This window comes from Denticeps clupeoides, chromosome 4 (genome assembly GCF_900700375.1).
Source record: "Denticeps clupeoides chromosome 4, fDenClu1.1, whole genome shotgun sequence".
NCBI lineage: Eukaryota > Metazoa > Chordata > Actinopteri > Clupeiformes > Denticipitidae > Denticeps > Denticeps clupeoides.
Window position 1 is genome coordinate 23,743,533 of NC_041710.1, and position 111,164 is coordinate 23,854,696.

General features: G+C 41.0%; 2 protein-coding genes across 2 annotated transcripts; both read right to left on the reverse strand.

The window, feature by feature from the left end:
* Positions 1–4,822: 4,822 nt before the first annotated feature.
* On the reverse strand, positions 4,823–10,590 carry LOC114787867 (mucin-22-like; the record flags this gene model as incomplete). Its single annotated transcript, XM_028975771.1, has 8 exons — positions 4,823–4,853; positions 6,191–6,810; positions 7,426–7,479; positions 7,762–7,898; positions 8,130–8,252; positions 8,655–8,973; positions 9,814–9,987; positions 10,543–10,590. Coding segments are annotated over 8 exons (1,506 nt in total), but the record flags the coding sequence as incomplete, so codon positions are not given.
* Positions 10,591–35,814: 25,224 nt separating this feature from the next.
* Positions 35,815–110,868, reverse strand: LOC114787868 (mucin-17-like). The gene is made up of 62 exons (XM_028975772.1): positions 102,798–110,868; positions 102,573–102,694; positions 102,430–102,491; positions 102,237–102,295; positions 102,026–102,089; positions 101,772–101,926; positions 101,539–101,660; positions 101,392–101,453; positions 101,197–101,252; positions 100,981–101,044; positions 100,727–100,881; positions 100,494–100,615; positions 100,349–100,410; positions 100,152–100,210; positions 99,938–100,001; positions 99,684–99,838; positions 99,451–99,572; positions 99,306–99,367; positions 99,114–99,172; positions 98,903–98,966; positions 98,649–98,803; positions 98,416–98,537; positions 98,271–98,332; positions 98,075–98,133; positions 97,861–97,924; positions 97,607–97,761; positions 97,374–97,495; positions 97,229–97,290; positions 97,037–97,095; positions 96,826–96,889; positions 96,572–96,726; positions 96,339–96,460; positions 96,194–96,255; positions 95,997–96,055; positions 95,783–95,846; positions 95,529–95,683; positions 95,296–95,417; positions 42,314–42,375; positions 42,122–42,180; positions 41,908–41,971; positions 41,653–41,807; positions 41,421–41,542; positions 41,276–41,337; positions 41,084–41,142; positions 40,870–40,933; positions 40,615–40,769; positions 40,382–40,503; positions 40,237–40,298; positions 40,045–40,103; positions 39,831–39,891; positions 39,576–39,730; positions 39,350–39,471; positions 39,205–39,266; positions 39,036–39,094; positions 38,763–38,862; positions 38,642–38,692; positions 38,377–38,534; positions 38,127–38,248; positions 37,978–38,039; positions 37,793–37,893; positions 37,305–37,453; positions 35,815–36,224 (listed from the first exon to the last, which is right to left on the reverse strand). The coding sequence occupies exons 1-62, from the start codon at positions 110,866–110,868 to the stop codon at positions 36,129–36,131; spliced, it is 13,767 nt and encodes a 4,588-aa protein (XP_028831605.1). The 3' UTR covers positions 35,815–36,128.
* Positions 110,869–111,164: the final 296 nt, after the last annotated feature.

Genomic DNA, 111,164 nt, shown 5'->3' on the forward strand with positions numbered 1-111,164 from the left:
TGTTGCAGATGACGTGGTTGTCTCAGATGTAGCCGGTTCAACAGTTCCTGCTGTTTTTAGCTGTGTTGTAGCTTCAGAAGTGGATGATGGAGAAACTAATGTTGTCGTAGAAACTGATTCTGTTGTAGACAAATCTTCAATGTTTGTAGCTGATACCACAGTCGTCGATTCACCTGTAGTCAACTGACATGTAGTAGTGCCTAAAGTCGAAGGTGTTGTCAAACTCAATTGTGTTGTAGACACAGACGTTGTTGCAGTTGATGTGATTGTCTCAGTTTTTGTAGGTTGCAAAGTTTCTGTTATTGTGAGCTGTGTGGTTGCTTCAGAAGTGGTTGAAGGAGAAAGGGTTGTTGTAGTATTAATTGAATCTGCTGCAGCCAAAGCTTCTGTTGTAGTGGTTGGTCCCACCTTTGCAAATCCCTCTGTAGTCAACTGAGATGTAGTAGTGCTTAAAACAGAAGCTGTAGTTGTACTTAATGATGGTGTAGACACATAAGCTGTTGCAGATGACATGGTTGTCTCAGATGTAGTAGCATCAACAGTTCCTGCTGTTTTTAGCTGTGTTGCTGCTTCAGAAGTAGTTGAAGGAGATACTAATGTTGTCGTGGAAACTGATTCTGTTGTAGACAAATCCTCAATGTTTGTAGCTGATACCACAGTTGTCGATTCACCTGTAGTCAACTGAGATGTCGTAGTGCCTAAAGTAGAAGTGTTTGTGAAAGTCAATTTTGGTGTAGACACAGAAGTTGTTTCTGATGCCGTGGTTGTCCCTTCACCTGTAGTCAACTGAGATGTAATAGTGCCTAAAGTAGAAGGTGTTGTCAAAGTCAATTGTTGTGTAGACACAGAAGTTGTTGCAGATGCCGAGGTTCTCTCAGATGTACTAGCATCAACAGTTCCTGCTGTTTTGAGCTGTGTTGTTGCTTCAGAAGTAGTTGAAGGAGAAACTAATGTTGTCGTGGAAACTGATTCTGTTGTAGACAAATCTTCAATGTTTGTAGCTGATACCACAGTTGTCGATTCACCTGTAGTCAACTGAGAGGTAGTAGTGCCTAAAGTAGAATGTGTTGTCGAACTCAATTGTTGTGTAGACACAGAAGTTGTTTCTGATGACGTGGTTGTCCCTTCACCTGTAGTCAACTGAGATGTAGTAGTGCCTAAAGTAGAAGGTGTTGTCAAAGTCAATTGTTGTGTAGACACAGAAGTTGTTGCAGATGCCGTGGTTGTCTCAGATATAGGAGGTTCAAATATTCCTGCTGTTTTGAGCTGTGTTGTTGCTTCAGAAGTGGATGAAGAAGAAACTAATGTTGTGGTAGAAACTGATTCTGTTGTAGACAAATCTTCAATGTATGTAGCTGATACCACAGTTGTGGATTCAACTGTAGTCAACTGAGAGGTAGTAGTGCCTAAAGTAGAAGGTGTTGTAAAACTCAAGTGTAGTGTAGACACAGAAGTTGTTGCAGATGCCGTGGTTGTCTCAGATGTACTAGCATCAACAGTTCCTGCTGTTTTGAGATGTGTTGTTGCTTCAGAAGTAGTTGAAGGAGAAACTAATGTTGTCATGGAAACTGATTCTGTTGTGGACAAATCTTCAATGTTTGTAGTTGATACCACAGTTGTCGATTCACCTGTAGTCAACTGAGAGGTAGTAGTGCCTAAAGTAGAATGTGTTGTCGAACTCAATTGTTGTGTAGACACAGAAGTTGTTGCAGATGACGTGGTTGTCTCAGATGTAGCCGGTTCAACAGTTCCTGCTGTTTTGAGCTGTGTTGTAGCTTCAGAAGTGGATGATGGAGAAACTAATGTTGTCGTAGAAACTGATTCTGTTGTAGACAAATCTTCAATGTTTGTAGCTGATACCACAGTCGTCGATTCACCTGTAGTCAACTGAGATGTAGTAGTGCCTAAAGTCGAAGGTGTTGTCAAACTCAATTGTGTTGTAGACACAGACGTTGTTGCAGTTGATGTGATTGTCTCAGTTTTTGTAGGTTGCAAAGTTTCTGTTATTGTGAGCTGTGTGGTTGCTTCAGAAGTGGTTGAAGGAGAAAGGGTTGTTGTAGTATTAATTGAATCTGCTGCAGCCAAAGCTTCTGTTGTAGTGGTTGGTCCCACCTTTGCAAATCCCTCTGTAGTCAACTGAGATGTAGTAGTGCTTAAAACAGAAGCTGTAGTTGTACTTAATGATGGTGTAGACACATAAGCTGTTGCAGATGACATGGTTGTCTCAGATGTAGTAGCATCAACAGTTCCTGCTGTTTTTAGCTGTGTTGCTGCTTCAGAAGTAGTTGAAGGAGATACTAATGTTGTCGTGGAAACTGATTCTGTTGTAGACAAATCCTCAATGTTTGTAGCTGATACCACAGTTGTCGATTCACCTGTAGTCAACTGAGATGTCGTAGTGCCTAAAGTAGAAGTGTTTGTGAAAGTCAATTTTGGTGTAGACACAGAAGTTGTTTCTGATGACGTGGTTGTCCCTTCACCTGTAGTTAACTGAGATGTAGTAGTGCCTAAAGTAGAAGGTGTTGTCAAAGTCAATTGTTGTGTAGACACAGAAGTTGTTGCAGATGCTGTGGTTCTCTCAGATGTACTAGCATCAACAGTTCCTGCTGTTTTGAGCTGTGTTGTTGCTTCAGAAGTAGTTGAAGGAGAAACTAATGTTGTCGTGGAAACTGATTCTGTTGTAGACAAATCTTCAATGTTTGTAGCTGATACCACAGTTGTCGATTCACCTGTAGTCAACTGAGAGGTAGTAGTGCCTAAAGTAGAATGTGTTGTCGAACTCAATTGTTGTGTAGACACAGAAGTTGTTGCAGATGACGTGGTTGTCTCAGATGTAGCCAGTTCAACAGTCCCTGCTTTTTTGAGCTGTGTTGTAGCTTCAGAAGTGGATGAAGGAGAAACTAATGTTGTAGAGGAAACTGATTCTGTTGTAGACAAAAATTCAACGTCTGTAGCTGATACCACAGTTGTGGATTCACCTGTAGTCAACTGAGATGTAGTAGTGCCTAAAGTAGAAGGTGTTGTCAAACTCAATTGTTTTGTAGACACAGACGTTGTTGCAGTTGATGTGGTTTTCTCAGTTTTTGTAGTTTGCAAAGTTTCTGTTATTGTGAGCTGTGTGGTTGCTTCATAAGTGGTTGAAGGAGAAAGGGTTGTTGTAGTATTAATTGAATCTGCTGCAGCCAAAGCTTCCGTTGTAGTGGTTGGTCCCACCGTTGCAAATCCCTCTGTAGTCAACTGAGATGTAGTAGTGCTTAAAACAGAAGCTGTAGTTGTACTTAATGATGGTGTAGACACATAAGCTGTTGCAGATGACATGGTTGTCTCAGATGTAGTAGCATCAATAGTTCCTGCTGTTTTGAGCTGTGTTGTTGCTTCAGAAGTAGTTGAAGGAGAAACTAATATTGTCGTGGAAACTGATTCTGTTGTAGACAAATCTTCAATGTTTGTAGTTGATACCACAGTTGTCGATTCACCTGTAGTCAACTGAGAGGTAGTAGTGCCTAAAGTAGAATGTGTTGTCGAACTCAATTGTTGTGTAGACACAGAAGTTGTTGCAGATGCCGTGGTTGTCTCAGATGTAGCCGGTTCAACAGTTCCTGCTGTTTTGAGCTGTGTTGTAGCTTCAGAAGTGGATGATGGAGAAACTAATGTTGTCGTAGAAACTGATTCTGTTGTAGACAAATCTTCAATGTTTGTAGCTGATACCACAGTCGTCGATTCACCTGTAGTCAACTGAGATGTAGTAGTGCCTAAAGTCGAAGGTGTAGTCAAACTCAATTGTGTTGTAGACACAGACGTTGTTGCAGTTGATGTGATTGTCTCAGTTTTTGTAGGTTGCAAAGTTTCTGTTATTGTGAGCTGTGTGGTTGCTTCAGAAGTGGTTGAAGGAGAAAGGGTTGTTGTAGTATTAATTGAATCTGCTGCAGCCAAAGCTTCTGTTGTAGTGGTTGGTCCCACCGTTGCAAATCCCTCTGTAGTCAACTGAGATGTAGTAGTGCTTAAAACAGAAGCTGTAGTTGTACTTAATGATGGTGTAGACAGATAAGCTGTTGCAGATGACATGGTTGTCTCAGATGTAGTAGCATCAATAGTTCCTGCTGTTTTGAGCTGTGTTGTTGCTTCAGAAGTAGTTGAAGGAGAAACTAATGTTGTCGTGGAAACTGATTCTGTTGTAGACAAATCTTCAATGTTTGTAGCTGATACCACAGTTGTCGATTCACCTGTAGTCAACTGAGATGTCGTAGTGCCTAAAGTAGAAGTGTTTGTAAAAGTCAATTTTGGTGTAGACACAGAAGTTGTTTCTGATGACGTGGTTGTCCCTTCACCTGTAGTCAACTGAGATGTAGTAATGCCTAAAGTAGACGGTGTTGTCAAAGTCAATTGTTGTGTAGACACAGAAGTTGTTGCAGATGCCGTGGTTCTCTCAGATGTACTAGCATCAACAGTTCCTGCTGTTTTGAGCTGTGTTGTTGCTTCAGAAGTAGTTGAAGGAGAAACTAATATTGTCGTGGAAACTGATTCTGTTGTAGACAAATCTTCAATGTTTGTAGCTGATACCACAGTTGTCGATTCACCTGTAGTCAACTGAGAGGTAGTAGTGCCTAAAGTAGAAGGTGTTGTCGAACTCAATTGTTGTGTAGACACAGAAGTTGTTGCAGATGACGTGGTTGTCTCAGATGTAGCCGGTTCAACAGTTCCTGCTGTTTTGAGCTGTGTTTTAGCTTCAGAAGTGGATGATGGAGAAACTAATGTTGTCGTAGAAACTGATTCTGTTGTAGACAAATCTTCAATGTTTGTAGCTGATACCACAGTCGTCGATTCACCTGTAGTCAACTGAGATGTAGAAGTGCCTAAAGTCGAAGGTGTTGTCAAACTCAATTGTGTTGTAGACACAGACGTTGATGCAGTTGATGTGATTGTCTCAGTTTTTGTAGGTTGCAAAGTTTCTGTTATTGTGAGCTGTGTGGTTGCTTCAGAAGTGGTTGAAGGAGAAAGGGTTGTTGTAGTATTAATTGAATCTGCTGCAGCCAAAGCTTCTGTTGTAGTGGTTGGTCCCACCTTTGCAAATCCCTCTGTAGTCAACTGAGATGTAGTAGTGCTTAAAAGAGAAGCTGTAGTTGTACTTAATAATGATGTAGACACATAAGCTGTTGCAGATGACATGGTTGTCTCAGATGTAGTAGCATCAATAGTTCCTGCTGTTTTGAGCTGTGTTGTTGCTTCAGAAGTAGTTGAAGGAGAAACTAATGTTGTCGTGGAAACTGATTCTGTTGTAGACAAATCTTCAATGTTTGTAGCTGATACCACAGTTGTCGATTCACCTGTAGTCAACTGAGATGTCGTAGTGCCTAAAGTAGAAGTGTTTGTGAAAGTCAATTTTGGTGTAGACACAGAAGTTGTTTCTGATGACGTGGTTGTCCCTTCACCTGTAGTCAACTGAGATGTAGTAGTGCCTAAAGTAGAAGGTGTTGTCAAAGTCAATTGTTGTGTAGACACAGAAGTTGTTGCAGATGCCGTGGTTGTCTCAGATATAGGAGGTTCAACAGTTCCTGCTGTTTTGAGCTGTGTTGTTGCTTCAGAAGTGGATGAAGGAGAAACTAATGTTGTGGTAGAAACTGATTCTGTTGTAGACAAATCTTCAATGTATGTAGCTGATACCACAGTTGTGGATTCAACTGTAGTCAACTGAGAGGTAGTAGTGCCTAAAGTAGAAGGTGTTGTCAAACTCAAGTGTAGTGTAGACACAGAAGTTGTTGCAGATGCCGTGGTTGTCTCAGATGTACTAGCATCAACAGTTCCTGCTGTTTTGAGATGTGTTGTTGCTTCAGAAGTAGTTGAAGGAGAAACTAATGTTGTCGTGGAAACTGATTCTGTTGTAGACAAATCTTCAATGTTTGTAGCTGATACCACAGTTGTCGATTCACCTGTAGTCAACTGAGAGGTAGTAGTGCCTAAAGTAGAATGTGTTGTCGAACTCAATTGTTGTGTAGACACAGAAGTTGTTGCAGATGACGTGGTTGTCTCAGATGTAGCCGGTTCAACAGTTCCTGCTGTTTTGAGCTGTGTTGTTGCTTCAGAAGTGGATGAAGGAGAAACTAATGTTGTGGTAGAAACTGATTCTGTTGTAGACAAATCTTCAATGTCTGTAGCTGATACCACAGTTGTGGATTCACCTGTAGTCAACTGAGAGGTAGTAGTGCCTAAAGTAGAAGGTGTTGTCAAACTCAATTGTGTTGTAGACACAGACGTTGTTGCAGTTGATGTGGTTGTCTCAGTTTTTGTAGGTTGCAAAGTTTCTGTTATTGTGAGCTGTGTGGTTGCTTCATAAGTGGTTGAAGGAGAAAGGGTTGTTGTAGTATTAATTAAATCTGCTGCAGCCAAAGCTTCCGTTGTAGTGGTTGGTCCCACCGTTGCAAATCCCTCTGTAGTCAACTGAGATGTAGTAGTGCTTAAAACAGAAGCTGTAGTTGTACTTAATAATGATGTAGACACATAAGCTGTTGCAGATGACATGGTTGTCTCAGATGTAGTAGCATCAATAGTTCCTGCTGTTTTGAGCTGTGTTGTTGCTTCAGAAGTAGTTGAAGGAGAAACTAATGTTGTCGTGGAAACTGATTCTGTTGTAGACAAATCTTCAATGTTTGTAGCTGATACCACAGTTGTCGATTCACCTGTAGTCAACTGAGATGTCGTAGTGCCTAAAGTAGAAGTGTTTGTGAAAGTCAATTTTGGTGTAGACACAGAAGTTGTTTCTGATGACGTGGTTGTCCCTTCACCTGTAGTCAACTGAGATGTAGTAGTGCCTAAAGTAGAAGGTGTTGTCAAAGTCAATTGTTGTGTAGACACAGAAGTTGTTGCAGATGCCGTGGTTGTCTCAGATATAGGAGGTTCAACAGTTCCTGCTGTTTTGAGCTGTGTTGTTGCTTCAGAAGTGGATGAAGGAGAAACTAATGTTGTGGTAGAAACTGATTCTGTTGTAGACAAATCTTCAATGTATGTAGCTGATACCACAGTTGTGGATTCAACTGTAGTCAACTGAGAGGTAGTAGTGCCTAAAGTAGAAGGTGTTGTCAAACTCAAGTGTAGTGTAGACACAGAAGTTGTTGCAGATGCCGTGGTTGTCTCAGATGTACTAGCATCAACAGTTCCTGCTGTTTTGAGATGTGTTGTTGCTTCAGAAGTAGTTGAAGGAGAAACTAATGTTGTCATGGAAACTGATTCTGTTGTAGACAAATCTTCAATGTTTGTAGTTGATACCACAGTTGTCGATTCACCTGTAGTCAACTGAGAGGTAGTAGTGCCTAAAGTAGAATGTGTTGTCGAACTCAATTGTTGTGTAGACACAGAAGTTGTTGCAGATGACGTGGTTGTCTCAGATGTAGCCGGTTCAACAGTTCCTGCTGTTTTGAGCTGTGTTGTAGCTTCAGAAGTGGATGATGGAGAAACTAATGTTGTCGTAGAAACTGATTCTGTTGTAGACAAATCTTCAATGTTTGTAGCTGATACCACAGTCGTCGATTCACCTGTAGTCAACTGAGATGTAGTAGTGCCTAAAGTCGAAGGTGTTGTCAAACTCAATTGTGTTGTAGACACAGACGTTGTTGCAGTTGATGTGATTGTCTCAGTTTTTGTAGGTTGCAAAGTTTCTGTTATTGGGAGCTGTGTGGTTGCTTCAGAAGTGGTTGAAGTAGAAAGGGTTGTTGTAGTATTAATTGAATCTGCTGCAGCCAAAGCTTCTGTTGTAGTGGTTGGTCCCACCATTGCAAATCCCTCTGTAGTCAACTGAGATGTAGTAGTGCTTAAAACAGAAGCTGTAGTTGTACTTAATGATGGTGTAGACAGATAAGCCGTTGCAGATGACATGGTTGTCTCAGATGTAGTAGCATCAATAGTTCCTGCTGTTTTGAGCTGTGTTGTTGCTTCAGAAGTAGTTGAAGGAGAAACTAATGTTGTCGTGGAAACTGATTCTGTTGTAGACAAATCTTCAATGTTTGTAGCTGATACCACAGTTGTCGATTCACCTGTAGTCAACTGAGATGTCGTAGTGCCTAAAGTAGAAGTGTTTGTAAAAGTCAATTTTGGTGTAGACACAGAAGTTGTTTCTGATGACGTGGTTGTCCCTTCACCTGTAGTCAACTGAGATGTAGTAATGCCTAAAGTAGACGGTGTTGTCAAAGTCAATTGTTGTGTAGACACAGAAGTTGTTGCAGATGCCGTGGTTCTCTCAGATGTACTAGCATCAACAGTTCCTGCTGTTTTGAGCTGTGTTGTTGCTTCAGAAGTAGTTGAAGGAGAAACTAATGTTGTCGTGGAAACTGATTCTGTTGTAGACAAATCTTCAATGTTTGTAGCTGATACCACAGTTGTCGATTCACCTGTAGTCAACTGAGAGGTAGTAGTGCCTAAAGTAGAAGGTGTTGTCGAACTCAATTGTTGTGTAGACACAGAAGTTGTTGCAGATGACGTGGTTGTCTCAGATGTAGCCGGTTCAACAGTTCCTGCTGTTTTGAGCTGTGTTGTAGCTTCAGAAGTGGATGATGGAGAAACTAATGTTGTCGTAGAAACTGATTCTGTTGTAGACAAATCTTCAATGTTTGTAGCTGATACCACAGTCATCGATTCACCTGTAGTCAACTGAGATGTAGTAGTGCCTAAAGTCGAAGGAGTTGTCAAACTCAATTGTGTTGTAGAAACAGACGTTGTAGCAGTTGATGTGATTGTCTCAGTTTTTGTTGGTTGCAAAGTTTCTGTTATTGTGAGCTGTGTGGTTGCTTCAGAAGTGGTTGAAGGAGAAAGGGTTGTTGTAGTATTAATTGAATCTGCTGCAGCCAAAACTTCCGTTGTAGTGGTTGGTCCCACCGTTGCAAATCCCTCTGTAGTCAACTGAGAGGTAGTAGTGCCTAAAGTAGAAGGTGTTGTCAATGTCAATTGTTGTGTAGACACAGAAGTTGTTGCAGATGCCGTGGTTGTCTCAAAAGTAGTAAGTTCAACAGTTCCTGCTGTTTTGAGCTGTGTTGTTGCTTCAGAAGTAGTTGATGGAGAAACTAATGTTGTCGTGGAAACTGATTCTGTTGTAGACAAATCTTCAATGTTTGTAGCTGATACCACAGTTGTCGATTCACCTGTAGTCAACTGAGAGGTAGTAGTGCCTAAAGTAGAAGGTGTTGTCGAACTCAATTGTTGTGTAGACACAGAAGTTGTTGCAGATGACGTGGTTGTCTCAGATGTAGCCGGTTCAACAGTTCCTGCTGTTTTGAGCTGTGTTGTAGCTTCAGAAGTGGTTGAAGGAGAAACTAATGTTGTGGTAGAAACTGATTCTGTTGTAGAAAAATCTTCAATGTTTGTAGCTGATACCACAGTTGTCGATTCACCTGTAGTCAACTGAGATGTAGTAGTGCCTAAAGTAGAAGGTGTTGTCAAACTCAATTGTGTTGTAGACACAGACGTTGTTGCAGTTGATGTGATTGTCTCAGTTTTTGTAGGTTGCAAAGTTTCTGTTATTGTGAGCTGTGTGGTTGCTTCAGAAGTGGTTGAAGGAGAAAGGGTTGTTGTAGTATTAATTGAATCTGCTGCAGCCAAAGCTTCCGTTGTAGTGGTTGGTCCCACCGTTGCAAATCCCTCTGTAGTCAACTGAGATGTAGTAGTGCTTGAAACAGAAGCTGTAGTTGTGCTTAATGATGGTGTAGACACAGAAGTTGTTGCAGATGCCGTGGTTGTCTCAAAAGTAGTAGGTTCAACAGTTCCTGCTGTTTTGAGCTGTGTTGTTGCTTCAGAGGTGGATGAAGGAGAAACTAATGTTGTAGAGGAAACTGATTCTGTTGTAGACAAAAATTCAATGTCTGTAGCTGATACCACAGTTGTGGATTCACCTGTAGTCAACTGAGATGTCGTAGTGCCTAAAGTAGAAGTGTTTGTGAAAGTCAATTTTGTTGTGGACACAGAAGTTGTTTCTGATGACGTGGTTGTCCCTTCACCTGTTGTCAACTGAGATGTAGTAGTGCCTAAAGTAGAAGGTGTTGTCAAAGTCAATTGTTGTGTAGACACAGAAGTTGTTGCAGATGCCGTGGTTGTCTCAGATATAGTAGGTTCAACAGTTCCTGCTGTTTTGAGCTGTGTTGTTGCTTCAGAAGTGGATGAAGGAGAAACTAATGTTGTCGTGGAAACTGATTCTGTTGTAAACAAATCTTCAATGTTTGTAGTTGATACCACAGTTGTGGATTCACCTGTAGTCAACTGAGACGTCGTAGTGCCTAAAGTAGAAGGGTTTGTGAAAGTAAATTTTGGTGTAGACACAAAAGTTGTTGCAGATGACGTGGTTGTCTCAGATGTAGTCGGTTCAACAGTTCCTGCGGTTTTGAGCTGTGTTGTTGCTTCAGAAGTAGTTGAAGGAGAAACTAATGTTGTCGTGGAAACTGATTCTGTTGTAAACAAATCTTGAATGTTTGTAGCTGATACCACAGTTACCCCTTCACCTGTAGTCAACTGAGATGTAGTAGTGCCTAAAGTAGAAGGTGTTGTCGAACTCAATTGTTGTGTAGACACAGAAGTTGTTGCAGATGATGTGCTTGTCTCAGATGTAGTAAGTTCAACAGTTCCTGCTGTTTTGAGCTGTGATGGTTCTTCAGAAGTGGTTGAAGGAGAAACTAATGTTTTAGAAGAAACTGATTCTGTTGTAGACAAGTCTTCACTTGTGGTTGATTCCACGGTACTAGTTTTACTTCTAATAAACTGTGATGTAGTAGTGCCTAAAGCAGAAACTGTATTGATACTTAAATTTGGTGTAGACACATAACTTGTTATTGTTGACGTGGTTGTCTCTGGTGTTTTAGATGTAATAGATATAATCTGGGTTGTTTGACTTTCAGTTGCAGTTTTTACTGTTTTAGTTATTTGAGAGGACATTGTTGCACTATAAAGTGTAGTTGATTTTGCTGTTGCTGAAGCTTCAATTGTCGTGGTTAACGTGGTCGAAGGTGCAGTTGTTGCAGTCATTGATTCAGTTAATGATGAAGCTTCAGTTTCTGAGCTAAATTTTACATGAGATATAGTTTAAGAATAAACTCTAAATATTTTGTACAAACATTCACCAAAAATATTTTATACTTACGTTTGACCACCAGTAACTTCTTTAAAATGACAGATAATCAGAACTGTAATAGAAACAAAAGATATTCTATATACATTGTGTGTGTGATACACACACACACACACACACACACACACACACAGTGTGTGTGTGTGTGTAGAGGCTAACCTTCTCATCTTCAATTTGTTTTCTTGATTTTCATGACCATTTACGTTGGTAGATTCTCACTGAAGGCATCAAAACTATGAATGAACACATGTGGAGTTATGTACTTAACAAAAAGTGGCCTCCACAACCACCGGACCTGAACCCAGTCAAGATGGTTTGGGGTGAGCTGGACCGCAGAGTGAAGGCAAAGGGCCAACAAGTGCTAAACACCTCTGGGAACTCCTTCAAGACTGTTGGAAAACCTCTTGAAGCTCATGGAGAGAATGTCAAGAGTGTGCAAAGCAGTAATTAGAGCAAAGGGTGGCTATTTTGAAGAAAATAGAATATAAAACTGTAAGATGGGACATCAATATTGGTACCTTTTTTACACACAATATTTACAAGTAACTTCAATATTAATCTACTGGGGTTAATAAATTAGAAACTGTTCATCCTTTTAACCTCTATTGTGCCATGCATCTTTCTGCCAGGGAACATCAATTTGGAGTGGTTTGAATACAAAGCTTTTGTGTGCAGAGAGAGAGAGAGTTTTTTACTCTAGTCTCCTCAGTTTGTTCATTCATAGTTTAGATGCCTTCAGGAAAAAATGGAAGAAGTTTTAATTGTTCTTTCTGGGGCAAGATAAATGTTATCAGAATGTTATCACAATTTAATTATGTATCCATGATGCTACTCAGCATACCTAACTATACTATATCCAATTCTGAGACGTTTTTTATGAGTTTAGTCAGAACTACCTATTTTCTTTGAATTATACTCCTTTGGAATCTCCTTACTTTCAAAATTAAGTGGCATGTAACAATGTGGCCACCTTTGCTTAAAATGTAAGTTAAATATAGTGAATATTGGGTGAGAGGCAACAAGGTTTCAGCTTCAGCCATGGGTGGGCAAAACACACAAGTGGCTGCTTACAGTGGCAAGTCAAAAGACCGATTGCTCCTATCAACTCATCACTCAATTGTGCAAGAACTGTCATGACCCCCTCTCCTCAAGTTCAAAGGATTTAGTAAGGATTTACACCATTCACATTTCATTAAGGAAAACAGTTTTGGCTTCCTCAATAATGCTCCCTCAATAATGGCTCCCTCAATAATGCCCTTTGAAGTATGTGAAATACATAGTTTTATCAACCTTCGTCAGCAGCGAGATTTGTATGTGTACAGAATGTATGAGACTAGCGGAAATGACAGAGAAAGTAGCCGAGTGAGAGGATGCACTCCACAGCACAGAAAGTATTTAGGATGCCTGGAGACACCCTGAACGTTCTTAGCTGTCTCAGGTGGTACAGGTGCTGTTTTGCCCTTTTAGTCAGGCCCTCACTGCCAGACTGTGAACAACTTCATCCCACAGGCCATCAGACACCTGAACATTCAGGGCCTTTCCACTCTGAACTGACAACCACATTCTATTACATTTCTATTATAGCAGTATTTGCACATTACCACAGAAGCATTTGCACATTTTTTTACTATGCACCATCATTACTAATTACACTGGTTTTAGCCCTGTTTGTCTTTGTTGTGTACATGTTTTGTTTGATATTACTCTTATTATTCCTACACTGTTTGACTTGCACTGCCTGTGTCCCAAGTTTGTGCACTTAATGTAGTTTGGTTTGTCGATGTCACACACATGCACTTTATTTCAAAGAAAGAAGAAGAAGAGAAGAACAACCGCTTAACCTCTAGGCCACCACTGCCCCTACAGTATGTTACTTTGCTTAAATGACCCGACGGCGAACATACACGAACAGGATAGCTTTATACAATTATATAATTATACAACAGGTGAACACGATCAGGGATCATTACCCGAGACTAACATGAAACTCTTGCCGGACCGGATCATGACAGCTATAAGTATAAATTAACCTGGTAGTATGTTTTTGAAAAAAGGAACCGCAATTTGCAATCTGTGTAACACTTCTGTGAAATACTCAAGCAGGAACCCATTTAAGCAGGAACCATCCAGATACAGTACAGCAGAAACCAAAGCCTATTGACACAAAAAGACAAAGTACGCTGGAAACAGCAGACTCCCATCCATCTTGCCTATTGTCAGAATTTTTGCCCCTATAATATGGTTTAAAACACTGGGTTCTGGTCAACTCCCTGGAGTCACTGAATCTTACGTTACAATCACTTTGCACCGCATTAATGAGAACTGGCAACTAATTTTCCATGAGAGCCATACTGGCAGTAACATCGTTGAGCTGAAAGGGACAGTAGAGAAATGGGACATAAAAAGCAAGGACCCTACCATAGTGGCCATTGCAGTGCAGCTTGCTGATATGCCACATTTTAAGTGCTTTACTTACACATTGAAATTAGCTTCTATTTTTATAGAAATGCTGGAACAAGGAAAACAGATGTCTGAGACAGTAAACTAAATTTTCACCTCAAATTAGTAAAAATGAACTGATTGTCATTGTGAAAGCACAGCAATCACTGCAGATGGTGCACACAATGAAATTTATCTGCATTTATCCCATCAGCTTAGTGAGCAGGGGCAGCCATGAAAGGTGCCCGGAGAGCAGTGTGAGAGATCTCAGTGGCAGTTGCTTATTGGCACCTTGGCGGTTTAGAATTTGAACCCGCAACCTTCCAATTTTGGGTCTTTGAAACACTGCATAATTTAAAGGTCTTTTACTGTATTTTTAGGAATTTTCTCCCACAACCGTAGCTGCCAGTGTAATGATCCTCCCCAGCATCACCTAAATACCAGTGCCATGTCACTGAGTTCAGGCCCTTCTCAATTACCCACACCTGTAAAGGTGTATCTTAAACATGTTCCAGGTCTGGATCTATGTTCTGTCTGTTTCTATGTTTTTACGTGGTTTGAGAATCATGGGTGTGTGGTTGGTTGGTGGGTTTGCAGACCCTGAGTGGACCTCACCCATGAGTCTTGATTGAGCTGATGTATGCTATGTGAATGTACGTGTGTTCCTTGTGTGAGCAAGCTGTCACGACTACGGACTTACGGGGGAAGGAAGCGCAGAGGTCTGACATGCTGGGAAGGGTTTTATTCTTATTAAATAAACAAACAAATACAAATAAACAATGGCGCGGTGGCCAAAACGGGAAACAAAAGGGAATAAACTTAAACAAACCCACAGGCCCAAATAGGGTGGTAGTAGCCTAGTGGGTAACACACTCGCCTATGAACCAGAAGACCTGGGTTCGAATCCCACTAACTACCATTGTGTCCCTGAGCAAGACACTTAACCCTAAATTGCTCCAGGGAGACTGTCCCTGTAACTACTGATTGTAAGTCGCTCTGGATAAGGGTGTCTGATAAATGCTGTAAATGTAAATGTAAATGTAAATGTGTGCCGATTGCCAGAACTGAAAATACAAACACCTACACGGTTACAATGTCAAGTTCACGAAAATGCCGGAGACCTGGAAGGGGCGGAAACATCCGGCATTTAAGCGCTGTCAGGATTGGCCACCGGTGTTGAGCACAGCTGCAGTCAATCCTGACACAAGTCTTTCTGTTTACTGTTTCCTTCATACATTTATCCCAAGCATAGACCTATGTGTTTGGTCATCCTGTATTTAAATAAACATTTTTTTCATTAAGCACCTACGCTTGGGTCTTCCCTTTCCTAGGCTGTTCTTTGACAGTCAGTGATTTTTTTTCTTTACATTGATTTCAATGTGCACATTGAAATCAAGTAATAATGATTCTCTTAGCTACCCGAAGGATGGAGAAAAAAAATGGTGAAAATACAAACTGGAAACAGCAATGATTTTCTGAAACAGCAATGATTATCCTTTATTAATACAGGAAAGCAATGGATCCAGCCAAGACAAAATGTCTATCAAGACTAATTGAAATAATAACAGCAGACTCCTGTTTAACACAATATCTAACTCAGAGCCATGCTGAAATATCACCCCAAATCCCATCAGCTTTATCCCTGAGGACTTCATGAAGTTCTTCAGTGACAAGATACAATTAATCAGAAAAACAGTGCCAAACAGATGTTGCGGAATATACACATGACAGCCCCAAAAGATTCAGCCTGAACTACAGGATTTCTTAGTGGAACCCAGAAAAGCCTGACCTGCGTTCAGGTCGAAGAGATTGTAAGTACCACGTGGAAACATTACTGGAGATAATCAGTGCATGTGTAAGCATTGGCTATGTCCCTACATTACTTAAACAAACAGTTATAAATCCTATAATAAAATGCCAGATCTAGATATTAGGGAAATAGTAAATTACCCCCAAATCTCTAATCTACCATTATTGGGAAAATCCCAGAAAAATCTATAGCACAACAGCTCATGAATTTCCTGGAAAAAACAGCGTAGTTGATTCCATTCAAGTTTTAGACCTCACCACAGTATGGAAACAGCCCTTGTCCCAGTGACAAATGATCTACTTATGTAATGAGACAATGACTGCATTTCAATACTAATTCTATTTGATCTCTGCTTTGCATTTGATACCATCAACCACCGCATTCTACAGAACAGGATGGAAATTCATGTCGGAATCAGAGGCTGTGCACTTGAATGGTTTAATTTAAATCTAAAAAATTAAAATATCAATGGTGAATGTTTGCGCAAAGCATTGACCAATATTATTCTTTCTATATACATTTCCGCTTTGGAAACATAGTATCAACAACCACTATTATGACCAATGACAAACAACTGTACATTTTTTCCGGGGTAGTGGTGGCCTAGCGAAAGAAAGCGGACTCATAATCAGAAGGTGCCACTAAGGTGTCACTGAGCAAAGCACCATCCCCACACAGTGTTCTCTGGTGTCTGTTCATGCTGCCCACTGCTCACCGAGAGTAATGGTTAGAAGCAGACGCATTTTTTGCACCGTGTGCTGTGCTGTGTTTCACAATGACAATCACTTCACTTTCACGTTCATCTCCACCAGATATGAAAAAAAATTGATTTATGAAAAAAGAGAGCTGTCTACAGGACATTAAAGACTGGATGAACAGCAACTTCCAGCAACTTAATTTGAAGAAAAATTTTTACATTTACATTTACGGCATTTGGCAGACGCCCTTATCCAGAGCGACTTACAAATGAAACTGGTACATGCGTTTGTAATGTCAAGAATATCTCCTGCTCTATTGTAATGTTCTAGTTATTGGAGGCCAGGTGTCATCGCTCAGTAAACTCAAACAAGTTCAAAATGCTGGCCAGAATTCTAAGTGAGACAAGAAAAATTTCACAGATTACATTGATTCTGTCTTCACAGCAATGTCTACCTGTAAAATTTCACATAAACTAAATTTGGTTATTAACAACAGCAGAATGCTTGAGAAGGCCGTTCTGGTAGACTGCAGTGTTTTGTATAGGGATGGCAGGGCTCCCTTTATCAAGCTGCAATTAGTACATCTGTGATGGACATAGTGTCAGTGGTGCTTCCATGGTTGGTCACACAGAGGGCGTATCCCATATTCCAAAAATATACATGGTTATAAATGAATCACAGCTAAATCTGTTTAAACTAAGTATCATAAATTGCTTATAAAGTGCACAGTAAAATAGCCAATTTTGTCCATTTCTTTTAGCATTTTGCATAATTGTCCACTAGCATCTGTCCAAATGTGTAATTTGTTGTAGTATGTAATATATGCATTTTATTACAAATGTATAGCTTAATGAATGTGTGTTTAAATACAATGCCATTTTATTATACTGGTTTAAACAACATAACACATATACTTACATAAACTGAAGAATTTGATTACTGCCCAAATTTTTTTGACACCATTTTTTGAGAGAAGAACCCTAAAATGAAAGACACATTTTTTTTTTTATACTGTAGTCATGCTTATGCTGTGTACACTGTTTTACACTGTAATGTAAATAAAACAATCAAACATGAGAGGTTCAGCCAGTATTCATTTCTTACTGTGTAATTATACATCCTTGAGTGAAAACGTACCTGAAGCTTTCACATTCAGTAAAAGAATACAGTACATGAAAGATATTTCACAGTTACAAGCAATAGGCAGTTACTCTTTGCACAGCATTGAATTGTGTCTGCACAGTTTGCAGTGAAATCGCAACCAGAGAACACAATAGAAATATCACTGCTGTCAATTCAGGTCAATTATATAATGTACTTACCTCTTCTCCTTTTTGAGAGTTACCAACATGTTATCCAGTAGTGTGGTGTCTGTGCTGTCACCAAAAAATGCTCCACTTTTCTCCTGTGTCAAAGGACATATATTGGAGGATTCATTGACGTTTCAGGGTGCGGTTCAGGTGTAACTCTCACCAAACCCAGTTAAACAGCAATGATGAAATCAACAAGTTCTGTAAGAATGTTAACAATAAAGGGTGTGCTGAGGAGATTAGTAATTATTATGGTGAATGGAAACCGTGTTTTCCAATGCTTCTGTGGGCAGCACATTGAAGAATACAAATAGCAAATTGTATTTTGTAGACTAAATGTAATATATATATATATATATATATATATATATATATATATATATATGTGTGTGTGTGTGTGTGTGTGTGTGTGTGTGTGTGTGTGTGTGTGTACGTACATAATATATAATATTTTGATATTACAGCATATATATTAAGAACATTAAACATAATTATTTAAACTAAATTAGGTCCCCTGCAACCAGTCCCCTGCAGGAAAAGACAGAAGTCAGCACCCAGTTCCAAGAAGCCATCCACCGATGAAGCTGGTGAGTTGGGTGACAGCATTGGGTGGCTGCATACAGGTCCATGGGTCAGCACTACCGTTCCCACATATGGAGAGACCTGAGAGTGTGCCTGAGAACCTGCTGTTCTGTCTGTCTCTGTGTGAGCCTGGGGCCACCTCCATGGGGGCTCAGCATCAAAGAGTCCCCAGGTAGGAAAGAGGATGCAGCCAGGATCGACAGGAAGAGCACCTGCTTGTCCCAATGGACGCAAGAAGGGGTCTGGCGAAGCCCCCACACTGACAATTGGGACATGCAGCGGCAGGGGCTGCACATACCCAGCCAACATGTAAACCCTGTGCTTTGGTAAGCGGCTAATGGAGGGTCCGGGACCGCCTCCCTGGGAGAGGCAGGGACCGATGCAGGATGCATTTACAGCATTTTGCATTATGCATTAGTAGCGACATGCATAGGCAGGGCCCAGATAGCACCACTCTACAATACGGTCATATTGTCATATTTCATGTTCTTTTTGCCCTATCCACTCTGTGGATCATAGGAGAAGGGTAGGAAGGCGGGAGGGGAGCAGACCAGAAGCCGTCAGTGCAGGACAGCTGCCACTCCTCCATATGGACTTCTTTCCCCCATTCATGGACTGTTTTGGGTGGCATGCTGTGAGTCATGCCTAGGGGGGAGGGTACTGTCAGGATCTGGTCCAGAGGGGGTTTGTCCTGTGTTTCACCTGTGTATGATTGTGTAAAGCTGCCCTTTTTGTTTCTGTTCACCATCGGGTCGTTGTTTGGTGATGTTGGTGCATCTCTGTTGGCTCTTAAAGCCTAGGCTAGACAACATCCAATCAGAGAAATAGCAGTATTGTATCTGGTTAAAATGCAGCACAACCACCAATGAAAATGCATCCTGGAATTCTTCCCGTCACATCTAGTGGAATGTCACTCTTACCTGTTTTCAAAACTTGAGAGCCTTCAATCTAATTACTCTTTACCTGCTACTCGTGGGAATATCCATATGTCAACAAGCTGGAGTTCATATTACTGGAGTTATATTACTTTTAAAGTATTTTAAATTTGTAAGGTCTGGAATACGCCACCTAGTTACTTTCCTGTGTCGCAGAAAACAGCTGCAGATGTACTGGGCTTCTCTTAATTTTATTAAAGGCTCTCACTATGTCCAGTGTGCTGAAGATGAGTAAAGAGTTACCTTATTGTTTTAAATGATTAGCTTAATCTCTGGAGCTGGGTGGTATTGTCTGACTCAAACCTGGTGTAAAAGGAATTGAGGTCATCAGACAGCAGAGGTTCCCATTCGAAAATGTCTCCAGTTTGTTTTTTACTTTGTTTGCTATTTTAATTGTGTTTGATTTGGTGATTTCTGTTGATTTCCTTCCTGGCACTGTTTCTGAGCCAGTAAAAAATATATCTAGGATATTCGTAAGATCTTTGGTAATCCAATGTCTATTGTTAAGAAATGTAGTGACAGTTTTGGATGGGATGATTTTGTCAACACAATAGGAGATGCATGATGCGATTGTGTCAGCCTGTTCATGAGTATTGCTGGATTGTACAGGTTGTCCCAGTCTGTAGATTCAAATCCTTGTAGAGTTTGGTTGCTTTCATCTCTCCACTGTTTTTTTTTATTAGTGTTTTTAATAATCTTTGCTTTTTGATGATCGGTGTGTAAAAGGGGTGATCAGCCAAGCTGAGAGGGGGTAGGGAAAGAGATCTGTGTGCACCAGGGACTGAATCACGGCCTTTGTCCAGAAGCACCATGCGGGTGGTGATGTGACATACTGTTTGATAAACTTTGATAAACTTGTCAGGAGAACAGTGATTGACGTTATCCCAAATTAATTTGTGAGAGTCCGGTAATTTATTTAGAGTGTTCACAATGTGCTTATTAGCAATGGCAGCATTGGCTCTGGAGTGGATGTACACCAGAATGAGGAAAAGTTTTGGAAATTCTTTGAGAAGATAGAAAGAGGGAGACAGTCAAAAGCTATATTTTTTGGCAGAGAGAGCACACGTTTGCCTGGATGGATGGGAGAGTTTGCTGATTAAAGGTTTCCCTTTTAAACCTGGCCCCTTTTCTTCCCCCTCCTGGTAACGTTTTTGAGTGTATATTTGTGCTGGTGGGAGGGGTTCATTCAGAGACAGCCTAGACCAAGACCAAGACATTGCAGAGACCAGAGGGTACACTCTAAAAACTGCTGGGTTAAAAACAACCCAATTTGGGTTATTTTGGTAACCCAGCGCTGGGTCAAAAAGGGACCAACCCAACGCTGGGTTATTTTGACCCAACAAGTTGGGTTACACGTTTAACCCAGCATGCTGGGTTGTGATTATTAACCCAACTATTAGTTAAAAATGACTACGCTGCTGGGTTGAATGGAACCCAAAATGGGTCAGAAATTTAATATTGAAACTTGTGATTAAAATTACTAAAATAAAAACAATTATACACCAATACATATTTCAATAATGGAATTGTATTCATGACAAAACATGTAAAAAATGTGTCCATATGAATTTAAGACTTTTTTTTCCATCTCCACCTCAACATTAAGACAATTTTTATGAAAATGTATCAAACTGTAGTCACAGTGTTTCTGGAATAAAGTCAGTAACAATGAATCAGATTGAAGCCAAATTAACTTTAGAAAAACACAATTTGACATGTAAATATAATGAAAAAAAGTTTTCTTATCATGCATAAACTAAGATATAAGAGTCATCTGTAAGAAACACACAACAAAGCAGGCATTAAGAACATCTATGCAGTAAGGATCAGATTTGGTCAAAATAAACTTGCAACTTTCCTAAAATGTGCCCTCTGTAAAAAAAAAATAATAATACAATACTAGACACATCAAGCACAAGAAGAATCAGATACAAAATGAACAACTGCAAGCCTATTTGCTCTAATCACTGCAAAGTAATTGTACAACAATCAGGCATGAAGAGCTGTGCTATAAGCATAATTAGGTCTTACCCTGCTAGCTCATTCTTCAGCTTCTGAACCTTTGGAGGTAGCTCACTTCTACCTTAATTTCACATTGCCTGCTGAATGAAGGTAAACGTGTTTTCAAGCACTTTGGGTGCTGCAGGTGAAGTGCGTAGGTTAAGCCAAACAAGAGGCACATTGCTTGAGGTAGGTTGGTGAGTGCTTCCCTTGCCCTCTCGGTTGATGCCCAGTCTTGAGGGGTTGAGTTATGGTAATGCTGGGCTTGCTGAACTGTTGTCCTCATAATAGAGGATTCCCACTGGGATGTCCATGGAGTCTCCATAGACTCTACATAGTGCAAGAAACAAGACAAAAAGAGAATATTCAGGTTAACAGCAATTTGTCTACAATCAACTGTATAGAATTATCTAATATTATAGATTTTGTAATTCAATGTGATTTTATTTTAGGCACTGTAAACAATCTATTTTGTGTGTTTATATATAGGCGTCTTTCATGTTGTGACAGTAGGTGGTATATTACACAATTTGATATTTGAATGGTACAAATGGAGAAAGGGTTTACTCACTGAACTGCTCTTGAAGAACATAGATGCATCATCTCCAAGAATTATTGGAAGTCCTCTCAGGACAAGGCATCTAACTGCTGTTGGCTCTGTGCTCTGCAAAGTGGTATAAAACACACTTGAATGTAGAACAAAAGAAATAAATCTTATATCAGTTTATTTGTCCATATAGAGAAATACCACAAGAGAACAGCTTATGTATTGAACTAACCATCAATATCATTATGAGAAGAAAAGAGAAATTTCAACCCACCATTGTGTTGTAGCAGGTGAGCTAATTGCTTTCCTATCCGACCTGTCTTCCTCTTGAAATTTTCATCAAAATTGGACACAACCCATCAAGAACTCTTCTTTAAGATTTATACCAACAATCCTGTTAAACTCTAGGTAAACCTGAAAAATATTAAATATGCTCAGTTTTGATATTCAGACAGAGTTATTTATAACACAAATAAACCTCTCTGAACATCATGTATGTAAAACAAATAAGAAAAAAAAAACATTAAAGGACACATATACAAACCTGGTTTTCAGTGAAAAGCACTGGCCAGCGTTGGATCATCTAGTTGATGTCAGGCTCATCCTTTACAACCTCCTCTCGTCTAAGAACAAACATGATTCCTGATGCAAGCAAGGAAAGGGCTTAGTTCCTTCTTGCATAAGTTCCATGTTTTAGCCTGTAATGTTTAAAAAACTGTGCTCTTCTCGCAGATAGTACTTGCATTTCCAAAGCATTTTAAAGTGGCTTTAAACAAAACTAGTAGTGCAAAAAAAAAAAAACTGGCATATGTTGAAAGTGGGTGTTTACTTTTTCAAACCTACATTCAAATAATTTGAATTCTACAAAACTGTATGTAGAGAAGTAGAGCGCTACTCTAAAAACACATTGCTGCAAGTATCAAATTCTCACTGTTCCCTTAAGATGACCTCATAATTAAATGCATGTTTCAAACTACAAATGTTCCAGCAGTTTCTAATTTGAATAGAGAAAACAACTCACCTTCTTCATCCACAAAATGGTTCTCGTTGCAGCAAGCAAAACTCCTTTAAAAAAAAAAAGTCCAAACTTGAGAAAAACAGACAAATGTAGACAGAAATGTATACTTCTAAAATCCAACATTAAACCCCAAAACCCCCTTTCACATTGTATGTGCAAAATAAAGCTTACCGATCTCCGTGTGAGTGAGTACACACAAATTGGTGGCTCCAATGCAGTCGCAAGATATTAAGCATTGTTAGCATAGCAAGTGTTAGTTAGCAAGCTATTGAGCAGAAAAGTTTGCAGAAAAAATTCTCCTCTGTCCTTCTACCCGCAGCTTTTGCCTCAGAATTTGTTTTCCGCCCGTCTCCTACCCCCGCGGCTTTCGCTCATAAAATAATTTTTTCGCCCTACAGAAATTTTTTTTTTTGCCCCTCAGAAACTAAAGACGGTGCAAAGACAATGGCGGCTTCTCTCGCTGATGTCCCAGGTAGTTGACGTGACGTGCGTGCTCTCTTTCAGGTCCGCGTTCCCAACCCAGCACCGCTGGGTTACAGATCGAGACCGATTTTCAACCCAAATTGGGTTAAATCAACCCAACAACAGACTCAACCCAGCGTTTGGGTTGAAAAAACAACCCAGCGTTTTTTAGAGTGTATCAAGACCAAAACACTTCTGATGCTTTAGGGTACCAAGGCACACTAAGGCAAAACCAAGAGCAAAAACAGGCTAGGGGTAGAATCAACATCAAATTACTCAGATCAACTGTAGAGATAAAAGGCATTGCTGTAAAGAGTCATTACTTGTTAAATTTGAATTATATTGTCCAGATGTCTCTCATTTAAAATATCCCAGATTTGTCATAGTTACGATAGAAACTGATAGAAAATTAAATTCTCACCAATCCTCTCCTATGACCATTTTATCAGACCTTGTCAAGAGAAAGAGATGAAATGTACCAAAAAGATGTTCATATTAAGTTTCTTAATACCAGAGACGGAGGACTTGGACAAGCTATGAATATGGCTATGTAATGATCCCTTGCTTTGAATTGAAGACAATTTAGCTCTGAAATGTTCACTGACACACTTAAATACATTTTCTTCTAGTGAATTCATTAAATTAACATTAGTAAGACAGTAGTGCTGGTTCACTGTTGTACAGTGAGTGACTTCACAATGGGTATTGTACTGAGCCCCTAAAGGTGCACACAGGTTATTTAAAATAATTTACAATATTACATAATTGTCCTAAGCTTAAGACCACAGACCATGGTTCAGAATGCATACAGGTAATTTTTTTTCATTTTGTGTTACTTAAGGGGCTTCATAGTAGTGATCTAACTGCTTGCAAAAAACAAAACATCTCCCCCTGAACAGATGACTGTACTGTGCATGCCACTCAGACACTCTGAGTATACCCTGCCATCTCCTTGCTCTAGGACAAGCAGCGGGCGCACCTCACTAATGGAATGTGCCTGGGGGTGTGGTGGCCTAGCGGTTAAGGAAGTGGCCCCATAATCAGAAGGTTGCCGGTTCGAATCTGCCGATCTGCTGAGGTGCCACTGATTCCCCAGTTTTTGGGCATCGCGCCTGGTTTTGTTTCCTGTTTAATAAATCCTTACTTGCATTATGTCCCGCCTCTGTGTTTCCTTCATCTGTCAGCTCGTCTATGTGAGAAAAGGTCAAATTTTGGCAAGACGAAGGTTTTGTCCCCTAAACAGAAATTGAACAAATTTACTGCAAATACAAAAATATGTCAGCAACATAAGTAGTGGTGCTGTGAGATCCAAATCTTGTATGACTTCCATGAGCTTGAAGGACTGGATCCATGAGGTTTGGCAAGGTTTCATACAATTTTTTGATCAATTTATTGAAGAGATCAGGAATAGCAAAGAAAAAAAAGTCTTGCATGCCTCCCAAAGTTCATCAATATTCTTTGGTTTTGTCTTCCATGCTTCCTCTTTTATCCTACCCCACACATGCTCAATGATGTTCATGGCTGGCCAGTCCTGGAGCAGCTTGATTTTCTTCGCCTTGAGAAACTTTGATGTGGAGATGAATGTATGTGATGGAGCACCATCCTGCTGCAGAATTTGGTCTCTTATGTTTGGGAATATAAAAAGTAGCTCTCGCTGCACGTCCCCGCTGGCAGTGCAACATGGCGTCGTGTAACCTTTCCCCTTATGAGGGCATAATCAGATAGATTCTAGATCCGACCGTCTGAGCTGCCACTCTGAATGGTGAAGTAGAATGGCCATAACACTCTACATTTCTAGTCACAGCAGGACCATAGACAGGATAGGGGAACTCGTATAATGTTAAATAATCTCTTCTTTTCGCTAAATTCACTCCAATGCAGCAGCGATACAGGGTGGGTGATCGTGAGCTGTTACCAGTCAAGATGTTGCTGGAGGAATGGCGGCCAGTGTTGGGTGTAATAATACAGTGTTACTGTAATAATATTACTTTTTTCAGTAACTAGTAGTGTAAGGCATTACTCGTCTGAAAATGGTAATATTATTACAGTTTTCCCAAGCTAGTTACTTGCATTACATTTGCCAGTAGCACCTTCATCACACACAAGGCACACAACACAGAGAACCGAAGGCAAGGGGAGGGGGCGTGAATGGAACAGTTATTGGTCTGGGTTTGGCACGAGGGATCATTTACCATCATCGATTGGTCGACACCCGGCAGCAGAGCGGCACCCGCAAAGACGGATGGGGAAAAATGGAAGCGTCAACAACGGCAAGCTCTTTTTCAGAGGAAGGTTCCCAGTAACAGAAAGCTAGTTTCGATGGGTGGAGATTCAGTCATTATTTAGAATATTTTAAATGGAAGGAAATAACTTGACGATGAAGTGCACACTCTGCCCGGGGAGAAAGCTGCTCTCCACCGCTTGTAACTCTACCTCCAACTTGAAGAAGCACCTGCAGCGACAGCACGGACACATCAAGCTCGTTTCAAAGCGACAAAGTGACATGAACAAGCAGCCCCACAAGCAGCAAAAACTTTCATTTGAACATAAAGTACTGCCAACATCAAAATCCAAGATAAATAAGCTGTTGCCTCGTACGTACTAGAAGAAATGTTACCTCTTTCTACCGTCGAATCGCTGTCTTTTCGAAAGATAATCTACAAAATACCGATAGCAGGGACAGACCAGCCGTTTTCCGACAGGAAAACCTTTGCAATGTACCTAGAGAAAAAAATGTAACTCGTAATATAACTAGTAATATAACTAGTTACTTTCTCCAGGGAGTAATAAAGTAAAGTAAGGCATTACTATTTTTGAGAGTAATATGTAATATGTAATATATTACTTTTTTGAGTAACTAGCCCCAACACTGGTGGCGGCACTGGTTGCAAAGCTGCAATACCTCATTCCTGGTCTGGATCGACAATCAAAATCCATCCGTCAAGCCAAACAGCTCAACCCACAACAGGCGAGGTGGCCCATCTTCTTTGAACAGTTTAATTTCAACCTCTCTTACCAACCCTGCAGCCAGAACAAAAAGGCTGATACCCTCTTATGACAACACGCCCCAAACCTCCAATTACCCCGAGCGCCATCATCCACAGATTAACATTGTGGCCTGCCTCACCTGCCTCCTTGCCCCTCTCCGCAGCAGGGTTTTCATTTCCACATACAGGTGCTCACTGTCCTTTCTCGCTTTGTTTTTGTGACACCAGTTGTGAATGCCAGGCATCACGTTTGAAGAAAACCAGGCACCGCTCATCACCAGGACAATACGATTCCTACAGTGAAGCATGGTGGGGGCAGCATCATGCTGTGAGGATGTTTTCAGCTACAGGAACTAATCAGGATAGAGGGAATGATTACTGCCGCAATGTACAGAGACATTTTGAACGAAAATCTGTTCCAGAGTGCTCTTGAACTTAGCATGGGGTGACAGTTCACCTTTCAGCTGGACAATGATCCTAAGCACACAGTCAAGATCAGGACAACTCAGTGGAGGTCCTTGAGTGGCCCAGCCAGAGCCCAGACTTGAATTCAATTGAACATCTCTGTAGAGATCTTAAAAATCCTGTGCATTGACGCTTCTCATCCAACCTGATGGAGCTTGAGAGGTGCTGCATAGAAGAATGGGCGAAACTGGGCGAAAAGGACAGGTGTGGCAAAAAAGAATAGGTGTATTAAAAGAAATTGAGGCTGTAATTGCTGTCAAAAAATCATTGTCAAAGTATTGTGCAAACGCTGTGAATACTTATGTCCATGTGATTTCCAATGAATACATTTGTTTATTTTTTTCTGTTTCATGTTAAGTCATCATGAAAACACAACGTTTCAGTTTGCCTAGAGGTATTCATTCGTGAACTCAAGCCACACCTGTGGAACGTAATTCATTTAAAAGACTGGTTGAACTGGTTCATTTTCAATGAAACTATGCAATATGGACCACAAACATTCCTAATGTGTTTGTTAGATAATTCAGATACATAATTAGTTTAAATCCCTAGATTCTTTGTACAAATGTTTTCTAGGCCAAGAGTGTACTGCCTCACTAATCTATAGTTGCAGAACCTACAGAGCATTAGAAAATGTGTCTTTGGTTTCTTAAGATAAGATAAGATTATTAGTCCCACAGGTGGGAAATTTGAATTTCTTCAGAATTTTCATGTCTTGGGATATGGGGATGATGAAGGTGCAAAAGCCAGACATTTAGTTGCAACAAATATATTTATTAAACACCACAGAAACAGGTGTGATGGCTGAAAAGGAACAGAAACATATTAAAATCCGAAGGTGTGTGGCAGTAAAACCAGGAACTGAAAACACACAGGAACAGGTCCACATTAATTCATCCGTGACTTTTCTCGGCTGCAGTCTCCTTTTTTAAGCAGCCCTGGTCAATCAGGCTGGATTGGGCTAATAGATCATGATCATCATGATAGATTCACACTGGCGGTGGGGGTTGAAAATTGTTGTAGTCTGCTAGGGATTTCTGTGAATCAGCAGATGCATAATGTATGTATTGATACAGTGCTAATTGATATCAAAATTGATACAGTTTCAAATATGAGGGGTCACATGCTGTAAATAGAGCTGGGAAAGGGGTGGGGTGAGTGGGGGTGCACTGGATAACTGTTTTTGTTTTCATGTAACTGGATTTCACTTCGTCAGGCCTCTACCCTCCGATCTGAAGGCTGAGCTTAGGGTCCCTGAGGCACACAAATGCCTTGATAAATGTCAATTCTTCAGGGACATTTAGAAATAAAAATATATATATATAAAAATATAGATTATAACAAACAAAAAAACAACATTCAAATGGCAATCCGTCAGGGGGGAAAACAAAAATAAAACAAAATATTCTTTATCAGATTATAACAACAAATAACATAACATTTACCCTAAATGGATGGCCTATATCAAATATATTTGAATTCAACAATACTTATTAACCAACTTAAAAACGGGTTGTCATAGTTGAAAGAAGGATGCATCTGTTCTGTTGGTGTCTTAAACAAGTCACACGGGAGACAGACGAACAGTCATAACCATGTTCTTGGTCTTTATTTTTTTCTTCCAATTCCCTTTCTCGTCCCGTCCTCATAACCCCCTACAGGCTGGGAAGTACTCTGTTTCAATGTCTGCAAACACAACACCAATCCTGACAGAGCCCCTCCCTCCAAGGGATACGTCCTCTGAGCCCCAGCAGTACCATTAGTGGAGGAGGCGGGGCGGACAGCAGCAACCACAGGGCTCCTGCCCTGCAGTGTCCTCCCACTGGCGGACCCGGACCCTCTGGCTGGCTCCCAGACGTGGTCCTGCGTGCTGGCCTCGGTCCCTCCAACCTGCACACAGAAAATATTGCCGACCCTTCCGGGTACGTGCGGGCTCTGTCTCCGCCAGTCCCCTTTGATGATTCCTACATTGTTCCCTGCTCCGTGCAGGGAGGCGCTCCCAGACCCTCCGGCAACCATTTACGGAACGCCTGTCTGGTGCCTTTTGGGCACATGCAGCCCCTATCACTGCACGTCCCTGCTGGCAGAGCGGCCAGGTTCCCTCCCTTCACCGCACAAGGAGGCGGTCCCGGACCCTCCAGCAACCGTTTATGGCACCCCTGTCTGGTGCCTTCTGGGCACACGCAGCCCCTCTCGCTGCACGTTCCTGCTGGCAGTGCAACCAGCTTTTTTCCTTGCACCGCGCAGGGAGGTGTTCCAGGACCCTTCGGCGACCGTTTGCTGCTTCCGAGGCTGGTGCATTCTGGGAACGTGCAACCCCTCTCGCTGCACGTCCCTGGTGCCAGTGTGTGGGCTTCACCAGACCATCCGGCTATCCGTTCAGACAAGCAGACCCTCTTCCTGCCTGTCCCAGCTGAGTCCTCATGCCTTCCAGGGGGCTCTGTGGTGCTCCGCCCCTCTGGAGGCGGACCCAGGCCCATGCCCTCCTTACCGGCTACTGGAGGACCCAGTTCCGTCGCTTCCCCACCCACCCTCCCCTCAGTAGATACCCCCAACCCGAACTGCACCCCCCCAAAAAAACTTCGGGTGAGCACTCCCTTGACTGGACTCCGGGACCTCCTCAGGCGGCACAGCCAGGATCACGGGAGACGCGACCCTCTCGTCACCCACCAGTGCTGGGTCTTCTTGCACCAGATCCTGACTGATGCTGGGTTTGGTTGTGAACTGTCTTTTTTACAACAGGTAATATTGGACTGTTGCTCTCTGCTGTTGAAGCAGCTCGGTCAGATTTCTCTACCCTCTCTGGCCAGACAGAAAGGCGTGCAGAATTCCATCGTTTTCCATCACTCAAAGCAAAGGTGCTTAGATCAGTTTGGTGTCGCATTATCAGTGGGTCTGTGGATTGTCTCTTTCCCTTGCCCACATTGACAGGCTTTCGCACAAGCACAGAATCCCAGACTTTGATGGTAGCAGGTTCCACTCCTCGTCTGGCATCTGTGTAACTTTTACTCTGCCGTCGGGCAACTCTCATTCTCAGTTGATCATGCTGCTGTTCATCCTCAGCAGGTGGGAGAACATTGAGCTTTGTACGCATTGGCCTACCTTTCAGAAGTTGGAAAGGGGAAACACCAGCATGCGCTGTGGCACGGTAACTCAGCATTTGAGTCACCGCAGAGTCACTCTATTGAAGCATTCCACACAGCCGTTTGACTGAGGGTGATAGATGCTTGTTCGGATGTGTTTGATGTTCCTTTCCCTCAAAAATTCATCGAAGGCATGACAAGTGAACCGTGGTAGAGGCACAGACCAATGACATCTCCACAGCCATTTCATGACGAACCAAGTAAGGCTGCAGGTAATCAGGAAGAAGATTTCTGGGCCATCTGGAGCTGATTACCTCTCTGAGATGAGCTAGCTCAGGGCACTGGTCAGATTTAACTCTAAAATCAGCCAGTGGCAAAGCAGCAAGAAGAGGGGACACTTCCACTATTTCTGAAAGCAGGTCCTGCTCAACATCAATGACAGCACCATCTGTGAGAAGAGGCACACGTGAGAGGCAATCTGCCTTGACGTCCTTGTTGCCAGGATAGAATTGCACATCATATTGAAAGCACATCAGCCTGGCTGACCAACGTGCAATCCTCATACCAGCTCTGTTCATGCCTTTCGTATGGAGAAGAGTAGTGAGTGCCAGATGGCCCGGAGTGTTAATCAACTGCCCATATGCAGACTAAGGCTTCCTTTTCTGTAGTAGAGTGCCTGCATGAACATGAATTATAACAGCTCCTAAGCCATAGTCAGAAGCATCTGTCTCTATGCGAGTGGGGAGGGATGGGTCATGTGGGGAGGTATGGGTCATGCTCTTTGAAAGAGCAATGTTTTAAGGTTCTTGAAGCTTTTCTCAACGTCATCATTCCATTGCAATTCAGCCTGAATGTTTGCTCTAGGCAGTTGCCGTAATGGTTCTACGAGTGTAGCATAATTAATTTGCTGAACCAGGACGTCAAGCCAAGGAAGGAGCGTAATGCCACCGTATCTCTTCACACAGGAACCTCAGCTATGGCAGTCAGATGGTCTGTACTGGGACCATCTGACCTACATGTCCCAGGAATGTAATGCACGTTTGACCAAAAGCACTTTTGTCAAAATTTATTTGAAGGTCTGCATTCCTAGGGTTCTCCAGAACAGCTTGTAAGTGTCTGTCATGCACTTCTTTAGAATCTCCATACACTATGATGCATTCCAAGTAGCTCTGCACACCCGGCAGGTCTTTCTGTATCGTTTGCATCATTGGCTGGAATGCAGATGGTGCAGACGCCAGGCCAAAAGGGACCCTGAAGCTGAGTTCAAATCAATTTGGCTGTAATGTGTAGCACCTGCTAATTGTGAAAACAAGTCCTCCATATGTAGAAGTGGATAGACAACCATAATTACCCATAATTATTGGGTTCACGAAGGTCCACACATAAACTCAGTCCACCTTTGTGTTTTCGTACTACCACTAGAGGACTCAGCCATTCAGAAGCTCCTCTGACACTTCTTTATGTATGCTGAATGGTAGACATCTCAACTTCTGATGTACTGATGACACTTCTCTATTTACTTGAACCTTGTGTATAAATCCTTTCACACACCCAAGTTGGCAGGATGGGCATTTGTTTTCTCCTCTGTATCATATTTCACCTTGCCTCCCATGATGTTGATATCCAAAGTTTTAATCAGGTCGAGTCCCAGCAGTGGTGATGCAGATTTTACAATATAGAAAGAGGCTGAAACTTTTTTGCTCGGTCCAGCTAAGGCAGCAAAGGCTTGTAAACAGCCAAGTACAGAGAGCTCACGTTTGGCATAAGTGACTATCTTCACTTGTGGTTCACTGAGTTGGCAGTCTGCAAAAAATTGCTTGTGCATTACTTCAGGAAGAATAGATGCAGGAGCTCCAGTCAGAAGTTTAACATTATCCACACAGAGTACAGCAAGTTCCAGAACTACCACTTCTCTCACTTCACTTGTGAGTGATCTGCATACTCTAGCAAAATGTCCGGTTTTTCCACAATTGTTGCAATTCACAGAAGAAGCTGGACCATTTTTGTCATTAACTAAGATGCTTGCTGGATCCACATCTGAAGCACTTACATTGTTGCTGTGCAATGTTCATCTGCTTCCTCTGACGGCGGTCTGCCTCCAGTAATTTATCCGGGAGCTTCGTCCTCTTCCCATGGAAGTGACCGTCTGCCACTGTAATCGAGTGTATAGGCGATGCGATGGCTGAGCCTTATTGAGGTACTGAAGCGTTGGTGGCCTAGCGGTTTAGGAAACGGCCCCGTAATCAGAAGGTTGACGATTCGAATCCCGATCCGCCACTGACCAAAGCACCGTCCCCACACACTGCTCCCCGGGCGCCTGTCATGGCTGCCCACTGCTCACTCAGGGTGATGGGTTAAATGCAGAGGACAAATTTCACTGTGTGCACCGTGTGCTGTGCTGCAGTGTATCACAATCACTTCACTTTGGGCAGTGGTGGCCTAGCAGTTAAGGAAGTCGCCAACTGTTCTGTTGGTGGAGACAGACGAACAGTCAACCACATTCTTGGTCTTTATTTTATACTTCTCTCCTTGCACTGCAAATTTCCTTTTCTCTTCCCTTCCTCATACACCCCCTACAGGCTGGGAAGTACTCAGTTTCAATGTGTACAGCATCTCACAGCATTATTTTTCCTTTTGAGAGCTGCTGGTGTGGAAAGTGAATAAGTCTCACGTGTGTCCATCCACGTGACCGGAAACAACACAGAGATGATGGTAACTGTCACGACTATGGACTTACGAGGGAAGGATGCGCAGAGGTTTGACATACTGGGAAGGGGGTTTTATTATAACAAACAATAAGGAAATACAAATAAACAATGGCGCGGTGGCCGAAAACAATTTAACTTAAATTACGAACATAAACTAACCCGTAGGCGTGTGCCGATTGCCAGAACTCAAATTACAAACACTGTTATCAACTGAAGTTCACGAAAATGCCGGAGACCCAGAAGGGGCGGAAACTTCCAGCATTTATGGGGCGTCAGGATTGGAGTCAGGTGTGGAGCCCAGCTGCAGGCAATCCTGACAGAGCCCCCCCTCCAAGGGCTACGTCCTCGGAGCCCCAACAGTACCATCAGTGGAGGCGGCGGGGCGGACGGCGGCAACCACAGGGCTCCTGCCATGCTGTATCCTCCCCTTGGAGGACCCGGTCCCTCGGGCTGGCCCCCCGGCGTGGTCAGGCGTGGCGGCCCCGGTCCCTCGGGCTGGCCCCCCGGCGTGGTCAGGCGTGGCGGCCCCGGTCCCTCGGACTGGCCCCCCGGCGTGGTCAGGCGTGGCGGCCCCGGTCCCTCGGCCTGGCTCCCCGGCGTGGTCCCGCATGGCGGCCCCGGACCCTCGGCCTGGCTCCCCGGCGTGGTCCCGCATGGCGGCCCCGGACCCTCGACCTGGCTCCCCGGCGTGGTCCCGCTTGGTGGCCCCGGATTCCCATACCTGCACACAATAATCAGGGCCGATCCATCTGGGTACGTGTGGGCCCTGTCTCCACATGTCCCCTCTGACACGTCTTGTGTCACCCCCTGCACCGCGCAGGGAGATTGTCCCAGAGCCTCCGGCGACTGTTCCAGGCACCCCAGGCTGGTGCCTTCTGGGACTATGCAGCCCCTCTCGCTGCACGGCCCTGGTGCCAAGGGGGGGGCATTGCCAGACCATCCGGCTAGCCCCTTCTGCGCCCGTTGGGACAAGCAGGCCCTCTTCCTGCCTGTCCCAGCTGGGTCCTCATGCCTACCCGGGGGCTCTATGGCACTCCACCCCTCTGGAGGCGGACGCAGGCCCATGCCTGGCCCGCCCTCCTCACCGGCTACCTACCCTCCCCTCAGGAGGAGCCCCCAACCCGAACTGCACCCCCCCAAAAAATTATTTTGGGGGAGCACCCCCCCCCGGCTGGACTTAGGGGTACCTTGGGGCTCGTCCACCTCGCCTTGGACCGGTGCAGTCAGGTTGGGAACTCCCTCCCTGGGGTTCGGCTCTGCTGCTGGGTCACCATCTGGTGGACACAAAGAGGGGAAGTGGGGGCGACATACGGACACATATACCACGCACACACACACAGACAGAGACAGACAGAAGAGAGGGTCGTCTGGCTCCCTCTCTGGGCTCTCCGGGACCTCCTGTCTGTCTGTCTCTCCCTGCTGCCAGAGGGCTGCGCTCCAGCCCCATGCTGACCCAAGCAGACACGCGAGGATGGTGGTGGTCTTATCAGTGTCTGCTGCCCCACTGAAGGGTCCTGGGACCATTTGGCTGTCCCACACGGGGCTGGGCACGTTGCTGGAGATGGTGGTGGGCGTGTGGCGTGGGGGGTAGTGGACGTCTTCTCCAGCATGCGGGGGCGCTGGTGATGCGCTGCCGTTCAGCTGGGGAACGTCCGAGCAGAGGGAAGGCGGGTCGGCGACTGGAGCTGGGAGGGCATCTTCCCTGTGAGGCAGTTCCGGCAGTGCAGTTGCTGGCTGGCGACCTCCTGTCGCCCTGTTCCACCAGCTTACCCCCGCATCGCTGTCCTCCTCCTCACTGTTGTCGCACCTCTGGGACTGACGTGGGTTTCCACGGACCTCGCAACGATCATGGACGGGCACGATGGGCGGAGCCATCCCGGCACCGACTGCCCAATCGGCGTCATCCTCGTGTTGGTCCGTGTCGACCTCATACCCTCGGAAGTCACGTGGATCTTTACGGATGTCGCAACAATCTCGGACGCGCGCGCTGGGTGGAGCCATCCCGGCCCCGACTGCCCAACGAAAATCCACGTCATTGTCGCTTTTGTCATCCGTGTCCTCCCACCTGTGACTCCGAGGGTCGTCCACTCTGCGGACATCCTGGACCCAGGGTGCGATCAACTCCCAGGGACAGTACTCTGGCCATTCGGGCTGGAGCCTGCCCACCTCCTCGCTGGAGGGACGCCGCCGTTGTCGCTTCTCACCCCCCTGGAAGTGACGTGGGTCCCCACGGACCTTGCGACGATCGCAGACTGGCGCGATGGGCGGAGCCCAACTCTCGTCTCCCGTGCTCTCGTCGTCGTCCGTGTCGTCCCAGTCCACAGGGAGCCTTGCCAGCAGAGCGCAGAGTTCTTGGCTCGACATGGCGAAGATCGTGGGGGTCGCATTTTCTGCGCTCGCTGCCCACGTCACTTCCTCGCTGCTGCCGACGCCAACGTCCTCGCTCCGCCCACTCACCCGCCGACGTTGTCGCTTCCGGGTTTCGCGGAGTTTCCCGGGGGTGACGTCATCACGCGGCGCCGCGTACCACGGCTTCTCGGGGAGAAAACGCTCCACTAGAACGGGTGTCGCATCTCTCCCCTGGCGTCCGCGTTCGCCGCGCCGGGCTGCGTCCTTCGCGGCGTTTCTTAAATTTGCGCCGTTAACTTAAATTACGAACATAAACTAACCCGTAGGTGTGTGGCGATTGCCAGAACTCAAATTACAAACACTGATATCAACTGAAGTTCACGAAAATGCCGGAGACCCAGAAGGGGCGGAAACTTCCGGCATTTATGGGGCGTCAGGATTGGAGTCAGGTGTGGAGCCCAGCTGCAGGCAATCCTGACAGTAACGTAACACCCATAAATTGGCAAGCTGGTCACTGCCAGCTGCTCACACATTGATAGGCATTCATCAACTCGACTCTGCTCTTTTTCCACCACAGCTACGTAAGATTTATCCTGTTCATCTCCTCAACTCTCAAATCTTTCCTCTCATCCTATTCCTTCCCCAATTCAATTTAGAATGCGAACATCAACATCCGTGTGGTGTTGAGGCTCACACTGGCTCTCGTTTGCATATTAAACTGGAGGAAACTTACCTGCTTCCTTGCGTCCAATTGCACCTGGGTACCTCGTTTCTTCCAATACACACTCACGTTCTGGTCCTGCAGTGGTTCCGTAACAATAAGCTTTACTAAAATCACTTCGATTGCATCAGAACATGAAGATTTATGTTGAATGCTGGGGTGGGGCTCTATGCAATAACCCGACCTGAACCTGACAAGATCAAACCTGTCCTGAGCTCGAACTGACAACTAGAGTTTTTAAAAAGCCCAGATTTTTTTGCATGTACACTAAGCTAAGAAGAAAAGAAAATGTGTGGGAAAATGTGCTAGTTTAAAGCATAGTCGCCTAGCCTCCTTCTAGCCTCCATTTCACTTCCTCTTGCCATAATTAAAATGCATCATATGGTGATGGTGGCTGAGATTAGCAAACCAAATTGAAATTCAATTTTACAAAAAATGTAATAAAGCTAATTTACAACAATTTTTACCAATCACTGAAACAAATTTACAAACATCATATCATACTGAAAGTATAGGTAATATGGACCGGATGTTTGTGTTTGCTTTTTTACCATTTATTAATATCTGAGAATTTTATTTTATTTTTTTTATTACAGCAGGTCAGAGTAGCAGAACGGTAAACGGTACACACATGTTTAATAAATATAATGTTAAATAATTTAATAGCATAATGACTAATGTTATAAAACCTTTGCATAAATGAAGAAATTAAATACAGTAAATTGAATAATTAAAAATAAGTTAATAAATACAAGCAGATTCACAAAACAATAAGAAACATGCTGTCTGTACGAAACATACACTGTGTTAGTTGAACCATTCTTACATTGTAACTCAAAAACCCATTAATTTCGTAACAGAACAACTTTTCAAACATTTAAATAATACATGTTAATCATTATTGTGCAAATACACTCAGAATAGACCATTGCGTGTAGTGTACTGAACATTGTAAGATTGCCGTCTTCTCCAACGTCTCCTGAGGGCTGCGCAACAGCCACACAGCAAACACTGCCAGAAAAAAAACATAATTTTCATATTATTATTTTGCATGTATTCATCAGTCCAGGTGACAGTGAATGTTTAGCCTAAATTGTAAATGTCTTTTGTTTGAAAAAAATCTAAAAAGAATTTCATTAGCTGAAAAATAAAATCTTGTCAGCATGCATGCAAATGTAACGTGATGTTTTACCATGTCATAAGTGATTTCTCAGTTATCATCACTGTTTATGCCACAACATCAAAAACAGTCAATGGCGACGTAAACTATTACTGAATGGTTCATTATATAATGCAAATTAGAATTAAATATGTTGCAGTTGGCTTCTTTTGGGACTGTGTAGCTGCAAAAAGATCTGAGAGTCTATGCTGACCATAGTACTTGCTTACAGTACTCTGATGTTTAGTTCATGTACACAAGTATTTGTGCATTATTTGCTCAAGGAAGCAATAGAAGTAGACTGTGCTATGGGAAGATTGCTAGTTTTTGAAGACACGTGATATTCTTCACTCCTTCATCTAAATGACAGTTTACCATACCATACCAACTTTATTTATAAAGCACTTTAAATGAACCACACAGGAAAAAAGTGCTGTACAGAGAATAAAAATGAAAAAAATACAATTTTATAAGAATTGATTCACAAAATAATAACAAAAAAGATATACAATCTAATTAAATATACTAAATATCAATGTCTCACAGGGGGTCAATAGCCAATGAAAAAAGATGGGGTATTAAAAACAGACAGAGAAGAAGCCTGTCCAAAATGAAAAGGCAGATCATCACACAGCAGCGAAAGCAGAGTCCCTTCTATGTTTATCTTTACTTATAGACACACTCTGATATATTATAGACACAGCTTATATATTCTGGGAAGGTTTAAGGAAAGTAATTTTGACTTCTCCAAATTCCCAAAGATCTTATTTTAATAAAGCATCACTGGGATAATGGGAAAAGATCAGTTTCATCCATAATTCATAATATAGACTAAAAGATCTGCTACATTGATTTTTTTTTTTTTTTACAAGTTGTTGTAAGGTTGTGTCTGATTAGTATAGATTTAGTATAGTATGTACAATGTGACTTACACAAAGAAGGATCCAGAGTGGAACAAGGATGATTGCAATACCGCAGGGTATAATGATTGCTAAAGCCCATCCAGGAAAGCCTCCTGCTGATGCTGTTGTTGTATTATTACTTGTTATTTCTGTAATAGTTGCTGTGGTTGGCTGTAGACCTGGAAAGGAAATGGGACACCTTGAGTAAGACTGGAACAATAATTCTGTCACGATTGGGTGCGGCTGGTTACGCACCTGGCGCCAATCTGCTTGACATCGGGGCTCCCCTGTTATTGGCCCTTGTGCCGTTTTTATTTGTATTTATTATTAATAAATCCCATTCCCCGTATGTCGCGCCCACCCCCCGCGCGCTATATTCCCGCAAATATTCTCGCAAACCACCAAGTTAACCATGAACATAGATTGTCTGTTTTACAGGGACTAGAACTAAGGGACTAACATGAACACCTCGAAAAGAACTGATGTTAGGAATATATGGCAAAAAAACAACAACATACCACTAAGTTTCATGATCTCCTCCAGGAAGAGACTTGGTGATTTCAAGTCACTCTCATTAAAAACATATTGTACATCAGCCTGAATTTCATTGGTTCCATCCCTATAAGAAAACAGTACATGAGAGCTTAAGAAATAATGTGTATGATACTGAACAATGAAGTTTATGCTTCCACTACTGACTCACAAAAATTTTAAAGGTCCAAATGTAAATGGAACTGTATTGTTGTTGCTCAAAATCATGTTGAGCTGTGGGTGAAAACAACAAGTCAAATTAGAATAGTGATCCATTGAAATTCTTCTATTGGCAATTGAATATGTATATATTTAACTCACCAGTTTATTGACAGAACTCTCAATTAAGATATATGTGTCATTTCTGAGGGTAAAATGTGATGACATTACAACATTGCTGATGCCATATCCAAAGTTGATAGCAAATGCAGTGCTGTTTATTCCTGGAAAAAGGACAGTTTGGTCAAATGTTTTGTTGCAATATGTTACAAAATAGCTGTTTTAGCTTTCAAGTCTTACAAAAACATAATCTAATTAAGTTGTTGGAGAGACCACTAATCGTGAGACTTACTCTCATAAGTAACATTTTGAATTTTCACTGGATTATTCAGGGTGGTCCTGACTCTAGAGTCCAATAGGGTGTTAGCAGCATTGAGGACTGCACTCTCACTGGGAATGGGACCCAAAGTTTGAAACACCAGTCGTATGTAGATCAAAACTGTACCAAGTCTACAAATTACATGACAGAATATTTTGTTACACAACAGAACATCACAATTGTCTACATGTTATTAAAGCTAGTTGATAGATTACAAGGTTCAGGATTTTATACATACACAGTCTGAGGAACAGTAGTGGTTTCTGGTACTGATGCACCTGACCAAAGGCTGTGACAGAATGCAAATTAGTGATGTTCAGTTACCAATTATTATATAAGTATTATATTATAATACATACAGTGTAATTTTTGTGCTAGCAGGCTCAGCTTCAGTTGCGCTTGCTGTATCAAAACCCTCTGTTGTAGACATTGATGTGGCTGTAGTTGTAAATGGTGTGGCTAAACATGGATATAGAGAATTCATACACAAAATGAGTTACATAATGATTAAATAGGATGTACTACAAACAAAAAATGCTCATTACGCTGCATATGCATTTTAATACATCAAACCAAATAAAATGTCACAACACCACTACCACATGTTACCAATAGAGATTTTAGAAACTCACTAGTTTCACTTTCCTGGATTGTATATTCCATGAGCCCTTCAATTTGATCTGAATTTGTCCTAATAAGAGATCAAAAAGTCATTTTCCATTTAACTGTCTTGGCAAGGTATTACTGCTGTTTACATGAAAAACTAAGACAGTAAAAGATTTTTTAAATGTCAGCACTCACATAAAGTTTGCATATTGAAAGATCAAAAGAGTTTGTCCATGTTCACTGAAGACTGTGTTGAGCTACATGGGAATAGAATGTCATTAAATATATGCATTTCAGCAGGAAATTTACAAATAACTAGAATCCATTAAACTGTACTTACCATGTTGTTAATAGTATTCTGAATTTGGTTATATGTGTCATTTGCAGATTCACTTAACTCTGGCATGCTGACATTGCTTAGCCTTAAGCTGATAATAACTGCATATGAGGTCTCTGAACTTTCTGTGAAGTAAACAAAACGTACTGTCATCTTTCAGAGATGAATGAAAAAAAAAAATTATGCAAAAAGATCTAGAAGTTCTGACAGCTTGTAGGTCTTGACTTACGTTCATATGTCACATTCTCCACCTGAATTGTTTGATAGAAGTTTGCAGACAAAGACAACAGAAGTGTGCGTGTAGTATTAACTGCTGCGGTCTCACTGGTGATGGGTGTGGAAGAGTTGAAGACCAGATAAGCGTAGATGAGAGCTGACCCCACTCTTTATATAAAACAAAAGCATCCATTGTTTTCAGATCAAATATAAATCACAGTGACAAGCTCATCATTTGGAAAAGTACTCTATAGAAAACTTTACATACATGTTGACTTGAGGTTTGATTAAAGCTGGAAACAGGGTCACCGTAGTGGTACTGATCATACCTGCTAAACCAACAAATCACGTCAAGAGATTATAATAAAAGGGTTATTCATGCAAACGAAACTCATGCTTCATGTCCAATACAACATATGCATTTCATTATATAAGAGAAAATAAATCTACCACAGGCTACAAGTGAATTTACAAAAACTCACCACTTTCATTTTCCTGGATGATATACTCCATGTGCCCTTCAATATAATCTGAATTCATCCTGATAAGAGAACAATATCATGCTATTTAAAATCTGAAGGCGTTTTCCACGTAACCGTTTTAGCAAGATGTTTGTAATGCTGTTTACATAAAGAATGGAGAAAATGAACATTCAAAAAAATGTCAGGACTTACATGAAGTTTGCACTTTGGAAAGTCAAAAGACTTTGTCCAAAATCACTGAAGACTGTGTTGAGCTACATGGGAATTTTATGTAATTTATAAAGTGCGTTTCAGCAGGAATTTATCAAATAAGTACCATCTATTAAACTATACTTACCATGTTATTAATAGTATTCTGAATTTGGTTATATGTGTCGTTTGCAGATTCACTTTTCTCTGGCATGCTGACATTGTTTAGCCTTAAGCTGATGATGACTGCATATGAAGTGTCTGATATTTCTGTTAAGTTAACAAAATAGGACATTTTTTTTACATGAAGGTATGAAAATTATGTGATAAAATCTAGAAAAAAGTTCTGACAGCCTGTAGCTCTTTTAGCTCTTGACTTACGTTCATATGTCACATTCTCCACCTGAATTGTTTGATAGAAGTTTGCAGACAAAGACAACAGAAGTGTGTGCGTAGTATTAACTGCTGCGGTGTCACTGGCGATGGGTGTGGAAGAGTTGAAGACCAGATAAGCGTAGATGAGAGCTGACCCCACTCTTTATATAAAACAAAAGCAGCAATTGTTTTCAGATCAAAAATAAATTTCATTGACAAGCTCATAATTTTGAAAAGTACTCTATAGAAAACTTTACATACATGTTGACTTGAGGGGTGATTGACACTGGAATCATGGGCACCGTAGTGGTACTGATCATAGCTGCTAAGGCAAACAATCACATCAAGAGATTATAATAAAAAGGTTATTTATGCGAACGAAACTCATGCTTCATGTCCAATATAACTTATGCATTTCATTATATAAGAGAAAATAAATCTACCACAGGCTACAAGTGAATTAACAGAAACTCACCACTTTCATTTTCCTGGATGATATACTCCATGTGCCCTTCAATATAATCTAAATTCATCCTGATAAGAGAACAATATCATGCTATTTAAAATCTGAAGGCGTTTTCCATGTAACCATTTTAGCAAGATGTTTGTAATGCTGTTTACATAAAGAATGGAGAAAATGAACATTCAGAAAAATGTCAGGACTTACATGAAGTTTGCACTTTGGAAAGTCAAAGGACTTTGTCCAAAATCACTGAAGACTGTGTTGAGCTACATGGGAATTTTATGTAATTTATAAAGTGTGTTTCAGCAGGAATTTATCAAATAAGTACCATCCATTAAACTGAACTTACCATGTTGTTAATAGTATTCTGAATTTGGCTATATGTGTCGTTTGCAGATTCACTTTTCTCTGGCATGCTGACATTGTTTAGCCTTAAGCTGATGATGACTGCATATGAAGTGTCTGATATTTCTGTTAAGTTAAAAAATAGGACATTTTTTTTACATGAAGGTATGAAAATTATGTGATAAAATCTAGAAAAAAGTTCTGACAGCCTGTAGCTCTTGTAGCTCTTGACTTACGTTCATATGTCACATTCTCCACCTGAATTGTTTGATAGAAGTTTGCAGACAAAGACAACAGAAGTGTGTGCGTAGTATTAACTGCTGCGGTGTCACTGGCGATGGGTGTGGAAGAGTTGAAGACCACATGAGCGTAGATGAGAGCTGACCCCACTCTTTATATAAAACAAAAGCAGCAATTGTTTTCAGATCAAAAATAAATTTCATTGACAAGCTCATAATTTTGAAAAGTACTCTATAGAAAACTTTACATACATGTTGACTTGAGGGGTGATTGACACTGGAATCATGGGCACCGTAGTGGTACTGATCATACCTGCTAAGGCAAACAATCACATCAAGAGATTATAATAAAAAGGTTATTTATGCGAACGAAACTCATGCTTCATGTCCAATATAACTTATGCATTTCATTATATAAGAGAAAATAAATCTACCACAGGCTACAAGTGAATTAACAGAAACTCACCACTTTCATTTTCCTGGATGATATACTCCATGTGCCCTTCAATATAATCTGAATTCATCCTGATAAGAGAACAATATCATGCTATTTAAAATCTGAAGGCGTTTTCCATGTAACCATTTTAGCAAGATGTTTGTAATGCTGTTTACATAAAGAATGGAGAAAATGAACATTCAGAAAAATGTCAGGACTTACATGAAGTTTGCACTTTGGAAAGTCAAAGGACTTTGTCCAAAATCACTGACGACTGTGTTGAGCTACATGGGAATTTTATGTAATTTATAAAGTGCGTTTCAGCAGGAATTTTTCAAATACGTACCATGCATTAAAACTGTACTTACCATGTTATTAATAGTATTCTGAATTCGGCTATATGTGTCGTTTGCAGATTCACTTTTCTCTGGCATGCTGACATTGTTTAGCCTTAAGCTGATGATAACTGCATATGAAGTGCCTGATATTTCTGTAAAGTTAACAAAATAGGACATCTTTTTTACATGAAGGTATGAAAAATTATGTGATAAAATCTAGAAAAAAGTTCTGACAGTTTGTAGCTCTAACAGTTGACTTACCTTCGTATGTCACATTTTCCATCTGAATTGTTTGATTGAAGCTTGCAGATAAAGACAACAGAAGTGTGCGTGTAGTATTAACTGCTGCGGTGTCACTGGCGATGGGTGTGGAAGAGTTGAAGACCAGGTGGCAGTACACATATGCTATCATTTTTATATCTGTATGCGCAGTTGTTGAGGTTGTTGCAGAACTCAGTAAAGTTCCAGAAGTAGCAGTCATTTTTTCTTTTGTCGGTGTAGTCAACTGAGGTGTTGTACTGTCAAAGGTAAAAGCATTGGTGCTACTCAGTTCTGTTATAGATCCAGAAGGTGGTGTTGTTCTATCAGGTGTTATATCAAATGTAGATAAAGGAAATTGGCTTAATTGACTTTCATTTGTCGGTTCCGGAGTTTTTGTAGAGAGCTGTTGTGTTGTTTTGGAGGTGGTTGAAGAGACAGTACTTTCCTTTATGATGGATGTTGTTTCCACTTTTGTAAAATTGGATGTAGTCAACTGGGATGTAATTGCCCCTAGGGTAGAAGCTATGGTCTTACTCAATTCTGGTGTAGACACAACAGTTTTTGTGGTTGTTATATCAGGTTTCGAAGATGTAGTAGAAGGAAGTTGGGTTGTTAGACTTTCTGTTGTATATTCCTCAGTTTCTGTTGGTGTGAGTTGACTTGTTTTTTGGGAAGTGAATGAAGGAGCAGTGGTTGTAGTTATACCTAATTTTGTAGATGATGCTTCAGTTGTGACAGTTGATGTGGTTGTTTTATCAGGTGTTCTAAATGTGGTAAAAGGAATTTGTCTGGATTGACACTCAGTTGTAGGTTCCACAGTTTCTGATGGTGTGGGTTGACCTGTTGTTTGAAATATGGATAAAAAAGCAGTGCTTGTATTTACTGCTTCTGTTGTAGCTGAAGCTTCTTTTGTGCTGTTTGATTCCATGGTTGTAGATTCTTCTGTACTTGTCAATTGAGGGGTTATAGTGTCTAAGGTAGGTGATGTGGTCTTCTTCAATTCCGCTGTAGATACATCAATTGGTGTGGTTGTAATATCAAGTGTTGCAGATTTAGTTAATGGATCTTGAGTGGACTGAATTTTAGTTGTTGGTTCCACAGATTCACTTGGTGTAAGTTGACCTGTTGTGTTACTGAGTTCTGCTGTAGCCACAACACTTGGTGTAATTGTAACATCAGTTTTTGTACGTGTGGTAGAAGGAAGCATTGTGAATTGACTTTCAATTGTAGGTTCCACAGTTTCTGTTGGTATGAGTCGACCTGTTGTTTGAGATGCGAATGAAAAAGCAGTGGTTGCAGTTATTGCTTCTGTTGTAGCTGAAGCTTTAGATGTAGTGGTTAATTCAGGTGTTGTAGATTCTGCTGTAGTGTCTAAGAAAGATGCTGTGGTGTTACTCAGTTCTGCTTTAGATACAACACTTGGTAATGATGTAACATCAAGTGTTGTAGATTTAGTAAAAAGAAGTTGAGTGGATTGACTTTTAGTTGTAGGTTCCTCTGATTTGTTTGGTGTGAGTTCACCTGTTGTTTGGGATGTAGATGAAAAAGCAGTGATTGTAGTTATTGCTTCTGTTAATGTTGAAGCTTCAGTTGTTGTGGTTGATTCCACTGTTTCTGCTGTACTTGTTGTGAATTGAAGTGTTATATGATCTAAGGGAGATGCTGTGGTGTAACTCAGTTCAACAATTGGTGTGGGTGTAATACCAACTGTTGTAGCTGTAGTAAATGGTAGTTTACTGGATTGATTGTCAGTTATTGGTTCCACAGTTTCGTTTGCCGTAAGTGGCCCTGTTTTTTGGAAAGGGGATCGAGCAGTGGTTGTTAAAATGTCGGTTGTAGCTGAAGCTTCAGTTGTTGCAGTTGGTGTTGTTGTTGTATCAGGTGTTGTAGATCTTATAAAAACAAGTTGGGTGGATTGACTTTCAGCTGTAGGTTCCACAGTTTCTGTTGTTGTGTGTTGTGTTGCCATTTGGGAAGTGGTTAAAGGAGAAGCTGTTGTTGATAACATAGGAATTGTTTCTGTTGTGGCCAAAATTTTTGTTGTGGCTGATTCCACAGTTGTAGATTCAACTGTATTCAACTGTGATGTAGTAGTGCCTAAGGTAAAAGCTGTTGTAGTACTCAATTCTGGCGTAGATATATAATTTGTCACGATTGATGTGGTTATCTCCGATGTTGAAGGTGTAGTAGAAGCAAGCTGGGTCGTTTGACTTTCAGTTGTAAAATTCATAGATTCTGTTGTTGTGAGTTTTGTTGTTCTTTGGGAATTTGTTGTAGGAGAAACTGTTGTTGCAGAAACTGATTCTGTTAAAGCCAATACTCCTTTTATTATCGTTGATTTGGCAGTTGTAGTTTCACCTGTAGTCACCTGAGTTGTAGTAGTGCTTAACGTAAAAGCTGGGGTGGTACTCAATTCCGGTGAAGACACAAAAGTTGTCAGGGGTAATGTTGTTATCTCAGGTGTTGTAGATGTAGTAGAAGCAAGCTGGGTTGTTTGCCTCTCAGTTGTAGGTTCTACACTTTCTGTTCTTATGATTTGTGCTGTCATTTGTGAAAATGTTGAAGGAGATATTGTTGTCATTGAAACTGATTCTGATGTATTTGAAGCTTCCGTTGTTGTGGTTGATTCCACTGTTTCTGTTGAAGTATCAATTGATTCTGTTGCAGCAAATATTTCAGCTGTTGTGCTTGATTCCACAGTTGTAGATCCAGATGTAGTCAACTGCGATGTAGTAGTTTCTAAGGTAAAAGCCGTGGTTGTAGTCATTACTGGTAAAGACACAAAAGATGTAATGGATGATGTTGTTTTCTCAGGTGTTGTAGATGTAGTAAAAGCAGTTGTAGGTTGCACAATATCTGTTGTTGTGAGTTGTGTTGTTTGGAAGGTGGTTGAAGGAGATATTGTTGTTGTAGAAATGGATTCTGTTGTAGTTGAAGCTTCTGTTGTTGTTGTTAGTTCCACGGTTGTAGATACAGCTACAATCATGTGAGATGTTGTAGTTTCTAAGGTAGAAGCTGTGGTTTTACTCACTTCTGGAGTTGACACAAAAGTTGTCAGGGATAATGTTTTTATCTCAGGTGTTGTAGATGCAGTAGAAGCAAGCTGGGTTGTTTGATTCTCAGTTGTAGGTTGTACAATTTCTGTTGTTGTGAGTTGTGTTGTTTGGGAGGAGGTTGAAGGAGAAATTGTTGTTGTAACAATGGATTCCGCTGATGTTAAAGCTTCAGTTGTGGTTGTTGTTGTTTCCACAGTTGTAGATTCAGGTGAAGTCAAGTGAGATGTAGTAGCTCCTAAAGTAGAAGCTGTGGTTGTACTCACTTCTGGAGTTGACACAAAAGTTGTCAGGGATAATGTTTTTATCTCAGGTGTTGTAGATGCAGTAGAAGCAAGCTGGGTTGTTTGATTCTCAGTTGTAGGTTGCACAATTTCTGTTGTTGTGAGTTGTGTTGATTGGGAGGTGGTTGAAGGAGATATTGTTGTTGTAGAAATGGATTCTGTTGTAGTTGAAGCTTCTGCTGTTGTTGTTAACTCCACGTTTGTAGATACAGTTGCAATCAGCTGAGATGTAGTTGTTTCTAAGGTAGAAGCTGTGGTTGTACTCACTTCTGGTGTAGACAGAAAAGCTGTTACGGATGATATTGTTGTGTCAGGTGTTGCAGATGTAGTAGAAGCAAGCTGGGTTGTTTGTTTCTCAGTTGTAGGTTGCACAATTTCTGTTGTTGTGAGTTGTGTTGTTTGTGTGGTGGTTGAAGGAGAAATTGTTGTTGTAGAAATGGATTCTGTTGATGTTGAAGCTTCTGTTGTAATTGGGAATTCCATGGTTGTAGATACAGCTGCAATCAGCTGAGATGTAGTAGCTCCTAAAGTAGAAGCTGTGGTTGTACTCACTTCTGGTGTAGACAGAAAAGTTGTTATGGATGATATTGTTGTGTCAGGTGTTGTAGATGTAGTAGAAGCAAGCTGGGTTGTTTGCTTCTCAGTTGTAGGTTGCACAATATCTGTTGTTGTGAGATCTGTTGTTTGGGAGGTGGTTGAAGGAAAATATGTTGTTGTAGAAATAGATTCCGTTGATGTTGAAGCTTCCGTTGTGATTGGGAATTCCACGGTGGTAGATACAGCTGCAATCAGCTGAGATGCAGTAGTTTCTAAGGTAAATGCCATGGTTGTGCTCAATTCTGGTGTAGACACAAAAGTTGTAATAGATGATGCTGTTGTCTCAGGTGTTGTAGATGTAGTAGAAGCAAGCTGTGTTGATTGCTTCTCAGTTGTAGGTTGCAAAATTTCTGTTGTTGTGAGTTGTGTTGTTTGGGAGGTGGTTGAAGGAAATATTGTTGTTGTAGAAATGGATTCTGTTGTAGTTGAAGGCTCTGTTGTTGTTAACTCCACGTTTGTAGATACAGCTGCACTCAGCTGAGATGTAGTTGTTTCTAAGGTAGAAGCTGTGGTTGTACTCACTTCTGGTGTAGACAGAAAAGTTGTTATGGATGATATTGTTGTGTCAGGTGTTGTAGATAGAGTAGAAGCAAGCTGTGTTGATTGCTTCTCAGTTGTAGGTTGCACAATTTCTGTTGTTGTGAGTTGTGTTGTTTGGGAGGTGGTTGAAGGAAATATTGTTGTTGTAGAAATGGATTCTGTTGTAGTTGAAGCCTCTGTTGTTGTTGTTGTTGTTGTTAACTCCACGTTTGTAGATACAGCTGCACTCAGCTGAGATGTAGTTGTTTCTAAGGTAGAAGCTGTGGTTGTACTCACTTCTGGTGTAGACAGAAAAGCTGTTATGGATGATATTGTTGTGTCAGGTGTTGCAGATGTAGTAGAAGCAAGCTGGGTTGTTTGTTTCTCAGTTGTAGGTTGCACAATTTCTGTTGTTGTCAGTTGTGCTGTTTCGGAGGTGGTTGAAGGAGAAATTGTTGTTGTAGAAATAGATTCCGTTAATGTTGAAGCTTCCGTTGTGGTTGGTAATTCGACGGTTGTAGATACAGCTGCAGTCAAGAGAGATGTAGTAGCTCCTAAAGTAGAAGCTGTTGTTGTACTCACTTCTGGTGTAGACAGAAAAGTTGTTATGGGTGATATTGTTGTGTCAGGTGTTGTAGCTGTAGTAGAAGCAAGCTGAGTTGTCTGCTTCTCAGTTGTAGGTTGCACAATATCTGTTGTTGTGAGATCTGTTGTTTGGGAGGTGGTTGAAGGAGGATATGTTGTTGTAGAAATGGATTCCGTTGATGTTGAAGCTTCTGTTGTGATTGGGAATTCCACGTTTGTAGATACAGCTGCACTCAGCTGAGATGTAGTTGTTTCTAAGGTAGATGCCGTGGTTGTACTCAATTCTGGTGTAGTTACAACATTTGTTACATATGATGTTGTTGTCTCAAGTGTTGTAGCTGTAGTAGTAGCAAGCTGGGTTGTTTGCTTCTCAGTTGTAGGTTGGACAATTTCTGTTGTTGTGAGATCGGTTGTTTGGAAGGTGGTTGAAGGAGAAATTGTTGTTGTAGAAATGGATTCCGTTGATGTTGAAGCTTCTGTTGTGATTTGGAATTCCATGGTTGTAGATACAGCTGCAATCAGCTGAGATGTAGTAGCTACTAAAGTAGAAGCTGTGGTTGTACTCACTTCTGGTGTAGAAAGAAAAGTTGTTATGGATGATATTGTTGTGTCAGGTGTTGTAGCTGTAGTAGAAGCAAGCTGGGTTGTCTGCTTCTCAGTTGTAGGTTGCACAATTTCTGTTGTTGTGAGATCTGTTGTTTGGGAGGTGGTTGAAGGAGGATATGTTGTTGTAGAAATGGATTCCGTTGATGTTGAAGCTTCTGTTGTGATTGGGAATTCCATGGTGGTAGATACAGCTGCAATCAGCTGAGATGCAGTAGTTTCTAAGGTAGATGCCGTGGTTGTACTCAATTCTGGTGTAGACACAAAAGATGTAATAGATGATGCTGTAGTCTCAGGTGTTGTAGATGTAGTAGAAGCAAGCTGTGTTGATTGCTTCTCAGTTGTAGGTTGCACAATTTCTGTTGTTGTGAGTTGTGTTGTTTGGAAGGTGGTTGAAGGAAATATTGTTGTTGTAGAAATGGATTCTGTTGTAGTTGAAGCCTCTGTTGTTGTTGTTGTTGTTGTTAACTCCACGTTTGTAGATACAGCTGCACTCAGCTGAGATGTAGTAGCTCCTAAAGTAGAAGCTGTGGTTGAACTCACTTCTGGTGTAGACAGAAAAGCTGTTATGGATGATATTGTTGTGTCAGGTGTTGCAGATGTAGTAGAAGCAAGCTGGGTTGTTTGTTTCTCAGTTGTAGGTTGCACAATTTCTGTTGTTGTCAGTTGTGCTGTTTGGGAGGTGGTTGAAGGAGAAATTGTTGTTGTAGAAATAGATTCCGTTAATGTTGAAGCCTCCGTTGTGGTTGGTAATTCGACGGTTGTAGATAGAAATGCAGTCAAGAGAGATGTAGTAGCTCCTAAAGTAGAAGCTGTTGTTGTACTCACTTCTGGTGTAGACAGAAAGGTTGTTATGGGTGATATTGTTGTGTCAGGTGTTGTAGCTGTAGTAGAAGCAAGCTGGGTTGTCTGCTTCTCAGGTTGCACAATATCTGTTGTTGTGAGATCTGTTGTTTGGGAGGTGGTTGAAGGAGAATATGTTGTTGTAGTAATGGATTCCGTTGATGTTGAAGCTTCTGTTGTGATTGGGAATTCCACGTTTGTAGATACAGCTGCACTCAGCTGAGATGTAGTTGTTTCTAAGGTAAATGCCGTGCTTGTACTCAATTCTGGTGTAGACACAAAAGATGTAATAGATGATGTTGTTGTCTCAAGTGTTGTAGCTGTAGTAGTAGCAAGCTGGGTTGTTTGCTTCTCAGTTGTAGGTTGGACAATTTCTGTTGTTGTGAGATCGGTTGTTTGGAAGGTGGTTGAAGGAGAAATTGTTGTTGTAGAAATGGATTCCGTTGATGTTGAAGCTTCTGTTGTAATTGGGAATTCCATGGTTGTAGATACAGCTGCAATCAGCTGAGATGTAGTAGCTACTAAAGTAGAAGCTGTGGTTGTACTCACTTCTGGTGTAGACAGAAAAGTTGTTATGGATGATATTGTTGTGTCAGGTGTTGTAGCTGTATTAGAAGCAAGCTGGGTTGTTTGCTTCTCAGTTGTAGGTTGCACAATATCTGTTGTTGTGAGATCTGTTGTGTGGTAGGTGGTTGAAGGAGAATATGTTGTTGTAGAAATGGATTCCGTTGATGTTGAAGCTTCTGTTGTAATTGGGAAGTCCATGGTTGTAGGTACAGCTGCAATCAGCTGAGATGTAGTAGCTACTAAAGTAGAAGCTGTGGTTGTACTCACTTCTGGTGTAGACAGAAAAGATGTTATGGATGATATTGTTGTGTCAGGTGTTGTAGCTGTAGTAGAAGCAAGCTGGGTTGTTTGCTTCTCAGTTGTAGGTTGCACAATATCTGTTGTTGTGAGATCTGTTGTTTGGGAGGTGGTTGAAGGAGAAAATGTTGTTGTAGAAATGGATTCCGTTGATGTTGAAGCTTCTGTTGTGATTGGGAATTCCACGGTGGTAGATACAGCTGCAATCAGCTGAGATGCAGTAGTTTCTAAGGTAGATGCCATGGTTGTACTCAATTCTGGTGTAGACACAAAAGATGTAATAGATGATGCTGTAGTCTCAGGTGTTGTAGATGTAGTAGAAGCAAGCTGTGTTGATTGCTTCTCAGTTGTAGGTTGCACAATTTCTGTTGTTGTGAGTTGTGTTGTTTGGGAGGTGGTTGAAGGAAATATTGTTGTTGTAGAAATGGATTCTGTTGTAGTTGAAGCCTCTGTTGTTGTTGTGGTTGTTGTTAACTCCACGTTTGTAGATACAGCTGCACTCAGCTGAGATGTAGTTGTTTCTAAGGTAGAAGCTGTGGTTGTACTCACTTCTGGTGTAGACAGAAATGCTGTTATGGATGATATTGTTGTGTCAGGTGTTGCAGATGTAGTAGAAGCAAGCTGGGTTGTCTGCTTCTCAGTTATAGGTTGCACAATATCTGTTGTTGTCAGATCTGTTGTTTGGGAGGTGGTTAAAGGAGGATATGTTGTTGTAGAAATGGATTCCGTTGATGTTGAAGCTTCTGTTGTGATTGGGAATTCCACGTTTGTAGATACAGCTGCACTCAGCTGAGATGTAGTTGTTTCTAAGGTAGATGCCGTGGTTGTACTCAATTCTGGTGTAGACACAACATTTGTTACATATGATGTTGTTGTCTCAAGTGTTGTAGCTGTAGTAGTAGCAAGCTGGGTTGTTTGCTTCTCAGTTGTAGGTTGGACAATTTCTGTTGTTGTGAGATCGGTTGTTTGGAAGGTGGTTGAAGGAGAAATTGTTGTTGTAGAAATGGATTCCGTTGGTGTTGAAGCTTCTGTTGTGATTTGGAATTCCATGGTTGTAGATACAGCTGCAATCAGCTGAGATGTAGTAGCTACTAAAGTAGAAGCTGTGGTTGAACTCACTTCTGGTGTAGAAAGAAAAGTTGTTATGGATGATATTGTTGTGTCAGGTGTTGTAGCTGTAGTAGAAGCAAGCTGGGTTGTCTGCTTCTCAGTTGTAGGTTGCACAATATCTGTTGTTGTGAGATCTGTTTTTTGGGAGGTGGTTGAAGGAGAATATGTTGTTGTAGAAATGGATTCCAATGATGTTGAAGCTTCTGTTGTGATTAGGAATTCCACGGTGGTAGATACAGCTGCAATCAGCTGAGATGCAGTAGTTTCTAAGGTAGATGCCGTGGTTGTACTCAATTCTGGTGTAGACACAAAAGATGTAATAGATGATGCTGTAGTCTTAGGTGTTGTAGATGTAGTAGAAGCAAGCTGTGTTGATTGCTTCTCAGTTGTAGGATGCACAATTTCTGTTGTTGTGAGATCTGTTGTTTGGAAGGTGGTTGAAGGTGAATATGTTGTTATAGAAATGGATTCTGTTGTAGTTGAAGCTTCTGTTGTTGTTGTTAACTCCACGTTTGTAGATACAGCTGCACTCAGCTGAGATGTAGTTGCTTCTAAGGTAGAAGCTGTGGTTGTACTCACTTCTGGTGTAGACACAAAATTTGTTACATATGATGTTGTTGTCTCAAGTGTTGTAGCTGTAGTAGTAGCAAGCTGGGTTGTTTGCTTCTCAGTGGTAGGTTGCACAATTTCTGTTGTTGTGAGTTGTGTTGTTTGGAAGGTGGTTGAAGGTGAATATGTTGTTATAGAAATGGATTCCATTGTAGTCGAAGCCTCTGTTGTTGTTGTTGATTCCATGGTTGTAGATTCAGTTTTTGTCAAGTAAGATGTAGTAGCTCCTAAAGTAGAAGCTGTGGTTGTACTCACTTCTGGAGTTGACACTAAAGTTGACTTGGATGATGTTGTTGTCTCAGGTAATGTAGATGTAGTAGAAGCAAGCTGGGTTGTTTTCTTTTCAGTTGTAGGTAGCTCAATATCTGTTGTTGTGAGTTGTGTGTTTTGGGAGGTGGTTGAAGGAGAAATTGTTGTTGTAGAAGTTGATTCTGTTGTTGTTGAAGCTTCCGTTGTGGTGGTTGTTGTTTCCATGGTTGTAGATTCAGGTGTAGTCAAGTGAGATGTAGTAGCTCCTAAAGTAGAAGCTGTGGTTGTACTCTTTTCTGGAGTTGACACAAAAGTTGTTATGAATGATGTTGTTGTCTTAGGTGTTGTAGATGATATAGAAGCAAGCTGGGTTGTTTGCTTCTCAGTTGTAGGTTGCACAATTTCTGTTGTTGTGAGTTGTGTTGTTTGGTTGGTGGATGAAGGAGAAATTGTTGTTGTAGAAATGGATTCTGTTGTAGTTGAAGCCTCTGTTGTTGTTGATTCGATGGTTGTAGATTCAGTTGTTGTCAAGTGAGATGTAATAGCTTCTAAAGTAGAATCTGTTGTTGAACTCTTTTCTGGGGTTGACACAAAAGTTGTTATGGATGATGTTTTTGTCTCAGGTGTTGTAGATGTACTAGAAGCAAGCTGGGTTGTCTGCTTCTCAGTTGTAGGTTGTACAATTTCTGTTGTTGTGAGTTGTGTTGTTTGGGAGGTGGTTGAAGGAGAAATTGTTGTTGTAGAAATGGATTCCGTTGATGTTGAAGCTTCTGTTGTGATTTGGAATTCCATGGTTGTAGAGACAGCTGCAATCAGCTGAGATGTAGTAGCTACTAAAGTAGAAACTGTGGTTGTACTCACTTCTGGTGTAGAAAGAAAAGTTGTTATGGATGATGTTTTTGTGTCAGGTGTTGTAGATGTAGTAGAAGCAAGCTGGGTTGTTTGCTTCTCAGTTGTAGGTTGTACAATTTCTGTTGTTGTGAGTTGTGTTGTTAGGGAGGTGGTTGAAGGAGAAATTGTTGTTGTAGAAATAGATTCCACTGATGTTGGAAATTCCGTTGTGGTGGTTGTTGTTTCCACGGTTGTAGATTCAGGTATAGTCAAGTGAGATGCAGTAGCTCCTAAAGTAGAAGCTGTGGTTGTACTCACTTCTGGAGTTGACACAAAAGTTGTCATGGATGATGTTGTTGTGTCAGTTGTTGTAGATGTAGTAGAAGCAAGCTGGGTTGTCTGCTTCTCAGTTGTAGGTTGTACAATTTCTGTTGTTGTGAGTTGTGTTGTTTGGGTGGTGGTTGAAAAAGAAATTGTTGTTGTAGAAATGGATTCTGCTGATGTTAAAGCTTCAATTGTGGTTATTGTTGTTTCCACAGTTGTATATTCAGGTGTAGTCAAGTGAGATGTAGTAGCTCCTAAAGTAGAAGCTGTGGTTGTAGTCACTTCTGGAGTTGACACAAAAGTTGTCATGGATGATGTTGTTTCAGGTGCTGTAGATGTAGTAGAAGCAAGCTGGGTACTTTGCTTCTCAGTTGTAGGTTGCACAATTTCTTCTGTTGTGAGTTGTGTTGTTTGGGAGGTGGTTGAAGGAGAAATAGTTGTTGTAGAGATTGATTCTGTTTTTGTTGAAGCCTCTGTTGTTGTTGTTGTTTCCACGGTTGTAGATTCAGTTGGTGTCAAGTGAGATGTAATAGCTCCTAAAGTAGAAGCTGTAGTTGTACTCACTTCTGGAGTTGACACAAAAGTTGTTATGGGTGATGTTGTTGTGTCAGTTGTTGTAGATGTAGTAGAAGCAAGCTGGGTTGATTTCTTCTCAGTTGTAGGTTGTACAATTTCTGTTGTTGTGAGTTGTGTTGTTTGGGAGGAGGTGGTTGAAGGAGAAATTGTTGTTGTAGAAATGGATTCCACTGATGTTAAAGCTTCAGTTGTGGTTGTTGTTGTTTCCACAGTTGTATATTCAGGTGTAGTCAAGTGAGATGTAGTAGCTCCTAAAGTAGAAACTGTGGTTGTACTAACTTCTGGAGTTGACACAAAAGTTGTCTTGGACGATGTTGTTGCTTCAGGTGTTGTAGATGTAGTAGAAGCAAGCTGGGTTGTTTGCTTCTCAGATGTAGGTTGTACAAATTCTGTTGTTGTGAGTTGTGTTGTTTGGGAGGTGGTTGAAGGAGAAATTGTTGTTGTAGAAATGGATTCCGCTGATGATAAAGCTTCAGTTGTGGTTGTTGTTGTTTCCACAGTTGTAGATTCAGGTGAAGTCAAGTGAGATGTAGTAGCTCCTAAAGTAGAAGCTGTGGTTGTACTCACTTCTGGAGTTGACACAAAAGTTGTTATGGATGATGTTGTTGTGTCAGGTGTTGTAGATGTAGTAGAAGCAAGCTGGGTTGTTTGCTTCTCGGTTGTAGGTTGTACAATTTCTGTTGTTGTGAGTTGTGTTGTTAGGGAGGTGGTTGAAGGAGAAATTGTTGTTGTAGAAATGAATTCCGCTGATGTTGGAAATTCCGTTGTGGTGGTTGTTGTTTCCAAGGTTGTAGATACAGGGATAGTCAAGTGAGATACAGTTGGTCCTAAAGTAGAAGCTGTGGTTGTACTCACTTCTGGAGTTGACACAAAAGTTGTCATGGATGATGTTGTTGTCTCAGGTGTTGTAGATGTAGTAGAAGCAAGCTGGGTTGTCTGCTTCTCAGTTGTAGGTTGTACAATTTCTGTTGTTGTGAGTTGTGTTGTTTGGGAGGAGGTTGAAGGAGAAATTGTTGTTGTAGAAATGGATTCCGCTGATGTTAAAGTTTCAGTTGTGGTTGTTTTTGTTTCCACAGTTGTATATTCAGGTGTAGTCAAGTGAGATGTAGTAGCTCCTAAAGTAGAAGCTGTGGTTGTACTCACTTCTGGAGTTGACACAAAAGTTGTCTTGGATAATGTTGTTGTTTCAGGTGTTGTAGATGTTGTAGAAGCAAACTGGGTTGTTTGCTTTTCAGTTGTAGGTTGCACAATTTCTTTTGTTGTGAGTTGTGTTGTTTGGGAGGTGGTTGAAGGAGAAATAGTTGTTGTAGAGATTGATTCTGTTTTTGTTGAAGCCTCTGTTGTTGTTGTTGTTGTTTCCACGGTTGTAGATTCAGTTGGTGTCAAGTGAGATGTAGTAGCTCCTAAAGTAGAAGCTGTGGTTGTACTCACTTCTGGAGTTGACACAAAAGTTGTCTTGGACGATGTTGTTGCTTCAGGTGTTGTAGATGTAGTAGAAGCAAGCTGGGTTGTTTGCTTCTCAGATGTAGGTTGTACAATTTCTGTTGTTGTGAGTTGTGTTGTTTGGGAGGTGGTTGAAGGAGAAATTGTTGTTGTAGAAATGGATTCCGCTGATGATAAAGCTTCAGTTGTGGTTGTTGTTGTTTCCACAGTTGTAGATTCAGGTGAAGTCAAGTGAGATGTAGTAGCTCCTAAAGTAGAAGCTGTGGTTGTACTCACTTCTGGAGTTGACACAAAAGTTGTTATGGATGATGTTGTTGTGTCAGGTGTTGTAGATGTAGTAGAAGCAAGCTGGGTTGTTTGCTTCTCGGTTGTAGGTTGTACAATTTCTGTTGTTGTGAGTTGTGTTGTTAGGGAGGTGGTTGAAGGAGAAATTGTTGTTGTAGAAATGGATTCCGCTGATGTTGGAAATTCCGTTGTGGTGGTTGTAGTTTCCACAGTTGTAGATTCAGGTGAAGTCAAGTGAGATGCAGTTGGTCCTAAAGTTGAAGCTGTGGTTGTACTCACTTCTGGAGTTGACACAAAAGTTGTCATGGATGATGTTGTTGTATCAGGTGTTGTAGATGTAGTAGAAGCAAGCTGGGTTGTTTGCTTCTCAGTTGTAGGTTGTACAATTTCTGTTGTTGTGAGTTGTGTTGTTTGGGAGGAGGTTGAAGGAAAAATTGTTGTTGTAGAAATGGATTCCGCTGATGTTAAAGCTTCAGTTGTGGTTGTTGTTGTTTCCAAAGTTGTAGATGCAGGTGAGGTCAAGTGAGATGTAGTAGCTCCTAAAGTAGAAGCTGTGGATGTACTCTGTTCTGGGATTGACACAAAAGTTGTTATGGGTGATGTTGTTGTGTCAGGTGTTATAGATGTAGTAGAAGCAAACTGGGTTGTTTGCTTTTCAGTTGTAGGTTGCACAATTTCTGTTGTTGTGAGTTGTGTTGTTTGGGAGGTGGTTGAAGGAGAAATAGTTACGGTAGAAATTGATTCTGTTTTTGTTGAAGCTTCTATTGTTGTTTCCACGGTTGTAGATTCAGTTGTTGTCAAGTAAGATGTGGTAGCTCCTAAAGTAGAAGCTGTGGTTGTACTCTGTTCTGGGGTTGACACAAAAGTTGTTATGGGTGATGTTGTTGTGTCAGTTGTTGTAGATGTAGTAGAAGCAAGCTGGGTTGTTTGCTTCTCAGTTGTAGGTTGTACAATTTCTGTTGATGTGAGTTGTGTTGTTAGGGAGGAGGTGGTTGAAGGAGAAATTGTTGTTTTAGAAATGGATTCCGTTGAAGTCGAAGCTTCTGTTGTTGTTCTTGATTCCATGGTTGTAGATTCAGTTGTTGTCAAGTGAGATGTAGTAGCTCCTAAAGTCGAAGCTGTGGTTGTACTCTGTTCTGGAGTTGACACAAAAGTTGTTATGGATAATGTTGTTGTGTCAGGTGTTGTAGATGTTGTAGAAGCAAGCTGGGTTGTTTGCTTCTCAGTTGTAGGTTGCACAGTCTCTGTTGTTGTGAGTTGTGTTGTTTGGGTAGTGCTTGAAGGAGAAATTGTTGTTGTATAAATGGATTCCGCTGATGTTGGAAATTCCGTTGTGGTGGTTGTTGTTTCCACAGTTGTAGATTCAGGTATAGTCAACTGAGATGCAGTAGCTCCTAAAGTAGAAGCTGTGGTTGTACTCACTTCTGGAGTTGACACAGAAGTTGTCATGGATGATGTTGTTGTCTCAGGTGTTGTAGATGTAGTAGAAGCAAGCTGGGTTGTTTGCTTCTCAGTTGTAGGTTGTGCAATTTCTGTTGTTGTGAGTTGTGTTGTTTGGGAGGTTGTTGAAGGAGAAATTGTTGTTGTAGAAATGGATTCTATTGATTTTAAAGCGTCAGTTGTGGTTGTTGTTGGTTCCACAGTTGTAGATTCAGGTGAAGTCAAGTGAGATGTAGTAGCTCCTAAAGTAGAAGCTGTGGTTGTACTCACTTCTGGAGTTAACACAAAAGTTGTCTTGGATGATGTTGTTTCTTCAGGTGTTGTAGATGTAGTAGAAGCAAGCTGGGTTGTTTGCTTCTCAGATGTAGGTCGTACAATTTCTGTTGTTGTGAGTTGTGTTGTTTGGGAGGTGGTTGAAGGAGAAATTGTTGTTGTAGAAATGGATTCCGCTGATGTTGGAAACTCCGTCGTAGTGGTTGTTGTTTCCACGGTTGTAGATTCAGGTATAGTCAAGTGAGATGCAGTTGCTCCTAAAGTAGAAGCTGTGGTTGTACTCACTTCTGGAGATGACACAAAAGTTGTCATGGATGATGTTGTTGTCTCAGGTGTTGTAGATGTAGTGGAAGCAAGCTGGGTTGTTTGCTTCTCAGTTGTAGGTTGTACAATTTCTGTTGTTGTGAGTTGTGTTGTTTGGGAGGTGGTTGAAGGAGAAATAGTTGTTGTAGTAATTGATTCTGTTTTTGTTGAAGCTTCTGTTGTTGTTGTTGTTTCCACGGTTGTAGATTCAGTTGGTGTCAAGTGAGATGTAGTAGCTCCTAAAGTAGAAGCTGTGGTTGTACTCACTTCTGGAGTTGACACAAAAGTTGTCTTGGACGATGTTGTTGCTTCAGGGGTTGTAGATGTAGTAGAAGCAAGCTGGGTTGTTTGCTTCTCAGTTGTAGGTTGTACAATTTCTGTTGTTGTGAATTGTGTTGTTTGGGAGGTGGTTGAAGGAGAAATTGTTGTTGTAGAAATGGATTCCGCTGATGTTAAAGCTTCAGTTGTGGTTGTTGTTTCCACAGTTGTAGATTCAGGTGAAGTCAAGTGAGATGTAGTAGCTCCTAAAGTAGAAGCTGTGGTTGTACTCACTTCTGGAGTTGACACAAAAGTTGTTATGGATGTTGTTGTTGTGTCAGGTGTTGTAGATGTAGTAGAAGCAAGCTGGGTTGTTTGCTTCTCGGTTGTAGGTTGTACAATATCTGTTGTTGTGAGTTGTGTTGTTAGGGAGGTGGTTGAAGGAGAAATTGTTGTTGTAGAAATGGATTCCGCTGATGTTGGAAATTCCTTTGTGGTGGTTGTTGTTTCCACAGTTGTAGATTCAGGTATAGTCAAGTGAGATGCAGTAGCTCCTAAAGTAGAAGCTGTGGTTGTACTCACTTCTGGAGTTGACACAAAAGTTGTCATGGATGATGTTGTTGTCTCAGGTGTTGTAGATGTAGTAGAAGCAAGCTGGGTTGTTTGCTTCTCAGTTGTAGGTTGTACAATTTCTGTTGTTGTGAGTTGTGTTGTTTGGGAGGTTGTTGAAGGAGAAATTGTTGTTGTAGAAATGGATTCTGCTGATGTTAAAGCTTCAGTTGTGGTTGTTGTTGTTTCCACAGTTGTAGATTCAGGTGTAGTCAAGTGAGATGTAATAGCTCCTAAAGTAGAAGCTGTAGTTGTACTCACTTCTGGAGTTAGCACAAAAGTTGTCTTGGAGGATGTTGTTGTGTTAGTTGTTGTAGATGTAGTAGAAGAAAGCTGGGTTGTTTGCTTCTCAGTTGTAGGTTGTACAATTTCTGTTGTTGTGAGTTGTGTTGTTTGGGAGGAGGTGGTTGAAGGAGGAATTGTTGTTGTAGAAATGGATTCCGCTGATGTTAAAGCTTCAGTTGTGGTTGTTGTTGTTTCCAAAGTTGTAGATTCAGGTGAGGTCAAGTGAGATGTAGTAGCTCCTAAAGTAGAAGCTGTGGTTGTACTTTTTTCTGGGGTTGACACAAAAGTTGTTATGGGTGATGTTGTTGTGTCAATTGTTGTAGATGTAGTAGAAGCCAGCTGGGTTGATTGCTTCTCAGTTGTAGGTTGTACAATTTCTGTTGTTGTGAGTTGTGTTGTTTGGGAGGAGGTGGTTGAAGGAGAAATTGTTGTTGTAGAAATGGATTCCGCTGATGTTAAAGCTTCGGTTGTGGTTATTGTAGTTTCCACAGTTTTATATTCAGGTGTAGTCAAGTGAGATGTAGTAGCTCCTAAAGTAGAAGCTGTGGTTGTACTCACTTCTGGAGTTGACACAAAAGTTGTCATGGATGATGTTGTTGTCTCAGGTGTTGTAGATGTAGTAGAAGCAAGCTGGGTTGTCTGCTTCTCAGTTGTAGGTTGTACAATTCCTGTTGTTGTGAGTTGTGTTGTTTGGGAGGAGGTTGAAGGAGAAATTGTTGTTGTAGAAATGGATTCCGCTGATGTTAAAGTTTCAGTTGTGGTTGTTGTTGTTTCCACAGTTGTATATTCAGGTGTAGTCAAGTGAGATGTAGTAGCTCCTAAAGTAGAAGCTGTGGTTGTACTCACTTCTGGAGTTGACACAAAAGTTGTCTTGGACGATGTTGTTGCTTCAGGGGTTGTAGATGTAGTAGAAGCAAGCTGGGTTGTTTGCTTCTCAGTTGTAGGTTGTACAATTTCTGTTGTTGTGAATTGTGTTGTTTGGGAGGTGGTTGAAGGAGAAATTGTTGTTGTAGAAATGGATTCCGCTGATGTTAAAGCTTCAGTTGTGGTTGTTGTTGTTTCCACAGTTGTAGATTCAGGTGAAGTCAAGTGAGATATAGTAGCTCCTAAAGTAGAAGCTGTAGTTGTACTTTCTTCTGGAGTTGACACAAAAGTTGTTATGGATGATGTTGTTGTGTCAGGTGTTGTAGATGTAGTAGAAGCAAGCTGGGTTGTTTGCTTCTCGGTTGTAGGTTGTACAATATCTGTTGTTGTGAGTTGTGTTGTTAGGGAGGTGGTTGAAGGAGAAATTGTTGTTGTAGAAATGGATTCCGCTGATGTTGGAAATTCCTTTGTGGTGGTTGTTGTTTCCACAGTTGTAGATTCAGGTATAGTCAAGTGAGATGCAGTAGCTCCTAAAGTAGAAGCTGTGGTTGTACTCACTTCTGGAGTTGACACGAAAGTTGTCTTGGACGATGTTGTTGCTTCAGGTGTTGTAGATGTAGTAGAAGCAAGCTGGGTTGTTTGCTTCTCAGTTGTAGGTTGTACAATTTCTGTTGTTGTGAGTTGTGTTGTTTGGGAGGTTGTTGAAGGAGAAATTGTTGTTGTAGAAATGGATTCTGCTGATGTTAAAGCTTCAGTTGTGGTTGTTTTTGTTTCCACAGTTGTAGATTCAGGTGTAGTCAAGTGAGATGTAATAGCTCCTAAAGTAGAAGCTGTAGTTGTACTCACGTCTGGAGTTAGCACAAAAGTTGTCTTGGAGGATGTTGTTGTGTCAGTTGTTGTAGATGTAGTAGAAGCAAGCTGGGTTGTTTGATTCTCAGTTGTAGGTTGTACAATTTCTGTTGTTGTGAGTTGTGTTGTTTGGGAGGAGGTGGTTGAAGGAGGAATTGTTGTTTTAGAAATGGATTCCGCTGATGTTAAAGCTTCAGTTGTGGTTGTTGTTGTTTCCAAAGTTGTAGATTCAGGTGAGGTCAAGTGAGATGTAGTATCTCCTAAAGTAGAAGCTGTGGTTGTACTTTTTTCTGGGGTTGACACAAAAGTTGTTATGGGTGATGTTGTTGTGTCAGTTGTTGTAGATGTAGTAGAAGCAAGCTGGGTTGATTGCTTCTCAGTTGTAGGTTGTACAATTTCTGTTGTTGTGAGTTGTGTTGTTTGGGAGGAGGTGGTTGAAGGAGAAATTGTTGTTGTAGAAATGGATTCCGCTGATGTTAAAGCTTCAGTTGTGGTTATTGTTGTTTCCACAGTTGTATATTCAGGTGTAGGCAAGTGAGATGTAGTAGCTCCTAAAGTAGAAGCTGTGGTTGTACTCACTTCTGGAGTTGACACAAAAGTTGTCTTGGATGATGTTGTTGTTTCAGGTGTTGTAGATGTTGTAGAAGCAAACTGGGTTGTTTGCTTTTCAGTTGTAGGTTGCACAATTTCTTTTGTTGTGAGTTGTATTGTTTGGGAGGTGGTTGAAGGAGAAATAGTTGTTGTAGTAATTGATTCTGTTTTTGTTGAAGCTTCTGTTGTTGTTGTTGTTTCCACGGTTATAGATTCAGTTTGTGTCAAGTGAGATGTAGCAGCTCCTAAAGTAGAAGCTGTGGTTGTACTCACTTCTGGAGTTGACACAAAAGTTGTCTTGGACGATGTTGTTGCTTCAGGTGTTGTAGATGTAGTAGAAGCAAGCTGGGTTGTTTGCTTCTCAGTTGTAGGTTGTACAACTTCTGTTGTTGTGAATTGTGTTGTTTGGGAGGTGGTTGAAGGAGAAATTGTTGTTGTAGAAATGGATTCTGCTGATGTTAAAGCTTCAGTTGTGGTTGTTGTTGTTTCCACAGTTGTAGATTCAGGTGTAGTCAAGTGAGATGTAATAGCTCCTAAAGTAGAAGCTGTAGTTGTACTCACTTCTGGAGTTAGCACAAAAGTTGTCTTGGAGGATGTTGTTGTGTCAGTTGTTGTAGATGTAGTAGAAGCAAGCTGGGTTGTTTGCTTCTCAGTTGTAGGTTGTACAATTTCTGTTGTTGTGAGTTGTGTTGTTTGGGAGGAGGTGGTTGAAGGAGGAATTGTTGTTGTAGAAATGGATTCCGCTGATGTTAAAGCTTCAGTTGTGGTTGTTGTTGTTTCCACAGTTGTATATTCAGGTGTAGTCAAGTGAGATGTAGTAGCTCGTAAAGTAGAAGCTGTGGTTGTACTTTTTTCTGGGGTTGACACAAAAGTTGTTATGGGTGATGTTGTTGTGTCAGTTGTTGTAGATGTAGTAGAAGCAAGCTGGGTTGATTGCTTCTCAGTTGTAGGTTGTACAATTTCTGTTGTTGTGAGTTGTGTTATTTGGGAGGAGGTGGTTGAAGGAGAAATTGTTGTTGTAGAAATGGATTCCGCTGATGTTAAAGCTTCAGTTGTGGTTATTGTTGTTTCCACAGTTGTATATTCAGGTGTAGTCAAGTGAGATGTAGTAGCTCCTAAAGTAGAAGCTGTGGTTGTACTCACTTCTGGAGTTGACACAAAAGTTGTCTTGGATGATGTTGTTGTTTCAGGTGTTGTAGATGTTGTAGAAGCAAACTGGGTTGTTTGCTTTTCAGTTGTAGGTTGCACAATTTCTTTTGTTGTGAGTTGTGTTGTTTGGGAGGTGGTTGAAGGAGAAATAGTTGTTGTAGTAATTGATTCTGTATTTGTTGAAGCTTCTGTTGTTGTTGTTGTTTCCACGGTTGTAGATTCAGTTGGTGTCAAGTGAGATGTAGTAGCTCCTAAAGTAGAAGCTGTGGTTGTACTCACTTCTGGAGTTGACACAAAAGTTGTCTTGGACGATGTTGTTGCTTCAGGTGTTGTAGATGTAGTAGAAGCAAGCTGGGTTGTTTGCTTCTCAGTTGTAGGTTGTACAATTTCTGTTGTTGTGAATTGTGTTGTTTGGGAGGTGGTTGAAGGAGAAATTGTTGTTGTAGAAATGAATTCCGCTGATGTTACAGCTTCAGTTGTGGTTGTTGTTGTTTCCACAGTTGTATATTCAGGTGAAGTCAAGTGAGATGTAGTAGCTCCTAAAGTTGAAGCTGCAGTTGTACTCACTTCTGGAGTTGACACAAAGGTTGTTATGGATGATGTTGTTGTGTCAGGTGTTGTAGATGTAGTAGAAGCAAGCTGGGTTGTTTGCTTCTCAGTTGTAGGTTGTACAATTTCTGTTGTTGTGAGTTGTGTTGTTAGGGAGGTGGTTGAAGGAGAAATTGTTGTTGTAGAAATGGATTCCGCTGATGTTGGAAATTCCGTTGTGGTGGTTGTTGTTTCCACGGTTGTAGATTCAGGTATAGTCAAGTGAGATGCAGTAGCTCCTAAAGTAGAAGCTGTGGTTGGACTCACTTCTGGAGTTGACACAAAAGTTGTCATGGATGATGTTGTTGTCTCAGGTGTTGTAGATGTAGTAGAAGCAAGCTGGGTTGTTTGCTTCTCAGTTGTAGGTTGTACAATTTCTGTTGTTGTGAGTTGTGTTGTTTGGGAGGTTGTTGAAGGAGAAATTGTTGTTGTAGAAATGGATTCTGCTGATGTTAAAGCTTCAGTTGTGGTTGTTGTTGTTTCCACAGTTGTAGATTCAGGTGTAGTCAAGTGAGATGTAATAGCTCCTAAAGTAGAAGCTGTAGTTGTACTCACTTCTGGAGTTAGCACAAAAGTTGTCTTGGAGGATGTTGTTGTGTCAGTTGTTGTAGATGTAGTAGAAGCAAGCTGGGTTGTTTGCTTCTCAGTTGTAGGTTGTACAATTTCTGTTGTTGTGAGTTGTGTTGTTTGGGAGGAGGTGGTTGAAGGAGGAATTGTTGTTGTAGAATTGGATTCCGCTGATGTTAAAGCTTCAGTTGTGGTTGTTGTTGTTTCCACAGTTGTATATTCAGGTGTAGTCAAGTGAGATGTAGTAGCTCCTAAAGTAGAAGCTGTGGTTGTACTCACTTCTGAAGTTGACACAAAAGTTGTCTTGGATGATGTTGTTGTTTCAGGTGTTGTAGATGTTGTAGAAGCAAACTGGGTTGTTTGCTTTTCAGTTGTAGGTTGCACAATTTCTGTTGTTGTGAGTTGTGTTGTTTGGGAGGTGGTTGAAGGAGAAATAGTTGTTGTAGAAATTGACTCTTTTTTTGTTGAAGCTTCTATTGTTGTTTCCACGGTTGTAGATTCAGTTGTTGTCAAGTAAGATGTGGTAGCTCCTAAAGTAGAAGCTGTGGTTGTACTCTGTTCTGGGCTTGACACAAAAGTTGTTATGGGTGATGTTGTTGTGTCAGTTGTTGTAGATGTAGTAGAAGCAAGCTGGGTTGTTTGCTTCTCAGTTGTAGGTTGTACAATTTCTGTTGTTGTGAGTTGTGTTGTTTGGGAGGTGGTTGAAGGAGAAATTGTTGTTGTAGAAATGGATTCCGCTGATGTTAAAGCTTCAGTTGTGGTTGTTGTTATTTCCACAGTTGTAGATTCAGGTGTAGTCAAGTGAGATGTAGTAGCTCCTAAAGTAGAAGCTGTGTTTGTACTCACTTCTGGAGTTGACACAAAAGTTGTTATGGATGATGTTGTTGTGTCAGGTGTTGTAGCTGTAGTAGTAGCAAGCTGGGTTGTTTGCTTCTCAGTTGTAGGTTGCACAATTTCATTTGTTGTGAGTTTTGTTGTTTGGGGAGTGGTGAAAGGGGAAACTGTTGTAGTAGAAATGGATTCCGTTGTAGTTGAAGCTTCTGTTGTTGTTGTTGATTCCATGGTTATAGATTCAGTTTTAGTCAACTGAGAAGTAGTAGTTCCTAAGGCTGTGGTTGTACTCACTTCTGGTGTAGACAAAAAAGTTGTCATGTTTGATGTTGTTGTGTCAGGTGTTGTAGATGTAGTAGAAGCAAGCTGGGTTGTTTGCTTCTCAGTTGGAGTACTGCCTATTGTAGAATCTTTGGTCATACTTAATTCTGATGTAGACACATAAGTTGTGATTGTCGACGTTGTTTTCTCAGGTCTTGTAGTAAAATTAGATGTTTCTTTTGTAATTGAAGGAACAGTGGATGTAGTTATTTCTTGGGTTCTTTGACTTTCAATTGTAGGTCCTCCAATGTTTATTGTTGTTTGTTGTGTTGTTTGTGATATGGTTGAAGAAGGAAGTGATGTAGTAGATAATTCTGTTGTAGCTCTGCTTGTGGATATGGATGTTTCTGAGCTGCATTTTTGCATGACAGAGTTTTTAAGTAAGCTTTAATTATGTTAAGAAACAAGTTATTATTTTTTAATAGTAACATATTTTACTTACGTTTGACCAGTAACTTCATTTAATTGCCCCATAATCAATACTGTTGTAGAAAAGTAACAAATTATGATGAATAGGCATGCATAGTGGTCATGCTAACTCAACCAGATAAACAGTAAAGTAAAATGCTCTAAAGGTACCCTAAAATTTTCAAATGACACAATGAATATGAAAATAGTTTTACTACCATTTCAGATTCTAGGAATACCTATATAGAAAGTGCAGTTTTAGGGAATAATGTAATGAAAATGAGTCATTTCTGGTAAAAATAAAATGTTTTTTGTCTATACGTGTGGTACATGCTACCCTTGGCATTAGAAAAAGGAAAGGATATAGGCAAACATCTTACTCACTAGGGTATGAACCCCAACAGCCAGGTTGAAATCCTACTTAATACAATTGTGTCTCTGAGCAAGACATTTAACTCTAGGAGGATTTCTCTAGGAGGACGGTCCATGTAACTGATTTTAAGTCGCTCTGTATAAGGGCATGTGATAAATTGCATAAATGTTGAGAAATTTGCTCAATTTTAGCGCCCAAACTATCTGAGTTAGGACAGGAAAATATTACAATTTACATAAAAATGCAATACCGGCAATACTCTGGCATGCTACAACTTGGGTACCTTTACTTAAAATGTTTGTTACTGTGGGTGGTTAAGAGAGCAGAAGATAATGTCTTCAATATTTATTCATCCAAAATGTCATGAAGCCTAACTTTCATTAGTAGTTATTAAAATCCCTTTGGCAAAGTTTATGGCTCTTTTTTGTCCCCTGTGCCACTGGCTTCATCTCAAGCCCATTGATCCATGATCAATCCAACAATCCAAGTACATCTGCACAATGTGGAAAAATATGTTCTATTTTGACTTCTTCAGTGCACCAGGACTTGTTTCTGAAATACACCATGTTTTATGCACATAAAGTACTCAGTTAATTAATTAATCACTTGAATAATTAAGCACTTACTATGAGTAATTATTAGCACAATTAGCAATTGTCCACAAGCATTTAGATGCATAATTATTCTGCGTGAGGAATCTGACACCAATGTGTAATTTTTGGAGATTATATGTATGGTAGTATATTTCAAATGTAAACATATGTATGTGTGTCTCTTAAAGTATAATACATAATTATTACATTTAAAATTATAACATCAACTTACGTAAACTGTAGAACATGCTTAATCTCCAAATTTTTTCACCATTTCCAATTGCCCCATTTTTTGAGAGAGGAAGCCTAAATGAAGAGAAAGTTGCATTTTACTCTGCTTGCATAGAGAATTTACTATGTCATGTTATTTTACTGTTATGTACCTCCTATGTATTTGATTTGACTTAGGCATGCTTGTTATTTGTAGACCATCTACAATTTAAATTACATGACAGATAGGCAGTTAGTCTTTGCTCATATAAATAAAAAGTTATTTTCCCTTACACAGTTCACAGTGAAAACACAACCAACAGTTCCTCTTTGTAGAGGAATCAAAGAATCTGCTTATTTACTTTCATCTGATGTATAGAGACTAGCTGTTCAGGATTAATTTATGTCCAATTTTGTGCTTACCTCTTCTCCTTTTTGAGATTTACCACCATGTAATCCAGTAGTGTGTTGTCCGTGCTGTCACAAAAAAAAAACGCTCCGCTTGTCTCGTGTGTGAAAGGACATATATTAGAGGATTCATTGACGTTTTAGGGTGTGGTGCAGGTGCAACTCTTGCCAAACCCAGTCAAACAGCAATGATGAAATCAGTGAGTTCTGTTCGAATATTAACAATAAAGGGTGTGCTGAGGTGACTGTGAATACACTATATTCATTTTTCTGATGGCAATGAGCAATACAAATAGCAAATTGAGTAATATAATTTTTTCATATTAGAGTATACAATGTTTTGTATATTAAGACTGCCCTGCTATTCATGCTTCTTATTTAAGTTACTTTTAAATTAATAGGTTTTACACTAAAGGCTTATTGCCTCATTTACAATTGTCAGTGTGTGCTTAAAGTACACATGTAACAGTTAACCATATCCACATGTAGAGAAGACCCTCTATTTTTGTGAAAAGAACTACGAAAAATAACCTGTGAATAGTAACTAGAAATATTTGGGAGTTGACCAAATAATTGTCCTACCCAACTTGTTTTGACAAAAACACAATGGCTTAAATATATCATTAAAATGCAGCCTGCAGTGCTTGAGTATTCCAATTACAATTCAGGCCATTGGATGTGACTGAATAAAACAGACACACCCATCTGTGCTCCTGCTGCAATATTATTTCACAACATCATGACTTAAATTTTTTTTTAATTAAGCTTCTTTTTTGTTTCTTCACCATTTTTGTAGCAGATGCCCTGTAAAAATAAGATAATAAAAAGTTCAAAACTATAACAATAAAACTGCAAACCAAATAAAATAAATACTGTGATTACACAAACAGATCCACATTTTCGGAAATTTGGCTAAACTTTTATGTTTAACCTGTCAAAATATAAAACTATATTATTTAAGTAAATCTTAGTTGAATAATACAATAATGCTTTAGACCATAATAAATATATTTTGTCTGCTTGAAATCCCCCAAAAAAAGGTTTGAGTCATGAAAGCACACACTTCCCTGACAATATTATAATTGTTGCTGTTATGTTGTTACAATACAAAAAATACAATACAAAATACAATTTAATATAATCTTATATTATTGGGCAATACAGTCTCCTCCCATTCAGGAACTGACTCACGCTATGGTAACTAAATATTCATCACTGACGTATTGACTGACGATTTCTGTCTGCATATTTCAAATATTTTACTATCAGCATGATGCTATTTGTGACCAGTGGAATCACCCAGGTATGTACATGCTTCAGGGAACATTTTCCATAATACAGTGTCCTACAAGTACCTGGGGTTGTGACGTGATGACAGCCTGGACTGAATGGAGACTTACACAGAGTTTCCGAATGTAAAACTTTACTCAAGTAAATGAGAAATTACTCCATTTAAATTTTTACTTCTTAAACTTCAATAGTACAGAAGTTGTTGCTTTCAAAATGTAATTGTGGCTCTAATGTCTAATTTTAATTTTCTGGTTAAATACATTAATTTTAGGTCAGAGGAATTTGTCACGTCTGACTTAAATTTGAGTGGAATGCCATTAATTACTTTAATAACTAATAAAATGATCAGATCATTATATTTATGACATTTATCAGACTCCCTTATCCAGAACCACTTACAATGAGTAGTGACAGGGACAGTCACCCTAGAGACACTTGGTGTCTTGCTCAGTGACCGTGACTTCAGACCACCATTTTTGGCAAAGTCTTTGGAAGCTGAAATTCTAGGACTGAATGCTAGTACTGAGTGTGAGTTACGGATATTGAGAACTGATGCAGGGTTTTTAATGACATTTTGTCAATGACATTTTAACATTTTGTCTTTTTTTTTATTTAACTTGACATTTTGTCTTTCATGTACTAGTGTATTCACAGTATAATTGATTTGTTTGATCATTATATCATATAACATCTTGAAATCAAAATTTATTATATGATATATGTGGTCTACACATTTAAAAAGACTGTAAATACATTCACCTAAATCTATTTTAACCTATTAATGCAGCAAACGTGCCTTGCTGCTACTCCAGAATCTGTGTACTTCGTACGGCGAAAAGGAAAAAGATAGCATGATACAGACATGGGACTCCAGGGGAGACCTTCAAGGCCGCTGCTGCTTATGGGAGCCAAATGCAGTTAGTAAATGATTGTTTGGGTTTCTGGGTAAAAATCTGTAATTTCAAAGCTGTTCAAAGGTCTCTAGTCTGCTCTGTCCAATATTCTCTGCAAAGCTGCAAACTTTTCCATGATGTTGTCCAGTTTGTGATTAATAGTCACAGTGATGTATCCAAAAGCTGTCACTGTTTTCTTCACCAGGGCAATGCCTAGACCAATCACATGAGTCCTGTAATCATGGATCCAAATAGGTAGGTGTCATCAATTGGTCGGGAAGTGGTTACTCCAGGTCCGGGACCCTATCATTTCATGTTTGTCCAGTGTTAATGTTTCCTGATGTTTTTCACCTGTGTTTGATTGTATAAAACTGCCCAGTTCATGTCTGTTCATAGTCAGGTCATTGTTACTTGTTACTGGATGTCTTCTCTGTCCTTTTGATCATGTATTAAACCCCTGTTTTGTTACTTCATGCATATGCGTCCTTCTTTATCGTCATGTCCAGCCATCATTCAAGATCAACTGCCTTGCCATGTCAAACCAGCCTGACAGGGAGAGGGATAAGATAAGATTATGTTTAATTAGTCCAACAAGTGGGAAATGCCTTTTTGTTTGAATTAAATTACAATATTTTTATTTTTCTTATTTGACTTCACTCACAACAGACAAGACCATGGGACAGGGAAAAAGGAGAGAGAAAAATAGAAGTTGGGAAGAAAGTTGTCAGGATTGCCTGCAGCTGGGCTCCACACCTGACTCCAATCCTGATGCCCCATAAATGCCGGATGTTTCCACCCCTTCTAGATCTCTGGCATTTTCGTGAACTTCATTTGGCAACCGTGTGTATGTTTGTGCTTTGAGTTCTGGCAATCGCCACATGCCTACGGGTTAGTTTGTGTTCTTTGTTTAAGTTAAATCGTTTTCGGCCACCGAGCCAGTCTTTATTTGTGTTTAGTGTTTGTTTATTAATAAAAAACCCCTTCCCAGTATATCAGACCTCTGCGCTTCCTTCCCCCGTAAGTCCGTAGACGTGACAGAATGCCGGACCTCCACACAAAAGCGCAGAGGAAAGAAGCAGAGGAGAAGAAACGTCGCGAAGGACGCAGCCCGGCGCGGAGAACGTGGACGCCAGGGGAGAGACACGCCGCCCGTTCTGGTGGTTTTCTCCCCAAGAAGCCGTGGTACGCGGCGCCGCGTGATGACGTCACCCCCGGGAATCTCCGCTAAACCCGGAAGCGACAACGTCGGCGGGTGAGTGGGCGGAGCGAGGAGGTTGGCGTCGGCAGCAGCGAGGAAGTGACGTGGGCAGCGAGCGCAGAAGATGTGACCCCCACGATCTTCGGCATGTCGAGCCAAGAACTCTGCGCTCTGCTGGCAAGGCTCCCCGTGGACTGGGACGACACGGACGACGACGAGAACACGGGAGACGAGAGTTGGGCTCCGCCCATCGCGCCAGTCTGCGATCGTCGCAAGGTCCGTGGGGACCCACGTCACTTCCTGGGGGGTGAGAAGCGACAACGGCGGCGTCCCTCCAGCGAGGAGGTGGGCAGGCTCCAGCCCGAATGGCCAGAGTACTGTCCCTGGGAGTTGATCGCACCCTGGGTCCAGGATGTCCGCAGGGTGGACGACCCTCGGAGTAACAGGTGGGAGGACACGGATGATGAGAGCGACAATGACGTGGATTTTCGTTGGGCAGTTGGGGCCGGGATGGCTCCACCCAGCACGCGCGTCCGAGATTGTTGCGACATCCGTGAAGATCCATGTGACTTCCGAGGGTATGAGGTCGACATGGACTATGAGGAGGATGATGCCGATTGGGCAGTCGGTGCCGGGATGGCTCCGCCCATCGTGCCCGTCCATGATTGTTGCGAGGTCCGTGGAAACCAGGCATGGGTCTGTGTCCGCCTCCAGAGGGGTGGAGCGCCATAGAGCCCCCGGGTAGGCATGAGGACCCAGCAGGGACAGGCAGGAAGAGGGCCTGCTTGTCCCAACGGACGCAGAAGGGGCTAGCCGGATGGTCTGGCAATACCCCCCCTTGGCACCAGGGCCGTGCAGCGAGAGGGGCTGCATAGTCCCAGAAGGCACCAGCCTGGGGTGCCTGGAACAGTCGCCGGAGGCTCTGGGACAATCTCCCTGCGCGGTGCAGGGGGTGACACAAGACATGTCAGAGGGGACAAAAGTCAATGGGGGGATTTGGAGATGGAGGAGGATAGAGAATGAACACCAACAATCTGCTTCATTACCTGCTTAAACAAACAAAAAAGAAACCACAGAAAAAACTTTGCTACAACTAACATCTGTATATCACAGTAAAAAGCATCTCCAGCACCACCACACTGAGCACTGGAGCACTGGTGGGTCTCATCAGCTAGAATCATGAGTCACCACCGCCCCGGGCAGAGTGCGTTAGTTTACTTCTGGGCAGACGGCCTCAGATGCTGAGAACTTCCAAAGCACCGCAGGTTGGGGGCATCATCCACCGACAGAGAGTGTTGTGGGGGGAATTACATCCCACCCATAGGGGAGTCTGAGATGTGACGACCCAACCTGCCACATAATCATAGACAAGCAGGCACCCACATACACAAACATACATTCCCACCTTCATAGACACATATTCACACATTTACCCAACATGGAGACATACAAAATAAATACTGTATATGCATTCACACTGCCCATATTTTCTCTAATCTCCCAGATCCAGGGACCCAACCCAGGAGAGGGTCTCCCTTCACCCTTGGGTGGAGGCCAGCTGGTCCTCTCAGCCCCTAGCTGGCGAATGGCGTCCCCTTGCCTGCTTAAATGTTGTGTTGATGCGTGTTGTTCTAAAATGCTTTTAAAACTGATGGAGCCCACCTGCAGAGTGGATGTATAATCTCCCTGCCTATAAAGAGGCATCCAGTTCCTCCTGTGTGCCAACCAACTCACAACCCCTGCAACACACCAATCAGACCCAGCCAGAACCCCGGCCCAAAAGCAGAGGACCACCAGAGATCTTCCCCGGACAGGCACAGCCTACATCCAGCGCTGCAAGCAACTCCCCAAAAATGTGCATATCTAGTTATATTTAACTGTCCATCCGTTTAGTTTTTTCTTACTGTTATTATTTTTTGGTTTGTTTCTTGTACATCTTTTGCACCCACTGCATTTATTTACATTATCTTTAGGACAGAAAGGACTCCCAGAACTCCCAACGTTTTTCTCTACATCCACTAACCTTATTCTGTAGTATTTGTCTTTCTAGGCACTGTTGGACATTAGTTGGAAACTATTTTACAAGTGAAACTTATAAGAAAATAGTAACAGAAATATAACATTTTGAAGTGATAGTCAGTTTATGTGACAGTACTCCAAAAGTTAGACAGAGTAGCATGCTCCTGTTAGTCCTGTTAAACCTGTTTAAAATCTACTGCTCATACAGAGAACAGATCTGTTATCATATTTCTCTGCCCTTATTCTCATTGAATGCCTGTCTTTATATGTCCACAGTCCACTGCCTAATATGGGCTGGAATGGAGTACTCATACAGCAGAAAGCCACTGATCCTTTTTTGAACATCACCGTCATCACACAGTCGTCAGTGAAGTTTGTATACATCTACATACAATAGAGCTGGATTAATTGTTAATTTTAATATTTGTTTGTGTGTATATATTTATTTATATAATTACAATCTACCCTATCATTAGTGTTTGTACTCCTGTGGGGATTAAACAATTGTAAAGAAAGACACATGTTTATATGACATCCTGCTGAGATCCTTCAGCTGAGATTCAATGCATTCATAAATTCTTGTTTTCTACAGACTCATGGAAGAAAACAGTTCTTTCCAGCCACCTCAATTTTACTATTCATGGTTGACACAAAGTTTCACTTGATTCACATGATCGAATCAGGAGTCCACATTCCACATTTTATAAAGTCAGTAAGGGAGTAACCCAGTGTTCTGCATTATTCTGACATCTTTAATAAAAGAAGTATCTGTGGGCGTAATTGTGCTGCTGACATGAGAACAGCTAAAGTGTGTAGCTGATTAAAGACAAAAAGGTGAAACAGGTCCAACAACTAGTCCATAGTGTGACGTGGTATTACACAACTATTACTCATTACAAATGATAAAGTATGCAATGAACAAATTCACTTTCTATAAACCCATCCAATTTTCACATTTTTTTTCTTTAGATCACAGGCTAACGTATCAGATGTTGGTCTACACCCATCTTTGCTAACGTGCATATACACACCCAAAGACCAACCCTAAAATAGTAACATTTCAGTGTTTCCATAGCCACAGTGATAGCTGCATATTTTGTGTAGTGATGTATCAACTTTAAATCTGAAGCTATGGTTCTTAAAATGATGATTTCCCTCCCTTGCTATTCGTTGACATTACTATTTAATTACTATTTAATTTTGCTAAATGATTAATAAAAATATACATAAATATATACAAAATACCTGGGTCATGACCTGACATTTCTACATCCTTTATTTCCCTTTTCCCTGTTCTGTACTCTGATTGTGTGCATCTGTTATTATAAGTGTAAATGTATGCTTGCCATTCCTCATCTGGTCATTTGTTTTTACTATGTTCTATGTGAGGGCCATATTTGAGTTGTTATTAAAATTCCTAGTTTGCAAGTCCAGCAACTGCGTCCTTTCCTGCCACACCACAACCCTGACAAACTAAGAACAGAACAATGAATTTGTGACTTTGTGACACCACTGATGGTATGTAGCCAGTATACAGCCCCTGAATAGAGACATATATTCCTTCTATTATCCACACTAAACTGTGTTTGTATTTGTGTATGCACTCTCTGTACTAATATGTACTGTTTTACTTGATATATATTAAATATTATATATATTAGATATTATTTGATATATTTTCACATTTTTGTCATGTCCATGCCGGCTCCACCCCCCACAACACACTCCCCTCCCCTGAGTATTAGGGTCTGTGTCTGTGTTTTGTGTTGCTTGTAGCCATGGGCATGCTGGTAAGTCCCAATCTCGTAGTGTGGCATTACCTTTCTCACATTTCTGGGTTATGGGTCCCTTTCCAAGGTCCATTCTGCATGGTTTGAGATCCTCACAGGTATAATGAGTGTCAGGTGCAGCTTGTTGTGTCTCAACCACTCCACAGAGCTGTCCATCAACTCAAAACCTGAGGCTTCTCCACATTTGTCAGTGTCTGCGTGTTTGTCAGTGACTGTTTATGTACCATACAGGATCATTCGTATTCACATGGACTCCTTTTACCTCAATGCTCAGACATCAAAAGCGTAGTACTTGGGGAAAGTTTAACCATGGGTATCAGTGACTGACGTGCTGTGGACCTTGGCATTGTTAGTTCAACCCTTGGAGTCTGTTCCCTCTCCACCCACCTCTGGCAAGACAGTTTTACACAACACAGATGATATAGACCTGACCACTTACTGAATGATGTTTTTTCAGTGTGGAAGGTTCAGTCCATCTGTTCAGTCCAATATTTTGTTTTGATTGTTGTACCATTAATAAAAATGTACTTAATGTTCACTGCTAAAATATATTACAGTGTAATGCCAAATGCATTACATTTTAGATTCCTGATAAAATAAAATATGAGCAACAGGACTAACAATATTAAATATTGTTTGTTTTTTTAACAAAAAGAGGGCAGTCAAAGAGCCACATTTGTTAAATAAAATATAGGTATGTATTGCAAAATAAATATAATAATTATGAATTGGTGTTCAACTTTATTGCAGAAGAGACATATGGCTCCAATATTGTGTCAAAAGTAATGCATGTGAAGACATGCCAGAAATTATCTTCAGTTCAAATTAAATTAAAGCATAAAGTCCTTCACTATCGAATCAGTGTAGTTTTTTTACTTTCTGCGTTTTCATTATTTATACATTCAGATCACCTTTATTGACATCTGTCATGATTGGGTGCACCTGGAAATGCACCTGGCACCACTCTGATTGACATCAGGGCTCCAGCCATGTGAGTAATTAGGAATATGTCTGGAGCCTGGTTATAAGGAACTTTGTTTCCACTGTTTTTGGCCCTCACGCCAATTTCCTTTTTTGTGACTGGCGCAGTGGTGGCCTAGTGGTTAAGGAAGTGGCCCTGTTATCAGAAGGTTGTCGGTTTGAATCCCAAAGCGAAAAGGTGCCACTGAGGTCCCACTGAGCAATGCACCTTCCCATGCCCACTGCTCACCAAGGGCTAAATGCAGAGGACACATTTCGTTGTGTGCTGTGTATCACAATGACAATCACTTCACTATTTAATAAATCTTGTTTCCCAGAATGTCCCGCCTCTCCGCTTCCTGACAAAGTCGTAGCCCACAGAGGAAGCGCAGAGTGAAAAGGCAGAGGAGAACCACGCGGAAGAACTCAGGCAGTTGTGGTGAGTACAGGTGCCAGCGGGGCGGGTCGGGATGTCGAGATGTCTCCAGGACCGGTATAAAACCCCCAAGTACTGGTTGAGCGGTTTCTTCCCAGTGAGGGCGTCAAAAGCAGCACGAAAGTGACATGTGCAGCAAGGGCAGAGGATGGCACCCCCATGATCTTTGCTATGTTGGGCCAGGAACTCTGCACTCTGCTGGCAAGCCTCCCCATGGACTGGGTTGACACGGACAATGACAAGAGCGAGGACGAGGCTCCGCCTATCGTGCCCATCCACGATTGTTGAGAGGTCTGTGCACACACACACACACACACACACCTTTGGGTACATTAAACGGTCACCGAAGGGTCCGGTATTGCCTCCCTGCACGGGGTTCGGCCCTGACTTTTGTGTGCAGGTTGGATGGACCGAGGCCACCATGCAGTACGATGTCTGGGATGTGAGAGGACACAGCAGGGCAGGAGTCCTCTGGTTGCCGCCGTCCAACCCACCTCCTCCACTGATGTTATGCTGGGGCTCTGAGGACGTAGCCCATGGAGTTGAGGCTCTGTCACCATTGGGTGCACCTGGAAATGATGACAGGTGATGTTGCCAGCTGTAGCCAATCCAGACAGCTGTTAAAAGCCTGTGACTCCACCTGTGACTCCGCACGTTGCCTGTGGCAATGGCATTTTAGTGAACTCTGAGATGACCTTGACCTACTTTTGTGAACCTGTTTGTGTTTTGAGTTCTGGCAACCACCACACGCCTGCGGGCTAGTTTTCGGCCATCGAACCTGGTTTTTGTTTCTGTTTTAATAAAATCCCTTTTGCAATGTCCCGACTCAGCGCTTCCTTACCCTGTCAGCTCACTGTCGTGACAATCCCATGTAAAATCAGGTTGCTGTTGGCCTGCTTTTTATCAGTGGGAGAGTATAAATTACTATATGTTTTGACTTAAATAATAATAAAATACCTAATTTGTTACTGAAACATGTTGGGTTACATATATGAGTTGAGTGGAGGCTTACCCAAATATATAAATAGGCATGTAAACACAACACAATTTCAGTTTGCCCAGAGGCAGTCATTCATGAAACCAAGCCACACCCGTGGAACATAATTCCTTTGAAAGACTGGTTGAACAAGTTATTTTTATTAAACTATGCATTTTACACAACAAATATAACTGTTGCGTTTGATAAAAGTTTCAGTTACATAATAGTTATAAAAAAGTGATACAAACTAGATTGTCGGTGTACTGCACCACTAATCTATAATATGGAGGTGCAGAGCCTGCACATACAGAAAATTATTTTGTGTCTTTTTTGGGGACTTAATGAGAACATGTAAATGTCTGTTACTGTGAATAAAGTGAGCAGAAGATAACCTGGCACAAAAATGCATAACAATGGCTTAGTTCAGCATTGTGCAGCATTGTACTCAGCATGTACAATGTTGAGTGGGCTACTAAGATATGGCTTGTTTGCATCCATTTTAGGAAAGGAAAGAGTGCAAATCTCACTGGCACAGATGACAGATGCCCAAACATTTGCATTTGCCCAACATGGCCCTTTTTGTTTAATTCCTGCAATTGTAAATTGCAGAAATAAAAATGTAATCTTGCTTGAAGTATGACACTTTATCACCTTTTGCTGATTACTTGCGTCTGAGCAAAGCACTGTCCCACACACTGCTCACCAAGGGTCGTGGGTTAAAGGCAGAAGACACAATTCGTTGTGTGCACCGTGTGCTGTGCTGTGTTTTACAATGACAATAACAATCACTTCACTTTCACTTAATAATTTTGAAAAAAGTCTGGCAACTTTCAAACTTTAATTCCACTGTACAATTACCATTTTGTTACTACAGAAATATATACAGTGAGGCACAAAAAAGTTGTAATCCACTGATTGTGCAAGTTATCCCATTTTCAAAGATGAGAGAGGTCTGTAATTTCATCAATTCAACTGTAAGAGACCTACTCAAGCACTTTGTCTTTGTGTACTTAGACAATGTCCTCATCTTCTCACCGGACCTCCCAACCCAAGTTAACCATGTCCAGTCGTGCTGAAGCAGCTCCTGAAGAACAGGCTCTACGTCAAGCTGGAGAGTTCCTTTCACATGACCCACACCACCTTCTTGGGCTTCAGCATTAGCCTGCAGAGGGTCGCCACGTATACGGCCAAGACCACCACTGTCACAGAAAGGCCAGTACCAACGACCGTTCAACAGCTCCAGCAGTTCTTGGGATTTGCCAACTTTTATCACCACTTCATATGTGGGTACAACCAGGTGGCGCAGCCACTAAGTTCCCTGCTCTATGGCAAAACTGGGAATCTCTCGATGCCTTAGCTTGGCAGAATGCAAATATGACATGGCCAACTGGAAACTCCTGACCGTCAATTTTGCCACTTTGTTCTACATCCTGGCTCTAGTCCAGTGGACACTGCACTGCTGGACACTTTTAATCAATTCTGGACTCAATCCCCCCAGAATTTTGCACAAATATTCACTTTACTTTCACCCTCAAACCTGGTCCAAACATCTCCTTCTGGCCAAGTTCACACAGAACCAGAATGTGTTGACTGCCACTGGTCTCTCCCCCTCGAGGCCACCATCCCATTTGGTTCTCTCTAGTCTTGGCCACGGTGGCAGTTGACTGTTTGAAGGTATGGACAGGTGTCAAAGTGCTCAATATGTGTGGAGTTCAAATGTGCCATTAATACAGGTAACGAGTAAATAACATGACCAGATTTCATGAACTGTAAATTGCAAGACCAGAGTTGCAGCAGTCTACAGTGGAACCTGCAGCAAACTCCTCAGTGTTGCTAACGCAGCATGGAAGAGGCATTAATTGTAGTCCATCTCCACCTAGTCCAAACCTAGTCTCACCTGGAAAAGAATGAATCTACTAATACACAAGAATGTGGTTATGGGAAAGAAATAAAAAAGGGACCTACTCAGATACGTGAAACTGGAAGCTGGATTATCCTATGAGGATTAACAAACCACCAGTGCGTTACCAGGAAAAGTAATAAAAAAAAAAAAAAGCAATTGAACTAGAAACACAAGGAATGTTGATACCATCAAAGTTGTAACATAATGCATGCTAGTTACCTGGGAAGCAGACGCTCCCTAAATTTGTAGTTATGTGTAATGTAAAAGGTAATGAAATTCTTATCTTGGGGTAGTGTCGACAACATATCATAGTGGGGAGGAGATGTGTGTCATGATCCAGTCTGGAAGATCCAAGGAGCTGCGACTCGCCGGGTGGACGCCACCAGCCCTCTTGTCCCAGGCCAACGTTGGCTTTATGTTCCGCATGGTCCTGACATGCCCAATGGGTTTTCTGGTGAGAAGGGCCATTCAGCGGGGCAAGCCGGAGACTGACTGGAGCGACAGGCGCCTGCGGACAGCGGACAGGGTGCCGGTACCACACTGGCCTGAAGCCGTCTGCACAGAACAACCGCCACTCATCCATCGTGAATGCCTACGCTCTGCCGTGCAGTGGGTGTGGGTAGGACCGACCTCGCCAGCTGGCTTTAAATGTGGTCTTTGGGCAAGGGTTGGCAGTTTCTCCTCGGGGTCACCTGGGTCCCACTTCCGCTTCCGGGTCGCTGCCTCCCCGGCTGGTCTAGCGCTCTCTGGTGGGCTGGAGGTGTGTTTGCCGTGACTTTCAGTGATAAGGTGTTTGAGCCGTGGTCAGACAGGAGATTGTCTGGTGGCCCAGTTACTGGGCTTGTTGGCAGCCAGGATGTCCAACAAGATGGTGCCCCCATTGCAGTAACTGTGGGTGGGTGGGTATGTAGGTCTGGCAAATTTGTTGGGTTTTCCAGGTGCTGCAGTATAAAACAAATGTTTTCCTGTATTTGCACACTTGCGCAAGATTTGTATCCAGCATAGCTGAACCCGGACAGGAGCGTACATCGGCAGCTGCTGGTGAAAAGCCTATACATGCTGTATCTCATTTTAACTAAAGTTATTTTGTTGTACACAGTCAACGCTGATCAAGAAAAGGTTCCACGGGGGGAATTGAAAACTGGGACAGGGCTGATTTTACCAAGCTGGGGCCATATCTTAACATGCACAGACAACCTTACCAGAAATACAAGGCGCCTCACATTACTGAACAAATCAGATGTGAAAAGATTCAAAGTTGTGTACACTAAACGAGTGGTGCTTCAAGACATTTGAAATGTAACTTTTACATTTTGAAGGTTCCAAATTTCAAATTCAAATTTTATTTGTCACTTACATAGTCATACACGGTATGATATGCAGTGAAATGTGTTGGCGACTGCTACAGACCACAGTATTGCAAATATTGCAAGTATACAATGAACCAATATGCAAATATTGCAAATATAACCAAATATTACACTTTTATGTCTTTAACATAAAAAATAAAACGTGTAACAGCAAAATATATAGTGAAAAAGTGAAAAAAAATGTGCAAGAGTAAAAAAAGAGTAAAGAGTTTGTACATAAATTCTGGGGGGGATTGAGTCCAGAGTGATTGAAAGTGAAAGTGCTGGAGTGAATTGGAGTTCTATGAAGTGTTGTGATTGATGAGAGCTCAAATAGCCTGTGGGAAGAAGCTCTCTCTGTGTTGGACTTCAGGTTGCAGCAGAGAGAACAGACCATTGTTGGGGTGGCTGAGGTCCTTCACGATCTTCCTGGCCCTGGTCCAGCACCGCTTGCTGTAGATTGATTGAAGGTCAGGGAGCTTGGTACAGATGATGTGTTCCGCTGATCGAACCACCCTCTGTAGGGCTTGCCTGTCCTGCATGGTGCTGTTCCCAAACCAGGTTGAGATGTTTCCTGTCAGGATGCTCTCTATGGTGCAGGAGTAGAAGTTTCTGAGTACCTTGGAGGGCAGTCTAAAGTCTCTCAGACATCCGGGCCTTTTTCACCACAGTGTTGATGTGACTGGGCTCCTGTTGATGACAACTCCTTTGTCTTGCTGACGTTTTGAGATTGTTCCTCTGGCACCAGTTCATCAGATTTCCAATCTCCTCCTAGGCCATCTCATTGTTGTCAGAGATCAGGCCCAGCAAGACAGTGTTGTCAGCAAACTTGATGATTTTGGTGGAGTTTGTAGTGGCTGTACAGTTGTGGGTGTACAGAGAGTACAGCAGGGGGCTCAAAACACAGCCCTGGGGGGCTCCAGCGCTGAGAGTGATGGTGGCTGAGACATGTCCGCCCATCCTTACTGCCTGTGGTCTCCCGGTTGGAGATCCACTGACAAAGAGATGATACTCCAGCTTGGTGGTGAGTGTGGAAGGGATTATCAAGTTAAATGCTGAACTATACTCAATGAAAAACATTTTAACATAATTTCTTTTCCGAGTGTCCAGGTGGGCGCGTGCTGTGTGGAGGAGATGTAAGATGGTGTCGTCTGTGCATCGGTTTGGATGGTAAGCAAACTGTAGTGGGTTGAGTGTGACCGGTAATGAAGAAATGATGACGTCTCTGACCAGCTGTTCAAAGATTTTCATCACTGGTGAGGTGAGGGCTGTAGGGCGGTAGTCGTTGAGGGAGGCAGGATGGGGTTTCTTCGGGACCAGAACAATTATGGATTCCTTAAAGCATGTGGGGATCATCGACTGAGAGAGAGATTGAAAATCTCTGTGAACACAGGTTCTAGCTGGTCTGCGCAGGCTATGAGGATTCTCCCCGAGATGCCGTCTGGTCCTGCTGCTTTCCTGGTGTTCACTCTCTTGAAGGCTCTCCTCACGTCATGCTCAATGATGATGAAGGCGTTTTAGGTGCTGGCAGTGTCTTCCTGTCTGCAGCTGTTTGAGCCGCTAGCCTTAGCATCGCTAGCGTCTTTAGCTGCAGCCTCGAAGCGGGCATAAAATGTGTCCAGCGCCGCCAGAGACACGTCCGCGTTTGTCATACCGGATTTTGGTATTTTATAATCCATGATCATTCTTAGTCCCTACTCCTGGAGTCACTCTGTTCAAGTTGTGACCCCGCGTTATAGGTTGCGGTGTGAGATTTCAGAGCGTCGCGGAATGTTTTATCCACCCACGGTTTCTGATTGGAAAATGTTCTGACGATCATTTTGTCTGAACGATATCGTCCGTTTGTTTCCCTATGAAGCTCACAACCGCTTCTGTTTTATTCGTTGATGCTTCCAGAGCTGTTACAAAACATGTTCCAGTCTGCATCATCCAGTGCGTCCTGAAGAGCGGCCACCGATTGGTCCATCCAGCGAGCCACCTCCCTCTGAACCGGAACTTTCTGTTTTAGCCTTTGTTTGTATTTAGGCATGAGAACGATGGCGCCGTGGTTGGATTTCCCAAACGGTGGATGAGATTGTGCCCTGTATCCGTCCTTAACTGTAGTGTAGCAGTAGTCCCTTCGCCTCTGGTGGGGCAGATGACATGCTGGTGAAAGTTTGCCACTGCGCGTTTGAGACTGGCATTATTAAAATCTCCTGCCACAATAAGCGCAGCGTCCCGGTGCTGTGCTTGGTCTGTGTGAGCGCCTCATGCAGCTCGCCTAAAGCAGTGTCTGTGTCCACTTTCGGTGTAAATGGCGCTGATGATGACCGATGTGAACTCCCGAGGAAGGGCGACATTTGATGGACAATAGTTCCAGGTTGGGTGAGCAGGAGCGAGTGAGTGGAACAACACTGTTGCTCCATCAAGCACACGGCTCCTCCCCATGTCTTCCCTGAGTCCCGTGTTCTGTCCATGTGGTGAACCGAGAAGAACTCGGCCAGCTGGATGGCGTGGTCCGGCACCGCTGGGTTCAGCCATGTCTCCGTGAAGCAGAGGAGGCTGCAGTCCCGGATGTCTCTCTGGAACTTTATGCTGGCCCTGAGGTCATCGATCTTGTTCTCCAGTGACTGGACGTTGGCGAGCAGGATGCTAGGCAGAGGATGTGCGACGTGCACGGGCCTTCAGCCTGTTCCTGACGCTGGCTCGTTTTGCCCAGAGTCGCCGCTACGCCGCTACGTCCTCCTTTGCGCACCCCACACACACACACACATTTTTAGTGACTTATTTATTTATTTATTTATCCTTATTTGTTGCTTCTACCGTCCATGTATTTTACTGTGTTCTTCTTATGTATCTTATGTGTCTTTTTTTTTGTGTCTTTTTTTCAGATCTTTCATACCTGTACAACACTTTGGTGCAGTGGAACTGCTGTTAAAGTGCTCAAGAAATAAAGTTGACTTGTCTTGAATTCATAACGCTCCCCTATGGTAAAAATGTAAACTGATTTTGTTAATTAATGTTTTCTTAAATTTTCAATGTACCTATAAGATTTGTACAAATTTATATTTACAAATCTCGTCTCTTTTATGTGTGATTTTTTTAAAATAAATATTTAATCTCAGATTGTACCTGTCATTTTTGTTAAATTAATTTGTTTGTGAAAATATTATTTGCCAGTGCTGACCACGTAATTTTTACTACATTAACTGATTGTCATTGTGAAGCACAGCACAGCACACGGTTCACACAAGATGTTTTTAACACCCTGTGAGCAGTGTGTGGGGATGGTACTGCTCAGTGACACCTCAGTGGAACCTTGACGATTCGGTACTCGAATCACAACCTTATGATTACGGGTCCCTTTCCTTACCCACTAGGCCACCTCTGCCACTGGTGTTTACCCCGCAAGTTGAACACTGAACTTTTTTTCTGCTCTGCATCACGTACCAGAACCATACTGATCACCATCATTGTGATTAGGCCTCATTATGTTGCTAAAATCTGTATTTAACAGATGACTTTAGATGCTACTTTGCTTAGCAAATCCTTTTTTCAATAGCGACAGTGCCTTTCGATAAAGAATCAGAGGGGAAGGATGTGGATTCAAAAAGGGGCAAGGCCCCTCCAATGTAAGGTGCTACCTCCCTGCCCTTAGGGGGCACCTGCACCCTGTAAATTACCTCCCCCATCCGTTCCAGAATTCTACAGGGTCCATCCCAATTACAGTCTAATTTAAGACATTGTCCTTTTTTTTTGCTTAGGGCTGAAAACCCAGACCAACTCCCATTCCTGGAAGTCTCTCTCTGTTTCTACCTCAATCCAGCCTTCTCCAGCTTTGTTTTGGCAAATGCGTGTGCACTCTCCATTCGATCCTGCAGCTTCCATGCAAACTCAGGCCCTGGTGTGACTTCAGCGGCATCCAGTGGCCTTTCAAAAGCCAGCCCTGCTGGTGTTCTGATTTCCCTAGCCAGCATCAGCAGGGCAGGGGTACAGCTCGTGGAGCTTTGTACAGCTGACTGATATGCCATTAATGCAAGCAGAATGTGTTGGTCCCAGTCGTATTGATGGTCTGACGTGAGAATGACTAGCTGTTGTTTTAAGGAACGGTTGAATTATTCCACTAGCTCATCGCTCTGTGGATGTTGTGTGTGTTGTGCGTGTTTTTTGCATCCCTAGCTGCTCATACCTAGCTGCAAAAAAAGCTGCAAAAGTTCCAGCCCTGTTCACTATGAAGGACCTCTGGTGTCCCGAACTGGCTGAACATGCCCTCTATCACTGCTGCTACAAGGGTGCTCCCGCTGCAAGAGTGCATGTGATTGGTCAAGGGGGCCTTGCTGCACATTCATCACAGCATTGACAGAAATCTTCCACGTCTCTTCTATGCTGGCCCCAGTTAAACCCCTGTTGGAGCCGCCTGAGCGTTTAAAGCTCCCAAAGTGTCCTGAACCTTTGCTCCTGTGGCACGCCCTCAGCACAGCTTCCCTGAGAGTGCTTGGCACCACCACCTGTTATCTCTTCTTCCCTGTGGCAGGTTCCTTCCACTGACAGTCCTGTTACCTGCACCCAGGGTGGTCTCCCTCCAGACAGGATGCACTGACTGACACACTGGCCATAAGTCGCTGTCCTCTTCCTGGTGCGCCGCCCAATCCGTGACGTCAACCACCTGCAGCATGCAACACGTCGGCTCGCCTGCAGCCCCCCCTCCTCGTAACTCTCTCTGGCATCTCTCCAGTCACAATAGTTACAGCCGGCCTTGGTGCATGGCCATCGAGACAGGGCGCCAGCGTTAGCATGCTGAGCCCCAGCTCGGTGCAGCACCTTGAGGTTAAATGACTGTAGTTCCTTCAGCCATCATGCCACCAGACCTTCTGGCTCCCTGAAGGACATCAGCCACTGGATTGCAACGTGATCTGTCCAAATGGTGAATGGTACGCCGCGCAGGTAGTACTTAAAGTGGCATACAGCCATTACTGCAGCCAGCAGCTCACACCTGGTCACGCAGTAGCGGTTCTTGCTTTTGTTGAAAATGCATATGAAGTAAGCCACCATGTACTCACCTTCTAGGGCCAATTAAGATATCATCGCACCCATTCCGACATCGCTGGCATCCGTTTCCAACACAAAAGGTAGTGTAAGGTCCGGGGCGTGAGCACAGTTGCATTGATGAGGGCCTGCTGTAATTTAGTGAAAGGTTCCTGGCAGTCTGGTGTCCATGTGAAGTGGTGGTTGATTTGAAGGAGGTGTTTGCCGGTTTGAAGCCCGCTCCGCCTATGTGCCTCTGAGGTGCCACTGAGCAAAGCACCATCCCCACACAATGCTCCCGGGCGCCTGTCATGGCTGCCCACTGCTCACCAAGGGTGATGGGTTAAATGCAGAGGACACATTTCGTTGTGTGCACCGTGTGCTGTGCTGTGTATCACAATGACAATCACTTCACTTTAACTTAGAACTCCACCCATAAACACAGCTTTATACAGGTTATCGCACTATTATATCTGTATAGACAAAAAGTTATCTGGTTGGTTAAAAAAAGACTGCTTTTTCATGCTCTCCAAAAATCACGTTCTTGGATACTGGAATTCGATAACGGCCACTTCCCAATCACCCTTAAATATCAGTAGCACACCGCGATCAGTTCTATACTTGGAAATAGAGTTATCAGGGTACACACTGAGAGGCATTGCTCAGTAGTGTAAGATGGGACATCTTGGAGACATGACATTCCTGTGCCTTTGTTGTGCATTTGTAAAAAGACCGTGGGGTGAGAGAACAAAGTGTAAAAAAAAAAAAAACTCTTTCTCTCTCCACACAAAAGCACTGTATTCAAACCACTCCAACTTGATGTTACCTGGCAGAAAGAGGCATGGCACAATAGAAGTTAAAAATGAACAGTGTCTAATTTATTAACACCAGTAAATAATTATTGCAGTTACATGTGAATATTGTATGTAAAAAGGTACCAATGTTACAGAGAAAACAAAAAGGAGGAGAAAGAGTAAAGAGAGAGGGAGAGAGAAGAGAAGCCGTGAGAAAAAATGAGAGGATAGGGCAGACTTGAAAACCAGAAGATCCGGTTTCGATGGAAAGACAGCTGGGAAAGAAAAAAAAAGCCCCTTCCCCACATGTGAACAGACCTTTATACCCCTGTCCTACAGGAACTTGTCACTGGCCTACAGGAAGTTGTCACAGACAAATCAGAACCTGTTGTTTCTGATGTCACGCCCCCGGTGCCTCCCATCTGGGGAAGACAAAGAGAGTGGGCGGTCCTGACGGCCAACACCTCACACGTTTGGCTTGGGGGCCTCCGGTCTGGGCAAGACAAAGAGGGTAGGCGGTCCTGACGGCCGGCAGCTCATACGTTTGGCTAGGGGGGTGTTGGAATGCAATTTGACAAAAGGGATGCAAAAACGGAGGTGTTGAATCTCTATGCACAACAAAGGCACAGGAATGTCATGTCTCCAAGATGTCCCATCTTACAGTGTTGAGCACATGCACAAACCAGGCATTTACTTAACATTTGGCAGAGTCAGGCAACAGGCATTATAAACACTGTTCAAAGCAGTGCTTTTTTCATAAAAAATGCATAATTTTAGCGTAAAAAAAAAATGCATGTCGAATTATGGCCTTCTATGTTTCCTCTACCTCTCCTAATTTTTTTTTACTTTTTGCTCCAACCTGTCTATGAGCTGCTGAACCCTGCTAGCATCAGTGTGCGAGAGAGACCGAGTATGTTCGCTGTTCTCCACAGTCAACTAAATAATTTTTTGGAATAATGAAATGTCTCTGCGTCACGCGACACAACGAATCGATTGTGAAATTCATCGGCAACTCTTTTAGTAATCGTTTTTTATCAATTTCATCAATTCGTGAGGAGGGACGCCACATCCCAAGCTTGTGGGAGTGCCATGGGAGGGTTCAGTACAGAAACACGGCGTTGATGAATCAGCAGCAATGAGGCAAAGTCAGTGGTCACGGTAGTGGTCTCCAGCGAAAGCGTTTTTTCCGGCGGTGCCGGCAAGGGGCAAGGCGAAGATGAGCCGGGATTTAGATTAATTCTGGAAAAGGACATGTACCATCTTGTGGCATCAGCAATGCCATGCAGGAATTTCGAATGTCCAATAGATATGTCCCAAAAACACACCCAAAACATTAGAAAAGCAACAAACAGCAGACGGATCAAACCGACAACTGCGCCATCTTGCTTCCGTTTCCACATCCGGTGGCCTTGCAGTTGTTATGATGCCATGTTGCATCAGACTTGTCCAAGATGGAGCGGCATTACGAGGAGGGCCTGTAGACCTACTGTGCTTCCCGTCACACCACTGCGCCATCTTTCAGATCTTTCAATGAACTGGGTGACACAATCACACTCCGATGACCCCTCTGGTGGGGACATTAGACATCAGCACCACTGCCTTCATGGACTGGAGTTGCCACTGCCACCATCCAAGCCTTCCAGTCTCTCTGCCATCGATTCACTCCTCACCAATCCTTCACTTCTTTCATCATGGAAGTGGACACATCAGACATTGGCACTAGCGCCGTCCTGTCTCAGCATGAAATGCCTAAGGCAGCAGTTCTATGGGGTGGCGGAACGTGAGCTGTTAACTGTCAAGTGGGCAACAGAGAAGTGGCGGCACTGGTTACAAGGCTGCGATACCAGCTTTCTGTTCTGGACCAATCATCAGAACCTCATATCCATCCATCATGTGAAACAGCTGAATCCCCAACAGGTGGGCCATCTTCTTCGAACAGTTCAATTCCAGCTCTCTTACCAACCAGGCAATCAAAACACCAACGCAGATGCTGTCCTGACAGCACTCCCCTGACATTGGTCCCTCCGAGCCCACACCCATACTTCCAGTCAGCCGTATTGCAGGACCACTTTGTTGGTCACTTAAGACCCAGGACCGGGAAGCCCAGGAGTCTGACCCCGGTACTCCCAATGTCCCACCGGGGTGCCTGTACGTTCAGCAGTCCTCCAAAGGCGTCATACACCTGCCCTCTTCAGCAACCCAAGACACCAACAATCCCAATCCTTCATCCGCCAAGCATTATGTTGTTCATCGACCACCAGGGACATGTGAGCCTATATCAATGCCTCTGAGATCTGCGCCAGGGTCAAGAACACCACCACTCCATGCGTTAGCTCCCTCCCTACACTTCTTATTTCACGGTGCCCCTGGACCCACCTTGCCCTGCATTTCATCACCATTCTATCTGAAGCAGAGGGCCTTAAAACTATCCTGACCATAGTGTTTTCCGAAGTGGTCCATTTGGTTGCCCTGCCTGGCCTCCTCTCCTCTGCAGTGATTGCCAACCAATACATTGTCCGATTACATGGGTTCCCCAAGGACATTTTCATCTCAGCTGTTTGTAAGGTGTTCTGTAGTCTCTCCTCTGGCTAACACACGGTCACATATCATCTCCAACTCCTTCCATCCACCCATGCTCTCCCTGTTTTTCATGTCAGTTGACTCAAGTCCTTCCTCACATCTCCTCTGCACTCGCCAGCTTGAGATCCACTGCCACCACAGATCATTGATGGGGGTCCCGTCTACACCATTGAACTACTCCTAGAAAATTGGCAAGATGGCCACCACTGTTTGCTCAGTTTGCATGGTAAATCGGTGGAGATTTACCTGCCTCCTTGTGTTATTACACAACTGGGTTTTCATTTCCACCTACACACGCTCGCTCTCCTGTCTCGCCTGTCTACCACAACAAAATATACAATTACGTTGTGACTGCCCACCTGTACTGGAATGTCCACCTCTCCCAACACGGCCAGCAATGGTGGGGCAATGACGTACCATATTGGACAATGGAGGGCTGTGCCTAGGGTCTTTCTTCTGTGCAAATGGAGCTGAGATGATAAACATTCCTTTCTGCCCATGTATTGAGTAAAGCCCAAAGTTTTTCTCACCCGACTGGTTGGTTCTCCTCAAAACCATGCTATTTATTTCAGGATGGACAAGACTCCACATTCTCCTAACTTCAGTGCCAGCTTGTTTGCACCCTCTGGTCTGTCTTCTACCCTAAAATATGAGACTTAGCAGATGTGAAAAGATCTGTTAAACTTTGATCTTAACTGGCTCTTGTCTATTTGGATAATCAAGGGGAAAACCCTGCCTTCTCCAAACTCCTCCCCCACTCCTCCTTCCTGAACACATTGTGGGGGCATGACTGGAGCTATTGAACTGCAGCTATTCCATCTTGCCTGTCCAGTTCTGTGTGCTGTTGTTTACCACTAAAAGCAATACTGATTTAATCCCTGAATTCTCAGAATTGCTCCCTTGTTGTGCCATGAAAATTTTACATCTTCCTTTAACTCCAGGTTTTAAAAGATTTTGTACACTATTGCACAGACCTATCAAAACAAAGCCAGACCCATGGCTCGCTGATAATACTCACACCCTCAGACAGCATTGCAGACAGGTTGAACCCGGGTGGAAGAAGGAAAGATTACATGTGTCACTGGGTATACTGAAGGAAAGTCTCAAATGTCAATATTTGTCAAAAAATAGTTACCACCAGCTCTGATCCGGCCTACTTGTAAAGTTGCTTCTGCTAGGCTATGTTTTAACAATATTATAATCCTGATGTTCATGTTCTGCTTCTTCTGCTGGGTTTGCGTTTAAGCCAATTTCCTTGCTTTCTCAAACAGGTTTTTAACACAATTGTACTCCATCTTCTTTTATTTATGAATAACTGTCTTCGTTTTGGATCTGTTGTTTTTAAGATAGAGTCAGACCCCTCTTTAAGAGACCTAATCTTGATCCCAAGGTCTTATCTAAGGTTTTAGAGAAAATTGTACTCAGTTTCTCCCTTTTCTGTGTTGTGTTCACACCTATTAACCCCCAAACTCTCTCCTTCATCCAGTGTCTCCTTCTCCCACTCACCTGCAGTCTCCTTCCAAGGCCCCAAAAGTCTCTGAGCCATGTGTCCTTCCCCAGTTGTGTCCTCTTCCCAGTTATCAGTGCACCCCTGCTTACACCTACATATTTCAGGTGTTTTTTTTTTGCACTTAAAGACATCATATCAGTTTTGTTTATTTTATCTGTTTGTACCTAGGTTTCTATTTAGCTTTTCCCAGTTTAATAAGTTCAAATGTTAATACTTAATACTGTGATGAACTTTAGGTTGTTAAAATGTGCTATACAATTAAATACTGATTGATTGACAGTTCGTGTCAGAGCACAAACAGCATTTAGTCAAGGAATTGTCTCGAGGCACAAATCTGGGGCAGGTCACAGAAAAATTTCTGCTGCTTTGAAGTGGGAGAAATTCAAAACCACAAGGACTCTTTTTAGAGCTTGTCAGCCACCTAAACTGAGAGTTCAGTGTGCACTGACACTTCCCTGGCTTATAACATGGTAAAGAATAATGTAATGTAATGTTATGGTGGTGGTGGTGTTGGGGTTTAATTGAATGTCACTCTTACCTGTCTTCAAAGCTTGAGAGCCTTCATTCTAATTAGCCTTTACCTAGTAGTAACCTAGGGGTAACACACTTGCCTACGAACCAGAAGACCCAGGATCAAATCCCACTTACTACCAACGTGTCCCTGAGCAAGACACTTAACCCTAAGTGTCTCCAGGGGGGGACTGTCCCTGTAACTACTGATTGTAAGTCGCTCTGGATAAGGGCGTCTGATAAATGCTGTAAATGTAAATGCTACTTGTGTGGATGGTCAAAAAGCTCAAGTTCATATTTTTGTATTTCTTTTAAGTATTTAAAATTTGTCAGTTGTTATTTAAATAACATAATGTCTAAGACAAAGTTATTCAGTTTCTTGTGAGTATCTCTACACTATCAGTGAAATTTACTACTGAAATTGACCAGCCTTGGTTTGTAGGGATAGAATCTTTTCTTTCCTTTAGCGCTGTCCTGAGTCATTGCCGCAGTGGTTTTGCCTTGAGGCAAATATGTAAATATAATATGATTCTGTTTTCTCACCTCTCTCCTTGTTCATGTACATACTTCCTATGGAGCAGCGCACCATATTTACTTGTCTTGTCATCCATTTATTAAACCCCCATTTCGTGGCGTTGTGCGTATGCGCCTTCTTCCTCGCCATGTATAGCCAGCGTGACAGTGTAATATGATATTGAGATTATTCTAAACTGTTCGATGACCTTTTGTATTGAAAAGTGTCTTTTGTTTTTGTCTCACACCTTTTTATCACCTTTTACCCAGAGGTGTGCACTGACTTGGGAAATCTACCTTTTGTCTACAGATGTTGTTTAAGAACTCCAATGATCACAGCAGGTGCAACTAGCAGAACACCACATTTGTGAAGGGTATACAAAGGCTTGAGTATGTTCAATAAATGTAATGTTAAATAATTTAATTACAGAGCATCATAAAAGGCTTGAGTATGTTCAATAAATGTAATGTTAAATAATTTAATTACAGAGCATCATAAAAGGCTTGAGTATGTTCAATAAATATTATGTTAAATAATTTAATTACAGAGCATCATAAAAGGCTGGAGTATGTTCAATAAATATAATGTTAAATAATTTAATTACAGAGCATCATATACAAAGTTATATGAAACTTGAATAATTTAACAAACAAAATGTAGTAAACGCATTCAGCTTTGAAAATGAATAATTACAAATAAGTTAATAAATACAAGCAGATAAAATAAGAAACATACTGTGTTTACAGAACATAAACAGAAGTACACAGTGTTAGTTCAGCCATTCATACATTGTAACTGACCCCTTACTTTTACAACAGAACATCTATTTAAATACAAATTATTAAATGTGTAAATAGACTCAGAATAGTCCATTGCGTGAAGTGTACTGAACATTGTAAGACTGTCGTCTTCGCCAACGTCTTCTGATGGCTGCGCAACAGCCACACAGCAAACACTGTTAGAAAACAAAACATAAATTTCATTTAATCTTTTAAGCAAAAGTGATTGCCAAAGTGATAGTATTAACCATTAAATTACAAATGAATTATGAATAACACATATGTAAATAATTTTCTGGAAATGGGAAATATAATTTATAATATTTTTTCTGGGTATAAGTAATATGGCCTCAGGAAAATTGTGAGAGAAAAAATAAAAGAGAGTTCCAATTTAAGATTAAGATTAGTTGATTTTTCATTATATTCACAAATACACAGTGACTTACACAAAGTAGAATCCAGAGTGGAACAAGGATGATTGCAATACCACAGGGTATAATGATTGCTAAAGCCCACCCAGGGAAGCTTCCTGCTGATGCTGTTGTAGTGTTATTGCTTGTAATTTCAGTAATTGTTACTGTGGTTGGCTGTAGACCTGGAAACGAAATAGAACACACATGGAAACACACAAAACACTGGAAGAATTCAGGCCAGGAATTTTGATACTTAGTATGTCAAATTAAATGAAAACCTCAAAAGGAATTGACGTCAGGATGTACAGCTAAGAAACATACCACTAAGTGTCATTATCTCCTCTAAGAAAGGACTTGGTGATTTCATGTCACTCTCATTAAAAACATATTGTACGTCTGCTTGAATTTCATTTGTTCCATCCCTGTAAGGAAACAGTATGCAAGATGTTAAGAGGTCAATGCTTTGCATGATTCAGAAATAAGATATATTAAAATTATCCACTAGGTTGACTTACAAAAATTTTATAGGTCCAAAGGAAAATGGAGCTGCAGTGTTGCTATTCAAAATTATGTTGAGCTGAAGGTGAGAGCAAGAATAGTGAATAATTGAAATTCTTTTATTGCCTCATATTTATAATACGTTACTCACCAGTTTATTGACAGAGTTCTCAATTAAGATATATGTGTCATTTCTGAGTGTAAAATGTGATGACATTATAACATTACTGATGCCGTATCCAAAGTTGATAGCAAATGCAGTGCTGTTTATTTCTGGAAGAAAATTGGATAAAAATGACATATATTGTATAGTAATCTGTAATGTTACAAAATCTTATATAAAAGCACATAAAACAAAGAAATTGGAGAGACTGCTAAATGTTAGACTTACTCTCATAAGTAACATTTTGAATTTTCACTGGATTATTCAGGGTGGTCTTGACTGTAGAGTCCAATAGGGTGTTAGCAGCATTGAGGACTGCACTCTCAATGGGAATGGGGCCCAAAGTTTGAAACACCAGTCGGATGTAGATCAAAACTGTACCAAGTCTACAAATTACATGACAGAATATTTTGTTACATAACAGAACATCACAATTGTCTACATGTTATTAAAGCTAGTTGATAGATTACAAGGTTCATGATTTTATACATACACAGTCTGAGGAACCGTAGTGGTTTCTGGTACTGATGAACTTGACCAAAGGCTGAGACAGAATACAATTTAGTTATGTTCATTTGCCCGAAACATTGTCTTCACAACAGTTCTAGTTGTCTTTTGTTCTGTATTTCTATATTATAATACATACTTTGTAATCATTGTGCTAGTTGCTTCTGCTACAGTCGAGCTTGCTGAGGTATCGATTGCCTTTGTTGTAGAAATTGAAGTGGTTGTTGTTGTAAAAGGTGTGGCTAAATATGAAAATAGCAAATTCATCAATACACAAAATGAGTTACATAATAATTAAATATGAAGGACTTTAACTCATACTTATGCATTTTAATAAATCAAACTAAATAAAATGTTAACCGACCACTGCCACATGTTAATACAGATGAAAAAAAACTCACTGGGATCATTTTCCTGGATGATATACTCCATGTGCCCTTCAATATATTTTGAATTGATCCTGATAAGAGAACAATATCATGCTATTTAAGAACGGATGGAATTTTAAATGTAAATATTTTAGCAAGTTGTTTGTAATGCTGTTTACACGTAGATGAAAGTTTCGTAAAGTTTAGTAAATGTAGTATTTAGTCAAGACTCACATGAAGTTTGCACTTTGGAAAGTCAGAGGACTTTGTCCGAAATCATTGAAGACTGTGTATAGCTAAATGGGAGTTTTATGTCATTTAATTAGAGCGTTTCATCAGGCTTTTTCCAAATAAGTACCATCCATTAAACTGTACTTACCATGTTGTTAATAGTATTCTGAATTTGGTTATATGTGTCGTTTGCAGATTCACTTTTCTCTGGCATGCTGACATTGTTTAGCCTTAAGCTGATGATGACTGCATATGAAGTGTCTGATATTTCTGTGAAAGAAACAAAATAGGACATTTTCTCTAAGACATCAAGCTGTAAAACTTATGTGATAAAATCTAGAAAGATCTTCTGACATCTTGTAACTCTAGCAGTCGACTTACGTTCATATGTCACATTCTCCACCTGAATTGTTTGATAGAAGTTTGCAGACAAAGACAACAGAAGTGTGCGTGTAGTGTTAACTGCTGGGGTGTCACTGGCGATGGGTGTGGAAGAGTTGAAGACCACATGAGCGTAGATGAGAGCTGACCCCACTCTTTAATTAAAACAAAAGCAGCCATTGATTCAGATCAAATATAAATCATGTTGATAAGCTCATCATTTGGAAAAGTACTCTATAGAAAACTTTACATACATGTTGACTTTAGGGGTGATTGACACTGGAATCAGGGGCACCGTAGTGGTACTGATCATACCTGCTAAGTCAATCACATCAAGAGAATATAATAAAAAGGTTATTTATGCAAACGAATCTCATGCTTCATATCCAATACAACACATGTATTTGATTATAAAAGATTAAAAAATTCTACCACAGGCTACAAGTGATTTAACAGAAACTCACCACTTTCATTTTCTTGGATTATATACTCCATGTGTCCTTCAATATAATCTGAACTCGTCCTGATAAGAGAACAATATTTTTTGAGAACGGATGGAATTGTCAATGTAAATATCATAGCAAGTTTTTTTGTAATGCTGTTTACACGTAGATGGAAGTTTACTAAAGTTTAGTAAATGTAGTATTTAGTCAAGACTCACATGAAGTTTGCACTTTGGAAAGTCAAAGGACTTTGTCCAAAATCATTGAAGACTGTGTTCAGCTACATGGGAATTTTATGTGATTTAATAAGAGCGTTTTAGCAGAAATTTTCCAAATAGGTACCATAAATTAAACTATACTTACCATGTTGTTAATAGTATTCTGAATTTGGTTATATGTGTCGTTTGCAGATTCACTTTTCTCTGGCATGCTGACATTGTTTAGCCTTAAGATGATGATGACTGCATATGAAGTGTCTGATATTTCTGTGAAAGAAACAAAATAGGACATTTTCTCTAAGACGTGAAGCCGTAAAACTTATGTGATAAAATCTAGAAAGATCTTCTGACATCTTGTAACTCTAGCAGTCGACTTACGTTCATATGTCACATTCTCCACCTGAATTGTTTGATTGAAAATTGCAGACAAAGACAACAGAAGTGTGCGTGTAGTGTTAACTGCTGCGGTGTCACTGGCGATGGGTGTGGAAGAGTTGAAGACCACATGAGCGTAGATGAGAGCTGACCCCACTCTTCAATTAAAACAAAAGCAGCCATGGTATCAGATCAAATATAAATCATTTTGATAAGCTCATCATTTGGAAAAGTACTCTATAGAAAACTTTACATACATGTTGACTTGAGGGGTGATTGACACTGGAATCAGGGGCACCGTAGTGGTACTGATCATAGCTGCTAAGTCAATCACATCAAGAGATTATAATAAAAAGGTTATTTATGCAAACGAAACTCATGCTACATATCCAATACAACATATGCATTTGATTATATGAGATAGAAATAAATCTACCACAGGCTACAAGTGATTTAACAAAAACTCACCACTTTCATTTTCCTGGATGATATACTCCATGTGCCCTTCAATATAATCTGAATTCGTCCTGATAAGAGAACAATATCATGCTATTTAAGAACGGGTGGAATTTTCCATGTAACCATTTTAGCAAGATGTTTGTAATTCTGTTTACATAAAGAATAAAGAAAATGAACATTCAGAAAAATGTCAGGACTTACATGAAGTTTGCACTTTGGAAAGTCAGAGGACTTTGTCCAAAAGCATTGAAGACTGTGTGCAGCTAAATGGGAGTTTTACATCATTTAATTAGAGCGTTTTAGCAGAAAATTTCCAAATATGTACCATCCATTAAACTATACTTACCATGTTATTAATAGTATTCTGAATTTGGTTATATGTGTCGTTTGCAGATTCACTTTTCTCTGGCATGCTGACATTGTTTAGCCTTAAACTGATAATGACTGCATATGAAGTGTCTGATATTTCTGTGAAAGAAACAAAATAGGACATTTTCTCTAAGACGTGAAGCTTTAAAACTTATGTGATAAAATCTGGAAAGATCTTCTGACATCTTGAAACTCTAGCAGTCGACTTACGTTCATATGTCACATTCTCCACTTGAACTGTTTGACTGAAGTTTGCAGACAAAGACAACAGAAGTGTGCGTGTAGTGTTAACTGCTGCAGTGTCACTGGTGATGGGTGTGGAAGAGTTGAAGACCACATGAGCGTAGATGAGAGCTGACCCCACTCTTTAATTAAAACAAAAGCAGCCATTGTTTCAGATCAAATATAAATCACGTTGACAAGCTCATCATTTTGAAAAGTGCTCTATAGAAAACTTTACATACATGTTGACTTGAGGGGTATTTGATACTGGAATCAGGGGCACCGTAGTGGTACTGATCATAGCTGCTAAACCAAACAATCACATCAATAGATTATAATAAAAAGGTTATTTATGCATATGAAACTAATGCTACATATCCATTACAACATATGCATTTGATTTTAAAAGATTAAAAAATTCTACCACAGGCTACAAGTGATTTAACAGAAACTCACCACTTTCATTTTCTTGGATTATATACTCCATGTGTCCTTCAATATAATCTGAACTCGTCCTGATAAGAGAACAATATTTTTTGAGAATGGATGGAATTGTCAATGTAAATATCATAGCAAGTTTTTTTGTAATGCTGTTTACACGTAGATGGAAGTTTACTAAAGTTTAGTAAATGTAGTATTTAGTCAAGACTCACATGAAGTTTGCACTTTGGAAAGTCAAAGGACTTTGTCCAAAATCATTGAAGACTGTGTTCAGCTACATGGGAATTTTATGTGATTTAATAAGAGCGTTTTAGCAGAAATTTTCCAAATAGGTACCATAAATTAAACTATACTTACCATGTTGTTAATAGTATTCTGAATTTGGTTATATGTGTCGTTTGCAGATTCACTTTTCTCTGGCATGCTGACATTGTTTAGCCTTAAGATGATGATGACTGCATATGAAGTGTCTGATATTTCTGTGAAAGAAACAAAATAGGACATTTTCTCTAAGACGTGAAGCCGTAAAACTTATGTGATAAAATCTAGAAAGATCTTCTGACATCTTGTAACTCTAGCAGTCGACTTACGTTCATATGTCACATTCTCCACCTGAATTGTTTGATTGAAAATTGCAGACAAAGACAACAGAAGTGTGCGTGTAGTGTTAACTGCTGCGGTGTCACTGGCGATGGGTGTGGAAGAGTTGAAGACCACATGAGCGTAGATGAGAGCTGACCCCACTCTTCAATTAAAACAAAAGCAGCCATGGTATCAGATCAAATATAAATCATTTTGATAAGCTCATCATTTGGAAAAGTACTCTATAGAAAACTTTACATACATGTTGACTTGAGGGGTGATTGACACTGGAATCAGGGGCACCGTAGTGGTACTGATCATAGCTGCTAAGTCAATCACATCAAGAGATTATAATAAAAAGGTTATTTATGCAAACGAAACTCATGCTACATATCCAATACAACATATGCATTTGATTATATGAGATAGAAATAAATCTACCACAGGCTACAAGTGATTTAACAAAAACTCACCACTTTCATTTTCCTGGATGATATACTCCATGTGCCCTTCAATATAATCTGAATTCGTCCTGATAAGAGAACAATATCATGCTATTTAAGAACGGGTGGAATTTTCCATGTAACCATTTTAGCAAGATGTTTGTAATTCTGTTTACATAAAGAATAAAGAAAATGAACATTCAGAAAAATGTCAGGACTTACATGAAGTTTGCACTTTGGAAAGTCAGAGGACTTTGTCCAAAAGCATTGAAGACTGTGTGCAGCTAAATGGGAGTTTTACATCATTTAATTAGAGCGTTTTAGCAGAAAATTTCCAAATATGTACCATCCATTAAACTATACTTACCATGTTATTAATAGTATTCTGAATTTGGTTATATGTGTCGTTTGCAGATTCACTTTTCTCTGGCATGCTGACATTGTTTAGCCTTAAACTGATAATGACTGCATATGAAGTGTCTGATACTTCTGTGAAAGAAACAAAATAGGACATTTTCTCTAAGACGTGAAGCTTTAAAACTTATGTGATAAAATCTGGAAAGATCTTCTGACATCTTGAAACTCTAGCAGTCGACTTACGTTCATATGTCACATTCTCCACTTGAACTGTTTGACTGAAGTTTGCAGACAAAGACAACAGAAGTGTGCGTGTAGTGTTAACTGCTGCAGTGTCACTGGTGATGGGTGTGGAAGAGTTGAAGACCACATGAGCGTAGATGAGAGCTGACCCCACTCTTTAATTAAAACAAAAGCAGCCATTGTTTCAGATCAAATATAAATCACGTTGACAAGCTCATCATTTTGAAAAGTACTCTATAGAAAACTTTACATACATGTTGACTTGAGGGGTATTTGATACTGGAATCAGGGGCACCGTAGTGGTACTGATCATAGCTGCTAAACCAAACAATCACATCAATAGATTATAATAAAAAGGTTATTTATGCATATGAAACTAATGCTACATATCCATTACAACATATGCATTTGATTTTAAAAGATTAAAAAATTCTACCACAGGCTACAAGTGATTTAACAGAAACTCACCACTTTCATTTTCTTGGATTATATACTCCATGTGTCCTTCAATATAATCTGAACTCGTCCTGATAAGAGAACAATATTTTTGAGAACGGATGGAATTGTCAATGTAAATATCATAGCAAGTTTTTTTGTAATGCTGTTTACACGTAGATGGAAGTTTACTAAAGTTTAGTAAATGTAGTATTTAGTCAAGACTCACATGAAGTTTGCACTTTGGAAAGTCAAAGGACTTTGTCCAAAATCATTGAAGACTGTGTTCAGCTACATGGGAATTTTATGTGATTTAATAAGAGCGTTTTAGCAGAAATTTTCCAAATAGGTACCATAAATTAAACTATACTTACCATGTTGTTAATAGTATTCTGAATTTGGTTATATGTGTCGTTTGCAGATTCACTTTTCTCTGGCATGCTGACATTGTTTAGCCTTAAGATGATGATGACTGCATATGAAGTGTCTGATATTTCTGTGAAAGAAACAAAATAGGACATTTTCTCTAAGACGTGAAGCTGTAAAACTTATGTGATAAAATCTAGAAAGATCTTCTGACATCTTGTAACTCTAGCAGTCGACTTACGTTCATATGTCACATTCTCCACCTGAATTGTTTGATTGAAAATTGCAGACAAAGACAACAGAAGTGTGCGTGTAGTGTTAACTGCTGCGGTGTCACTGGCGATGGGTGTGGAAGAGTTGAGGACCACATGAGCGTAGATGAGAGCTGACCCCACTCTTCAATTAAAACAAAAGCAGCCATGGTATCAGATCAAATATAAATCATTTTGATAAGCTCATCATTTGGAAAAGTACTCTATAGAAAACTTTACATACATGTTGACTTGAGGGGTGATTGACACTGGAATCAGGGGCACCGTAGTGGTACTGATCATAGCTGCTAAGTCAATCACATCAAGAGATTATAATAAAAAGGTTATTTATGCAAACGAAACTCATGCTACATATCCAATACAACATATGCATTTGATTATATGAGATAGAAATAAATCTACCACAGGCTACAAGTGATTTAACAAAAACTCACCACTTTCATTTTCCTGGATGATATACTCCATGTGCCCTTCAATATAATCTGAATTCGTCCTGATAAGAGAACAATATCATGCTATTTAAGAACGGGTGGAATTTTCCATGTAACCATTTTAGCAAGATGTTTGTAATTCTGTTTACATAAAGAATAAAGAAAATGAACATTCAGAAAAATGTCAGGACTTACATGAAGTTTGCACTTTGGAAAGTCAGAGGACTTTGTCCAAAAGCATTGAAGACTGTGTGCAGCTAAATGGGAGTTTTATGTCATTTAATTAGAGCGTTTTAGCAGAAAATTTCCAAATAAGTACCATCCATTAAACTATACTTACCATGTTATTAATAGTATTCTGAATTTGGTTATATGTGTCGTTTGCAGATTCACTTTTCTCTGGCATGCTGACATTGTTTAGCCTTAAACTGATTATGACTGCATATGAAGTGTCTGATATTTCTGTGAAAGAAACAAAATAGGACATTTTCTCTAAGACGTGAAGCTTTAAAACTTATGTGATAAAATCTGGAAAGATCTTCTGACATCTTGAAACTCTAGCAGTCGACTTACGTTCATATGTCACATTCTCCACCTGAACTGTTTGACTGAAGTTTGCAGACAAAGACAACAGAAGTGTGCGTGTAGTGTTAACTGCTGCAGTGTCACTGGCGATGGGTGTGGAAGAGTTGAAGACCACATGAGCGTAGATGAGAGCTGACCCCACTCTTTAATTAAAACAAAAGCAGCCATTGTTTCAGATCAAAAATAAATCACGTTGACAAGCTCATCATTTTGAAAAGTACTCTATAGAAAACTTTACATACATGTTGACTTGAGGGGTGATTGATACTGGAATCAGGGGCACCGTAGTGGTACTGATCATAGCTGCTAAACCAAACAATCACATCAATAGATTATAATAAAAAGGTTATTTATGCATATGAAACTAATGCTACATATCCATTACAACATATGCATTTGATTTTAAAAGATTAAAAAATTCTACCACAGGCTACAAGTGATTTAACAGAAACTCACCACTTTCATTTTCTTGGATTATATACTCCATGTGTCCTTCAATATAATCTGAACTCGTCCTGATAAGAGAACAATATTTTTTGAGAACGGATGGAATTGTCAATGTAAATATCATAGCAAGTTTTTTTGTAATGCTGTTTACACGTAGATGGAAGTTTACTAAAGTTTAGTAAATGTAGTATTTAGTCAAGACTCACATGAAGTTTGCACTTTGGAAAGTCAAAGGATTTTGTCCAAAATCATTGAAGACTGTGTTCAGCTACATGGGAATTTTATGTGATTTAATAAGAGCGTTTTAGCAGAAATTTTCCAAATAGGTACCATAAATTAAACTATACTTACCATGTTGTTAATAGTATTCTGAATTTGGTTATATGTGTCATTTGCAGATTCACTTTTCTCTGGCATGCTGACATTGTTTAGCCTTAAGATGATGATGACTACGTATGAAGTGTCTGATATTTCTGTGAAAGAAACAAAATAGGACATTTTCTCTAAGACGTGAAGCTTTAAAACTTATGTGATAAAATCTAGAAAGATCTTCTGACATCTTGTAACTCTAGCAGTCGACTTACGTTCATATGTCACATTCTCCACCTGAATTGTTTGATAGAAGTTTGCAGACAAAGACAACAGAAGTGTGCGTGTAGTGTTAACTGCTGCAGTGTCACTGGCGATGGGTGTGGAAGAGTTGAAGACCACATGAGCGTAGATGAGAGCTGACCCCACTCTTTAATTAAAACAAAAGCAGCCATTGTTTCAGATCAAAAATAAATCACGTTGACAAGCTCATCATTTTGAAAAGTACTCTATAGAAAACTTTACATACATGTTGACTTGAGGGGTGATTGATACTGGAATCAGGGGCACCGTAGTGGTACTGATCATAGCTGCTAAACCAAACAATCACATCAATAGATTATAATAAAAAGGTTATTTATGCATATGAAACTAATGCTACATATCCATTACAACATATGTATTTGATTGTATAAGATAAAAAATAATTCTACCACAGGCTACAAGTGATTTAACAGAAACTCACCATCATTTTCTTGGATTATATACTCCATGTGTCCTTCAATATAATCTGAACTCGTCCTGATAAGAGAACAATATTTTTTTAAGAACAGATGGAATTGTCAATGTAAATATCATAGCAAGTTTTTTTGTAATGCTGTTTACACGTAGATGGAAGTTTACTAAAGTTTAGTAAATGTAGTATTTAGTCAAGACTCACATGAATTTTGCACTTTGGAAAGTCAAAGGACTTTGTCCAAAATCATTGAAGACTGTGTTCAGCTACATGGGAATTTTATGTAATTTAATATAAGAGCGTTTTAGCAGAAAATTTCCAAATAAGTACCATCCATTAAACTATACTTACCATGTTATTAATAGTATTCTGAATTTGGTTATATGTGTCATTTGCAGATTCACTTTTCTCTGGCATGCTGACATTGTTTAGCCTTAAGATGATGATGACTGCATATGAAGTGTCTGATATTTCTGTGAAAGAAACAAAATAGGACATTTTCTCTAAAATATGAAGCTGTAAAACTTATGTAATAAAATCCAGAAAGATCTTCTGACATCCTGTAACTCTAGCAGTCGACTTACGTTCATATGTCACATTCTCCACCTGAATTGTTTGATTGACAATTGCAGACAAAGACAACAGAAGTGTGCGTGTAGTGTTAACTGCTGCAGTGTCACTGGCGATGGGTGTGGAAGAGTTGAAGACCACATGAGCGTAGATGAGAGCTGACCCCACTCTTTAATTAAAACAAAAGCAGCCATTGTTTCAGATCAAATATAAATCATTTTGATAAGCTCATCATTTGGAAAAGTACTCTATAGAAAACTTTACATACATGTTGACTTGAGGGGTGATTGACACTGGAATCAGGGGCACCGTAGTGGTACTGATCATAGCTGCTAAGTCAATCACATCAAGAGAATATAATAAAAAGGTTATTCATGCAAACGAAACTCATGCTACATATCCAATACAACATATGCATTTGATTATATAAGATAGAAATAAATCTACCACAGGCTACAAGTGATTTAACAGAAACTCACCACTTTTATTTTCCTGGATGATATACTCCATGTGCCCTTCAATATAATTTGAATTCATCCTGATAAGAGAACAATATCATACTATTTAAAATCTGAAGGAGTTGTCCATGTAACCGTTTTATCAAGATGTTTGTAATGCTTTTTAGATAAAGAATGAAGAAAATGAACATTCAGAAAAATAGCAAGGACTTACGTGAAGTTTGCACTTTGGAAAGTCAAAGGACTTTGTCCAAAATCACTGAAGACTGTGTTCAGCTAAATGGGAATTTTGTCATTTAAAAAGACAGTTTCAGCAGAAATTTTCCAAATAAATACCATCCATTAAACTGAACTTACCATGTTGTTAATAGTTTCCTGAATTTGGCTATATGTGTCGTTTGCAGATTCACTTTTCTTTGGCATGCTGACATTGTTTAGCCTTAAGCTGATTATGACTGAGTATGAAGTGTCTGATATTTCTGTGAAAAGAACAAAATATGCAATTTTCTTTAAGACATTTAAGACTTAAGAAAAAATCTAGAAAGATCTTCTGACAGTTTGTAACTCTAGCAGTCGACTTACGTTCATATGTCACATTCTCCACCTGAATTGTTTGATTGAAGTTTGCAGACAAAGACAACAGAAGTGTGCGTGTAGTGTTAACTGCTGCGGTGTCACTGGTGATGGGTGTGGAAGAGTTGAAGAGTAGGCGGCAGTATATATTTGCTAAAATGCTTGTATCTTCATCCATAGTTTTTGAGTTTGTTGCAATACTAAAAGTTCCAGCTTCTGATTCTGCTGTTGTTGTGGTCAGTGAAGTTGTATTTCCTCTGATAGAAGTTGTAGTATTACTTAATTCTTTTCGCGTGGTTACATCGGGTGCAGTAGGTGTAGTAGACGGGAATTTGGTTATTTGACTTTTTGTTGTATAGTCCAGAGGTTTTACAGTTGTGATTTGGGGGCTTATTGGGGAAATGGCTAAAGGAGCAAGTTTAGTAATTGTTGCAAGAGGCGTTATACTTAAACCCAGATGGGTTGCTTGACTTCCTGTTGTAAGTTCCATAGTTTTTGTCGTTGTGAGTTGTGATATTTTGTGGGAAGTGGTTGAAGGAACAGTTGTAATAGTACTTGACACTGCCATATCTGAAACCTCAGTATTGTTTGTTGACTGCACTGGTATTGATGCTACTGTAGATTCTACTGTAGTTGGAGTTGACTTGGGTGCTGTAGTATCTAAAGTCAAAGCTGTGGGTGTTGTCAATTCTTTTGTAGACACTACAGTTGTTGTGGTTTGTGTGGTTATACCAGATGGTACAGATGTGGTTGTAGTAGAAGGAAGCTGGGGGGTTTGACTTTTAGTTGATTTTATAATGGTGGTACATTCTTTTGTACTTGTATTTGACTGAGGTGTTGTAGTGTTTAAGTTCAAAACTGTTGTCATTTCTTTTGTAGACACAGTGGTTGTTACAGTTGGTGTGGTGGTACCAGAAGCAAGAAAAGTAACAGGAGGAAGTTGGCTTGTTTGACTTTCAGTTGTAGGTTTCACCATTTCTCTTGGTGTGATTTGTGTTGATAACTGGGATGTGGTTGAAGAGACAGTTGTTGTAGGTGATTCTGTTGTAGCAGAGGCTTCAGTTGTGCTGATTGATTGAATGGTTGTAGATTCTTCTGTAGTTGGAGTTGACTCATGGGCTGTAGTATCTAAAGTCAAAGCTGTGGGTGTTGTCAATCCTGTTGTAGACACTATGGTTATTGTGGTTGAACCAGATGGTGTAGATGTAGTAGAACGAAGCTGGGGCGGTTGACTTTCAGTTGATTTTATAACAGTGGTAGATTCTTTTGTACTTGTATTTGACTGAGGTGTTGTAGTGTCTAAGTTCAAAGCTGTTGAAGTTGTCATTTCTTTTGTAGACACTGTGGTTGTTACACTTGGTGTGATTAAAACAGAAGTGGGAAAATTAACAAGAAGAAGTTGGCTTTCAGTTGTAGGTTCCATAATTTTTGTTGCAGTGAGTTGTGATGATTTCTGGGAATTGGTTGAAGGAACAGTTGTGGTATTAATTAATGTTGCCATAGCTGAATCTTCAGTTGTGCTCGATGGCTGCACTGTTGTTGATGCTGCTGTAGTTGTAGTTGAGTGAGTTGTTGTACTGTCTAATGTCAAAGATTTGGTGGTACTCGTTTCTGTTGTGGGTATAGAGGTTTTTACTGTAGATATGGTTATTCCAGGTTCTGTAGATGTAGCAAAAGAAAGTTGGGTTGTTTGACCTTTAGTTGAGGAGTCCACTTTATCTGTTGTAAGTTGTGTAGTTGACTGGGATGTGCTTGAAAAGACAGTTGATGTAGTTGGTGTTTCTGTTATAGATGAATCAAGGGTTGTAGATTCTGCTGCAGTTGTGTTAAACTGAGGTGTTGTAGTGTCTATGTTTGAAGCTGTGGTGGTACTTAATTCTGTTATTGATACAGTGGCTTTCATGGTTTCTCTGGATGTTGAATCAGGCGTTGTAGTTGAAGAAGAAGGAAGTTGGCTTGTTTGACTTTCAGTTGTAGGTTCCATAGTTTTTGTTGCTGTGAGTTGTGATGTTTTCTGGGAATTGGTTGAAGGAACAGTTGTGGTAGTACTTGATGTTGCCATAGCTGAAGCTTCAGTTGTGCTCGATGGCTGCACTGTTGTTGATGCTGCTGTAGTTGTAGTTGAGTGAGCTGTTGTACTGTCTAATGTCAAAGATGTGGTGGTACTCATTTCTGTTGTGGGTATTGAGGTTTTTACTCTAGATATGGTTGTCGCGGGTTCTGTAGATGTAGCAAAAGAACGTTGGGTTGTTTGACCTTTAGTTGAGGAGTCCACTTTATCTGTTGTAAGTTGTGTAGTTGACTGGGATGTGCTTGAAAAGACAGTTGATGTACTTGGTGTTTCTGTTATAGACGAATCAAGGGTTGTAGATTCTGCTGCAGTTGTGATAAACTGAGGTGTTGTGGTGTCTATGTTTGAAGCTGTGGTGGTACTTAATTCTATTATTGATACAGTGGCTTTCATGGTTTCGGTGGATGTTGAATCAGGCGTTGTAGATGTAGAAGAAGGAAGTTGGCTTGTTTGACTTTCAGTTGTAGGTTCCATAGTTTTTGTTGCTGTGAGTTGTGATGTTTTCTGGGAATTGGTTGAAGGAACAGTTGTGGTAGTACTTGATGTTGCCATAGCTGAATCTTCAGTTGTGCTCGATGGCTGCACTGTTGTTGATGCTCCTGTAGTTGTAGTTAAGTGAGTTGTTGTACTGTCTAATGTCAAAGATGTGGTGGTTTTCATTTCTGTTGTGGGTATAGAGGTTTTTACTGTAGATATGGTTATTCCAGGTTCTGTAGATGTAGCAAAAGAAAGTTGGGTTGTTTGACCTTTAGTTGAGGAGTCCACTTTATCTGTTGTAAGTTGTGTAGTTGACTGGGATGTGCTTGAAAAGACAGTTGATGTAGTTGGTGTTTCTGTTATAGATGAATCAAGGATTGTAGATTCTGCTGCAGTTGTGATAAACTGAGGTGTTGTAGTGTCTATGTTTGAAGCTGTGGTGGTACTTAATTCTGTTATTGATACAGTGGCTTTCATGGTTTCTCTGGATGTTGAATCAGGCGTTGTAGTTGAAGAAGAAGGAAGTTGGCTTGTTTGACTTTCAGTTGTAGGTTCCATAGTTTTTGTTGCTGTGAGTTGTGATGTTTTCTGGGAATTGTTTGAAGGAACTGTTGTGGTAGTACTTGATGTTGCCATAGCTGAATCTTCAGTTGTGCTCGATGGCTGCACTGTTGTTGATGCTGCTGTAGTTGTAGTTGAGTGAGTTGTTGTACTGTCTAATGTCAAAGATTTGGTGGTACTCATTTCGGTTGTGGGTATAGAGGTTTTTACTGTAGATATGGTTGTCTCGGGTTCTGAAGATGTAGCAAAAGAAAGTTGGGTTGTTTGACCTTTAGTTGAGGAATCCACTTTATCTGTTGTAAGTTGTGTAATTGACTGGGATGTGCTTGAAAAGACAGTTGATGTACTTGGTGATTCTGTTATAGCTGAATCGAGGGTTGTAGATTCTGCTGCAGTTGTGATAAACTGAGGTGTTGTAGTGTCTATGTTTGAAGCTGTGGTACTTAATTCCGTTATTGATACAGTGGCTTTCATGGTTTCGGTGGATGTTGAATCAGGCGTTGTAGATGTAGAAGAAGGAAGTTGGCTTGTTTGACTTTCAGTTGTAGGTTCCATAGTTTTTGTTGCTGTGAGTTGTGATGTTTTCTGGGAATTGGTTGAAGGAACAGTTGTGGTAGTACTTGATGTTGCCATAGCTGAATCTTCAGTTGTGCTCGATGGCTGCACTGTTGTTGATGCTGCTGTAGTTGTAGTTAAGTGAGTTGTTGTACTGTCTAATGTAAAAGATGTGGTGGTTTTCATTTCTGTTGTGGGTATAGAGGTTTTTACTGTAGATATGGTTATTCCAGGTTCTGTAGATGTAGCAAAAGAAAGTTGGGTTGTTTGACCTTTAGTTGAGGAGTCCACTTTATCTGTTGTAAGTTGTGTAGTTGACTGGGATGTGCTTGAAAAGACAGTTGATGTAGTTGGTGATTCTGTTATAGACGAATCAAGGGTTGTAGATCCTGCTGCAGTTGTGATAAACTGAGGTGTTGTAGTGTCTATGTTTGAAGCTGTGGTGGTACTTAATTCTGTTATTGATACAGTGGCTTTCCTGTTTTCTCTGGATGTTGAATCAGGCGTTGTAGATGTAGAAGAAGGAAGTTGGCTTGTTTGACTTTCAGTTGTAGGTTCCATAGTTTTTGTTGCTGTGAGTTGTGATGTTTTCTGGGAATTGTTTGAAGGAACTGTTGTGGTAGTACTTGATGTTGCCATAGCTGAATCTTCAGTTGTGCTCGATGGCTGCACTGTTGTTGATGCTGCTGTAGTTGTAGTTGAGTGAGTTGTTGTACTGTCTAATGTCAAAGATTTGGTGGTACTCATTTTGGTTGTGGGTATAGAGGTTTTTACTGTAGATATGGTTGTCTCGGGTTCTGAAGATGTAGCAAAAGAAAGTTGGGTTGTTTGACCTTTAGTTGAGGAATCCACTTTATCTGTTGTAAGTTGTGTAATTGACTGGGATGTGCTTGAAAAGACAGTTGTTGTAGTTGGTGATTCTGTTATAGCTGAATTGAGGGTTGTAGATTCTGCTGCAGTTGTGATAAACTGAGGTGTTGTAGTGTCTATGTTTGAAGCTGTGGTGGTACTTAATTCCGTTATTGATACAGTGGCTTTCATGGTTTCTCTGGATGTTGAATCAGGCGTTGTAGCTGTAGAAGAAGGAAGTTGGCTTGTTTGACTTTCAGTTGTAGGTTCCATAGTTTTTGTTGCTGTGAGTTGTGATGTTTTCTGGGAATTGATTGAAGGAACAGTTGTGGTATTAATTGATGTTGCCATAGCTGAAGCTTCAGTTGTGCTCGATGGCTGCACTGTTGTTGATGCTGCATTAGTTGTAGTTGAGTGAGTTGTTGTACTGTCTAATGTCAAAGACTTTGTGGTACTCATTTCTGTTGTGGGTATAGAGGTTTTTACTGTGGATATGGTTGTCTCGGGTTCTGTAGATGTAGGAAATGAAAGTTGGGTTGTTTGACCTTTAGTAGAGGAATCCACTTTATCTGTTGTAAGTTGTGTAGTTGACTGGGATGTGCTTGAAAAGACAGTTGATGTAGTTGGTGATTCTGTTATAGACGAATCAAGGGTTGTAGATCCTGCTGCAGTTGTGATAAACTGAGGTGTTGTAGTGTCTATGTTTGAAGCTGTGGTGGTACTTAATTCTGTTATTGATACAGTGGCTTTCCTGTTTTCTCTGGATGTTGAATCAGGCGTTGTAGATGTAGAAGAAGGAAGTTGGCTTGTTTGACTTTCAGTTGTAGGTTCCATAGTTTTTGTTGCTGTGAGTTGTGATGTTTTCTGGGAATTGTTTGAAGGAACTGTTGTGGTAGTACTTGATGTTGCCATAGCTGAATCTTCAGTTGTGCTCGATGGCTGCACTGTTGTTGATGCTGCTGTAGTTGTAGTTGAGTGAGTTGTTGTACTGTCTAATGTCAAAGATTTGGTGGTACTCATTTTGGTTGTGGGTATAGAGGTTTTTACTGTAGATATGGTTGTCTCGGGTTCTGAAGATGTAGCAAAAGAAAGTTGGGTTGTTTGACCTTTAGTTGAGGAATCCACTTTATCTGTTGTAAGTTGTGTAGTTGACTGGGATGTGCTTGAAAAGACCGTTGATGTAGTTGGTGATTCTGTTATAGCTGAATTGAGGGTTGTAGATTCTGCTGCAGTTGTGATAAACTGAGGTGTTGTAGTGTCTATGTTTGAAGCTGTGGTGGTACTTAATTCCGTTATTGATACAGTGGCTTTCATGGTTTCTCTGGATGTTGAATCAGGCGTTGTAGCTGTAGAAGAAGGAAGTTGGCTTGTTTGACTTTCAGTTGTAGGTTCCATAGTTTTTGTTGCTGTGAGTTGTGATGTTTTCTGGGAATTGATTGAAGGAACAGTTGTGGTATTAATTGATGTTGCCATAGCTGAAGCTTCAGTTGTGCTCGATGGCTGCACTGTTGTTGATGCTGCATTAGTTGTAGTTGAGTGAGTTGTTGTACTGTCTAATGTCAAAGACTTTGTGGTACTCATTTCTGTTGTGGGTATAGAGGTTTTTACTGTGGATATGGTTGTCTCGGGTTCTGTAGATGTAGGAAATGAAAGTTGGGTTGTTTGACCTTTAGTAGAGGAATCCACTTTATCTGTTGTAAGTTGTGTAGTTGACTGGGATGTGCTTGAAAAGACAGTTGATGTACTTGGTGATTCTGTTATAGCTGAATCGAGGGTTGTAGATTCTGCTGCAGTTGTGATAAACTGAGGTGTTGTAGTGTCTATGTTTGAAGCTGTGGTACTTAATTCCGTTATTGATACAGTGGCTTTCATGGTTTCGGTGGATGTTGAATCAGGCGTTGTAGATGTAGAAGAAGGAAGTTGGCTTGTTTGACTTTCAGTTGTAGGTTCCATAGTTTTTGTTGCTGTGAGTTGTGATGTTTTCTGGGAATTGGTTGAAGGAACAGTTGTGGTAGTACTTGATGTTGCCATAGCTGAATCTTCAGTTGTGCTCGATGGCTGCACTGTTGTTGATGCTGCTGTAGTTGTAGTTAAGTGAGTTGTTGTACTGTCTAATGTAAAAGATGTGGTGGTTTTCATTTCTGTTGTGGGTATAGAGGTTTTTACTGTAGATATGGTTATTCCAGGTTCTGTAGATGTAGCAAAAGAAAGTTGGGTTGTTTGACCTTTAGTTGAGGAGTCCACTTTATCTGTTGTAAGTTGTGTAGTTGACTGGGATGTGCTTGAAAAGACAGTTGATGTACTTGGTGATTCTGTTATAGACGAATCAAGGGTTGTAGATCCTGCTGCAGTTGTGATAAACTGAGGTGTTGTAGTGTCTATGTTTGAAGCTGTGGTGGTACTTAATTCTGTTATTGATACAGTGGCTTTCCTGTTTTCTCTGGATGTTGAATCAGGCGTTGTAGATGTAGAAGAAGGAAGTTGGCTTGTTTGACTTTCAGTTGTAGGTTCCATAGTTTTTGTTGCTGTGAGTTGTGATGTTTTCTGGGAATTGGTTGAAGGAACAGTTGTGGTAGTACTTGATGTTGCCATAGCTGAATCTTCAGTTGTGCTCGATGGCTGCAATGTTGTTGATGCTGCTGTAGTTGTAGTTGAGTGAGTTGTTGTACTGTCTAATGTCAAAGATTTGGTGGTACTCATTTCGGTTGTGGGTATAGAGGTTTTTACTGTAGATATGGTTGTCTCGGGTTCTGAAGATGTAGCAAAAGAAAGTTGGGTTGTTTGACCTTTAGTTGAGGAATCCACTTTATCTGTTGTAAGTTGTGTAGTTGACTGGGATGTGCTTGAAAAGACCGTTGATGTAGTTGGTGATTCTGTTATAGCTGAATCAAGGGTTGTAGATTCTGCTGCAGTTGTGATAAACTGAGGTGTTGTAGTGTCTATGTTTGAAGCTGTGGTGGTACCTAATTCCGTTATTGATACAGTGGCTTTCATGGTTTCTGTGGATTTTGAATCAGACATGGTAGATGTAGAAGAAGGAAGTTGGCTTGTTTGACTTTGAATTGTAGGTTCCACCATTTCTCTTGATGTGATTTGTGCTAACTGGGATGTGGTTGAAGAGACTGTTGTTTTTGGTGATTCTGTTGTAACAGAAGCTTCAGTTGTGCTTGAATCAGGCATTGTAGATGTAGAAGAAGGAGGTTGACTTGTTTGACTTTCCGTTGTAGGTTCCACAATTTCTCTTGATGTGATTAGTTTTGTTAACTGGGATGTGGTTGAAGGGACAGTTGTTGTCAGTGATTCTGTTGCAGCAGAAGTTTCAGTTGTTGATGTAGAAGAAGAAAGTTGGCTTGTTTGACATTCAGTTGTTGGTTCTACCATTTCTGTTGTTGTGACTAGTGTTGGTGTCTTGTATGTAGTTGAAGAGACAGTTGTTTTAGCTTGAGTCTGGTTGATTGATTCAACGGTTGTAGATTCTGATGTAGTTAGAGTTGTTTGTTGTATTGTAGTGTCTAAGGATGAAGCTGTGGATATATTCAATTCTGTTGTAGACACTATGGTGGTCATGGTTGGAGTAGTTGTTGTACTTGGCAATGTAGATATATAAGACGTTCTCTGTGATGTGTTAGATGGCACAGTTTTTATTGTAATCGATTCTATTGTAGTTGAAGTATCAGTTGTGGTGGCTGATTGCACTGTTGTAGATTCTTGTGACGTTTTAGTTGTGCTGTATAGTGTCAAAGCTGTGAATGTACTCAATTCTACTGTAGACACAGTGGTTCTCACAGTTGTTGTGGTTGTAGTTTCAGGTGTTGTAGATGTAGAAGAAGATAGTTGGGTTGCAGGTTCCACAGTATCTGACG

What these genes read in the sequence shown, in the direction of transcription:
- LOC114787868 (XM_028975772.1), bottom strand. Translation starts at nt 110,868, where the DNA reads ATGACCACCATAGTGTCTACAACAGAATTGAATATATCCACAGCTTCA. An exon ending in ATCACCCCTCAAGTCAACAT is followed by an intron (nt 100,882 to 100,980) that starts GTATGTAAAGTT and finishes TTTTAATTAAAG; the next exon opens with AGTGGGGTCAGCTCTCATCT. An exon ending in AGAATACTATTAACAACATG is followed by an intron (nt 98,333 to 98,415) that starts GTAAGTATAGTT and finishes ATTCCCATGTAG; the next exon opens with CTGAACACAGTCTTCAATGA.